At 35.1% G+C, this 144179-nt stretch overlaps 1 protein-coding gene and 1 long non-coding RNA gene across 2 annotated transcripts; one reads left to right on the top strand and one right to left on the bottom strand.

Moving 5' to 3' along the window:
- Positions 1-37706: 37706 nt before the first annotated feature.
- Positions 37707-77801, bottom strand: LOC116422241. The gene is made up of 3 exons (XR_004232804.1): positions 76932-77801; positions 47742-47836; positions 37707-38314 (listed from the first exon to the last, which is right to left on the bottom strand). It is a non-coding gene; the product is annotated as an uncharacterized LOC116422241 (long non-coding RNA).
- CD28 (CD28 molecule) lies at positions 70846-107267 on the top strand. Its single transcript, XM_023500687.2, has 4 exons — positions 70846-71029; positions 93574-93930; positions 96505-96629; positions 105387-107267. The coding sequence occupies exons 1-4, from the start codon at positions 70975-70977 to the stop codon at positions 105513-105515; spliced, it is 666 nt and encodes a 221-aa protein (XP_023356455.1). The 5' UTR covers positions 70846-70974; the 3' UTR covers positions 105516-107267.
- Positions 107268-144179: the final 36912 nt, after the last annotated feature.

The following is a 144179-nucleotide window of genomic DNA, read 5'->3' as shown; positions in this document are numbered from 1 at the left end:
TCTGGAAAAAAACAGAAATCTAAATTTCCAATCTGAAAAAAAAATCATGAAAGGGGATGGATAAGGCATATCCAAAAGGCATGTTGTCTGTAATATGTCAGGCAAAGGAGTATATATATTAAGCCTATTGACAAAAGGCTGCAATTAAAGACTGATGTGATGTGGTCAGACTTATGTATTAGAAAGATTCTTTTGGGAGCTGTATTAGGGAGAATCTGGAGGCATGAAAATTAAGAGGCAAATATAATAGTTATGATTAACCCTGAGATAGGTTAGTAGCAGTGTGAGTGCAGAAGAGGGGGCAGATGTGAGAATCTAGCTCTATAGTTAGGAATTCTGACATTTAGGATAAATTTAATTGACTGGCGAGATTTTGAGACAAAGATCCCTACCTCAAAGTAGGGCAGAGAGAGAGAGAGAGAGAGAGAGAGAGAGAGAGAGAGAGAGAGAAAGAGAGAGAGTGACTCCAAGGCTATGTCTCTATCAAAAAGAAGAATGTCTTGGATCTTTCCCATGAAAGACATCATATAGATCCTCAAGAGAGTTTATCTTAATCAAGCATAGAAGGTGTGGTCTGTATCCCAGAAAGCATAATCTGTATGATCAGTGATTAATGATTGATCACTCCCACCTTCTAATCCCTTCAGAAAAGGTGAAAAAGGAAAAATGATATTATAGTTGTAGGACCTAAAGAATGAAGAAGAGAACGGATGGGAAGGGTAATTGAATCACATGGCTCAGGATCAGTAGAGATCCATAAGGTTTGAGAATGGTAGAGCAGAGGGCCATGGGTGAAGAAGTATGCTTGTGCCTGCAATGTTGGTACACAGGGACAAATAAATATCTGATGACCCCTCCCTAGTTAAAGCTCTATGTGAGATATTATAGAAGAAGAATCAGTAAGACTAATTCAGCAAACATTTATATATAGTGAATGCTATTGTGTAAGGAATTTTATTAGGCAAATGTTTGGATATGGAGGGTGAGGAATAGGGAAGTCTCAAGATGACTCAGCTTTTGAACCTGGATTATTGAGAGGATTAGAATATCTTTTTTTTTTTTTTTAATAATAGCCTTTTATGTTTCCAAATATAGGCAAAGATAGTTTTTCAACATTCACCTTTGCAAAACTTTGTGTTTCAAATTATTCTCCCTTATTTACACCCTGTCCCATCCCTTAAATAATAAGCAAGGATTAGAATGTTTTGTATTAAAAAGTTTACCTCTTCTCCAGACTTAGAGGAAGGGTAGACTTTTTTTTGGGGGGGAATTATATTGAAATTCAGTTTGTGGCATGTTGAATTTGAGATATCAGCAGACATGAGGATGGTGATAACCAGAAAATATCTGAAAACACATAATTTTACTCAGTTAAATAACAGCTGGATTTAAATATTTTTGGAGTCTTCTGCAATATAACATACATACACATTAAGGGTGAGTGCATAGAAATAAAAGAGAAGACACAGGATGAAACAAGGGACCGCTGTGCTCAAGTATGAGGGGTAGAAAGAGGAAGATGAAATAGTGAATCAAATAAAGACAAAATGGTTAGATGAGTAAAAAGAGAACATGATGAGAACAAAAAAGCAAAAAGTGCAAAAGACAGAGAAGTTAGATTTGCCAGAAAAGATACTACTAGATACTATTAGAAATTTAGTATTAGTCTTAAAATCTCTAGTCTTAATTTTGTCATGCTTGTGTTTAAGCTTTGCTTTTCCTGAAAAAACAACAAATAAGCAAACAAAAAACAGAATAAAAAGCTATATAAATATTGATATGTTATGAAACAGAAATTTCAAATAAAGGAATTAAAAATGATTTGGCTTTCTAATCCTATACATATATACACACATGTTTTTATATGTGATGTGTATACATATCCAACACATGCATACATGTGTATAAACATACATATACATATATGTACATTCAACAAAAGGAACTAAAATGCATTTGGCTAGCAACAGTTTGTCAGGGAAAGATGTGTATTGCAGAATTAGTTTAGGATGCATATTCATACCATTTAAAATAACTGTTTCTTTAGCACTTGTTCTTAATTTAACAGTTGGAAAATACTCTCTGTACTGCTACACATTGCTATGGGAATCATTGGAACAACTTGCATTTATGTAGTAGTTTTTCATACATTACCTCATCTGATCTTCACAACAGATCTATTAAGTCATATACCTTCAGAACATCATGAGGAAGCACTAATGATATCTCACTTCTCAGTCAGGACATATTAGGTATTTGCTCTTTGGCTGAGTCTGGAAGTTAAAATTGTAGCATCAATGGGAGATTCTGACTGATAGTAACCAATTTCTTGTTGCTGCTAAATCTACTTCTGGAAGCCATGAACAGTAGAGTTTGTCAAAGACCTCACTTAATAATAAACACATACAGACAAGACTCAATTCTCTAGTCTTCTAATACCATAGAGAGATATTCCAATGAATCAGAACTTACACAAAAAGTTTACATATTATGGAAACTGATACCACTATAGATGCAAATATGGATTCTGGTAGCAGGTACCAATTTATTTTTATCATCAAGCACTAGAATAACAGTCTTTGTATTCTGTCTCAGTGGAATTCCTGCAGCTGGTCTATAAATCACTAGTTTTAATAGCCATGTGACTAGTTTATCTTATTCTCTCATCGTACATTTCATTGATGACATCCCATATACCATGTCTGCTGTATCATTCTTCATCGATAACACTTTGCAGAATGTTTATGTCCATTATTCACTTCTCCATTGACCATTGGTCAATTCTTAATTTTGGTTCTCTAGAAATAATAATTGTTGTATGACTTCTGGTTATATAACTTTTGAAGACTATTGGTTTTAAGATGGTCCTTTGTTTTGTGGATGTTTGGGGATATTAAATGAACTTTGATAACTTTTCAAATGCAATCTAATAAACTCTTGTTTTTCTACATTATTCTGGAATAAAACAATGGCATCTGAAAATAGAAGCATTTGAAGGATTTTATCAACTCTAGGGAATCCTTCTGCAATTTGTTGTTTGTCCCTTGTTTTCAAAGAAGACCAGCAATATCACTGGGTCAGTCTCACTAACTCTTACAGAGTTAGTGTAGTCTAGCAGTAGGATAAAAATCAGAAGCACTGTTGAAAGCCTAGAATGCAGTGGCAGATCTCCTCTGTGAAAGTAGAAAAATCTTTATTGTCCCCGTTTTATACTCTTATGATAATAAAAAATAATTCACCAAAACTAATGTACCAGTGACCAATATACCAACATTAGTTATATCATAATATCTCACCTAACATTGAAAAGAGAGATATTTTTCATGTAAATCCTTTGGATCCAACATTGATCATTACATTTTATCTGATTTCTGATGTCTTTTAATGTTGTTTTTATTTAAATTATTCTAATAATTATATTCTAATACAATTAAATTCCAATGTAATTACATTCTAATAATTTATCTAAATTATTCTAATAATAATCTCTCTCTCTCTCTCTCTCTATATATATATATATCATTTCCCTTTTTTGCTTTTTTCCCATTCTGCATATGGTTTATACAAATCTTCCCATATATTTTTGAATTCTTCACTTAAATTGTTTCCTACTGTCTAATACTCTTACATTTTAATGCCACAATTTGTTGACATTTCTCAATTGATCAAATTAATTTTGTTTCTATTTTTTTTTGTTATTTCAAAGAGAACTGATATCAGTATTTAGGTAAATAGCAAACCTTTCTTTTTGGAGTATATGTTTGTAATGAGACTGTTAGTTTTATACTCTTTGAATATTTTAGTAACTTTGCTTGCAATATTTCATGTTATCCTCAGAATAATTAAACTAATTTATAGTTTCACCAACAGTGTATCAGTATTCTTGTATTCTCATAACTCCAACATCTTATCTTTGAGTGTAAGGTGAAATCTGTGTCATTTAAATCAGCATTTATGTTATTATTAATTATTTGGAGCATTTTTTCATGTAGTTGTTATAACATTGATATATTTAATTATGGTAATTCTAGTTCCTAACATCTTTGATCTAGTTTGGAGAGGGAGAATTGGTCATTTATAATAGGCTTTATTATAATGTTTTTGTAGATTTTCTCATAGCTTGATATGAATTTATAGATTTTGAATATGCAAGATTTTCCACTTTTTATTTTGAGAGGAGAATTCTTTATAGCTTTTAGATGTTTATATTCTTTCAAAACTTGATATTAGGACAGTTTACTCAAACTTCTTGTGCTCAAAGATAAGTTTATCACTTTTGATTTTTAATGAAAACCTTCTGTGAAGCACATAAATAGGACTTCAAAACATATTAGAAGGTTCTAAAACTTTACTGTTATCCTCAAATTCATTAGAATTAGTTATAAGCTTTGAATTCTAAGATAAATAGCTGAAGCAAAAAGAAATGTATTAAACATTAATGTACTTCTGTTTAGAAGGTTATTGTTAATTAGTTTAATAATTAACTTTAAGATAAATAGTTCAGATCCAGGCAGAGAACTGTACTAATGTCTCAATCTAAAGTCTATTGGTGGAAGAGATTTATGTTTTTAGTCCTCAAGAACTTAAAATAGTCTACATGAATCTAGACAGAGAAGCTCGACTAGATTTCTGACCTCTAAATTAATGTCTACCGAAGGGACGAATTTGTCTATTTGTTATCAAGAATAAATTATCTTAAAGAGCTGCAAGAAGCTGCATTAGATTCATATGAATTGAGAAACTGGTCTAGAATCAGTAGACTCAAGTTTTTATTTGTAGTCAAAATTTGTTTTAAGACTCTCTAGCTAGCTTAGATGACCCTTGAAGAGAAGTCACTGTCTAAACTCTGAGACTTCAATTTGCAGTTCAAATCCTTGACATCTAGCTGAAGAATTGATTATTTAGAAAAGAATAGATAGAATGATGCCAGTATTTTTGCAAGAAAACCTCAATTATGTCATGAAGAGTTGTATACCACTGAAACCACTAAACAGTAACAACATGAAAGGAGAAACTCCCCTTTTACTAAGAATTCTTGTATGGAGTTTCTGCTTCCTCTTTTTTCCCCACCCAAATAGCTTCTTGAATATATACAGATTGATGAGCCTTCTCTCTTTCCAGTCCATATGTGAGGAAGTAAAACTTGAATTAAAACCTCTGCTTTATTGTGTAGAAAATTGGAATTCCTTATATTTCAAATCACAGTTTTTTTTTCCACTATCTTTTTGAGTCTTAATAACATTATTTATTTTGATCCAATTAAAAAGTTATTTATTAAGCACCTACAATGTATAAAGTGTTGAACTGGAGAATGCAATGTTGTTTCATTAGGAAAAAAATAAAGAAAAAAATTTGAGAAGTTATAATAATCATTTTTTTAGTCTTGCTCTGTAATAGGTACCATGCTAGGTACTAAGAGTATTAAAAAAATGTAATTCTTCCTGTCTTCAAGATATTTACATTCTATCAGAATGGATCAAGATCATTAAAAAAGTAAAAACTCTTTAATATCTATTATGATCCATTCAGCTATTCATTTGGAGCAGACCCTACTCCTTCTTTGACCTGTCTATCCAAATAGCTTTTTTTTTAAAAAAATCTTCATCATCTCCTCCTTCTCCTCCTTTTTCTTCTTCTTCTCTTCTTCTTCTTCCTCCTCCTCCTCCTCCTTTTTCTTCTTCTCTTCCTCCTCCTCCTTTTCTCTGTCTCTGTTTCTTTCTTTTGATACTCATAAAATTTGTTGTAAGCCTCAGTGTATTTAAGTTTTAACATTCCTCAAACTAATCTTTTTATTTGTTTGACACTATTACATAAGAAAATGCTGGGGTTTTTTAATAGTTATTCTTACCCCTGCTTTTATCTTATTAACATTTTGTTTTCAGGCATATTATTGTGTGTATGCGTGTGTGTGTGTGTGTGTGTGTGTGTGTGTGTATTAACAAATCTCCCAGGTTTCCATATCAACCTCTTTTGTTATTATACAATCCTCCATTTCTTTGTGAAAACTTAGGAAGATTTAATGATTTTCTTAATGTAAAGGAGCTACAACTGATTTTTTTTTTTATTTCTAGTTCAAGACTCAATTGACCTACTTTCTTCCTCTGATAAAAAAAAGTCTATAGCACCTGGAAATCCCAAATCGTCTCTCATTGAAGAATTTGCTAGAATCAACCTAACCTAGCTTCCAGTGTAAGGTACCATTACATACATTTGATGTGTCCGTAGAGTAGGTACATTAGTCAAATCCTGGTTGTATTTTTATTTCCTATTCTTAAATCACATTCTATAATATAATGATCATTAAATGAAATGCTGAAGAATGGTTGCTCATATTTCTTTTTGGATTCCAGGAATATTATGATTGACTACTTTTGTTGTTGTATTGTTATTTTTGACTGCTTCTTCAGTATTCTAAATTATTTTTCACCTCAGAGTTCAGGACTACTTGTAGCTTTGAAGACTGATAGCCTATTAACATAGAAATTTTATTTATGCAGTTTTATGGGAAATTTATTTTATGATATCCAGTTGAACATTGCAGGATATTTCCAAGAAGGAAGTTAGACTAGAGAAAACAAGGATAACAGGTTCTTTATATCTGTAAGGGCTTGTCAGGGGAAAGCCTCAATCAATTTTATGAAATTGGAAATGGATGTATGAATTTGTGTCTGTATTGGCATCTATGCTCATGAGCTTTTGTTTGGAGAACGGACATAAGTGACTGGGCCTCCTACCACTATAAATTGGTAGTCTTATTATTAGAATAGATTCTTGTGAGAGAAGCCCCTCTTCTCTCATAGACAACTTTTGTCTCTTTTAAGTTTTTTTCCCTTCTTCCTTTTTCCTACATATTCCTGCCCCAGAAGCCATGTACAGTGGGTTTGTGGAGATATAAAGGTAAGAGAGAATATGGGTACTCACATTGCCTAGATAATGTTCCTGTACCAAATTATTACAGAACCTTACCCTCCTTACTTATGGGTAGGAAAATTCTTCTAGACTTCCTCATTCTTGAAATTCATCTTCTCAGAAAAGGGAATGTTTCTTAGCTCCAGTCTCTGGCATTGCCTTCCAAGAAACTTAAGTTTGAATATCTGGAAATCTACCCTTCTAAGCAAAGAAGGGGATTTCCTAGGCAATACAATTCTGCAATCTAGACTTCTGACAAGAAAGGGAGATTTTTTTTTAGTAATTCTACCTTTGAGGTCTCCTCTTAAATGACAAAAAGTTCAAGAGTTTGAGATCTAAACTTTTTTCCAGAGAAGGGGAAAAAAAAAGGAATCACCTAGTTTTATAGCATGGATTTTGCTCTCTGATGAGTTATTCAGACAGTACAGTTTTGAAAGGAGATATATTGTCTATTTAGCATCCTCAATGTTTGTTTCCCTTGTGGGAGAATCTAAAATTTTTGGAGATTTCTGTGTGGTAGAAGAGAGACTCACTGGAGTATCAGGACGTTGTCCATCAGTCACCCAAATGTATTTCTCTTACATAGATAATCTAGAGAATAGAATGGGTATGGGGAAGATATATAATAGTTTGTGGAATGGTGAGACCCACCAAAGAGGTAAGACAGTTGAATCAATTGTTTGTAGGCTTTTATTAATCTTCTTAAATATTTTCTACATTTATTTATGGACTTATGTGTGTCTTTTGTGTTCTCTTTTAAGTAAAATTAAGACTGTAACATAAGATATTACTTACCTCAAGAGCTTATAAAGGAATTGAGAATTCTCCTACCCACATTTGTGAAAACTTAGATACAAACTGCACATAAGGTATATTTGGGGATTTCCTGGAATAAACCTTAGGTTGGTGGGGGAAGGGAGGGGGACTAACAACCCAAAGAGAGAGTAGTATTTTTGGTTAGTTTTTAGGATTGGATTCAGTCTTTGTGAATTTAAGAATTAGTGCAATAGAGTTATATATCTTAAGGGATATAACAAACAAGATGGGAACAAATCTTTTCGGTGTAAAACAAAGGCAAATTTACCCTGCCTTTTCTTTTGTTACCTGTATTGCATTAGTCTTCTAGGAGACCTAGAAGTTAATGTTAATTATTACTATTGTGTGTTCTTATGAAGCCCAATCCTATATTTTGTGGGAAGGAGGGCAAGTGTCCAAGCTAACTATCATCACTATCCATGCTAAAATGGAATAGATATTTCTATAAAAGGAAACATGCCAATGTAATCAAAATTGGTGCCATTAGGCCATGTGACATTTCAGTTTTTATGGTGGTGGAGGTGGTGGTATAGAAGGGGATCCCACTCTCTCTTCTGTTATGGTTTTCTGGGAAGAGGTGCAAACAAAGGCAGCCCTGGTCTTCTCCCAATTTCTCTTTGAAGAAGTAAATTGAAGGTCATGTTCTCTGGAGAGTAGCCATTTGGGGGAAGGGGAATGGTATAGCATTATAACCCCTAGGAAATTCCAAGAGGTTTTAATTATTTATTTCAGTTATATAAACTGAAAACTCCTGGGTTGATGCAATTGAGAAAATAAAAATCTAAATTTAGAATTCTCTCAAAGCCCAGAGTGATGGTTGTAAATGGTAATCAAGAAAGTTTGTGCTCTGGCTTCAAAATGTTTCTGAGCCTATGGAGAGAAGCACATTTGCTCTCAACAATGGATTTCTTTCCTCCATTAAAGTTGTGTTCCAGGACCTCATTATTGTGTGGAGAAGTAGAACTCTTTAAGGAGATGCCAGTGGAGCACAAGCATTGGCAACTCTTGCTGTGCTAATAAGCCTTTAATATCACATTAGAATGGAAATCCTTGAGAACTGCAACTGTCTTGCTTTTCCATTTGTATGCTCAATTCTTAACACAGTGCTTTTTATATAGTGAGCACTTAAAAGTTTTTTCATTTGAGTCTGGATATAATATGTACTATATGATTCTGTGTGCATGTGTATCTAATGTTTCTATTCACTACTTGGTGAGGCTCACTGAGTTAGTTTTTAGCATTTTCCCCATTTTTATTTATTTTTTATTCAGAACTTAACTAACACCAACGAACATTTCAGTCTTTAAAGTGGAACAGAATAAGAATAGTGTAACCATGAGTCTATTAGTTACAGCTTGCTTTTCCTTTGAAGTACATAATAAATTAGACATGTAACTTTCAAAACTGTCCTAATTGTTTGTGTTTCCTTCTGGTCTTCCTTTTGTTCTCTTTGGTGGATTAAAAAATGCTTCAATAACCCTCTTTTCTTTTTTCTATATGCATGTTGCTAAGGATAAACTTGACTAAATATGGAGACTTTTATCACAAGCTTAGACACAGCATGACCATAGTAACTCTGAAAAATGACTTAGTAAGTTATAGGTGTAAAATTGGTGTTGGTAGTGGTGTCACTGGTGATAAAATTTTGGGTCCCTAAGATATTAAATGATTACTTTATTTAATATGTTTAAGGAAACAAAATAACACAATTGATAATTTTATATATATATATAAACACACAATACACACATATATCTATATTTCAATGAATTTCAAGAATAGCTTGTGGCATTAAAAGGTTTTAGCACAAGAAGTTGTAAACAGATTTCCCAAAATCATACTAACTTTGGGGGTAGGCAGTGAAGAGTGACATCTCACTTGGATCCTGCCATTATACTAATTTACTTGAAGACTAGAGAAGCAACTTTTTCTTTGAGGAAAGATTAATGAAGAAGAGCTTGAGTATGTAAGTGAAACAGGAATGGGTCAAGCCTAGTCTTTATAGGCATGTTACTAATGCATTGTCCCATGTGGGCTTGAAAGTGAACTTAGCCATCACTATTTCTATTTCTAAAGGGACTTTTGATCAGCTACTGAGCCAGAACTGAACATGCAATCACAAGTCATTAACTGGACTAGGAGCACGCTTTCCTGCCTAGCTGGCTTAAATGAGGAAGGTATACTGGAAGCTTCTGTAGAAGGGGAGAGGCCTTGGACTCTCTCTACCTGGGCTCACATGTAGTTCTTGACTATGGTTCTCTGTTCTTTGCTTCTTTGTATTTTGGTGTTTTTTTTTTTTCAATTCTTAGGTAAAGGAATTTGAGAAATGGCCTAATAAACTTTGAAAAATTGGAAGAACAAATAAAGTTCTAGGAATTGGAAGCTAGATCCGAATTTGTGGCTGACCAGTTTTTGTTCACCAATTTAATCCTGGACACTGGGGTCCAGCTCAGCAGTGGTGTGACTCTGTAGCCAATAAATATGTTAAATCCTATAAGAAGAAACTCCTTTACTGGCTATGTCACATTTGGAAGTAAATTAGATGAGGGAAAATGAATTACAGATCTGAGCGCACTCCAAGGACTCAGATTGTAGATGGAACAGTGTGTCCCAGTTCAGGGGACTATTTAAATTTCTGTTATTTCTATATCTTTCAGTAACTATCTCTGTAAAAGCTCATTGATGCCAACTGGCTAAATGATACTGGGGACACTGTCACTGGTTATTGATGTTGGAGACAATATACCAAAATGGGAGTTTGGATAGATGGCTTTAGAGAATCCCCTTGTCCTTTAGGGCTATTCCTAGACCCCTGAGGAAGAAATGGACTTTCTGAGGGAACCCAATTCATCAATATGAATGGGATTTAGAATAAGGACCCTCATGATGCTTTTGATAATCCTGAAAGCATTATTATCTTCATTTATAGGTGAGGAAACAGAGGGTTAAAGATGTTACATTACTTGCTTATGGTTCCATAGTAGTAAATGGTAGTAAGAGCCCAGGTCTCTTGAATCCAAGTCTAGAATTTGGTCCATTGGACCAAACTGCCTCAAATCAAATCCAGTTTTCTCAGCAGTTTTGTTGAATAATGAATTCCTTCTCTAATGATTTATAGTCTTGAGTTATTCAGACCCTAGACTGCTGTATGCATTTGGTCATAAATCTTGCTTATCTAAGCCATTTCATTGCTTCTACTTTTCTATTTTTATTCAGTACCAGATAGTTTGATAATTACTATTATGCAGTATAGTTTGAAGCTGATAGTACACATTTCTTTTTTTTTTATTATTACTTTTTCCCATTTTAAAAAATATTCTTGACCTTTTGTTCTTCTGGAACCCTTGAGTTTTCCAAAACTTTGTTCAGACCTTGCTTTTTAGGATTCCATGTACCATATTTTAATAATAGGGTCAACAAAAGGTAAACTCATGGAAAAAAATCAGGAAAAACAACTATTTCTTTACATCAGTATTTGAATTAAATAAAATAAAAATAGAGAAGACATGAAATCAGTCATTTTTAAAGCTAATATATCAATATAACTGCTAATAACACCCCAAAATATATGTGCAATATATAATGTTCTTGCTTCGAAAAATGAAGAAAATTCTATGATTACATATGTTTTCTTGAAATGGAAATTTAATGTTATATATTTTGAATTCTCTTGTGTTCTGCTGTGCACATGACATGATGGATTCAAAACTAAGCAGATCAGCTGGTGGCAAAGAAAAAACAGCACTCTCCACCAAAGTCACTAAAAAGTGACTTTTCTTTTTCTGTTTTTTCTTTTCTATTCATTTTTTCCTATTTCCTATTTAAGATTTAAATTAAAAAAAAACCTAACTCTGTCTGAGTTACAAATAGAGATTAAAAAGAAAATAAACACCAAAAAGTGAAGAAAACTTCAAGCCTTTCTGGGTTTTTCCAGAGTCTACCAGGAGGGAGGCAATGTGTTATAATAATATTAGTTTTCAATAAAGAGGACCTGGTTGAATCCCGATTCTGCTGCTTACTATAGTACCTACCTAATTATGGACAAGTCCCTTCCCCTCCAATCATCTTGATCTACTTATTGTTACTGGATTCAGATGGCTCTGGAAGCAAAAGTGAGGCAGGTGACCTTGCACAAAGTCACCTCTGATTTATGTCTTGCCATTGTTCTCTTATATTCCTGGAGGAGAGAGTCAGACTGATGTCTTTGTGTAACCCTGGCTCACTTAAATCCAATTCACTTGCAAATTAAGAAATCATTCTCCTGGGGCAGCTAAGTGGTACAGTGGACAGGTTGGATAGACCACCAGCTTGTGATCTTAAATACTTCACATTTACTAGCTATGTTATCCAAGGCAAGACACTTAACCCTGAATGCCTTGCAAAATAAAAGCATCCTCCTCCTAATGTCATCAATCCTCTTCTAGAAGAAGAATGAACAACATTCCCAAACCATGGAGCTCATTTTCCTCTTTTGCATAATACTAGCTTGAACGAACTGATCTCTAAGGTTTCTTCCAGTTCAGAATATTTATATTACCCAAAAGTGAACCATTGCTAAATTTCTTTGCTGTTCACTGGAAAAAGATGTTTTGTGATGTAGTTTTTTTCATGAAGAGGCTTTGTACAAATCCAGCAGCTCCTTGGCTTCTGAATCATGATGAATATAAATCACTATTTGATGTGTCTTCACTTTATGGTATTTGAACTGAGCTGAGCAGAGAACAAAATGGAAGATGAACCCCAAGTTACTGTACTCTTACTAAATAAAAACACTGTTGTCTCCAGAGCAGAACCATGCACAAGCATTGTGGGAATCAAGAAGTTTAGCTACTAGAGTAGCAGTTAGGGGGTGCAGTGGAAAGTGCTGTTTTTTCATTCGCCATCAGTTTTTCTGCTTCGTTTTGATTCATCATCATCTTCATCATGCTCTGCCCACAATAAATTTATCGACCCAATCTCATTCATTATCACAGAGATTGCTTTAGCTTTGCTACTCACACCTGGACAATATCTTTAGTTTCTTTTGTCTTTCTGATTGGATGGATGGACTGTAGAGCAAAAAACTCCTATACCCTTCCTCTATAGAAGGCTCAAAATTGTAGTCATCTTTTCATCTACCAATACCTAATTCTGCTTAGCTTCAACTTTACCACTGTCTTCATCACATCCTGGCACTAGGTACTCTAGCACTCCTTCTTTCTCTCCACCTCTTACAGCTTCTCATTTATATATTGTCTTCTCTCAGATTGTAAGCTCCTTGAGGGTAGGGACTGTCTTACTTTTTGTTGGTTTGGTTTTTTTTTTTTTTAATCTCTTAGCATGGTGTGTGTGCTAAATCAATATTTATCCTCTCTTAGACCTATCTGTCAAGAAGACCTAAATCCAAATCCAGCCTCAGATACTGTCTAACTGAATGAGCCCCTGGATTAGTCATTTAACCTCTGTCTACCTCAGTTTTCCTCTTATGTAAAATGGAGATAATAATAGCACTTACCTGTCAGTATTATTGTTAGTTCAAAATGAGATAAAATTTGCGAAATATTTCCCAAACCTTAAAGCACTATATAAATGCTAGTTAGCAATGTTTATAGTTATTACCCAGAGCAGGTAAAATGAAAATATGTGAAAGTGCTCTGCAAACAAAACACACTAAATAATGTAAGTTATTGTTTTTATTATTATGCTTTGATTTATTGCACTGGTCACAGTCACTTTTTTTTTTTAAGTATATGCTTATTTCCTTAATTATGCTACACATTACAAAGAAATATTCAGGACAAGTGATACAAAGCCAAAACTCCAGAGCTGAATCAGATTAATAACAATAACAACCACGTTTATATAGCACCTGCTATGTACTAGACACTTTGCTAAGCACTTAACCATTATTATCTCATTTAATTAAAATGTAATTTGGGAAATATTTAACTAACTAAATAAAAATACAATATGACATAGATAATATTAGTTTGTAGTTTTCTAAGTTAAAGCAGAGATCCTTTTCTATTTGAGTTTGATACCACTGAATTAAAAAGGACCTTAGGGTCCCAGATTTAGAGTTAGATGAGACCTTAGAGGTCTCATGCTAACCTTTTACAGATAATGCAAGTAAGGCTCAGTGTGGTGGTTATTTCCCAAAGTTATACAGGCAATATAAGTGGCACAAAGATATCCAAGCTCAAGTTTTCTATTTTGAACTCCAGCATTCTTTCTATTGGAGTAGAATATTACCAAAGAAATGTCTGAATGAAAAAGTATCTAGATTGGTCAAGTGACAAGATCAATGGATGACTGATGGACAGGGCATGAACTCCACTGGTGCCCTCTTAAGTGAAAAGAATTCAAGGAAAATTCCCTAGTGTGTGTGGTAAATTGTTGGACATATTCTAAGAGTCATAAAGAATGGGTGGGCATGGTTAGGCTGTAATCTTTCTCCTTGGAAGGAATCTGCAGTTTGATGAAATTACGTTGGAATATTTGAATATGCAGCTTGCTTAGTCTTGCTTAGTACTTAAGTCTTTTTCAGGGACTCTGAAGACATGTTTCTCCATAAACCTAGAAAAGGAACATTGAATGCCCATGCTTTAAACTATGTGCTGTTATATCCCTAAGGAATTTTTGTATTAGAATACCTACCTGACCTATTCTTTCCAGTTGTTCAAATTATAGCAGTAATTGTCCAGAATGCCATTTTAGTCTTAGTTTCTTGAATTGGACATCCATGCAGAAAACTATCCAAAGTGCTCAAACTATTCACAAACCATCACCATGAGTTACTTGTCTGTGAAGGGTGACTTTTATGACAAAATCATGTTATTATTTCCAGAAGTGATGATCACATTATCTAGACCATAAAACACATAGCACATTGTGACATTATTTGTTTGAAAGCTTGGCTAAGGACCAGCATCTAGTGGCTTAAAATTTTTCTGATGTTGGGAAAAAAAATGTGAAGAAGTTTAAATCATGCCAGACAATACGACATAATCTGCTAAACTGATTTATTTTTCTTTAAAAAATATTTCCCTCAGTTACATGTAAGAAACAATATCTTTTTTGGTTACACATGTACATTTTTTAAAAACATATTTCCTTATGAATCATGTTGGAAGAGAAAAATCCAAACAAAAAGGAAAAACCACAAGAGAAAAAAACAGAAGAAAAAGAGAAAAAAATAGTAAACATAGTTCGTGTTGATTTACATTCAGTCTCCATAGTTTTCTCTCTGGACGCAGATGGCATTTTCCACCCAAAGTTTATTGAGATTGCCTTGGATCACTGAACTGTTGAGAAGAACCAAGTTTGTCATAGTTGATCATTGAACAATTTTGTTGTGGATACAATGTTTTCCCGCTTCTGCTTAAGCTATTTGATTTTTCAACAGGAAGCAATCAAAAACTGGGAGAAGGCCTGTGATTTCACAAGACATAGTGTGGACATGATTACTGGAAAGCCAGCACTTCATAATATCAGACTCTCAGATTTAGAGGAACCATATAGGTCAACTAGGTTAACCTATACCAGGACAGTAATATCTCAGACAAATTGTCATTCAGTCTTTTTTTGAAGATGATAATAAAAACTTAAAAGAAGTACACATTTCCATTGAAGGGAAATTGTAACTCTCCCCAGCCCTTTTGTTTTTGATGCTTATCAGAAGCTGAGAAATCCCACCCCAGGGGAAGTGATGTGATGATACTTTCTTACATTGTGAGCAGTGGAGACAAGTCTTTGTTTTGTCATTATCTATCAACCTGAATTCATGTATGTTTGTTCATTTATTCATTTATTTTAATATTTATTTATGGTTCCTACTCTCTTCCTTCCTCAATGCCTTCCTCAAAATAGATATATTAACCATTTTACATATGGAATCATGAATTTTTTTTCAAATTAGCTATGTTTCATAAGAAAAGCAAGAAAAATAAGGAAAATTTTTTTAAAAAAAGCTTCAATATGTACAAAGAATTTATCAGTCCTCCCCTTTTGGTTAGCATTTTTCATCATGAGTTCTTTGGAATTGCTGTGGATCATTGTATTGATCAGAACATTTAAATCTTTCACAATTGATTATAATCACAATATTTCTGTTACTGTATACAATGTTGACCTAATTTTACTCATTCTACTTTGGATCAGCTCATATAAGTCTTCCCAGCTTTTTCTGAAACCATCCTTTTCATTATTTCTTACATCACAAACTTATTGTATTTGATATGTGCCTTTAATTTTGAACTTTGATGATTATATCATCAAATGAAAGAATTCATAGAAGAGCACTTTGTAGACTGTATATAAATGTCACCTAGTATTGCTATTGTAATTTATTACTATTTCTTTTTTATTACTATTCCATTCTCCTTCTCTTTAACCCAGTTCTCTCTAACGGAATTGGGAACATACTCTGAGTGAGAGAAAAAAGGTATCATGGGTCAAGGAGGTCAAATCACCCAGGTAATCACCTTTTCTAATATCTTAGTGAAAGAAAGCCTAGGACCCTGAACCCAATAGACCTAGGGATAGCAGTATTTCCAAAATCATTGGCTTTTGAATCTGTTACTGAAGGGAGAAGACTTATAGTACAAAGGGCCTATGATCCCTGTCATCACCAACAGCACTCTAATTGTTATTGATGAGAAGATAAATTCAAGCCTACTCATATCCACCAAATACCACAGAGTCTGCTTCTATTATGGTCCTAGAAGTCAGATTCTAGGAAAGGAAAGGAAATCTAGGAAAGGAAAAAAAAAATGAGAAAGAAAACAAAAAGCAAGCAAACAACAACAACAAAGGTGAAAATACGTTGTGATCCACATTATGTCCCTACAGACCTCTTTCTGGCTCTCTCCATCATAAGTCCACTGGAACTGGCCTGAATCACCCCATTGATGAAAAAAACTACGTCGTTCAGAATTGATCATCATATCATCTTGCTGTTGTTGTGTATGATGTTCTTTTGGTTTTACTCACTTCACTTAGCATCAGTTCATGTACATCTCTCCAGTTCATGTACTCATCCTGCTGATTGTTTCTTATAGAACAATAATATCTCATAGCATTCATATACCATAACTTATTCAGACATTCCCTAACTGATGGACATCCATTCAGTTTCCAGTTCCTTGCCACTAAAAAAAGAATTGCTACAAACATTTTTGCATATGTGGGCTCTTCCCCCTTTTTTATGTTTAGTAGACACACTGTTGGATCAAAAGGTATGCACAGTTGTACAATAAATATTTATTAATTTATTCATTCTGTTCTTCCCTTGATGGATCACAGATGCCGATAATCACTTTTTATTGTTTGCCTTACCTGTCCTCTCAACTACAATGGAATAATATTTAATGTTAGAAAAAGATTGACCAAAAAGACTTGACAGGTTTTTTATTTCTCAATGTGTTAGTTGTTGTTCTTCATACTTGAAGAGTACCAAAATGACATCACTATGCTAGAGTCGAGTTACAATATGGCTGACTGTGGCTGATCAGACCAATGTGAGCTTGGAATGTTCTGCCACAGGTCAGACACAGATAGTAGTCCCTATGAACACCTGGGGCAGCTTTTCCAATTTTGTGCATCTCACATTTCTCTTAAGCCAATTCAATTCTGCTTTGCTTATAGAGCACAAGACCTTCTTTGATGAGAGCATGCCATGTTGGGTGGTCCTGTGCCTCCTATGTTATACAATTGTTTCTACACTTCTTAAGAGAGATCTTGAGATCTTGAGAGTGTTCTTGTATCACTTTTTCTAACCATCTTGTGAGCACTTGCCCTGTGTGAGTTCTCCATAAAATATTTTTTTTGGCAAGTGTACATTTGGCATTTGAACAATATGGCCAGCCCAACAGAGTTGTGCTCTCTGCAGTAGAGTTGGAACTCTTGGTAGTTTAGTTCGAGAAAGGACCTCAGCGTCTGCTTTCTTATCCTGCCAGATTATTTTCAGAATCTTCCTAAGCCAATTCAATTCTTTAGAAATGTTATTTCTGTTGAATTACTAATTCGGGTGAAACTTTAAGACTAACTTTGACAATGGGTATTGCTCTTGTTTTCCTACTTTACACTAATATTCATTACAAGACTTAGTCTATTAGAAGGAATTATAGGGTTGGATCAAGGTGGTTCCTTCCATAATTGAGGTCACGGTGTCATACAAGGTTTAGAGTAAAGAGAGATCATATGGCATCACTGTGGTTATAAACTGTGAAATGTTTCTTTCTGGGGGATTTGTTTATAACAGAATCATTAGAAGAATCTTTTATGGAGCCATATGATCATTTACTAGTTATACCTTTTGAGGATAGCACCTCCCTACTAATGAAGATAACAATGTAAGTATAAATGCAGATACCTGGTATTTCTATTTTTATTGGTATAATGCAGAGAGAATCTCTTCCTGGAAAAATACCTTCCACTTGAATAAAAGATTACTTTAATTATGAAGGAAAAGGTATCATTTATAGGAATGGGACAGGGTATGGTTTGATATAGTTTCAATGTTTTGAATTCTTGTAGTTGTGTGCTGCCATGATTTTAGGTTAGAGTTTGCCCAAAGTAGTTTCACAGCAATAAAGACAATTTCTCCTAATTTCCTGTCTGTTCTACTGAAAACCTCAATCATTTTCTGCAAAGGTAGAAATATAATAGCTCCTTTTATAATCATAAGTCACCATTTCATACTTTTAAAAATTCCCCATCTTCATTTTTATTACAGACCTTTCATGACATCTGGGTTGTGTCTAAATGACTTATCAAAATTCAGATATTTGCAAGCATCCCTATGTGACTGAATTTTGCTAAATATAGGAGAAATGCTCAGTAACATGCCAGCATTGTAGCTCAGATTACCAAAATACAAATGAATCATGTCCATTGGCCTTCTCCACCCTAAAGGTCAGGAGTAGATAAAAATAGCCAATAATTCGGATATAGTCAAGGGGAGAGAATTTGTCAACGAGGCAGAAGTTCAGAGCTGTGTCAAGGAGAGATGAAGAGAGATGAAAAAAGCAACCATAATAAAATTGAAGACCAAACCCACTGAAAGGGAAGACACTGAAAAAGAGAATAAAAGAAGAGAATAATGTGCCATTTCCTTTAGGACAAAAAGCTGAGAGAAAAAAAAATGAAGACTAAAGAAAGGCTCTATAAATAATAAAAATGTGAAGATAATGCTCTATGTATTGTGGTTTAAAAACTCATCAGATATTCTAGTCAAATCTCTAGCTCAGGCAAGAGTATTTATTTCTTCCACACCAAGGGAAGTGATATTGTAGAGTGGGGAAAAAATATTTATTTGGAAGCTTCAATACCTGGATTTAAAACCCACCTCTAATGATTTTTCCTTATGTGACTTTCAGTTAGCTTTCTAATTCATAAATTAGGGGGGTTGAACTAGGTGCCAAAGTCCTTCCACCTCTATTTTTATAATCCCATGGCTATTCCCACTGCTGGAATGAAGACTATAGACCAAGTAATGTTAAAACAAAACAAAACAAAACAAACAAAATCAATTAGAACACACATTTACCTGTTTACAAAATTATTTCCTTCACTTTCTCATTTGATTCTCATAATCATCTTGATTTTGGCCATGGTGGACATTGTTTTAGTGGTTTAGCCAAGTAGGGAAAACTATTAGCAAGATAGCAAAGGCTGGGGATAGAGATGGGGAATGTAAGCAGCTACCACAAGAGACCAAAGTTTTTGGAAGACAGATTGTCACTCAAATGGATGAGTCTTGTAATCCACCCTTTATCTTTCTTTATGATTTAATGATCATTTCTCATTTTGAATCTCTACCATTTCCCCTTCTATTCACATTTCCTTGAATGTAGTAATCTAAGGTTTGAAGTGATTAAATGATTTGTTTTAAATTGTACTGGACCTGAAAGGAGTCCTATTTCAATCTAATCCAATTCAATAAACATTAAGTACCTACTATGTGCCAGGCACTGTTAAGTGCTGAGGATACAATTAATGGAAATAAAGATAGTTTCTACTTAAGGAGCTTATAATCTAATGGGAGAGTGCAGAAACAACACACAAAAGGAGTCAGTAAAGCAGGGCAAGGGAGAATCACTAGGAATATTTGGCTTTAGAAACTGATTCCAATGTCTGCCTGCATTGGGATGAATTTGGTAATAAACTCCCTAGCCATCTAATCAGAACGGAGATGAGACTAGAATAGGCAGCTTCAAATAAGAGTCAAGTTAGAAGCATGTTGATGAGATTTTAGGTGTTGAGCTTATGTTGGGAGGGATATCTTGTTCTATGAAACTGAAACTGATCTTCTAATTTTAGGAATAGGATCTAGCAGTAGAACTTCCCAAGTGATAGTCCTTTACATATTTACAGATAGTTTACTTAGAGGTAGCATGGATGGATCAATGGAACAAGCTTGAGCTTGAGAATGAGTGCTGGACTTGGAGTTGGGAAAGTTTGGGAAAATCCTACCTCTGATTTTTATCAACTGCATTGAACATGGATAATTTGCTTAACTCTTCCAAGCTTATTTTCCTCATCTGTAAAGAAAGGATAATAACTTATTACTTCACAGATTTGTTAGAAGACTCAGAAGAGTTAATATTTACTAATGTTTATAAAGTACTTTTCAAATGTTAAATCACTACATATTATGTAGTATTATAATCACAGGGCTGCTTTGTTGTAATACAGGAGCCACCTGCCAGTGGCTGCTAGAGGTCTAACTCAGACCTGTAAAATGGATCTCTTCATGTGAGAGAATGGTGATGACATAAAGAAACTGAGAGGCCATTGTGTTGTCTGACCTCTCTCCTCTTCCCTCTACCTCCAATTTATTTTTCACAAGCAATACCTGTGTCAGTAAAAGCTGCTTTGCAGCTCCTTCAGATGTTATGATCCATATCTGTGGAGGCTCAGAGAATTGACCTGCCCCTTCATTCAGGCATGGTCCTTAACAGTGCTTATAGAATGGATCTGGTATGCTTGCTTGATGCTCTATTTGGCATGTGAGCATGGTCCATGAATAGAAGTCATCATTAAGCCCTTCCTGAAAAGAAAAGGCAAGGATAAAGACATTTTATTTTCATGACTTTAATCCGTTATTATATGTTGATGCAGAGGAGCTAAACATTTAGAGAAAATTTTTAAAGAAGTAGTCATTTGAGGGAGGGTGTGGGACTGGAACAGTGGATAACAAAGAATTTTGCTATATATCATCTGTCAATTGATATATACAAGGATCAATGAAAACAATGAGCTTATTTTGCCTGGAAAAGATAAGCCATGGGCAAGGGAGGAGATATGAAAGTTGTCTTCAAGAATTTAAAACTGTTTCATGTAGAAGGAGGATTGGACTAGTACTATTTGGTTCCAGAGGATAGACAAAATTTGGAATAAAGAGTGGAATTTTGAGAAGCAGAATAAGAAAAGGAAAATTTGCTATTAAAGTTACCCCAAAGTGGAATGAATAATGTCAAGAGACAGAGATTTTTCAAATGAAGGTGGGATGAACAAATGAAATTGGAAATATTATTAATAAGGAATCTGTCAGTTCTAGATGGTCTATAAGGTCCCTTACAATTATGACATCCTATTATTATATGAAATATTAATATATTATATGAAACAGATATCCATATAAGTATCAAAGCAATGTATTAAGATAAAAGGGGGACAAATGAAATAAGGAGAAAGAAAAAACACTCCAAAATTTTGGAAGACAGAAAGCTATTCATTTGTTCTTTTTTTTTTTTTTTTGAACAAATGTCTATCTGGCAAACAATAATTTAGATATATTTATATGAAAACCTATTATGTGTGGTTATAAGAACATCCTCTCTTCTTTCTCTACCTCCTTTCCAGGACAGAGCCAATGGGAGAGAAAGCAAATGATCTGGCTGCTTTCCTAGTTCAATTACTTTAGGTATTTAGCTCAGTTTTTTGCTTCTTACTAAAAGAGTACAAGTGCTATCAGCCCTCTTTAAGTTCTGTCCCATGGGTCAAATATTTTGTTATACTCTAATCTGAAGAAAATAAAAATTCTACTCTAAATTTCTTCTCTCCAATTAAAACAGGTTTATTGTAATAACTTTACTGAGTTCTATTAAGGTGGACACAGCATGAAGGGAACTGAAGGAAAGGGAGGCACTTTATTATATTATATTACATTATATTATATTTTCAGTATAATTTATATTATACTTTTAGTCTAAATGAAGGACAATATGAAAGCATCATTTTTTACCACTCAAGAGAGTGAAGAGTGAAATTTTTAAAGATAGATCTGCAGAAAAAATGAATGCTTGTCAAGGGTGAATTTTTAAAGAACTTAGTAAAATTGTGTGAAATAAAGACTTTGGGGATGTTAACTCTAGTTGCCGTCCTTCTTAACCAGAGTCATTGAATATATACTGATGATAATATTCCTTATTCTCACTTGGAAGTACACACTTTTGGATCAACAAAGACATTTTACATCATGGTGAATCAGCATCAGAACAAAGAACAGAACTGATTGATCTATAGATTATGGAGACTATTATGTAGCAAGTAGTGATCAAACAAATGCGATGGATCAAAGTGGCCCACCACACAACAGGTTCATAATTCATCAGCATATCTTATAGCTTTGCGAATGAGCAGTATCAGATCCTATCTGTAGGAACACATCTTTGATTCAGAAGCATTTAATAGAATGCATCTGAGAGGTACAATTCACTTCTTCTGATTTCTTAGAGACATATTCCTTCTGTTAGCAAAATTGTGTTTGCATTTTTTTGGACCAGAACCCCAAAGAATCTGTTTTCCCAATCCTAGCAGTAATTAATTGCCAAAAATGGGACAAATATATTAAAAAGGAGGTGACTTATTCATGGCTTGGGCAACCATGGTAGTTTTTTTTTTTTTTTGACTAGAGCTTCTGATAATTCTAGTATGATACCATTCTGCTACACTATAATCAATCAAATGATTTAATCAGGATTGTTCTAGTAAATATTTAACAGCCAGCTGTGAAAATAAATCACAACAATGTATACAAGATATACTTCTTAAAAATTAAAATTTTATTGTTATCTTCTGTTTCTTACATCATCATATTTATTTCAATTATCCCTCTTCTGCACTTTTTCAGAGAGCACTTCCATATAACAAATAGTATTCTTTAGAAAAGAAGAAAAATCATCACTATTGATTAAGACATTGAAAAAAATCCGAAAATATGTGCAATGTGTAACATCTGTGTACTTCCCACTTTCATTGAAGGGATGGGTTTGATTTGCCTTCTCATATCTCTTCATTTGAGTTCTGCTTGATCTTTGTAATTTTATTATATGTACTATTGATTTTATGATATGCAGTTGTTCTTTCCATTTACATGGTCACAGTTGCTATGAATATTGTTTTCTTGACTTTGCTTACTTCACTCTGCATCAATTCATATAGATCTTTCTATGTTTCTCTATATTTATCCCATACATCATTTCTGTAAGATATATTTTTAGGTTTTTTTTTTTTTTTGTTTTGGTGAGCAATTGGAATTAAGTGACTTGTCTAGGATCACACAGCCAGTAGTGTTAAGTGTCTATGGCCACATTTGAACTCAGGTCCTCCTGACTTCAGGGCCAGTGCTCTATCCACTATACCATCTAGCTACCCCTTTCTTTTAGTTCTTAGCTGTATTATTAACATTTCTTTTATCGCGTTCTTAAATCTAGATAACCAACTAAACAATTAATCAAATCTTGATTCTTGCTGATTTCCAAAGTTTAGAAGTTAACACTGACAATTTAATAATTGGCTCTCCAAGCAATAGTTACAGTATACTTCTAAATATAACCCAAATTTGTTGAGGGATTTTCCCAACAATATGATTTATAGAAAGCTGATTCTTTCTCAGGACAGGAGGATCTCTTCAACTCTGATACACTTATACTTTTGAGTTCCATTCTGATTTTATTGGCAGCATTAGTGAACACATGAAGCTATTCTTCCTGCACTCCCTTTTCCATTACATGTCATGTTCTAAATTCCAATTACGTTATTTAGCAGGCTTCTTGTCACATTAAAAGCATAAGATCGTAGATTTAGAGTTGGGATGGGACATTAGAAGTCATCAAATATAATCCCCTCAGTTTTCAATTGAAAAATTGCATTTATATTGCTTTCTACAAATGAGAAAAACAGAGTACAGAAATCTGGACCAAACCCTCACCTGGTCTAAATCAGGGCTTCTTAATTACTTTCTACTCGCATTTCTCTTCACCTGAGAAACTTTTTCATGATCTTGGCATATAGATATTTAAAACAGATATACAAATCAAACATTTAATGATCATAAATCATAATTTTGTGACTCTCCACTTTCAGTTAGAAGATAATGACAGAGGGCTGTGAAACAGTTTAAAAAGCTAGGGTCTAAACTACCCCATGGTAGGGTCCTCTATGACAATTGCTGCCTGTTTACTAATGCATCCGTTATCTAGAAATCTCCTCACTCTGGGAAGCTATATATAAAGGAGTGGTCCGTGAAAGCCCAGTACCTACTCTTAGAAAAAGGGTTCTGTATGTAAGCTGGAGTTCTTGGCTTTCCCATGGATTTTCTCTGAAAAGTTGAAAGACTGTATAGATCAAGATTTCAAAAGTGAACGGACAACAATCCACTGACATATGGAGTCTAATCATTGCCAAAGGTAGGTGCTAGTTACCAGAGATCAGTAGTAGCTCTAGCCAACTATGAATTCAGTATATACCATTGGTCAGGTAATGCTAAGATAGATGTCGATTTCCTGTCTTAAAGGCCATAGGACACAAAAATTATAATGAGAAGTAAGGATTGAATCAAAGCTAAGTGACACCTGGAGCACTGAACTGCAAACAAATGATAAAACACAGCTGAAAGTTTGTGACTTCAGGAGCAACTAGGTATTACTGTGAATAACATGCTAACGCTGAAGTCAGGAGGGCCTGAGTTCAAATGCAGCCTCTGACACATTAGTTGTGTGACTCTGGGTAAGTCACTTAACTCTGATTACCAAAAAAAAAAAAAAAAAAAAAAAAAGTTTATGAACTCCATTAGGCAAAATGCCAGCAGCTTATGCAAAACTTGTTTCATGACAGCAACTTTGTTTTGCTTCAGTTATCTATAGATGACTACAGGCAATGGTTGACTACAGAATGGATGACTACAGAAAATGGTTGATAAGGAATAACAAGAAGTGATACATAGCAAGAATCCTATAGTGATGCTAGAATTCAAGTTCCAGTTCCCTAAAGTAGATGTTTCAAAACAGCGACACTCCTGAATGCTTCTTGCATCAGATTAAAATGATATTGGGAGATATTTAACAAAATGAATAAAATACAATAGAACATAGATAATGTTGATGTGTAGTTTTCTTTTTTCTTTTCTTTTTTTTTTTTTTTTTTTTTTTTTAATTTAATAGCCTTTTATTTACAGGTTATATGCATGGGTAACTTTACAGCATTAACAATTGCCAAACCTCTTGTTCCAATTTTTCACCTCTTACCCCCCCCAACCCCCTCCCCCAGATGGCAGGATGACCAGTAGATGTTAAATACATTAAAATATAAATTAGATACACAATAAGTATACATGACCAAAACGTTATTTTGCTGTACAAAAAGAATCAGACTCTGAAATATTGTACAATTAGCTTGTGAAGGAAATCAAAAATGCAGGTGTGCATAAATATAGGGATTGGGAATTCAATGTAATGGTTTTTAGTCATCTCCCAGAGTTCTTTTTCTGGGTATAGCTAGTTCAGTTCATTACTGCTCCATTAGAAATGATTTGGTTGATCTCGTTGCTGAGGATGGCCTGATCCATCAGAACTGGTCATCATCTAGTATTGTTGTTGAAGTATATAATGATCTCCTGGTCCTGCTCATTTCACTCAGCATCAGTTCGTGTAAGTCTCTCCAGGCCTTTCTGAAATCATCCTGTTGGTCATTTCTTACAGAACAGTAATATTCATAATATTCATATACCACAATTTATTCAACTATTCTCCAACTGATGGACATCCATTCAGTTTCCAGTTTCTAGCCACTACAAAAAGGGCTGCCACAAACATTCGTGCACATACAGGTCCCTTTCCCTTCTTTATAATCTCTTTGGGATATAAGCCCAATAGTAGATGTGTAGTTTTCAAAGTTAATATTTAGCTGAAGGAATTCTTATGTAAGGTTTGGTGACCCTGTTTCTATTTGAGTTGGGTGCCATTGTCCTAAAGGTGCCTTGGTATTGAGAGAAAAGCAGAAGTTGGGAATTGAACAAAGGAATACTTAACCAGATTGTTGCTGATCCTACATATGGAACAAGAAAGCAGTTGGTGCCACTCAGAAGATGTTCTAAGTCCATGAAGCTTTATGTGGTGACTTAGTATCTACAGGTTGAGAAAGGATGACAAAGTTATTAAGAGACAAGTTTTACTGGTCTAAGATGGCTGCAGAAATCATTAAAAGCATGGGACTTGTGTTTATTGTGTACAGAGAAATATGCCACCAACTCATCCCTATCTTTGAAGAATATAAGTATTTATATTGTTATTCTTGTACTTATATAATCCAAACTCTGAAAACTTTTCTACCTTGACTTTTTTTTTAAGTAACTTGCCCAGGGTCACATAGCTAGGAAGTGTTAAGTTTCTGAGGCCAGAATTTGAACTCAGGTTCTCCTGACTTCAGGGCTGGTGCTCTATCCACTATGCCACTTAGCTGCCCCCCTACTTTGACTTTTTATGGAAGAATATACTGAGAACAGAAGCCATATTTTAGTGGGGACTGATAATTTTACAAGTCATGTACAAACATATTCAACCAAGAATCAGAAAAATAAGAAAACTCCAAAGACCTGCTGTAACTTTTTCAATCTTCAAATTCATGTGTGATAGGGATATTGAACAAACCCCAGATACCTCTTAGAGTTTTGTGGCCATTCATCAATAAAATGACTTTTGGCACAATTGTAATGTTTTAACATTTAGATAGACCTAGGAACACCTCAAGTAGAGAGGCTAAAGGTTGCAAACTATCCTGGCTCTTGCTGTTAGGAAAGCAGTTCTATTGGGCCATTTGAAGTTTGCCTTGACTCTCTTTTATACTGAGCATGGTAATACAGTTGTAAAGTAGAATCATTTCAGCTCAAAGTTTCCCAAGACCCTTTCACGTTAATCTGAAAGCCCATAACTATCTGCAAATTCATCCAAATCAGTTCCCCATTATTTTCTATACCACTCAATTAGAGTAACTGAAGGGAAGGAAACACAAATTAGAAAAAAGCTCAGGTCAAGTTCTTTTTACTACCTGGAGCCCACCAGTCTTTATATTGTCAGACAAACAAAAGAAATTAACTTAAATCCAATAATCTAACAGTTATTTAATTTTGATACTTTTAAATAAGCAAATGGTATTAATATTAACCTATCTCCTATTTGGCCAGGAAAATGTTGGGCTTTCTCTTTAGGAGCCATGTAATCCAAGACATAGCTTACAAATGAAAGAATCTCTCTCTCTTGGGAGACAAAAATGGAAGAGACCCAAATTTCTGTACCATGATGCAATGTCCATGGTCATAATATAGAGGCATATTTTTAGGTGGAGTGCCTCTATTTTGCACAGTTTGTTAGGTCCCTAATTTGTTTAAATTCAATATAGTGTAGGATAGTATTGTATGATGATAGGTCCTTGGCAGATTGTGCAACATTATTTTGATTCTATGCAAATGTGATGACTTTGTTCTTTGAATTCTTGTGAAGTAGGGCCTTCTACTCTGATATCATTAATTCACATATCAGCTGATATGGGGAAGTCAGATGACCTTTGTTCTTTTGATATCAGTTGATCATCAATAACAAAAGAAGAGTGGAGACCCAGTTAGAAAGAACCAAGAAAGTTATAAAGGTGGTCTATCTCTTGATGATACTATTTATCTGGTATCCATTTCTGAAAGCTGTAATTAATGTGTTACTGCTAATTGAATTCTTACAAACAAGTGGAGGGAATAAAAGCCTGCTTCTGATTATGTACTCTTACCAAAGTTACAACCCCACCCTCCAAAAAAGTTCAACTCAGTTCAATTCTTGGTCACGATGGGGACATATTACTTGATCATAAGAATCATTTCTATCCAGTAAGTGCATTTGTTTAAAAAACTACCCATGTTTCCTGTAGGAGTCAATGAAGGAATTCAAACCTTCCCTAACAGTTTCTTAGATTTATGTCTGCCTATATCTTCAGGATGTTTGGCTGGTTTGGAGTCATTAACTCCATTAATTTCAAACTCCAAACAAACTGTGTTAACAGAATAATAAAGACTGTTTCTGAGTACGGTGTCAGGCACCAGATCAGACTAATTGCCATATATTACATATCTTCTTTTTGTAGGTGGTATGTGCAATTAAATTATGTAACACAATATACCTTGGAAACAAAAGGGTGGCCACAAGGGTCAGGTCTACCTATGCTATGTCCCCATAGGCCTAAGATCTTTCTAATCTTTTTCTCTAGTCATGAAGGAAGAGATTGAGAGATAAGCAGTAGTAGTAACTATTAATTCTTCTCAAGGAGGGGTGCTGGCTCACAGATCTTTTCAGCTTCTATCTGTATGTTATCTTCTTCCATTATGTTGCAAACTCCTCGTGGTCAAGAAATGTCTTTCTTTTTAATATTTGAGCACAGTGTCCAGTACACAGTAGGTGCTTAATAAATGTTTATTGACTGATGGAATGGGAGTACAGAATGGGAGTACAGATAAAAAGTGGGGAATATGTACTGACATCTAATTCGTATGATACTCAGAGGCTAGATCGTTATCTTTTAACTGAGGATTCCTTGGGGATAGGGGAAGGGATTGATAAATAGATTCAAAAGATAGTTAGGCATTGTATAATTACAATTCCAGAAGTTGAGAAACCTCATCTTTTAGATGCAAGGATAGGAAATATCAGACATTTCCTATATAAGCTATGAGCTTATATGAGCTATATAAGACTTGTGAACTTATTTGCTAAGGCAATCACAGGCTATGATGAGCAGAAAGCTAGGTACAATAACCTACCAGTGCTTGAATGATATTATAAATATCCAAATGGCCCTACCTCTGTTTTAGGGAGAGGATCTCACATTAGTCTTTAATTGAATGTCAGCACAGCTAATTGGATTAAACTTTATTTTAGATAGCCCTATCTAGAAAAAACCCAACCTTTCCTCCTCTTCCTTCTCCTTCTCCTCCTCCTCCTCCTTCTTCTCCTCCTCCTCTTCCTCCTTCTTCTTTTCCTCCTCTTCCTAATTCTCCCCTCCTCCTCTTCCTTTTCTTTCTCCCTCTCCTCCTCCCCTCTCCCTCTCTCCTCCTTCCTTATAATAACATTAATATGTTAATCATATTAACATCTTAGAGGCAGCTGCTGATGCCACTGTGGATAGAGTCCTGGGCCTGACATCTGGAAGATCTTAGTTCAAATGCAGATTCAGACACCTATTACTTGTGTGACCAACTCATTTAACTTGTGTTTGTCTCAGTTTCCTCAACTATATGGTGAGAATAATAGTAGCAGTTGTCCCACAAGATTGTTGTGAAGATCAAATGAGTAATAATTGTTAAAACATATTCTCTGCACCAGCCCTGAAGTCAGGAGGACCTGAATTAAAATCTGGTCTCAGACATTTAATACTTCCTAGCTGTGTGACCCTGACCAAATCACTTAACCCCAATTGCCTCGGCAAAAAACAAAGCAAAACAAAAAACAAACAAAAACATATTACCTGCAAAGAGTAAGTACTATATAAGTGGTCATTCCCTTTTCTTCCTATTTTAGCTCTTGTGTCTCTCTTGCTATAGCCTGGAACACAAAAGTGGTTTCTATACCCTCATGATGTTTAAAGCCTAACTGGTGTCAGAGCAAACTTAATATTTTCCAATGATATCAGATCTTAATTTCCCATATTTCTTAGCTCTTGTCTCCCTTCTGCCATATCTTGGAGTACAAAGGTAATTTGTGTACCCTTATGATATTTAAAGCCCTGGCAAGGTTTATCTCCATTTTATTAAAGCCCCAGCAAGGTTTATTTCCACTAAGTACACTTTGGGAGCATATATTGAGTAGTTAGGCTCAAAGCAAACTCAGTACTTTTCAGTTATATGAGACCTTAATTTCCCATATTCCTTGCCTTAATCATGCCCTTTCTGACTCTCTTCTTCCCCCCACCCCTCCTTCATTCCTGTGGCTTACATCCTATATTATTCCCTTATGCAATCTTTTATTATTTGTGCAAGTTCATGATCCTATAATTTCCAAGGGGAGAAGCAAAAGGGTAGTTAACTTCCCAGGAGTCACTAGGAGATAATCCACATAGATTGGCTGCCCTTGTGAACTCTGTATGCATTCTAGCCTTCTTTGGCTGAGTCAACTAATATGGAAATATGATCAGAGTTCCAACACATAACCTCTTTTGTGGAGAATGCCCTGGGAAGATTCCAAATGGAAGAAGGACTCTATAGATGAATAGGCTTACAGATGCTATTATTTGTGTTTAATTATAATAACTAACATTTATAAAGTGCTTTAAAATTTGCAAATCATTTTGTACATATTTTCTTACTGATTTCCCACAACAACTCTGTGGGGCAGGTGATATATTACACATGAGGCTGAGGCTGAGAGGCTGTATCTTGCTCACTGTCACACAGTATGTATCCAAGTGGAGATTTGAACTTAAATCATTCTAAGTCCAACACTCTATCCACAATGCCACCTAGCAGTCTATGGATGATAAGCTGATTTCATCAAGCTTATGGATGGCAAATAACTTCTTTAATTATTTCCATCATACTCAAGTGATACTAGTCAATCCACTCAAGGGAAAAAACATAAATAGAAGAAAAATTATTGCTTGGTGGTGATTAGAAGATAAATGGGACAGTCAGTACAAATATTGTGGACAGGAATTACAGATTTGAAAGTGCTTAGCCCCATAAATCCTTATTCCTTTCCTCCCTCCCCAAAAGGCTTTCTACCACTTCCTGTGAAGGATTAAGCAATCCTCTCCTCTTGCCTTATTAGGGTGGCAGAAAGTCTATTTGGGAATCAATTCAATTGCCTGATTTCCTCTCTTGTTTTGTGATGAAGCCACGGATTATATTCACAGTGAGGAAGTGAGGAGCAGATTTTCAGTACACATCTGTGGTCGTTTGTACTTCCAATAGGAGTACATGGTTTTTGAGGGTGGTTTCCTTGCCATTTATTTACCATGGTATTTGTCTTTTGTTTTGAACTGACATTCTCTGTTTGGTCTGGTAAAATGAACCTTAGCAAGGGATCATCAGCTCTGGTTTTGAGTGGAAGCTGAATCAAAAGTATTTTGTGAACCTATAGAAGATTTCAGGAATCTGGTCACAATTTACTTCTATATATCAAAGATCTATGATTTCAGTGGATAGAATACCTGGCCTAAAGTCAGAAAGACTCATCTTCATGAGTTCAAATCTAGCCTTAGATACTTACCAGCTGTGTGACACTGGGCAAATCACTTAATCCTGTTTTCCCCATTTCCTTGTCTGGAAAATGCGTAGGGAATAGGAAACCTCTCCAATATGTTTTCCAAGGAAACCCCAAATGATGTCATGAAAAGTTGGACATGACTGAATTGACTGAACACATTTATTCTACCATTTCAGACCACAGCTCCTCATGAGTTGCTGTAGCTGATCAGATATATTCTCTGGTGACTAACCATTTGGTGATAAGCCTTCTCTCATCTTAACAAGATTAGTTTCCAGGGAGCAGAGCCTCATTCTGTTATCTGACACTTGTATCTGAAACTTTTATAACTTGGTATACTGTTAGAATTAATGTTCTGTTAGCAAACTTTTTGAGACCCTAGAATCATATCTATGCCATGGTCAGTCACTAAAGTAGAATTTTGTTGGTGAAAGAGTAGTAGCTACTTAAAAAAAAAAAAAAAAAATCTGTTGAATTGAATTCATTTGGAAAGGGATAAATAATATAGCTGAGTCACACAGAAAGTGAGGAAAAGGAAATATGGTATAGATAAAAGGGAAAAAGGGCCTCATCATCAGAATTCATATAGTCTCTGAGACCAAAACTTGCAGAGAAGATGCTGAATATCATTGCTTGTGGGTGTACATATACCTATGTAAAATATTTTAAAATTATAGTATATTATGAAATTTCCAGGTAAGGAATCTTCCTTAAGTGTTTATGTGATTATATATACACATATAAAGATGCCTCCAACACACACACACCCTGAGTCAGGAAAGAAGTAACAAAGAAAAAAGAATAAAAGAATCTAGGGAAGGTAAAATTCAAGAAAGAAAGGAGAATTTTAAAATGTTGTTTAGAGTTCATCCTTTCTTCATTATTATAGAATAGTTCACTCCTCCCAAGTGACATTGACTTTATGTGCTTAATTTGCCAGTCCATAGTCAGCATGTTTATATACACACATGTAATGAATAAATAGAATTTAAATCTATTTCTGTATCTATATCCCTTCATCTAATAAGCGCTAATACATAATAGGTAATCGAATAGCTTAAAAAGTTTTCTTTATGAAATTCTTGTGAACTCAGCAACATGGATTTTGCTGATTGACTGACTGAAAATGACTGTATAGTACATGAATGAATGACAAAGAGACAAACAAACTAACTTCCTAAAAAAAAAATCTATTTTCAAAAACCTATTAAGGGCCAATGGGTTCCTTTGGAATTTGTGGATGGAAAAAAGTCTTCTTCCTGAATTCCTTGTGGAACTGTGTTCAACACAGGTAATGAAATAGATGCTATTGATGGTAAATAACTATGAGGGTGAGATGGGCCATATGCAAAGTTGTGATAACACAGGATATAAGTACGAATAGATATTTTACTTCTCATGTCAAAAAAATGCTATTTATCAGAAAGAGGAGTTACTTCCTAGAAATTTTTTTTTCTTTGCTTAAAAAAGAAATAACTTATTTGTAGCATGTTAGATAAAGACTTTATTTAGATTATAAGAAAATATACTGCTGACTCAGTAAGAAGTAAGAAGAAATAAAGAAAAAAGAATAAAAGAATTTAGAGCAGGTAACATTCAAGAAAGAAAGAAAAGAGAAATTACAGATGTTGCCTAGAGCTCATCCTTTCTCTGTTATTGTAGAATAGCTCATTTTCCCCAAGTGACATCAGCCTTATGGACTCAATTTGTCAGTGAATCCATGGGTAGCAGCCAGTTAAGGATATAGGTGTCATTTCTTGTGCAATAAATGGCAGAGTGGTAAGAGGCGGGTAGCAGAGAGGGAACAAATTTATTTCAAGGTGCAAAGTTACTAAACTTTAATACTAACCACATAATGACACCAGGGCCTATGCAGTGAGTTGGGTAAACTCATCTAATTTCATAAACATCATCTAATTTCTCTTCTCACATTTTTAAGTGCTAAAAGGGGTATGAAACCAGTCTGAGTGTATGCACTAAAAATTCCTATTGTTGTTATGGTCCTCATTTCTGCCTGAAAATTTTTATATTCACCTTTTATGAACTCCTTGTTTGATCATCTTCAGTGATTGTATCTCTTTTCTCTCTTCATGGTTCTGACTGAATCTCTGCTTCTCCCTAGTCTTAATGAGAAGATCCAGCTCTTCAACAAGGGCAGCCTCAACTTTATTCTTCTCCACTTTGAATTTTTTCTAATATTTACTACTTATGTTATTTTAAAATATTGTTTATGTTATATATATTTATCCTTCATTCTTTTCTTCCTAGTTCTGAGGAAGAAATTCCTCCATTCTCCTAAGACTAATTCTCTTTTCTCTTGACAATCATTTCTGATAGCAGAGACCCTGAGTGACCAGCACATATTTTCCCCTCAGACTTATCTGTTTTTAAGGGATTGCCCAGGGGTCCTGAAACATTAAAAGACTTGTCCAGTATTACACAACAACCATCTATCAGAATTAAGATTTGGACCCTCCTCTGATCTGAGACGAGATTCCTAAACTCTACATCATGGTGCCTCTTATCTTACACATAATAGGCAACTAAATGCCTCTTGAGTTGTTGACTTGAATCCCTTTCCAGCTTTAAAATTTTTTTTCTCCTTTAACAAATTTCTTCTCTTGACAGCATTTTTGTTCTCTCCTGTTTCTATTGACTCTTTCTGTTCTGCCTACAATCGCATATAAGTCTCATTTATCTAAGAACCCACTCCCCTCCCTCCTGAATAAAATACAACTCACTCCTAAACCTTTGTTAACCTTATTTTGGTCTTTACTACCCCTGGAGCTCCTGCACACAGATAATCCTTTCTTTGATCTCTGGAATTTGCTTTCTTAAAATCTACAGTATCTTTCTTCGTATATTCTTTGTAATTGATTTTGGCATTTATAAAATAGTCAAAATGACTTAGTTTCTCAAAGTTGTTCTTAAAACAACATTATGGTTACTGTATCTATTTTGCTCATTTTGCTTTGTTATTTTGTACAAGTGTTTCTGTTTTTCTAAAATCAATGAGCTCACTATTTCATGTCATTTGCATCTAGAGAAAAACTGATAAATAGAACTAAGTATATATAGAATGATTTTATACACATGTATATGTGTATATACATATATACCTATATATATATCTATATCTATTTATATACACACATCTTTGTGTTTGATGGTAGCCATCTCTAGGATGTGGGGAGAGGGAAAAAAAAGAAAAAAAATGAGGGAAGTACATCATAACTTTATTTTTTATTTAAAATGTATAAAGAATTGTATAAAATAGATTTGCAGTTTCATGTGCAATCATTATCTTTTTTATTTTTGTGAATTCTAACTAATGGAAATGCTTGTTTTATCTCATAAATTTAAAATAAAATAAAAAAAATTTAAAAATCTAGGGTGCATGTCAAACTACTTCTGATTTTCTGCTGCAGAAATAATTCTAAACTGGCTTACATTCTAATCTGTCTGATTTAGTTTTCTGACACTCTGCCAAACTATAGATTTAAAACTGGAGAATAACGCAGAAGTCAGCTGGTACAAACATCTCATTTTATAGCTGTAAGATGGTAAGTGAATTGCCTGAGCTCCCCCAGGTGGGAAGCAGCAGAGGCATTATTTGAAGGTATATCTTCCAATGCCTGAATCAGCGCTTTTCTCACTGCAATACATGCTAACCTACTTCAGCATTCAGGTGTGCCTAAGGTCATTTCAACCTTTAAATCTTTAAGACACACTTCCTGCCCTTAAAAAAAGGAAACATAAAAAGTCATAGAGAATTTAAGATCATCTCCCCACTACCGCGAAGCATGGTGGAATAAAAGACATCATGAAAGAGACAAATGATCTGGAAAGGTGGGCCCCTCTTTATGCAGAGAGATCAATCAATAGATATTTACTAAGAGTTTATTATGGGGCAACTAGGTGGCACAGTAGATAGTGCACTGGCCGTGGAATCAAAAGGACCTGAATTAAAATCCAGTCTTAGACACTACCTGTGTGACCCTGGGCCAGTCACTTAACCCTGATTGTCTCTCCCCCCGCCCCCCAAAAAAAAATTCACTACGTGTCAGGCACTGTGTTAAGCACTGGGGATACAAAAAAAGGTCAAAAAAGGTCCCAGTTTTCAAGGAGTTCATAATCTTATGGGAGAGACAACATATGAACAATTCTGGTTAAACTATACATAGGATAAATCCAAGATAATCACAGAGGCAAGGGACTAGCAGTAAGGGGATTTGTGAAAAGATTCTTGCAGGAAGATTTAAATGAGGTCACTATACATATACATTAAAAATGAATTGGAGGGTGGGGGATTAATAGAAAAGGAGTGGATAGTAGAACACAAGAGTGACAAGAACTTGTTCAATAGACACTTAGTGATTGACATCTAACTTCTATTCAGGAGTTTTAATAAATGACAATGATTAAGTTTTTTTTAAAACTTAGAACTCTGATAACATCAAGGTTTCAGATGTGTATATTTTCCACAGAACAGAAAGCACTTCTTCCATTTCCTTCGGCCCTTTGTTTACAATTGATTCCTTTTTAGGACTATAACCACCTGAGAGCATTTGGTCATAGTACTCCACTAGGGGATGTCCAGATTTCATCTCCATCCCCATCACTTACATTTATTTACATAACATACATATACACATACACATACATATACATACACTCCATGAATATTTCTTATGTGCTATTAGTATATAATTCCTTCATATGGGCCTACCTTTTTTTTTTTTTTTTTAAACAAACTTCCTGCACTCCTAGATATCCCCTTGCGTCTGCCTTCTCCTGGCCCATTTCCACTCATAGACGACACAATAAAACAATAATTTCTTACTTTGCTAGATTCATGGATCTGTGGTCTCATTGATGTGGTTACTCCCTTTAGTGATACATATTGCAAGTCATGTAAGAATTTGCTTTAAAAATTGCTAAAAATTAAAAAAACCCTACCTTACCATTAAATCATCTCCTGAACAATGCCCCTGCTCACTACCAAAATTAAATATCATTATTACAAACCCTACTGTACCTCTATATGGTTTGACAAATGTTGTTTAGTTGTTCTTCAGTTATGTCTGACACTTTATGACCTTATTTGGGATTTTCTTGGCAAAGATGCTGGAATGATTTGCCATTTCTTCCTTGAGCTCATTTTACAGGTGAGGAAATGGAGGTAAACAGTATTGATTAAATGACTTTCCCAAGGTCATACAGCTAGCAAGTCTCTGAGATTACATTTGAACTCAGATCTTCCAGGACCAGTGCTTTAATCTATTTTTCTATTTAGTTGCCCTGTGGATTAACAAATAATATTGCACAAATAGTATCATTCTTCTTCCCTTCCTCCTCTCTCCTGACAGTAACAATGTGTAGATAATGTCTAATATAATTTGGTTTGAACATATGCTAGTATCAGTTAAAGATTACATTATATCTTTTTTTTTTTTAAAGTTATTGCAACACTAGGGAGATAATCCTATTTAGAGATACTGCTTAGAGTATGTATGAATTTTAAATACAAATTAATTTTTAAATACACCAGAATTTATACATTCAAATAATTGTTGTCCTTTCTAAAGTATTCAGGTCAAATTTCAATAGACTTGTGATGGAGAGAGCCATCTGCATCCAGAGATGGCTATGGGGATTAAATGTAGATCACAACTTAATATTTTCAACTTTTTAATTAGTTTTTTTGCTTGTTTTTTTTTTCTTAGTCATTCCCCCCTTTTTGATCTGATTTTTCTTGAACAGCATGATAATTGGAAATATATTTAGAAGAATTGTACTGTTTAATCTATACTGAATTGCTTGCTGTCTAGCAGGGAGGTGGGGAGAGAGGGAGAAAAACTTGGAACACAAGGTTTTGCAGGGGTTAATGCTGAAAACTCTCTTTGGATGTATTTTGAAAAATAAAAAGCTATTATAAAAAATAAAATATTCAAGCCAAAGCTATACAAGTTTTTTTTAGAATTGTTTGACTGCCCTTCTTGAATTGTCTTCATAGTCTTCAGGTGGCAATATTTTGAACAGCTAATTATATTGAATATTTTTTTCTCTAAAGGTGGTTTTGATTTTTTTTTTTGAAGAGTCATTTCATTCAGAAAAACAGCAAAAGAGGTGAGGGATCAAAATAAATTAATGATAGGATCTTTGGATTAAAAAAACAAATAAAAACAATTAAAAAATCCAAATGCCAGATGCAACAGATGCCACTATAAAATAACAAGACTTCTTTATTGAATGTTTTATAATTGCCCGAGAAAGTGATTACAAAAGAGAAAACACAGAACAGCATTGTTTTCAGCAATGGGAAGCTCAATGGCACATGTTTATAGTCTTCCAAGGTCATTAGGAAGGCAATACGTAACACACACATGTGTTAGATATATACATTTATGTGTATATGTTTGTACACACATATATACTCATGTGTATATATTTTTATATTTAAGATATAAATATGTGTATACATGCTGGATTGTAGGCTTTCTGGTATATAGATTAAAAATCAAGATTTTGCCTTGAATTGTCTTTGTTTAAGATCTAAAAATGTCTGATTTTGCATGGTTTTCAAAATCCAGCTGTCCTAGGAATGCTCAACTCTAATTTGGTCGGTACAGAACGTTTCTATCTATGCCAATGTATTTGTAGCAGTACTTTTTGTGGCAGGAAAAAAAAACCCAACTCAAAACAACTGGAAACCATACTCATCAATTTAAGAAGGAATGAGCCAATTATGGTATATGATTGTAATGTAATCCTATTGCATCATAACAAATGGTAAATATGAAGGATTCAGAGAAACTTAGGAAGACATAAATTGATGTAGTCAGACTTAGGAGAGTAATATAAATAACAACAATGCAACTGAAAAACATTACTCATAGGTAGCAAAACTGAGATTATTTACAATGAACAATCCTGATCCCGTAGAAAAAGTTGATAAAACATATCTTTCTCTTCTTTCAGGAAAAAGGTGAGATGCAATGGGAGCAGAATGTTGCATACACTGTCAGAAAAAGTCAGGTTGCTCATTAATTTTGCTTTCTTCTTTCTTCCTCCTCCTCTTTCTCCTTCTGCAATGTAAAAAATATGTAAAAACATCAAAAAGGATAATGTGGTTTATAGTATACATAATATACATATATATTTAACATAAAATTAATACTTTCTCTTTTTTCAGGTCTTAATCACAATAAACACCATTCTGTCATTTTCCATCATAATGTGGAATGAGCAGTCTTATCATTTATACAAATGTCACTTTGGTAAGTGGACTCTTATGACTTTTGCTTATTGCTAACTCCTTAAATAAATACAGCACAATTCAGATTTAGTAAAACATCATTCTTTGGGTTCATAAACAGAAAATGCTTTCAGCATTCTATTTCCTAGCCTTTGGTGGAGATTACTTCAGTTCTATTTTTGAACAGTATCTTTCAGATTATCTCTGAGATGCCAATTTTCCACTTTGGTTTCCGCAACTTTGTTCATCATGTCACAAAATTTTCTTAAAGCTGCTGAAATCAAGCACAAATGATTTTTTACCACTGGAGTTTATTGAAGATGACATCTGCAATAAAGCGTGAGCCCATCATACCTAGATGTTAGATACATATTACACTCTGGTGTAAATATTAGATGAGTGTCTAATCAATTTATTTCAAGGTCCCTAATAAGGTTACACTCTTCTTTAGTGAATTAGAATTCTTTGGGGAACCTTTGTCTAAGAAGTTCCTAGAAAGGAGTTCTTAATCTAGGGCCCACAGATTTTTTGGGAATCTGTGAATTTAGATAGCAACAAATACATGTTTATTGTCATTAATCTCTAATTGAAATCTAGCATTTCCTTCAATGATTTAAAAACTTTATTCTGAGAAGAGGTCCATAGACTTCCCAAAAGGGGTATAATGATACAAAAAAAAGGTTAAGAACTTTCTAGACCTTTGGGGAAAGTAAATCTCAAATGGATGTCTTTCCCTGGGTAGATAATTTTTAAATTGAAATAAGAAAATAAAGCTTTCTCTAGTTTCAGATTATATCCTAGAATGACTCGAGGATCCAGGGCTATGAGCAAGGTATACCCTATAGCTACCAAGGCTTTTTTTTTTTTTTTTGGCTCATCCTCATAACCCCGTCCTTAACCTTTGCTTTAAGGACCACCTGACTCCTAGAGTTTTTTGACTTTGGGAAATCAATTCACTGGATCCTTGGGTGCTAAAGATCTTGGACTGCATAGGGACCTTTCTTCCCTGATTCTTTCTACCCCTTGATTTCTTTTTTATATCATCACATTAAAGTCAACCTATACCCATACCTTCTGCCTAAGTATACCCCTTCTAATTGCCATGACAAAGTTACATTTTTCAAGAGTTATAAGAATCATCTTCCTGTATAGGAATGTAAACATTTTAACCTTTAGAAAACATATTTTTTCCCCCTATTTATCTTTTTATGCTTCTTTTTAGTCTTATATTGGAAGATCAAATTTTCTGTTTAGTTCTGGTCTTTTTTTTTTTTTATATCAGAAATGATTGAAAATTCTCTATTTCATTGAATATCCATCTTTTCCCCTAGAAGATAATGCTCAGTTTTCCTGAGTAGTTGATTCTTGGTTATTATCCAAGCTACTTTGCCTTCCAGAATATCATATTCCAGGCCCTCAAATCATTTAATGTATAAGCTGCTAGGTACTGGATAATCTTGATTGTGGCTTCTCAATATTTGAATTGTTTCTTCCTGGCTGCCTGCAATATTTTCATCTTGATCTGATTATTCTGGAATTTAGTTACAATATTCCTTGGAGTTTCATCTTTCAGGAGGTGCTTGGTGGATTTTTTTTCAATGACTAATTTATCCTCTCAGTTCTAGGATATCAGGGCAGTTTTCCTTGATTTTGTCTTGAAAGATGTTTTATAGGCTCCTTTTTTGATCATGGCTTTCAGGTAGTTCAATAATTCTTAGATTATCTCTTCTAGATCTATTTTCTAGGTTAGTTGTTTTTCCAATGAGGCATTTCACATTTTCTTCTATCTTTTCATTTTTTTGAGGGGGTATTGTTTGACTGATTCTTGGTGTCTTATTGGATCATTCACTTCCATTTGCCCATTTAAAATTTTTAATGGATTATTTTCTTTGGTTAATTTTTAAAAATCTTCTTTGGCATTTGACCAATTGCACTTTTAAAGGAGTTGTTTTGTTCAGTGATTTTTTTCCTTCCATTTCACCAGTCAGTTTCTATGCTTTCTTTCCCAAGCTATGTGTTCCCCTCACCTCCTCCTTACCCTGCCCAAACTTTCATAAATCTCCTGCATAGTTCTCATTTCTTTTCCTCATTTTTCTTTTATCACTCTTACTTGATTTTTAAAAATTCTTTTTGAACTCTTCCAAGAGAATCTTTTGATCTTTAGAGCAGTTCATATTCCCTTTTGAGGCTTCATATGTAGACTTTTTACCATTGCTATCCTCTTCCTGGTTTGTGTTCTTATCTTCCCTATTGCCATAGAAGCTTTCCATAGTCAGGGTTCTTTTTGATTTTTTTCTTACTTTTAAAAGTTGAGCTCTGGTTCTAGAGCGCAGGGGATATCGTCCCAAGTTTTTTTTGTTTTGTTTTGTTTTTTGTTTGTTTGTTTGTTTGTTTTTTGTTTTTGCAGAGGGACAGGGGACTCTTACTTATTTTCCACTCTGGGGCCAACAGTACTGCAGGCACAGTTGAACCTAATTTTTCTACTGTGTTGACCTGGCCTAGTGCTTCCTGTTATGCCGAGATTTGGGGGCTCACAGTTTGCCTTCTGTAGCTGGGTTGCAGATTTCACAGCTGGCCTGCTGAGCCACTTAAAAAAGTGGCCAATGTTGCTATACTTTGGCTAAGAGCCTTCCACTAGATTGTGCCTGTGCTGGGCCACATTCCCTTTTGTCCAAGTGAGACAGATCTTTTCTGAAGTCCTTCCAAGATATCTTAAGCTGGAAAATTGTTTCACTTGGAATGTTTGTGGGTTCTATCACTCCAAAATCCATTCGGAGACTTGATCTAGTATTGACTTTGAAGGAAACTGGGTAGAGGTCCGGTAATGTTCTGGCTTCTTTTTGTCATCTTGGCTCTGCCTCTTTTCTGATTGTTGGCTAGCAGAGATGTTAATGAGCCCAAAAAAGGTATCTAGGTGGTGAGGTAGATATTTGACTTTGGACATTTACTAGCAGTGTGATTCTGAGCAAGTCACTCTCTGTTTCTCTCAGTTTTTTCAACTGTAAAATAATAGCCTCTTACAAAGAGATAAAGAAACCGAGAATTATCTGGACAAGCAATTTCTTTTGCAAGATATGCAGTTGCAGAAGTAAATTGGTGCCAAGACTGTTGGCAACACAAGAGACCAAAAACCCTGGTTTCTATACAGTTAATATGCAATTTGGGGGAAGGATAAATTGGATGGAAGGATTGAGCTGCCTGGTTTCTTATTGGCAGAAGGGTTCAGGAGATAACTCAGGTGAGAGAGAAAGGAATATTCTTGCTGTGATACTGGGGAGGGGAATTAATCTTGTGAAATCACCAAAATCAAATGACTCACAACGAGTTGAACTAACTTCACAAAGTGGTTATAAAGACAAAAATAGAGTCACTGGTGTTATTTTTTTAATAGAATAGTACCTACTTTCCAGGATTCTTGTGAGGATCAAATGAAATAATTATTAAAAGCACATAACTTGGTGTCTGGCACATAGTAGACTATATATAAATTACTATTCCCTTCTCTCCCTCCCTTTTAATTTTATATGGATGATATCTAAATCTTCCGATATTTAATTTTCATTTATTCAATTGTACATCTATCTATTCAAGAAATATTTATTGATTACTTTCTATGTGAAATTCACTACACTAGGTTCTGGGAGGGTTGGTGAGGGCCTGCTGGGGGAGATTTGGGGATGGAATGAAACACAGTTAACAAACTTGGAATCTAGAAGTAAAGGGTCCAGTCTGGATAGAATTTTGGGTAAGTAGAGAGGAAATAAAACTAGAAGAGAATGTTTGTGCTTTCTATGCCAGTTTTAGAATTTATTTCATAGGCAATAGAAAGTTTTAGAATGTTTCTGAGAAAAAAAGAGTGATAATTTTTAAAAGTTAATTTAGCATCATCTATTTATCTCCATTTCTATTTCTATATAAAGATATGCCGGTAAATGAAATGTGTATATATGTACATTGTGTGTGTGTATGTGTGTGTGTGTGTGTGTATGTGTATGTATATATGTGTGTGTGTGTGTGTGTGTGTGTGTGTGTGTGCAGAGTGGTAAATGTTTAACAACAGGCTCTTTGGAAAAAATGCTTTTAATTTCAATGGACATTATTAACATTTTCGCCATCACTTTTTTTTTTTAGTATTTATTTTTCTAAATACATGAAAAGATAGTTTCTAACATTCATCTTGGCAAAACCCTGTGTTCCAAATTTTTCTTCCTCTCTCCTCCCCACCCCCATCTTCAAGACAGCAAATGCCATATAAGTCTAACATGTGCAGTTTTCCTAAATATTCTATCACTTTGTTAAAATTTAGAGTTGACAGAACATTAAATCAAGCCCCGACTTACAGCATTTGCTAGTTACAAAGGTGTAAATATATAACCATCACTTTTTGAATTCTTTTGTTCTGGCTGCAGAATACTTCTGGATATAGGGAAGAGTCGATTTAATTTTATTCAATTTAACTAATATTCAAGTGTTTAGTGTGCACAAGACAGATGATAGGTGATAAGGAAATTGAGGCATCTAATGGCTAAGTGTCTTGCTAAGGGTCACATCTCCAGTAGGACCCTGACTCCAGCTTAATGATACTATACCACTAACTGCCTCAGTATAAAAAGCTTTTTCAGACTTAGAAAGGCCAGATAAAAATTTTACAAGTTGCTCTCCCAGAAGCTTCCCTGATAAGCATATTTTCTGCAATTTACAGTTTTAGATAGTTGACTAGAAGATGCAAATGTTAAGTGTCTGACCCAGTATCATATAGTCAGTAGGCATTAGTGATAGGATTTTGATTCAGTTCCTTAAGTCCTTAAGACTGGCACTCTATCTTTTTTTGGAACCATCTTTCACTAGATGTAGGAAAAGAGGAGTAGTAAACATATTCTTGGCTAGAACCAAGAGAAGGAAATCCAAGTCCTTTTCCTTGGCCTTAAAAGCCCTGTCCAGAATTATCACTTAGCTCCTAGCTTTGCCAGCTTTCTCCCTGGCACTGAACATGCTTGAAGTCTGAAGTGGTGGTTGTTTTTCATCTGGGAGAGCAGTGTTTGAAGTAGTTGCTAGGGCATTTATGGAATTTTCATATTCTAGCCCAGAAAAGAAATCTCATTTCCCACCCCCCCTCTAACTCTACATTCTTATTTAGCAGAGATACAATGAACCGGCTGTGTCTGCCTTGGTGTTTTGGCAGAGCTCTGAAGTGCGGCCTGGCTCTGGGAACCCACAGTCCAAGAATAAGACACCATTTACGTCTGTCCTTGTTGAATTTGGATAGAAAAGTTAGGTTCAACTGTGCCTGAGAAGCCACTGTCTTTTAGGGTCAAAAAGGGCTGATTTTTCAAGTGTGTTTCACTGTTTACTAGTGACTACCAAAATAATTATTTCCTGGGAATGAGGTAATCTAAAGGAAAATGTTTCATTGTGTTGACCAAGATTGGGCTGGGCCATTTACCAATCCCAGACATTTTCTTAAAGTGACAGGATTTGTGCTGCACATTAAATCCTGGCCTCAAGTGTCCCCAAAGGAATATCATCTTTTCACTTTTTAATATTTTATTTTTATAGAGAGTTGGAAGGAAATAGAATTGGTAGTAAATATGATCCCTTCAATTTGTTAGCATACTTCCTGCTGAAATTATTTTATGTTTTTGTAATTTGTCAGCAAGTTGTATCTCTTCCTCTTCCCCATCTTCCAAAGGAATGTAAGTGGTTTGAGGGCAGAGACTGTTTTGTATTTGTCTCCTTATACCCACTAGGAGGTTAGGTGGCATGGTGGTTAGAGTTCTAGGCCTGAAGTCAGTAAAACTTGATTTTAAATCCAGGCTCAGACAGTTACTTTTTGCTAGTTATTTAAACTTGTTTGCCTCAGTTTCCTTATCTGTAAAATGAGTTGGAGAAGGAAAAACCAAATGAGGTCATGAAGAGTTGGATATAAATGAACAAACAATACCATTTACTAGGCAGTCTTAAATGTTTATGATAAACTTTTGTCAAGTACCTACTATGTGCTTTAAGAGTTGGAGATACATAAGTTATATTTTAATATATTTAACATCTACTGGTCATCCTGCCATTTAGGGGAGGGGGTGGGGGTGGGGGCAAGAGGTGAAAAATTGGAACAAGAGGTTTGGCAATTGTTAATGCTGTAAAGTTACCCATGTATATATCCTGTAAATTAAAGGCTATTAAATAAAAAAAAAAAAAAAAAAAGAGTTGGAGATACAAATATGAAAAAGAAAGACAGTCCCTGCCTTCAACAAACTCACAATCTACTGGGGGAAGATGATGATTTTCAAAATTAAGTTGAAAAGGGATGGGGAAGGGAAGAAATGATACTTGGCAGAAGGGTTAGAATGATGATGATGGTAGAGCAGAAATCAAGCACAGCATTTGGTGCTAATGGAGATGACTAGATTTTAAGACTTCTGGAAAAGGAAGCTAAGGGCGAAGTTTTTTGCTCTGCTCTCCAATCAGAGGGGGAGAACCAATTGAGGGTACTGATGAGGTCTTACTAGGTAAGCTGGCACAGTCTCCATGATAATGAGTTTCCTAGTAATGAGCTTATCCTGGATGGGGAATGATGAAGATATTGAAGATGGAGATGAAAGCAAGCTGAGGCATTGATAGCAAAAGAAATGCTTAATCTATGATTGATTTGATTATCAATTCAAATAAATATTTCATGAATAGATTCAAATTTGCCTTTATTCTCTGAAATTATTTACTTTTATTAGTTTGAACTTGAACATAAGTACTTTGCTGCCATTGTTGTGTTCTTTCAGTTGTGGACTGGACTCTTTATGAATCAATTTGGAATTTTCTTGGCACAGATACTGGAGTAGTTTACCGTTTCCTTCTCTATCTCCTTTTACAGATGAGAAAACTGATGCAAACAGGGTTGAATCATTTGTCTAGGATCATAGAGCTGAGGCTGAAGTCATGAGAATATGTCTTCCTGATTCTAAGCCAATGTTCTGTCCACTGAGCTACCTAGCTGCTCCTGGGGTGCCAGATAAACATCTATTGACAGATTGATTTGTGTATGGAATTGGAAACAATGTGGGATAGGGGAAATAGTCCTGAATTTGGAGTTGGAGGGCCTATATTCAAATATTCATTTGTCATTTATCTATTTGGACAAATCAACAAATCTCTTTAGGTCTTTGTTTTCTCATCAGTAAAATGAAGGGAGCTGAGCTAAATGAACTCATTTCTGTTAGTTCTACATCTATGACCTTTGGTGAATCTGAAGTGCCTGGGTTACTTCTCTTTTCTGATTAAAAAACATTTTTTTTTTGACTAGGTAAAAGAGGCCATTCTCTCTGCCTCATTTCTTCTCAAGCTTTAATCACTACTTAGATATTGTCTCAGTCACATTGAGACCTGTTAAAGACTTTCAGTTAAAAAGGCCAAGGTTTCCCATTGCATCCAGGGCCATCTTTAGTCCTCCTGATCTATATCTGGTCACTAGACTCAGCTGGCTCCAGAGGGAAAAGTTTGGCAGATGACCTTGTTCAGCTCTCTGTAATTTAAATTCAATTCACTTGTAAATCATGGCATCACCTCCTTGATGTCATGATCCTCTATAAGAAGGTAGTCCAAGATAATGGGCTTTTTTGGCCACATTCAATAATTTCTAAACTCTATTTACTAAGAGATATTGTGATTTACTACTGATCACTAAAATATTGAGGTAAGATATGACTTTGAATAAGTCACTTCAACTCTTTGAACTTCAATAAATGAATCACCTTAGTAGATGGATAGGGTTTCGATAGATAAATATGAAGCTCAAGGTAGGAAGGACATTCCAGAAATAGGATGAGTGTGAGCAAAGATATGGAATCAGCAAGGGATATTCAAGGCAGGTAAATTGGAACATTACATCTATTCTGAGGAATCATATGCAATGGGATAGATAAAGAGATTAGAGACATATTGTAGAGGGCCTTTGATACCAAACTAAGAAGTTTGAGATCTATTTTATAAGCACTGGGAATACATTAATTTTAAATGGTGGTGAACATGTATTTAAAGTAAATGCCCACAGGACTCAGAATGGATGAGTCAAATATTGTGAAGCCCAGATAGAGATTATGAACTTTGAAAATAGGAGAGTTTTAGAGAATAAAGGAAATTATAGAGATTAAAACAACCAGTCAACAGGCATTTAATGTGTACTACCTATCAGGCATCATGTAGATTTTAAAGACAAAAACAAAGAAATAATTTCTGTCTTCATGAAGCTTACAATCAATGGAAAACCACAGAAAGAACTAAAAAAAAACTTAGTAAGTTTACTAAGAATTAATAGGTAGAAGCAGTGGAAAGGCAGGAAGTCATAGGAAAGAGAAAAGAATTTTAGTTCAAGATTTTTTTTGTCAGTTTAACTGGTGAAAAGGAAATTTGAGAGGTGGCCAAGTCTAAGTTATCTAGGGGGTAGCTAAAATAGAATTGAAATGTTTAAAAGAGTTGAGGAAGTTGAAGGCCTGTGAAGTCAGGAAACAAAAGTATCATCAGTAGGTATATTAAAGAAGCCAATAATGATGGTGGGAGATGGTTGATAGAGAGGAAGATTATGAGCTATTGAGGAAAGGAGGAGATTGTTGTACACGTCAGTAGGTTTTGTCATGAGGATAGGGGCAGAGATTTGAAATCAAGGGGAAAAATCTTCTATTTTAATTTTTTTGCAATTGGCACTTGGTCATACATTGTCATCCAGTCATCGGCCTACTCTTCTCTTGAATAACAATTACCAGAACTGGAAGTCAGAAGATATCTCAAATGTGGTAAGGATCATAGAAAAAGTAAAAGTGAAAATTCTGAAGGACTTATGATTCTTGTAGGTGTGTGTCAACAGGAAATGAACAAACCAAAATTGTGAGCATTGTTGGTGATGGAGGATAGTCCACCTCTTTGGAAGTGGCAGCTGGAGAAAGCAGTGCTATTATTAAGAGGCACAATGTTATGAGCATTTCCCCTTGGCTTCTTAATCTGACAGGATATAACTCCTTTAGGAGGCATCCAGCATGTGAATTATTAACACGGTTGCTTCATTTTAGTGTGGAGAATATGGGATGTATTACATCTAACTTCTGAGGTGCTGTGGGTTGAGGGATGTGTAGGCAGGAGTGTCTGATGTAGGGAGCAGTGAGATAGAGAAGATGCTGGAGATAATCAGAAATATATCACAATATAACATCATAGACTGTTAGACTGGAAGGGATTTAAAAGAACATCTCATCCAAGGGCCTCATTTTACTCACTGATTTGTCAGATCCAGGAAGTGGGGGTGTCAGAGACGTCATGTACTCATGCCCACTTCCTTGTCCCAGACTTAGCTACAGGAAAATCATGTATCCTGATAGAGAAAAACAAAGGAAGTATAAATGGCAAAATCCCATATGTTCATTAATTAATTTCTTTCAACCAACATTTATTGAGCTCCTGCTTTGTGAAGCTGTTGGCTGATGTGTGGGATACAAAGAAGATTAAATCATGGTTGTGGAAATGAGAAATTTAATGACCTATGAGGTAATGACAGTCCTGTTAACTCATCTTGTCCAGTTTATAAATCTGAAACTAAACCCTTATCGTTTTAGTTCTCATCCTCTTGCTGGACCAAATATTTTCCCCCCTAAATTGGAAAACTAGTCCAAACACACACAACCCTGTGTGGATGATGGCTTAAACTTGGGATGCCTAGATGAGATAGATTTGTTGGTAAGACTAAAGTAGGTGGATTTAGGTATTCCTTACCTTCTAGAATCTGCTTCCCCAAATCCTCTGTGTGTGTCCCCAAATTGTGACAAGTTCTTTCTTTTCAGACTCCCCACAATTTTTCCTATAATTTTGGTGATTTCAAAGACCCATCTTGATGTTAGGTCTCACTGACTATAAATCTGTTTAAATCTTGTTGCTACCCTCTGACTTCCTTTCTGCCCTCTCTGTACTTCAAAGATCATTCCTATGGATTTTAATCTTTATATCTCAACTGGTAATTATCTCCCTTTATTGTCCTCAAAATGTCAATGGTTCCAGATCCTGAATATTTTCTCTTCTCTGTCTCATGGAACAATGAAGGAAGGCAATACAGGGAAACTTCAGAGGTAGCATGGGAGGGACAATAAGTGTTTATGCTGGAAGAGCATCTTTGTGTATCTGTTTGTGCCAGGACCCTGGGCAGAAAGAGAAGGTAGGCAGGAGAGGCAAAGTAATAGTTGATGATAATGATCCCCTCAGGAGCTCCTTCAGGATATTTTGAATGTGGTATGGCAGAGTAGGAGGGGAAAGGAAGGAGGAAGTCAATGAGGTTTTTGATGGAGGAAGACATTCCATTTGTCACAGTTTGAGGTCCTTATTGGTATTTTACTCTTTTGATGAGTTCTTGTGCTCTGCTTGTTCTCTCCTCCCCACATCAATAGTGAAACTGAAAGGGCAGATGAGTTCTTGGATTATGGGATTTGCATCTCATAGGGACCTTGGTGGTCTTCTTGACCAATTTCTTTATTTTACATATGAGGAAGCTGAGGTTCCCAGTTTAGCTAATTTGTAGGATATTGTTATAGAGTTGTTTCCTGTGATTCTGTTTTGGGTTTTTCTTGATAGAGATAGTAGAGTAGTTTGCCATTTCCTCCAGTTCATTTTACAAATAAAGAATTTAAGCAAACAGTCAGTAAATATTTGGGGTATATGGGATGTACAGAAAGAACTAGCACCTCTGGTGTGAGGGCTTGCTGAATCCTTTTCAGAGCTGCATTTGTTCCCACCTTTACCCAATTCTCATGTATACCCCAATTAACTGTCTCAGCGGATGGGCTAAAACCAGAGTGAGGGTAACTTACATGCCGCTAATTATTGGTGAGTTAAAGGAATGTTTACCCTGACCATGAGAAGACATATCCTTGGAATAGGCAGATGAGACTAATTTGTTCCAATGGCCATGAAGGTTGCTAAAGCAGGCACAATGAAGGACTTAGAGCTTGGTCAGACATTAAAGACACCAAGGTCATGCAATGCATCCTAGGCTATTGCCAGGCATCTTGACTTTTGTTTTGTCAATGGACTTCAATGGCTCAGGAAGACAGTGAAGTTGAAGACTTTGTGCAACTCTGCCTCACTTAAATCTAATTAATGAGCAAGTCAAGATACTACCCATCACAAGTGTCTGAAACCAGATTTGAACCCATGAAGATGAGTCTTCCTAATTCCAGGCCTGAAACTCTATTCATTGGACCATTTAGCTGATCCATAGATGGTATAAATCAAATTTAGTGTCTTCACTGTAGCATGTAACCTCTCCATCTCTCCTTCTAATCATACTGGCTCACATTCAGATAGCATTTCATGTTTTGCAAAGTGTTTTTCTTTCTTTCTTTCTTTTTTTTTTCTTTTTACAATAACTGTATGAGGCTAAGTAATATATATTTTATATTATTCCTTTCGCACATGAGAAAAATCAAACTTTAGGTGGTAGAGTGACCTACCTAAAGCCTCATAGATAATTGGTAATAGAGATAGGACTTTGAAGTCTGAACTCAAAGTACAAGAGGAACTATATTTATTGATTCCCTGCTTCTTCTACTTGCATGTACATAATCCCCCTGCCATTTTGTGATGAGGTCATGAATCTTACATGTACTATAAATTCATATTTTCTTTCTGGATCCTCATCTGTAAAAAGAATGAGTTAGGTTAGATAATTTCTAAATTTTGCTCTTGACCTAACTAAATCTATGGTCCAATGGGTTTAGTATGTGGTTCCTATCTTCCCTCTCAATTCAACCCCTGCCTTCTTAACAACTCCAATATGCTCACGTGTCCTATTGAACACCATACACCTTTTCAATGCATCAGTTTCTGAAATTCCCATTACAGAACCTACCCCCTCACTCCATCTTAGTGAGTGAGAATCTCACTTCACTTAGCTCCTCCTATATTTCACAATTCCACATAGCTGATCTACCCCTATGATCTTGAATTCAGAAATTTCTCTCTATGAATCGAATTTCATCTCTCCTTCTCTCTGCTTTACTCTTAAACCTTTTCTTTCTTCTCACTGTGTTCTCTAGTCCCTCTGCCCTTGTCTTGTCTCCTTATTCATTATATTCTAGCCTCCTTTTCTTTCCTTCATAGTCTTGATGCTATGTTGGTCAATTCAATGATATATTATCCCCTCTGCCCTTGAATCTCCTTCCTTCTTGTTACATTCCTGCTCTTGCCCAGCCAAACCCTAATGCTGGGTAATCCCCACTATCTTTCTTCTTTGTTCTTAATCACATACTGCTGAGGATAGTGCTGGAGAAAGTCACTCAACCAATACAGAAACCATTCTTTTTCCTTTTCTGACTGTTCTGCAGACACCAAGATTATACAATGCTGGGAAAGGCCTCAATTCTTTTCACTCTGTTAACTGTGGTAGTAGCTTTCCATTCATCAACACCAGCTTCCCCAACAATTGTGGTTGAGGAGAGAGTGGGTTTCCCAGAATACTGCTCTGTGGTTGAATTTGACCACTGAGTCACAGTGGAAGCTAATACCAATCAGACAGAAAGATGGGTGGGTAATAGAGCCAAGAATCTCATCAGTGAGCTGCTTGTAATGGAAGGAGCAGCAGTTGAACCAACAACCATTTCTTCTGAAGAGTCAACAACTACAGTCCTGCATCCAGAGGCCATAGCTGCAACACAGTGATATTTTAATGTGAAGCAATCACCACCCACAAGAAGAAGAATCTCTTTTTAGAGACCTTGGAAAGTATCCAAGAGGATCCTGAACTTTAGAACAAACTCATTTCTTTAGGATTGTCTATAGAAAACTAATGAAGTTTTCTTCTCCTGGGAGAACCTCATATGGATTTCCAGCTTGGAAGTAATTTTATTTTATGGTCTAAAAAATAAGGTATTTATCTTACAAATATGGAGAACGTTGCTTCTTGGGAGTTAAAAATATTTAAGAATCTTATCATTTTTATAATAGTTCTCTTTGCCTGGTGTTCTAGGAAATATTAGCATATGTCAAACTTTGACTCTTTGCAATCTGCCTTCTAACTTCATCATTCAATTGAAATTATTCTCTCCATAGTTACCAGTGATCTCTTGATGATCAAAACTAATGATAATTTAAAAAGTTTCTTGACTTCTCTGAAGCTTTTTACACTGTTGATGGATTTCTTTTCTTTCATACTAAGTTTTTGTGACATTACTTTCTCCTGGGTTCTCTTCCTACCACCTGAAAGCTCCTTCTGCTTCATTAGCCTCTGGACCTTAATGTCCTCTGAAAATGAGGATCACCACAAGATACTTCCTTGGTCCCTTTTTACTTCTTCCCTTATAGCATTTCATTTTATGATTTTATTAGCTTTTGTGCTTTTGATTATCATCTGTATAAGATGGTTATCAGAAAGATCAACTTATCCATCCCTAATTTCTTCCCCTACTTCCAGTCTCACATCTCGAATAATACCTATTAGATATCTTAAAATGGATACCTTGTGGGGAAAAAAATCAGTGGCAAGTCAAAGAGGGATTACAATATAATGATTAACCTAGTAAGACTTCTTGGGAGCAGCATAGACAAGAAAGATTAAGCAACAGGCCAAGTGACAGATTAGTCTTTCCTTCTCCCTATCTGATGTTGAGGACAATAATTAATTTATTATATATATTTATTATAATAATTAATATTATCATTTTTCCCTCCTCAAAAAAAGTCACACAACTTCCAAATATATTCACTACAATTATATAATATCAGATATCAACTGAGCCCTCACTGATGTATGATAATACTTTTATTCTTCCTTCAATGATTCTGGCCAATGTGTTAATTCCAAAACTTTTCTTTTCTCCTCTAGCTCTCTATACCACTCCTTTCTTTCCCTTCAGGAGAGATCCTTACCTTTATTGACAGAAAAAACAGAGATCTTCATTCAATTAATTACCAAGTATTTATTAATCACATAATTTTCTATTTTAATGCAATCTTTTTTCTTTAGTTTTTAATTTTTAAAATCATTTATTTATTCATTTTTTATTTTTAGCATTCATTTAAAAATATTTCAGTTCTAAATTCTACTCCTCCTTCCCATCCCTTCCCAATCCATGGAGAAGGTGATCAATATGATATCAATTATACATGTAAAGTCATGCAAAGCATATATTAATTAACTTCATAATTCAAACTCTCTTAATATCATTTCCTGCTCTTTTTTCCTTTGCTGTAATGTTGGAGGAAGAAATGAAACTTGCTAAGAACAAGTGCTCTACTTTTGCCTGTTAACGCATCTCTTTCTTTCTTCCCTAAGGACTTGTTCCCTTGATCATTTTCATGCTCTCTCTTGCTATCACTCTCTCCTTACTGAATTTTCCCCTGCTTTCTATAATTAAGCCCAGTTTTCTCTCATACTTAAAAACCTTCACTACTGCCATATACTTATTTCCCCCTTCATAACTACTTTTGAAAGAACTCTACATGCCCCCAGAGAGTCACTTCCTATATGGAGCCTTTTCCAAATTCTTTAATTACTAGTTTTTCTGTCTTTGAATTATTATCTGTATAAAGTTGTAAATCCATAGTAGAATTTAAGTTCTTAGAGGATAGAAATAAATTTTTTTCTTTTCTATCTTTGTATTCCAATAACTAGCATGATTCCTAGCAAGTTATAGATGATTAAAACCTTGGTTAACAAAGTTGAATATAGGTCAGGTTTTAAATCCTGCGCTCTTTTCACAACACTATGGGTTTTCTCTTTATTTCTGGTATGTCTATAGCTGCATTTGTAGATTGCAGGTGTTTCCTGGCATATGTTATACCAATAGAATAGTCAAATGATAGATTTATAGCTCAAAGGGATGTTAGAGTTCATTTGGGCCAAGTCCTTTGTTTAATAGATGAGGAAACTGGGATCTCAGAGAGGTAATAAGACTTGCCTAGAGGTTATACAGCTACAAAGTGACAGGACTGGGGATTCATACTTAGCTGTTGTGACTCCAAATCTGGGTGACGATGAGCTAAGTGTAATAGTCTCAGTCTTGTTCTATGCTTGAACTACCAGCTCTGAGACCATCTTCTCTTTAGGATGTGTCTATCAGAATGGGACTGGGGGAGTATACCAACACAATTTTGGTGGGTTTGCCTGAAGCACATTATAGTGCAATCAACTTCTCTGACATCTGGGCCTTTTTTTCTGTCATCCGAGACATGAAGGCTAAGCTACCACTTGACCTATTTCTAAGTCCATTATCATCATTCTATTTCCAAGAAGTCTCACCAGATTAACTCTTTTACACCTGCAGTTACTCTTAGAACTTCCACTGAGTTTTTTTTCCCCCAGAATATTCTAGCTCTTATATTGATGGTAGAGAATAATAGAATTCAATGTCCCTGGAGATAGGCTTTCCTGTAAAAGTATTTTAAGTATATTTTATATGGCATATGGCATATATATGGCATTTATATGGCATATAGTACGCAGCAAAAATGGCTCCACACTGAAAAGGTGGGAGTCATGGTACTTATTTCTATTTCATATTGATCCTCCGCTGGAATGGATGGCAACCTATCTGTAATTTTTATGTTATGATTCTTGTCCTTACATCTATTAGTCCTCTAGAGAAGAACTTTTTTTTTTGTTGGAGACATTGATATTCTGTTAGTATTTCACAGAGATCAGTATCACACTTAGATTATCCACTAATTGTCTTATTCTCTCTATATATTGACTTTATTTTTCTCTGATATGTTTCCTGAATGATATCATATAGTTCCCTTCTTGCATGTATATCATTAATATGTTCCCGACTACTCATATCTGCCATATATTTTCCATTGCTTTTCTGGGTCATTTAAAAGTTTGATTATATTGAATTAGTGGAATTGCAACATATTCAATTAAAGAGAGATAACTGGGATAATACTGACATTAAAAAGCTGGGTTTTTCTTCAGGAAAGCAATTTGGATCATGCATTTATATATATTTTATATAGATTTATATAGATCTGGATCTAATTTTTCAAATGGAATCTAATTTATATTCTTCCTATTCAGTTCTTGGTTCCAGCTTATTGGCTTTCTGTGGTGTAATGTTAAGATCATAAATTATTTCAATGAACCATTAGTCCAACTGCAAGTCACCCAACACGTATTATATACTTTCTATTTATTTGTTTGTTTGCTTATTAATTTATTTATTGTAGATTGCAGGACTTTCTTACTGTAGGACTTTGTTGAGACACTGTTGAGTACTTAATGCTAAGGCACAGTTTTATTCATAAAGAGCAAAGTGAACATTGATGGAGAGCCCCTTTCCCATTTGAACTTTGTGTAAGGATCAAGATCCTCCTTGACCCTGACCTTTGGAGAGCATATAGTTTCTTTTTTGATCCCTCTCTTAACGTTGATATTTAGAAGGTTTTTGAACAAACTCATTATATTTGTGATAAAATTTGACATGGAATCTTCTCCAAAGTCAAATTGCGTCCCTCCTCACCTTTTTTTGTTATTAACAAATCATAAACAAAATGGGAGTTTATATTAACTTCATTTTTTCTGTCAGTTTGCAGAATAATGTCTACAAAAATTAGTATGTTTTATTATTACATTTACTTTAGGTATTCTCTATGTATATGCATGATTTATTTTCATAAAGATTTTAAGGAGATGATAAAGTTTGCATCAAAATTGATCTTGGAATCAGGAAGAACTGGATTCAAACCTTACCTCTGCCATAATTACATGAGTCTGGGAAAGTTAATTAATCTCTCAGTGCTTCCAAGAAATTAAAAACTATAAATCAGGTGCTGATCTTTATCAGTAAGGAAAATTTATTGGCCAAAAGTCCCCTAAGAAATCTTAGATCTGGTCAAAAAAAAAAAAAAAACCTCTTCATCCCTATAAAATTTTTCCATTTTGGGGGAATCTTTTTGAGATAACTTGAAAATGGACCCCCAAATATCATTATCATTGTGCTTTTTGCAACATGAATTTCTTCAGTATAAATTTTGCCAGGTCCAGCCCCCTCTTCTTGATTTCATCTTTTTAGGTGCTGCTATTGCTTCTTTGTGGATTCATTAGAAAAGCAGTCGAGGTCAAATGAAGTTGCTGATGAGAACAAATGGCCAAAGAAATAAATGGTTGATTCTGTCATCTCAAAAGCATATTCTTTGAAGAGTCAAGGTCATTTCTGTGACATAATAAGATATTAGAGTATGATTTGAGTGTGTCCATAAAATGGAACCATTCGTTCTGTTTAGAAGCATACCAGATATGTGTCTAATTATATGCCTAACAAAAACACACACATGCACATGCAATACACACACATGTACATGTATTTATGCACCCACAAAAACATAAACAGGCTTTGCTAGCAGCTGGACCACTTCAGAGACAGAACTTCCTACTCATGTCCTCTGACAAATAAACCAGGGAAGGGCAGCCTACAGACAGACTGGTGGGGATATGGTTTTCCCCACAAAAGTACACTTCTTCAAATGTTCCATAAGTATAGGTCCAAGAAAAGAACAAACAGCAAGCTTTTGGAGGGTTTACAGTGAAGCCCTGGAGAGACTCCAGCCTTGGCCAGGCTTAGCTTGAACCACTCCCTTAGGATTCCTGCCACAGGATTCTCACAAGCAGCTTTTTCTAACACTGCGGGAATCATTAGCCCGTCTGCCACCTCCTGTTGCTCAGTCAGATCAAGGTTGCTGCTATTCTGAGAAAAGTCTAATCAACATGTGTGTTTCTCAGGAGTGACATAGCACCCCCAGCCAGTCCTGAGGAGTCAGCCTCTATTCCTAACAGTTTGAGGTGCCAGGCCTCCTACTGAAAATTCAAATGCTTCTATTTCTGTAACTTGGAGGACTGAGTTAGAGGATGGGTGTGGGAAGGGCTGGAAGAATGATCACCTACTCAGAGGTTTTTAGAAACTGAAAAGACAGAGCAGGTCATTCACACTTTACCTTTTCTCCCCTTAGCAGACAGTGGCACACACAGTATTGCTGTTCCTTGTTTTTACTTGGTAAGTATTAACTGGGACTGAAGTGCTGGAGTGACTCCTATTTTCCTATGTTATGACACCGTGATGGAGTTCTCAATTGAGATTTTTGAGTCAACTCTAAAATTTCCATTTCTCCCCCAGTTACAGCTCCTCCCTATGATTTATTCAGTTAAACATTTTTCATACCTTTCTGATCTATACAGTTGTTATGGAGAAATAGCTAGGTGACTATATAACCCTAATCTAGGACCTAGAATTCAAGGGTCATTAAACCAGATCTAGGTCTGATCCCCCTAATCTTAAATCACTAAGTATTTGAATTGTTACTTTCTCCTTGCTCTGTAAAATGTAAATTGTGATTTTTTGGAGGGTTCTAAATGTGGTTTTTCTATAGTTTGATTTTTCAGTTTAAGATAAAAACAGAAGTTTTATGTAAAATTGATATATTTATTTTGCATTATTTTCAGAACTCAGAATATCATTTTGAGATTACTATAAATATAGTTAAAATTATCTATTTTAGATTTAAGAAAATATTACAGAGATATTTTCATATTTTCCATGACCTTTCATTTTATAAACAGTGGGCATGGTACAGAGTGACTGTCATATAAGGGAATTCAAAGGTCTTTAAACCAGGTTTATGTCTGATCCCCTTAGTCTCAAATCACTAAGTATTTGATTGTTATATTTTCATTGCTCTGATGCTATTGTGGGAAAATCTCAAAGTATAAATAATTTTAAAGTTTCTATAAGGTCAGCAGTTTTCACACAAATCCTCAAGCTAACACTGCATTTATTGGGTATAAGTTGCTCTTTTGTTTTACCTTATGGAAAGCTGAGAAAATATGGAGGACTCAGAGGAACTTCTAAGGAAACACAGAAAATACTTTAAAAACAGTGGCAGTATAACCCACTTACTTCTTGAGTAAGTCCCACTTTTCTTCAGAGTCCTAATGTTCCCCATATTAATAGTTTATGTTCGTCTAAGAATTTGTAGTGATCCTAAGAATAGTAGGATAGTCCCCTGACATTAAAATGAATCCAACTTTTCACAGAAATCAGTTCATGTGATAATCCCCCAGTCTAAGAAAGTTATACATAGTTTGTACTCTCCTTGGAAGGGGAATGTACTCATGACTGCTAGACTGGCATTTTGGTGATTTTTTTTCTTTCTAATCTATAAAATAAACATTATTTCCTACAGTAGATACCTCATAGTATCATCTGGAAACTCAAACAGAAAATATGTATGACAAATTTTGCAGCCTTAAAGCATGATACAAATGTTGGTTTTCCTTACTATATTATTACTAATATTCACCCTGTAAGCAAAGTCTCCAAGACTGCCTGGTTCTTAAGAGGATATTGGTTAATCCTTCAGGTTACTTTAACTTGACACTTTCACTGTAATAGCAGAGTCTGGATTGGGTGGGTGGATGGGTGAGTCACGAGGGATTGAAACCATCCTTGTTTCTATGGGTCTCACATTGGGCACAATAGCAAAGATGGTTCAATCGTCAAGATGGCCCTGGCCGGGCAGGGCCAAAGCCAGTCATCTTATGTCTTGCCATACTCAGGGAAAATCTCAGAGAATCAATAATTTTTAAGTACAAATATGAATAAACAACCCATACTCGATGACTCTGGAGGAGAGAATGGGGCTGGAGACTTGGAGCAGCTCTATGTCACTTAAATCTAATTCACTTGCAAATCAAGAAATCCCCACTGTGCCCACTTGTGTCCTTTTTGGGGAAGAAGGATGAAAAATTACAATGTTCAGGAAATATACATAAGCCCAATTTTATGTATATTGTACTCCTGAAGCTACCATAACCAAAACATAAATCCTGACCAGGCCATGTTGATCTGCTCACCAGATCAGTGAGGTGATCACCTGTAATGGCACAACTTTTCCTACATGGATGCCCTTTAACCAGAGTCTTACAACTCATCTTCTTTCTCAGATAAAGACAACATTATTATTTTCCAAGATTCTAGACTTAATCAGTGCTTTTTGGATAGATTGTAGAAATTTCAATATCTTTGTTCAATATATACAATCACCAGTGCTGGTACTTTGATTCCAAGCAACTTTGCAATGATTTAGCCTCTATCCTTAGTGTCTCTGTGCTTGATTTTTCCTTTCACATCTCTCAGATAAAATAAAAATCCTTTAATGAAAACATCTAATCATCTATGTTTAGAAAAAAATATGATAAATATTTATGGTTGTTTTCTGACCTAAAACTCAAGGATTGAATATTTAATTTGACTTACATCATGATAGCTGATTTTTTGAACACATAAAGAAAATGTCAACACTAAAGGAATTTGGGAATTGGAGCTAGAAAGAAGTTTCTTTGAATAGTTGGAGCTGGTGTGCTCTTGGTGATACATGAACCCTGGATATTCTTCAAGCACCTCTGCAGAAGACCAAGGCTGTGTATGAGAGCCAAGGCTCCAGCCGTACAAGTTATGACAAACAGGATGATATGTTATGAGGAAGGGGTGGTGGAGCTGGATCAGCAGCTGTTAGTCTTCTGCAGCATTCCAGAGATATAGAGAGTTGTGTCCAGAGTGACCTCCCTGAGTTAGTGACTGTGGGAACTGAGGGTGTTCTCATGGGGGACCAGTGACATGACAGGACATTGGAAAAAACATGGAATTCAACAGCTCTACTTCCTGTAGGTACAGCTAAATGACATGCTAGAGGATGGAGGCTTTTTAATATTGTTCAGGAAGGAAGAAAGCCTAACAATATGTTTTCCCAAGATGATTAAAGTCCCTGGAAAAAAATTCTTTCTTGTTATTTTGCTAATTCTATAGAAGGGAATAGGAGAAAGGATGCTTTTTATGAGAGATAAATTATGTTAAAAATGAAATTTTAAAATAAATACATCCTCCCTCTTCTTTGCTCCCATCATTATCTAGAGAACATTATCTCTAAAAACCATCCAAATATTCTAGGAAGTTTCACCAAAATAGAATTCATTTTATGTGAGGGAACTCTCGCTCTCTCTTCACTTTTCCTGTCTCTTCTCTGTCTATTTCTATCTATCTGGCTCTGTTTGTCTTTCTCTGTTCTGTCTCTCTGTCTGTCTGTTTTATCTCTTTCTCTTTTTCTGTTTCTGTCTCTCTTTCCACACACACACACACACACACACACACACACCACATACACACACATATATATATATATATATATATATATATATATACCTACATGTACACATAATGCATATATGTGTATAAGCATATACGTATACTATAATATTAATATATATTATAACAATTACAATTATGCATAATATATAATTATGTATTTTATATATAAATATAACAATTAACATTTGTATATATTAATAGATAGATAGTTTCATCTTTAGAGTGATATCTCAAACTCCTCTTTATTTAAACCTCTTCTTCCCATGCTTTTCCTACTTTTTGGTGCTTACAGAATTTTGGCTCCTTCCAGGAGATACTATATCTCTGATTAACTTCTCCTTGGGTGCTAATTCCCTTATGACTCATGGGCACTTACAAAATACTTGTGATTGATATAGTTTAGTTAGGAAATTAGATTTTTAGGATTAAAAAAAAAGTAGAAAATAGCCTGACTTGAATTATGATATTTTAACTTTTTGATGACAAATATTATTAGTCTAAAATTCTCAAGCCAGCCCTGAGTAAATTTAAGCAAGCATTATCAGATTTTTCCAGTTTGACTTGTGAGACTTCAGGGCAGGGCCTCAAGACACCTGAGTTTTGGGTGGTACTAAAAAAACACAGTTACTGGTGGGCGGGAAATAGTATCTAGTACTGATCCCAGAGGGCCTTCTGTGATTAAATGAATCCCATCCATGACCTAAAGATAGTTAACTGGGGAACAATTGTCAACATCTGTGCAAAAGAAGAATTATTTTTTAAGGGAAGTTATGTCCACTTTTAACATAGGTGAGATACTAGGTTTTGGGTGATATTTTAGTTGTTTTATCTACAAATAGAATTATAGAATCTTAGAGGTGTAAGGGACCTCAGACGGAAAAAGGGAACTTCAGATGTCATGAAGTCTAATCCATAACTGACGAATCAGTCTTGATTTGAATGCCTCTAGTGATAAAGATTTCATTATTTCTTTAGGCCTCTTATTCCTCTTCTCTTTGTTTTTCATTTTTCCTTCCCTCTCCTCCTTCCCTCCTCCCTTTGCTCCTCTTCTTTTCTCTCCTCCTCCTTTCCTCATCTCTCTGTCCCCCATCTCTCTCCTCTTTCTGTTTGTCTGTCTTTCTTTCTCTTCATTTTTATTCTGTAATCATAAATTTAACTCTGCAATCTAGTCAAACTTAGAGAGGAAAAGGGAAATAAACCCTAAAGAAACCTGCAGCAAGTGAGAGAGGAAAGGAACTTGTTCTCCCCAACTACAAAAAGAGAAGTTTGGTGGTTAAAACAAACAAAAAAAAAATACCCAAAAACCAAAAACCTACATGAATTGTTTAGAGTCAGCATTGCTGATCTTCCTGTTGGTCTTATTTTGTCCAGGAGCCTAAGTATTTCAGGTTTTCAAAATATTCAAGTTTTCTTTCACCAGGTCCAAGCAACCAGTCTTAGCTGTGCAAATGAAGAACTGGGATGTTTGAATTTGGCCCAGAATACAAAATGTACTCTGCTTCAGGATGAAGTGCTTATTACCAATATTTTCCCTATCAATGAAGTTGCCATCAGTGCTGCTGTGGCATATGAAGTCACTCATATCCAGGCACAACAATCCAGGAATGATTCTGCAAAATCAGGAGCCTTTGTAGCCAAATCCTTCCCCTCTGGTGCTCAGAATATCATTTTCTGCTGTGGTTGAACACTTGTCAGCAAATAGCTTGAAGATGACATGGGTTTTGGGCTTGATGTCTGGGTGGGATGAAGCTGGGAAGTACTTGGATCTGGGTGGTCATCTTTGCAAAACCCCCACTTCATTTTTGGATAGCTCTTTCTTCCTTTTGTGTGATTCAGAAGCTGATAAAACAAAAACTGCTCCTTTGCTGCCATTCCCCACTCTTTCATCCCCATCCAACTCTACCCCCCATCCTCCTCTTCTGTCAGCTTTCATTGTGTCCCTTGGAACACCTTTTCTTTCAGGAACAAACTCCTCTTTATTTTAAATCTCTTCTTCCCATGCTTTTCCTAATTTTTGGTGCTTACAGAATTTTGACTCCTTCCAGGAGATACTACATCTCTGATTAACCTCTCCTTGGGTGCTAATTCCCTTATGACTCATGAGAGCCAGAGCTGAGCCAGAGCCAGTGGAGTAGACACACTCTTTACTCCACACTGCCACTTCTAGACCATGACTTACTGCCATCATTTAACAGTCCTTCCTTGTCTCAGTTACTCTATTCATTGATATTGTGATATATAGTGTTCAGGAGTGGTTCATGGTTTTTTGCTCCATTACAACCCTTTTTCAGAGACTTCAATCTTTTTTATATATACATATATACAAACATATATACATGCATACATAATATATAATATACAAACACACAATGTACTATATACTATATATATAGCATACATGGCATTTATATAGTATATATATGTGTGTGTTTGTGTATAAATATCTAGATATACTCATTTCTGTCTCTCTTTTTCTACACATACACACACACAAAATCCATACAGTTATCCCTTCCACATTGCAGATTTCTCTATCATAGTTTTAATATATCAACAATCAGCAAAAGAAATTAAATGGAATTTTTGGGGAGTTTTGAGGAAGTTCCAGGTGATACATGAAGGCTAGCAGATGACACAGAAGACCTTTAAAAACTCAGAAATGCATAGAATATAGGCATCATATTATGTAGTATCAACATATTTTATCTTTTAATAACATAATAATTCAGACTTTAATGCAAAAGGAAAACTGAAAAATGTTATGCAGATTTTGCAGATTATGAGGGTGTTACATCCCTTATCCCCATGATGTGGAAGGAATAACTGTATTATTTATATTATATATGTATATTTATATGTAATATGTAGAGATACAAACACACACCTTTATATACACACACACACACACACACAACACACACTTTACTAATATTTAGTATATGGAATGACACTGGTATCCTCATATAATCTGCATCTCAGAAAATTACATGTTGTGGTGTGTTGGAGCTGGCTTGTACCAGCAAGGAGAACAGATTGTTAAATTTCCAATCTCAAGATTTTTATTTCAGATATTATTAAAGCTAGAAATCAGGGTTTGTTGTGTTTGTTATCTAGATTTAAGAAAATGATAGAGAAAAATATTAATGCAGATGAAACTAAAAAGTATGTTATAAAAAAAATTAAAGTGTGTTATGCATATGTGTTTTTTTTTTTTCCTGGAGAACTGTTGTGAAACATTTACTAGCATCTCCCTTATTTACATGTTAAATGCTACTCATGGTGTCCTAAAAGATTAAGCATTCCACAATATGGCACCCTCGCTTGTCCATTGATTTATAGTATATTGCAAGGCATTTCAATCTATGTGAACCTGGTGAAGTGGATTGACAGATAATATTAGTTTTAACTATACAAACTCTCACACGATGGACATGTAGCTCTATATGACTCTTGAAAAATAACCATGGATTAAGGATAACTCCAATGATAGAAGTACAAACAAAAACCAAAATGGCAGAGTAGCTACTTTTCCAGTTTTGGTATGAATTTTTCATCAGTCATATTGTAAAGCAAAAACAATGATGAACTAATCAGATTTGACAAAAAAATCATCCACAAGAGTTCAAAATGATCAAGATTAGATGAAATATGGCTTCACAACCATTATTGTTAATGATGAACTTTGCCTGAACTACTTATTGTGACTTGAAATTAGATGAGAGTAGAAAACTATCATGATTAGCATGGCATTGAAAAACAGAGCTTCTGCTAATCAATACAATATCTGTCACTTATGCCTGTGCACTTAAAAATAAAGGAAATAAAAAATTTAAAAACTCTTCCAATTTAAGAGTTTTCCAATTCAGAACCTCTTTGGAAAAAATATAAAAATTCAATTTTCTCAATTAGTTGACTAACACGTAACAACAGACTGACATCAAGGAAAATGGAAAACTTATTAGAAATATCATCAAAAACTTTTACAAAATTTGTGGACAGGATTTTAAAAATGAGTTTTATGACTTAGCAAAAGAAATTAGTCCCTTACACTATCCACTTGAATCTACATTTCTTTAAGAGGTATGTTATCAGGTATGATACATTAAAACCAAGTATCAGAATAAGCTGACCTTACAACCAGGATTCGGATAGCTATGTGACAAAGCATTAAACCAAAGTTTAAAAAAATGAAGTATATTCAATCAAATTCACACTGAAATATCACTACAAATGACATTACCAATCATATTCTATTTATGTTCTATTTACTATATATTCTATCTATAAATTTTGCCTATTATATTCAGTAACATTCCCAATATGATTCATTAATAACATACTAGAGAGAAAAGGAGTTTTTGTGCCATCAAATATTTTAAACATTGTTTATCTTGTCTTTAGTTCATCCTTATTAATTTCTATTTTGTTCATGTTTTAGAATGCATATAATAATTAGTAATAAATATTTTATTATAGGCATACATGTATATAATATGTAAATATACATATAATGGGAGTACTTGATTATAATTTTTTTTTTTTTTACTAAGAGGGACACATAATCAAACAAGCCATGGTCTCCGGACTTGGAAAATGAGGAATGAGCCCCACACCAGTGGAGAGCAGCAAGCAGACAACACCTGTGTAGAATATGTGTCAGTGAGGAATATTTCAGCATGAGTTGGGTTTATTGTCATTGTTTATCCTTTATTCTTGAAGAAAATTGTGACATCTGGGAGGGTGATGCCATGACAATCAAGTGAATTAAAGTGAGGGAGGGCTGGGCAAGGTCACCAGCTTCACTTTCTCTTTTGGAGCTATCTGGGTCTAATGGCAAGATATAAATTAGGATAACTGGAGATGGTCCTGGATGCAGTGGGAGACCTTGACTTTTTAAAAGTTAAGACCTTTAACAGTTTGACTTTGACAGAGTCAATGCCCAATCAGTGATTAAAGTTAGGTAAGAAATGAGGCAGAGAATGATCTCTTTTACCTAGTCAAAAACAAAATCAATCTGGGAGGGGAAGACCCTCAGTAGGGTTTCTGGCCCAAACAGAAACAATTGATATTTACATTTAGTCTAAGCCAATCAGGACCCAAACAAGAAATCTAGCTGTACATCCTAAGATGTCTGGAGAGATTTCAGTGATCAAAATTTAAAATTCCTTTGTGAATTGTAGTATGATAAATACTACACTCTGGTATGAAAATCCATACTCTGGTATGAAAAGATTCTTTATTAAGGAATTGTGAGTGACATTGGGGAATGTGTTTGGTGGATATTGAGAGCGCAGGCAACAGTATGAGAACATATAAATATGTGCTTGCTGCTTGTTGCAGATTTTATAGTACTGTTTTTTTTTTATTGTAATTGTTATGCCACAGTTCTCTTTTATTATCCTGACTCAGTCTCCTTAATTATCCTGACACAGTCCTGACTCAGTTTCTCTAATTGCTCTGCTTCAGTTTATAATTATCAGCTCAAAGCTCAGTCCTGCAAAACCTCCTCTCTCTCTCTTTATCAGAATATTTGATAAGGATAAAAGATCTTACGTTTTAGAATATCAGAGTGCCTCTCCCCATCCCAAGCTATCGGAATGTCAGATACCCTCTTATCAAGATGCCTCTTCCCATATCCGGGATTCCTCCTCCCACTAGGTCATCCCAGCTCCTATGTCATCCCATCTCACCCCACCCTGTCAGAGTCCCACTCCCGCTCTCAGCACCCTGACTCTACCCCTGCCTCAGTCTACCCCCTGAGTCTGAGCCACATGTATATAGGTCATTGAGAACTCACATTGTTTGTTGGATTCTTGGAGATGATAGTCTCATTCAACCCAGAGACTAAACCATGGATCCATTTGGTCCCAGTAAATCTCTCCCTTTCAAATAAATTATTAAATACTCTCTAATCTCTATCTTGCCTCAATTTCTCTGGCATTACATAATTTTCTTTTGCCACACCATGGTCACTTTGTTTACAACTGAAGGGTTGATATTAGTGTTCCATAGTATCTAGAGGAGTGATTTTGTCTGGTTCATATGTGTGTGAATCAATTACAATCACTCTAGTGATCTGAATGAAGGGTATTTGTGTGAGTTCTAGGATTGTTAAAATGAATATGAATTCTTTACATTGGTATAAAAGATTTCTTAATATAAATTTGACAAATCAATACCTACCTTAGAGAAGGGAAAAGCAGAAAATTCATGGATAAAACTTATCTCCAAATGAGATTTATTAAAGGATATTTTATGCATTTTATGGAGGCCAGAAATGAGGAGTGTTGGAATATATCCATATCAGGGTACAAGTGTGGCAAATCTTAAATTGGATTCCCTGCTTTTCCCTTCTATTCAAGAAAAGTCTCATCTTTGATGTGTATTAAGGATATTCCCTCAATTTCTGAGAGTTCTAGGGTGATAATTAGTGGAGAAGCCAAATGTTATCTGTTATGTAGATTTCCCAGCTCTACTTTGGGATCTTAGAGCATTATAATTCTTGAGAGACATGAGAAACTTCTGATTCCTATCTATTTGAGATCTGCTAACAAGGACAATGAGGCATGTGAGAAATCCTGTTCCTTGGACCCAAGTAGACACATTTACAAAGATATAATTAGAGAGAGGGGAGACTTTGATTTTCAGAATGAAAATGGAAATAGGAAGAAACAGTTAAATCTATGTACCTATAGGATTGTAATAAAATTAGTACGAACATGAGTATTCACAGAGACCTCTAAATCTCTAGGCCATTGTTAGAATGATGGGCTTGAATTGTTTTATCAAATGAAAGATCAAATCTCTTTGATAGAAGTATTGTATGGCTTTTCTCCTGGAATTCCACATTTGAATGCCAGCTCAAATTCTACAGGGTATATAGGAGAAACAAAATTTTACTACATGAAAAATTCAATTAGGAGAAAAATTTCATTTATTTATACTCCTATGGATAAAAAGCTAACATTTATATAGTACTTTAAAGTTTACAAATTAGTTCACATATTTTAACTCATTTGATTGTGACAAATGACCCTGTGAAATAAGTACTATTATTTCCCCTCTTTTATAGTTGAGGATCCTGAGGTCAAGAGAGGTTAAGAGATTTGTGCAGGGTCATAAAGTTAATGAATATTTGAGATAGGCTTCAAACATTACTTATTGATTTTATTCACAGTGTCACCATATATGTATTCTCTGGCAAATAATACCAATTCATTTGCATTCTAAGCAGAAGGATGACATTTTTAGTTACAAAAATTCTAAAAAGCAAACATATCTTTGCACACATCATAAAAAGGGTGATAGCAACCAGAAACCAGCTACTATGAAATAATGGCATTAGCAGATTAATGAATTCTACAACTGTGGGGGCTTTAGCCAAATGAAGTGTGACATCCCTCCCCCTTGGAAAGTACTATGATCTTTCTGGGTTTAGGCATTTCTGATACAGGGATTATTTAAACTGCTGTGATTTTTTTTGGTCCCCTTACACTGTCTACTCTCATAGTCTATTCAGTGTTTCCAGTGTAGGAAATAATGGTAGTTCTAGGGAGCAGATGATAGCTGAATATTGTGGAAAAGATTGAAGAGCTGTCCTCAAACATTAGGGCTTATGTTGCTTGTATGAATTCAAATACTTTTAGATACCAGATCCTTTGGGATTCTTTGTATCTCATTTGCTCATTTTTCTTTTTGGATATCAATGCTTCCACATTGATGTGCATTTTGGCCACCTCTCACGTCTTTATATTCTGCCTGGTGATAAAATATTTCTGTGCTGCATATGGCCCTTGTCCAGACTAGGTTTCTCTGCCTGTTGAATCTTCAGCTTCTAGGCAGCAGTGGTGTCAAAGCATGTAACTAAAGACAAGAGGATCTCAGGGAAAAGCCATCCTTGGAAAACAAAATGTGTCACGGTTGATCAGAGAGGGGATGCCAGAAGTCTTTTCCTGTTCAACCAAAGTTTATTGAAATATCAGATCTGATAGAAAGAGGAATAAGAGTTTGTAGTTAATTTTAATTTACTATGGAATAAGCCCTGGATTTGTCAGGACAAGGAAAGTAGTAATTATTGATTGAATGAAAGCTTGTCCAAATTATTTTCCTGAGTCAGTCTTCTTTTATGGAGTAGTATGTTAACCAATACTCCCAGTCTTTCTTAATTCTCTTCTTTTGGTTGGGAAATGGAACTGAATGCTTCTAACTTTACAGCTTGTTCTATTGGAGGCCAGAGTCGGGACATTTTCCTTTATGTTTTTAATACATTAGGTGGCTGAATCTGTCTTCATGAAGTTACCTCTGGATTTCTGATCATGGAGAAATCTTTCTTGTTAACAAGATATAGTGTCCTTGACTGTACAAGTTTTATTTTTTCAGGTTGATATCAGGGTTTAAGGGTGGTTTGGCCATTTCCTCTTAACTGTCTGTACAGAAATGCAGCTGTATTGTTTTAAAGGAAGAAAGGATAAATCTGCAAGAGCATTATGAGCTTATCATGTTGGGAGATCAATATCAGATATACCTGTAGATTAGTGACTACTAATTCTTAGAATCATAGAGTGTTTGACAGAGCTAAAAGGGGATTGAGAACTTATCTAATACAAACTTCACATTTTACAGTTCTGGAATCTGAGAAGTTAAAAGACTTGTCTAAAGTTATACAGCTTTGGTAAGCTGAAGAGCGAGGACCCAAATGTGGGACTTTTGATTCTGAACACAGTATTCGTCCACTAGTCACATTGCCTTTGTCATGGATCTATTTCTACTTGAGAAATGGACTCTGCCTTTAAGTCCAAAATGGTCTTGCTCAGCCAGCTCTTTGAAATAGGTAGTTGTTTGTGGTTTTATTAATATGGAGGTATAGAGATTGCAGGTCATAAAATGCCACAATATCCAAATAAATCAATTTTAGATGGCCCTAATATGTGCTTAATAACTGTCTAGCTGGCCCAAAGGATAATTGACTGATATGTGGTTGGCACAAATAGTTTATTACTATTATTGCTATTAAAACAGATTTTACTATTAGTGACATATAATCAGGAAGAGCAAACATGGTTACTGAGTGAGAAGAATTTATATTAGATCTTGAAGAATGATAAGATTTGAGATGGAAGAAGAAAACAGGGAAGGGGAACAGTTGGTGGTGGTAAAAGACAAGGTGGTCATGATTATTTTTGTTGTTCATGTTTAGAGATGCAAAAAAGAAATTGGAAAATGAAAGTAATGGAAATAGAAAGCAGAAAAGTGAATATATATTGTTTTTGGACAAAACATAGCTGGGTGTATCCTGTTCCTGACAAGAACCAGTATTATCATAGGCAAGTCACTTAACTTTTCTTGACCTTAGTTTCTTCATTTATCTAAGTTAGGAAATTGGATTATGATGCAGTGGAAAGGATGCTTAATTTGGAGTGAGATAATCTGGTTTCAACTCCTGACTCCACCTTACTTACTACCCCTGTAGTGTCAGATAAATCACTTAACCTCAGTGAGGTTTCCTTCAGTGTAAAATATGATACCATAGATATGAAACAGGAAGGGCCTTTAGAGGACATTGACATTTGAGGAAATTGTGGCCCAGGAGGGTCACTGACTTGTGGTAGATTTATACAATTAGTAAGTAGCAGAGTTTAGATTTGAAGTCACCTCATCTGAGTCAAGAGCCAGTACTCTTTCCATTGGATCAGATGATCTCTGGGATGTCCCAAGAAGCCCTGCCAGTTTTTGGAATTTGGAATTTTGTCATTAGTGCTTTATGTGTTTGAAGATCCTTCAGGGGCATGTAGTTGCTGTTGAGGACTTTTTTTTTTTATTACTTCCTGAATTCCAGATAACTGTCATTAGTTCAGTTGATTCCCCTTTCCCATTTATTGGTAACTTAGCCCAGTTCCAGATATATTTTTGATCTTACTTAGATTTTATGTCGATAGTAAAGAAGAACAATTTACTTAGCATTGAAAACATTATGGTATCAAAGAACTATACCATCAACACTGTGGTGCATGCCCAGCAAACTACCTTAATAGTCTCCTAAACATTCAGAGATGGAAGGTTGTAAGTTTGATTTGCTTTCTGTCCACCCCAATTCTCTATGGATCCATGTAGGAAGGGGAGACTAGGCAGTTGCTAAATTTCTTAACTCAGTGAGAAAAAGATGTTTTCTTAGTCATTCAGTACATTCTCTGCTGTCTTTATCTATCATCTGTCTACTATCTATCTATCTATCTATCCATCCATCCATCTATCTATCCATTTATTTATTCTTTTATCTGTTTATCCAAATCTTTTTTTTAATATTTTTTATTAGAACTGCCTAAGGAAGATGACACTACTATTTGGGTATGATGAACTTGGCTCAGGAATTAGGAAAAGTCTGAATCTCTGTCATAGCTTCATCACTTTCAATGGAGTAGAAGTTAGAGATCTCAGAAATGTCCTTTTCCTTGGCTTCTCTTGGTTATATTCTCCCAGTAAGTCCTTGCATTTAGAAGGTTGAAAGCTACATCACTACTAGCTGTACTTCCCTCATTCTGAGCTGGACCACATTACTAAAATAGTCATTGTGGCAACACTCACTCTGAAACTCCAAGATCACATCCAAACTAATCCTGTCCACCAATTTGTCTTTTAGCCTTTTCTTCTCTGTGCCCTTTAACTTTTCTGTATAGGACCCATTTTTATCCCATTTTATCCTCATACCTTTTATTTAATTACCCTGGTTTTGAGTAACTTACCTACATATCCTCTGCTTGCCATTGAATGTGTTTCTTTATGGAATTAGTTTTTGTCTTTGTATTCCAGGACCATAGTACCTTGCTTAGACTATTCTCTACTATCAAACACCCTAGGTTGCCCCTTCTAGGTTGTGTTCCCTTGCTTTTAGCAACTACTTTCTTCTTTTAGTACAAGGATAAGAATCCTAGAGAGCCCATATTTGAATCCTCAAGAATACTTGTTCTAGCAGATTCTTCTGTGTCAACCCCTGACTTTCTTTTTGGAAGTCTAGCCCCTCCCTTTTTATGATTCTTGCAAAGAAATCACTTTAAAGACACATAGAAATCTTTCTCCAGTGATGGCTGTTGTTCTTTTAAAGGTAATAGAAAAAAAAAGCTAAAGTCATCAAAATAATACAGCTTCCTGTTTGAGATATTACTACATCTGCCTGTGGTTGAGTTCTTTTTTATATTATGTACTCTGAGGAAACAAGCGTAGAGAATGTGAATGATAGAGCCAGTAAGGTTTCACCAGGTTGCTTTGTTCAGCTCACTGGCCTTCCTCCCATCTCTTTGTAAGAAGAGGAGGCCACGGATTTCGGCTCAACGCTACCATGATCCTCAGGGTGCTCCTCATCCTCAGCTTCTTCCCTTTGGTTCAACTAACAGGTAAAGCATTTTGATTTGAATCCTATGGATTTTTCTTTGGATGATTTGTGACAAGGTTTGATTTCTACTGAGTTTCAGGTAATACAGTCTTAGGAAACTTGATTAGCCAACCTGATTAGACATTGTTGAAAAAAGTTTCCAGTTCCTTGGACTATGTGATAATATTTGACTAGAATATTCTTGTCATAACTTTCTCAGTTGATTTTATTTTATTTTAAAAGAAAATTTACTTAACTTGTAGTAGGATTTCCATTTTCTTTCCCTCTATGAGATTAGGAATTAAAGTTTACTCAAGCAAAGTGCTACAAGGTAGAATGTGTATCATAATTGTATTAATGCTAAAACAAATTCCGCAAATTCCCCACATGATGAAATTATCTGATACCAGTGTAAATGCTTTCAATTTAAACTTTTTCCTGCCCCAACTACGTGGCTCCTTTTATTGCTGTCCCAAAATAATTTTCTTCAACTAAACTTTCTCAATGATATTGTTTTTTTCTAATAGCTTATTGAAAATACAGTAGAATCCTACTAGATCATAGCATAATTTTATGGATTCAGATATGAGACAAATAATGTTTCACAGAGCCCTTGAATTTAGCAGTTGGTTCCGTCCCCTATTGTCAAAGTAGACACATAGAAGGCACTTAATAAATGCTTATTCCCCTTCCCTTCCCTTCCCTTTTTTACTCTACGCAATAATTGGACTCATTTAATACAGGCTTAAAGTATAATTATTTTGGGGGAGTTAAACATGAATGTAAATGTCAATCCCTTGAGCAGTCTTTTTAAAAAAAATACACATATCAAATGAGATAATATTTGTAAAAAGCTCTTAGCATAATGCCTGACACAGAATAAGCAATATATAAATCTTTCTTCCATCTCCTCTCCTGTTACCTTCAGCCACTTATTTGCTATGCGGAGACCTGACTTTGTTTTTTTCTTCAAATAGCAATTCTTTGGGTTAATAATGGGTTTTGAATTTCTGTCCCATGCATAGGTCAAATTCTAATATTTGAACTTTTAGATATGACCACTTTTTAATGTATAATGAGTTATGTACAAAAATTGCATTTGCATGCACTATCAAAAATGTTTGGGGATGGGCCTAATCCTGCAGTCTGGGACCATGTGGAAAGTCCCTGCTGAAACCAGCAAAAGCCCAAACTAAAAAAAGCCTCTCAAAAACCCATTTTGCCAGAGTAGATAGCATCAGAAAGCACCCAACTCATTTTTTTGGGAATCTTAAATTGCTAATGAAGACTCCACAATGATCAATGCTTTTTTCAATTGTTCTAGTAACAGCTGTAAAATTCTAATGTCTTGAATCAAATTTCTTCTTAGAGGAATTTTCTTTCTTAGAAAATAAAGGATGGTGAAGGATTGGAAAAGAAATTTTACCCTATTTTCAAAATGTTTCAAATTGATTCTTAGACATAATTTAAATATCAGAAATATTGCTTAAAAAGACAGCTGTCAGAAAATATTAGAAAAAAATTTAAACTTAAGAGTTCATTTTCTCATGGCTGCTAGTGTAGGATAGTGTCTAGAAGCCATGATTTAAAGTTGGGAGGAACTGAATTAGAATCTGATCTCCGATACTTAGTTACATAACTTGATAAATTAAAATTAATTAATATGTCTGAACCTCAATGAGGACATATATGGAGAATGGGCACAATTGTATCTACTTTATTAGGTTGTTGTGAACATCAAATGAGACAATACATGTGGAGTGAATAACATTTCTTAAAGCACTATATAAATATGTGCTAGTTGCTATTATTCCTTTTAAAAGTTTACGTTAGTGACAATTAAATTAGTATTTGTGCCATAAGTCTTTGTTTCCTTCCTTAGGGCAATGGAAGTCTCCTGAACATTTGTATTTTTCCCATATATTGACTGGACCCTCTTAAAAATTAAAAAGTAAATGTTAATGATTGAATGACTGTTTAATATTGAGTGACAACCCATGTTTATATAGTGTTGTAATTTGGCCGTCAAACAATGCAAGAACAAGTGATCTCAGAAATGTAAAGAATAAGAGAACAAACTATATTAATCAGTAAATAAATATTATATGCCAAATTCATCCTAATCCAGAGGTTCAAAGCCTCTTGTCAATCACCAGCTGCTCTCTTTTCTCAACCTTCTTTGAATAGATTTATGAAGACATTCTCTGTGTCTATGTCAAACAAGATTTAACTGACTTTATTTACTCCCTAGGACTATCAGAAATAGCTACACCACCAATACATATCAACAAATACAATTTACAGAAAGAGAAACGACCATTTTTGTAGGAGTAATATTTTCTTATATATTGTTTTATATATATATAAGATATTTTACAAACCTTATAGTGCTATGTAAATATGTTATTAATTTTACTCAAAAGTTTAAATGTATCTGTGAAATCATTAATGTTGACATGTCCTTCAATGAATCAGATGGCAAACACATTCATGTCTGCCCATCCTATGTGATTTGTCTAAATTCTATCAGTTTGCTATAGAGGGGCCATACAATACTCTGGGGGACTTCTTTACCTTCTCTTAAAATTGCAAGAACATTAGTAAAGCACATAGGCTGTACATTGTTTGTCCCTCACTCTTGCCATGTGACCGATCCTTTTTTTTTTTTTTTTTTTTGACCAGATTTTTTTTCTTTTTTTTGATGAATGGCTTTCTTTATTCTGGTTCTTCTTAATAGTTTCTTTTTTGTACTATGATGAAATTTACTTTCTCCTATCACATGCCTCACCAGTACCCATTGAGTTGTGCTTGTCATGGTCATTGTAATTAACAGAATTATCACCTTTATCACCAACATTTTAGATCATAGCTTGAATTAAAGTCTTTAAAGCATCATGGGAAGGTTTATTCATAATCCTTATAATTCTTCATTTTTCTTGAGATTCTGTGAAAGAACTTGTATTCCCTAGCAAAGAAAGATTGGCTTAATTCCAGTTCTGTACTTCCTCCTCACAAATTGTTCCACTGCTAAAATTATGAACCAACTAGAGGCAGGTGATTATTTCACTTGTCTACTAGGAAGCTACCAGGAGAGATTTTTGTCATATGGTTCATGAGAACTAACACTTAGCAAAGTATCAAGTCAGCAGAAACATAAAGATATATGTGATTGGTTATAGGAGTCTTTACATAATGTGTGGTTAAGCTACAAGACTGTACTTTGAGGCCATTATTGGCTATCTTACAGTATTTCAATTGTCTAGCTTATAAAGCAATAAAAATAGTGCTTGTTTTTCCTCCAATTGTTTACTTTCTCTCCAAACTTTAACAAATAAACAATCAGGATGGCATTGTTTTCTCTATGTCCATATTACTCTAAATGTTACTCTAAATAAATAAATTCCTCTAAATTACTCTTTTTAAAAAGGCACATTGGAAAATTATCTTCATTTAACCTAAAAAAAGGGAAACAAGCTGATTTAAAGGCTTTTCTTTTTCCTTTGCTACTGAGTAATGGCCCCTTTGTAGTCAATAGTGGTCTCTACATAGAACTAATTCATTTGATACAGACCAATCTGTGGCTATGAAGCTATGACACCAGAAGGTTAAGGTAAACAATGAGAAATGCATCAATAGGATGTTTTGTCTGAATGAGATATTATTTTAGTTGGTTTTTTTCACCATTGAATTTTTTATTGAACTAAGAGAATTAGCCAGATATTTTTGCCATTTTATAAATACTGTCAAAGAAATTAAATTTTTTTTATACCATAGTGCTATAAAACTATTTCCTATAAAAGAATAATTTTTAAAACATAATTGTGAAATTAATATCAACACTATGGAAAGAACTATTTATTATGAAATAAGCATCAGAATAGGCAGGAATTTATAATCTGACTTCAATTTCTGTGACAGTCATTTTATGTTGAAAAAAATTCCCTAGTACCTCACTCTTGATCTATTCACTGATATACTAACAGGAAACTTTCCTTTTTTAATATTTCTGGTTGGTTTCATGGGCATAAAACTATTCTAATCATGAAGCTATAACTGAGATTCATCTTGCTGAATTTTTTTGTTGTTGTATATTTAGATCAAGTTACTTTATATATGAGCTATAAATACATGGGCAGGGGAAATGAGCCTATAATTTCAATGGGTTATGGACCTCCTAGTTTTGAAACTTCATACATTAACATAGATTGGAGATGTATCTGAACACATTGAGTAGTTTACCCATAGCAACAGAATTAACGTGAATCAGATAGTACTAGAATATGAATTTCACTGACCCTAAGGGTGGCCTTTTATCTACTATGACATGTTATCTGTTGGAGACATGGTTATCCCTTCTTAATGTGACTTATGAATGATCAAAAGTGGGAAGAAGAATTGTGATATCAGCTTACTGAAAGGGATTTTTGTAATTAACATCTCTTAGAAAAATTCCACTTTAGGGCTATCATCTCCAACATGTCTAAATAAAATAAGAGTTATTGATTTGATAGAAGAGAGACATCAAGTTATTGGAAGACTTAAATCATCCATTTTAGTCTTCCTAAGGACTAAAACAAACTGAACAATCTTAGTTGCCAATGTTTATGCCCAGGGGTTGCTATTATTCTTAAGGAAGGATATAGCTCCCATGTACCAATTCCTACACGTGTCTGGATTTAAGAAAAATATATTCAATATTCTCTTCATCTTCCAACTTCTTGATTTTTGTTTGGAGAATTTTCTTGTTCTTGGCATTCTTTTAGAGAGCTACCTCTTTGGCTTGGTATATAAGATACATACTCCTCTCCTACTATTGAAAAAGATTGATGACTAGTTAGTTTGATGTCTGCTGTAATACTTTGATGGATCTGGGATCTCAATGATATGAAGGCTCAGTCTTACCAATCTAGCCTGTGATCCAATCATAGCTACTACTTATGCTCTATCCTATATGTTGGGCAGCCTTCCTCTAGGTCTTTCAATATTGCATGGATACTTGTGCAAAACCCTGGCTTTCATTCTAGGAACACAGAATTATAGGATTTTGGAGTTTTTCTTTTCCCTCCCAATATGATTGACTCTCTATTTGCTACAATAATGATCATTTCTGTTGTACTTTATAATTTACAAAACACTGTTCACAACCTTAATCTCATTAGATCTTCACAACCACTTTGTGAGGGAGGTATGGAAGACTAGGTTTAGACTTGCCCAAATTCACATAGCTAATAATTGACAGAAATAGGACATGACCCCAGGCACCTGATTTCAAATTCAGTGTTTTCTACAATATCATGCTTCCTCTTTAATGTGTCAATTCACCATTAATCTTTTCTCTGGCCTTCATCTGGTATCTTAATAAGTCATATAACATGGTATTCTATGAATCTTCTCCATTTTCCATCCCAGATATTCTGTAGGACAGCTGTATCTGGATCTAGGGAAAATGTAATTGAATCCCTCTGTAGATAGACTGTCTGGGAAGGGCAAGTTCTCTTTTGCTCCTTTCTGAAGTTATGAGTACTCAGGGTAGTAGATTAGAAGTTGGGTGTAATAAAACTATGTAGGGATGACTAGATTGATTCTGCTTTTATAACTTTAGATTTGATTTCTTTGGCCTTGATATTCAATAGCTTCATTCACTTATACTTCTTATTTAGGTTCACATATTGTACCATGGGAATTGATATATTTTCTTTTTCTCTGCTGATTCATCCCTTCCTTCCTTCCTTCCTTCCTTCCTTCCTTCCTTCCTTCCTTCCTTCCTTCCTTCCTTCCTTTCTTTTTCTTCTTTCCTTCCTTTTTCTTCCTCTCTCTATTCTTCCCTCCCTCCCCCTCTCTTTCCATTATAATTTTTTCTACTTCATTACCCTCATCATCATGTTATCATCATCTTGATTGTCATCCCAGGTTCGTGAGCTTACCGGGAAGTAGTGTTGATGGCTTCTTGATATAGGCTTTGTCAAGAACCACCCACTTACTGTTTGTCATTGCCTGGGATCTATTCACGATAGTAGAACAAACAGGTAGTCTCTCTTGAGCACTGACTTCACTGGGAGTTATACTGCTTACTTGGACAACATCTTCTAGTGTACTGATGGTATCAGTAGCTACAGTGTAGGGGGTATATTCAGACATAGCTAGTTTAGTATGCAAGGTTAGCATAATTACAGGAATTGAATTTCCTTTATGAACCACTGCCTAACTATGATGTAGATTCACTCATATAGCTCTTTAGATGCATGAGTAATGTTTTCCTTTGGTTCAGAAGGTAGAAGAATTTTCATTGTTAGGTCATACCTGCCACATTGATTAAGTGAAGGAACACCATTGTGATTGAATTTAATAATTCTGAGTGAGATGAAAATTTTTTTTCTTACTTCAAGGTTGCTAGTAAGGAGCAAAGATATTTAATCTAACCCTAGCATTTCAAAATTTTAGGCAGGGAGGAGATAAAAATGTCTGTGAGATCTATCGAGTACCTGACTCCACACAATATAAGAGGAAAGAGAGGTAGTAGAGAAAGCCACTGTCATTCCTACAAAGATTCCATCACTCCTTACTTTGGTCAAATCCAAAGTTAGCAAAAGATTTATGAAGGGTTGCTATCAGACCAAAAGAATCTCCTGACTTTCAATGTCTCTTTACTTCATTGCTATTGTTATTGTAGGTCTTCTTCTCAAGGTTCTGGGCTCAGTTCATATGTTTAAGATTAAGACTTAGAAGGGATTGTGAAGGGTATTGAGGTATACAAGGCACCAAGTTCCTCAAAGAAATTCCCTTGTGGTTTTCTCATTTATTGGAACAAGGAAAAAATGAAGACAAAGAAGATAAAGAAGAAGACCTATAAGAAGAAGGAGAAGAAGGAAGAATAAGAAAAAAAAGGACAAAGAAGACATAAAAAAACCAAGAAGAAAATGGAGGAGGAAGAAAAAGAGGAGGAGAAAAAAATACTGTACAATTTTAGAAATATTTATTTTAGGACCAAAGAATCATAGAGTTTTAGGGCTGAAAAGGACCCTAGAGATCATCTAATATAACTCCCTAATTTTATTTTAGTGTTTTGTCATGATTTTTTATCATTCCCGTTTTCATGTCTCAGAAATTTTCTGATATATTCTGCCCTCCCTTCCTTCTCTACCTCCAACAAAGAAAAGCAATGCAGCATAATAATCCAAACCTGAAAATGCATGCTGCATTTCTCACTTATAGTCTCTAACCTCTTTACTCATGGATTCTGTGCAACAAATGTCACTCATGGAAATTACTCTGAGTTTACCTTCCTTCCTTATACAGTCAATCATTATATTGTTTTCTAGGTTCCATTTTTGTTACTCTGCACATTTTGCACAAGTCTTCCTATGTTTGTCCTTTTTTTGTCATTTGTATAGTTCAATAAGATTCCATTGTTTTTCTAAGCCAGTGATGGGTAACCATTTTGTTTCTAGCTTTTTGTTACTATAAAAATTTTTTGCTGTGCATAGTTATGGGACTTTATTTTGGTCATTGACCTCTTTGGGGCATATGTTCAGTATACACTTCCATGATTCTAGCAATAAGGAAGTAATTTCAATATTTTCCAGAAGATGTTGCCATAAAATGTTAATGCTGTAATGATTTCCTGTAATCCCTTGCTCCTAATGACTGAGCTCCCCTTACCTATCTAATGCTAGCTCTTTTCCCCCCACTACAAAATCCTTCTGCTCCAGGCAAGCCAGTCCTTAATCTCTCCCATAATTGGACTATGATTACTTTTTTTTTTTTTTTAAAGCATTGCTCTTCATTTTTCATTCCCTTTCCTCTCATTTCTGCTTATCCAAATCTTATATATCCTTTAAGGCTCAGTAGAGACCAGGGTTCTTAGCATGTTTTTGAGAAACAGACCTTTGATGAAGAATATGGAACCTTTTCAGATTTAAATGCATAAAATTACATACATAGGATTAGAAAAGGAGCCAATTATATTGAAGTACAGCTGTCAAATAAAACAAATTCATGGACCCTGGATTAAGAACCCCTGGCATAGGATTATAGAATCTAAGATCTGATCTAGGATCTAGCATTTGGGATTTAGAGGTCCTCTAGTACAAGGATTCTTATTATAAAATGTTATAAAGTTCCTGAAAATGATTCAGTTTCTGCCTGAAGACCTCTCACCCAAGACAGGTATGTGTGAACAGCTCTAATTGTCAGGAATTTATTATTATTGTTATTATCATATTGAGCCAAAATCTATCTGTCTGCCTCTTTTACTCACTGATCCAAGTTCTGCATCAGGGGCCAAATACAGCTGGTCATCACATGATAACCCTTCAGATATTTAAAGATAATTATGTGACTTTTAAGCCTGGAAAAGTTGTCCAGGGAAGACATTTTTTATTCTTTTACTTTATCCTTCTTTGGTTTTATGTCTCTTAACCATCTTATTTACTCTTTTCTGGACCTCCTACATTTTTTAAGTCCTTCTTAATACATGGCGCTCAGAAATGAAAACAACTTTCTAAGATGTGGAAAAATGCAGCAGGTCTTCCTTATTCTGGACATGATGTTCTTGTTATTCACCTTATGATCACACCTATTTGGATGCCATGTCACATTATTGACTCATACTGAATTTACAGTCTACTAAAAACTCCTCCTGGCAACATTTAAAAAACCCCACAAACAATATTTTGTCACATCTCTTCCATCCTGTGCTCATGAAGTTGATTTTTTGTTAACACGAATGAAGTAATTAACACTTATTGAAAAGTTAATAGATTCAGCTCATCCTTTTAGCCTGTTCAAAGTTCTTTGGATCTGGTTTCTGTCATCTAATATCTTAGCTTTATGTCATTAGCAAACTTTTAAAGCATTTCATCAATTTCTTCAAATTCTGTAAAAAAATTGATAAAACATTGAATAGAATGTGGATGAGAACAGAACTTCTAGTACTATTTCATTAGAGAATTCTCTCTTTCTTGACATTGATCTATTAATCACCAGTCTTTAAGTTTGTTCATTAAACTAGTTCTGAATCCAAATTATTATCCAGTAAACATTTCCCCATTTTGTTCAACTTGACAAGAACAATACAACTATTTATCAAGTCCCTATGCTTTAGGCATTGTCCTAACTACTGGAGTTATAAAGAGTAAAAGGAACTGTTCCTACCTTCAGGGAGCTTACATTTTATTGATACAACATATATACAAATAAATAGATAAAAGGTAATTTTAAAAAGAAGCTAGCAAGGAGATGGGCCAAGAAAGAAAACTGGGTGGTTCAGTGAGTAGAGTGCTAGATTTGGAAGCCCTGAGTTCAAGGCCTATCTCACAGATTTAATAACTGTGTGACCCTGGGCAAGAATCTTCATCTTTCTTTACCTCAGATTGCCTATCCGTAAAATGAAAATGTTGGGCTCAATGACTTTCAAAGTGATTTTCAGCTCTAAATCTATAATCCTATGGAAGTCTTAATATGCTACCCTTCCACAAGTATATGGCACATATTGTCAAAGGCTTTGCTAAAATCTAGGCTTACAATGTCTAGGACATTTTCCCTATCTATCAGCCTAGTAATGTTGGAAAAAAGGAAATGAAATAAGTCCAGCACACTTGTTCCCTCTTAGTGACCACTTCTATTAAGGCCTGCTCATTTTCCCTAGCAATTAGCACTTCTCTGTTCTTTGAACTCCAAATGGATTTATTTGCATAGCTTATTACTTATTTGTTTCACTTCCTCAAAAAAAATTTCATTTAACAAAGTATTTCATACAGCTAAGCTATTTGCTAGATAGTACAGGGGATAAAGTGCTGGGTCTGGAGTAAAAAAGACCTAAGTTAAAATTTGGCTATAACTGTGTGACCTTAGGTAAATAACTTAAAACAAGCAAAGAAGCCTTTCTTTGCCTCAGTTTCCTCATCTGTAAAATGGGGATTATAATAGTACCTATTTCTCAGAACCACTGTGAAGATCAAATGAGATAGTAATTATAAAATTATTTGCACAGTATAAATCTGGCACTGTATAAATATTAGTTATTATTATATGCAATAGTCATATTATTATTTGCCCAGCACATTGCTAAATGCTATGAAAAGTATACAGAAAATAGAACATGTAAAATAGTAATATTATTTATAAATAATCTCATTTAAGATTCACAACATTTGTGAAGTACTTATATGTTTTACTATTCCATTTTGCAGAGTAGAAAACTGAGGTTTAGGGATGCTGAATGCTCACTCATAGACAGAAACCTGGTGAGAATTAAAGGCTAGGACTAAACCAGATCCTAACTTTGAGTCTGGAGTTCTATTTGCAATGCTAAGTTGTCTCAAAATAATAGTTGCTTCTCTCAAAGGTTTTACAATTTTGTTGATACAGGGCATATGTGCAGTTAGGTAATAACTGAAATGTTTTCTTGGCAAAGATGCTGGAAGGGTTTACCATTTCCTTCTCCAGAGCATTTTACAAATGAGGAAACTGGGGTAGATAGGGTTGAGTGATTTGCCCAGGATCACTTAGTAAGTATCTGAGGCTAGATTTAAATCCAGAAAGAAGAGTCTTTTGGATTCCAGGTCTGGACCTCATCCATTGCACCATTTAGATGGTAGAATAACATTACAAGGAATGATATGATTGAGTGCCAAAGTCAGTGGTTTATACTATAAATGCCAAGCCAGTTTAAAGAAAGGATAGATAAGCATGAATCAAAATGTTCTGGTTTGGATGTACTTAGACAACATGAATCTTGACATAGAATTTAGGAGTCCTCAAGGAAGGATGTCTAGAAATAGCATAAACACAAGATTGAGGGGGACAATGAGACCAATGTACAATTGATGCAGGGAGAAGTCAAACTAGCCGGATTACAGAACAAGGTGTTTTGGAATGGTAAGTTTATGTTTGTGAGTATTTGGAAATGAGGTTGATTGTAGAGTGTAAAGTCTAATTATGGAGGGCCTTGGATACTGATCTGACAAGGTCAGACTTTATTCTGTAAGCAATGGGAATCCATTGAAAGTTTTTGAACATGAATGTGATATATTGAAATTTGTTCTTTTGGAAAATTAATTGTGGCAATATATAGAATGAACTCATGGGAAGGATATTAGATGCAGGGATACCAATCGGCTAATGTAGAAATCCAGATGTGAAATAGTAATAAGAATATGGTGCTTTAAGGTTCATAAAGGGCTTTCTTTATAATAATTCTTTGAAGCATTTAGCTCAAATATTATCTTTAATTTATAGATGAGGAAAGTTAGATTGAAAAACATTAAGTAACTGTCATAGTCACAGGAAGAGTGGATGCTAGAACTCAAATCTAGCTCTTCTAATCCTTAGCTCTTCCCTGTTTCTGCTACTGCTGTCTCTAGTTGATTAGAACTAAGATGGTAGGTATATGAATAAAAAGGAATAAATTTCTAGTTGGTTAGGGCTAAGATTGTAGATAGGAATGAAAAGGGCTGGATCTCTAGTTGGTTAAGGCTAAAATAGTAGACATGGGAATGAAAAGGACTGGATCTCTAGTTGGTTAGGGCTAAGATTATAAACATAGGAATAAAAAGGACTGGATCTCTAGTTAGTTAGGGCTAAGACTGTAGACATGGAAATGAAAAGGGGTGGATCTCTAGTTGGTTAGGGCTAAGACTGTAGACATGGAAATGAAAAGAGCTGGATCTCTAGTTAGTTAGGGCTAAGACTGTAGACATGGATATGAAAAGGGGTGGATCTTTAGTTGGTTAGGGCTAAAATAGTAGGCATGGGAATGAAAAGGGCTGGATTTCTAGTTGATTAGGGATAAGACTGTAGACATGGAAATGAAAAGGAATGGTTCTGAGGGATATTGCAATGATAGATATAATAGGACTTGAGGGGTAAGGAGAAGGAAGCATCAAAGATGATCAGAGTTTTCAGCAGGTGAAATTACTGAGGGGTGGTGATTGAAGGAGCAATTGATGAATATGGTAGAAAGCTATAAAATCTGAGGAAATGAAAAAATATCCAATTGGAAATGTTGACAGGTGGATATCCACGGCTGGAGGTCCTAACTCTAATAGATTGGGAAGCCATCTATGTAGAAGTGATCAGATTAAAAACCTGGGAAATATGAAGACGTAATCCTGGTCTGAAGTCTGATCTTTAAGAAGCAGCTATAATCTGGAGAGGGGTTGAGGAGAAGAATTCAGTGGAGGAAACAGAAAAGATATGATAGAAATGGAAAAGGAGAATAATTATAGAGTATTTTCACCAAAGCCAAGAGAGGAAAGTTTCAAAAAGGAGAGAGTAATTGAGGGGGGCACTAATGGAAGGGATTAACATTAGAGAAGAGAAAGAATTCTTTCTTTGAGATTTATGGAAGAAGAAAGGAAGAGTTGTTGAGACAGATACATAGAGAAAAAGGTAGTTGAAGGAGCTTATTATGGTTGACCTGAGGGCAAAATTGTTGGATGAGAAAAAAAATTCTCTGCTTTATAGTTGAGAAAACAGGCCACACCAGGTCAATTTGCAGAACTTAATTACAGTAAATCAAAAGTCATGAGTATTATATTAAAAAATGTTTTATCAAAACATACAAAGGGTTCAGAAGTCCCTTTGTTTAATGAATTGTAATTAGAAATTTTATATATGTGTATAAGGTGGGGTTTAGGTCTTGTGAGCTCACTCTTTGGAATATAAGTAGTTTATATCAGAACAGAATTTATTCGTTAGGAGGGGTTCTTTGGGAGCTATTTCATAGGATCATTTGATCACAATCCTGGAGCTGGAAAGAAGTCCACTTAGTGTCACCTATTTACAGATATGGAAACTGAGGCCAAGGAAGTTAAATGACTTATTCATTTATGGTAGGAAGTATATTTCAACACATCATATAATTTCTGTTTTATTTTCCCTCTTTTTTGCCTGTCTGGCTGTAAGGAAACCTAAAAGATAATTGAGTATATTAATATTTCACTTGGCTTTGATTTGTTTTATGTTTTGAATGAAGCATAACTGGTTAGAATACCAATACCAGTGCATTATGCTACTGTATTTGATCAGTATAAATCTAAAGCCATGAGAACAGTGATGTTTCACATTCTGACCATTTAAACACCAACTTTTCACTCCTCAGTCTTTTTCTTGAGCTTCCAATTGCTTATTAAATACCCAAATGTCTGGCCAGCACCTCAAACTCAATATGGATGCCTTTGATATCTAAAATTCCAAGGATCTATGTTCATAACTGCACTTCCCCTCTAAACTTGTCCTTCCTTCAAGCTTCTTTCTTTTCTGTTGATATTTTTAACATCCTCCCTCAACCTCCTCACTCATATGCGTTCAGTTACAAAGCCCTCAAAGCTGCTCACAGTGACTATTTCTTTTCCATTTCTACTATGCTCAGGCTATTATTGTCTCATGACTAGTTTATTGTAATAGCTTCCTAATTGGTCTCCCTGCCTACAGTTATGGCATATCATTCCTCAATGCCTTCTCCAAGATCACTTTGATCATGTTACTTTCCCTGTTCTTTTTTTTTTTTTTTTTTTTTTTTAAGTCTTCTTTGTCTTGGAATACCCTATTAAATAAAGTCCAGAATGTTTTGTATAGCATTCCAGGTTTTTTTCTATATTCTGAAACCAACCTATAGGACCCCTACAAGCTAGCCAAATGAGAGAACTTACAATTCTTGAATAATTTTTTATACGTTCTCCCCTTCATGATTTTGTATTCCCTCCATTTGGAATGCCTCTCCTCCATGGTATTTACCTGTTAAAGCTTAGATCTCATGCTCCTTCTTCCATGAAATCTTCCCTAATATTCTAGTTAGGATAGATCCATTCTTCCTCTGAATTTCTATGTTTCTATATTTCATTCTTATGATAGCAACTACATTAATGCTTTGCATTGTACTTTTTCATGCACACAATTTTGTCTTCCCTACTAGCCTGTGAATTTCTTAAAGGGATAGTGTCATTTATATTTTTACACCTCTCAGTAAATTGTCTTGCCCATAGTAGTTGTATATTATGGACTTTTTGAATGAATAAACGAATTTAGGATAGATGTCATAAAATATGGAGAAATAACTCTTTTTGATTTAGCAAGTTTTTTGGAATTAAACAGGCATTTATTAAGTACCTACTATATGCAGGGGCCACTGTGCTAGGTACTGAGTTGCTAAAGGTTGAATATTAATTTTTTAAAATCTCCTAACTCAATGTTTGCTGGGTAGATCTAATAAATCCAATCCAATTAATGTTTATTGAACATTTACTATGTGCCAAGCATTGTGCTAAATACAAAGGATACAACTAATATAAGAAAGTCAGTTTCTGCTCTCAAGGAACTTATAGTGCAAAAAAGGGGAGACAACACACAAAAAGACTCAGAAAAGGGGAGGGGTATCCAGCACCAGGGCCATGCAATTGAAACGAAGCAGGCAGCAGATGGTAAGAGGAATGTGGAAATGAATCTTTTATTTCTTGAAATGTTTAAGCCTCTGAGTTATTCATGATAGTTGGGAGGGGGCATTTTGTTTTTGAATTAAGGATACAAATTATCCTATATGGGAATACTTCTGTTTATGTGTGTTAGGAGGAATCAAGCCCAACACTTAGGCTAATATCCATAAATAGGTGACATCACATAATAAATTTGCTCATGAAACATCTGCTTATTTTTGTTTTGTCAACAGTAATTTATTGATTGAACTGAGGCCTTTTAAAATTTATAATCATCATTATTTATTTATTATCAATAAAATATGTACTTGAATATCATAAATAGGTATGAATTCAACTAAATTCAATGTAGTTCAAGCCTGGAAGGCTTTTGAGCTTTCAACAACTCCTTATTCATATGTAAATATTCTTGGGAAGATAACATACAGGCTTTTTTTTTTTTTTTTTTTTTTTTTACCAATTCATGTTTTAGGAGAGATTATAAAACTAGCTGAGAGTAATGGGTGATGGGGTATAGCATAGGTAGCTGGGGATTGAGGATAGTGGAAAATCTGAAATGGGGAGGGGAGCCAGGGCCAAAGACAAAATGCTCATTTCTGTTTTCCTAGGATCTTGCCCTTGGATTGAGTTATACTTGTCTCTCCTCCCTTAACACTTTATTATAATGTTGGTAGAAGATTTTATTTAAAGTAACAAATATTTATCTTTTACAATAGAATTGTTAAGGGGACACTAAGTTACAATAAGTAGAATATTAGACACATTATGAGGGTAAGTTCAAATCCTGGCTTTTCTACTAATGTCTGGGAAGTATCTCATACTCCACATACCTGAAAAAGAAATCATCGTCTTATCCCCAAAACCCATTCCATTGGAGATATCACCATCCTTTCAATCTTCTAGGTTTGTAATTGCAGCTTATCTTCTATTCATTTGCCCTTATTCTGTAGTAGAGCCAAGTTTTGAACTACTGGGTTAAAGAAAAATCTGTAATTTAAAGAACTCAGATTTTTCTAATAAGACTGCTAGCTGAGCTCACCTCATTGAATATACAAAACCACATTGTAGACAGTTGTATTTAGAAATAGTTTTCTTGTTCACATGTGATTTAAAATAATTTCCTCTAGATTGTAAAAGAATAAAATGGAGAAAGTTGTTATCTCTTGTACTAATCAAATGTGTATTCTTGAACCAGACACGGTGTTGCCTTATCCCTCAATTTCCTTATTTGTAAAAGCAGGGAGTAGGCTAGATGAGCTAGCTCTAAAGTCTCTTCTTTGAGTCTAGGCAGAGCTGATGCTTGGTAAAATAATGAATTAAAACCCAACCCCCAACATTAGACTCTCTTTTCTCTTTTGTTTCTCTGGAGGATGCTTTCATTCTTTGTACTTTCAGATACTTCTTTCCTACTACCCATAAAATCTTTGGGAAGGAATTAGTTGTTAATTACAATAAGTGTGACCTTGAAGTAGCTATATCTTAGAAAGAGCTAGCACTAGGAGTCAGAACGCTTGGATTTAGAAAGATCCTGCACTTTGGATTTCATTACTACGTCTACTTGCTACTAACTAGTCCTGTGATCTTAGGCATGTCCAGTCATTACTTCAGTTTTCTTGCCTATAAAGCAAAGATAATAACATTTTTTTCTGCCTACCTCACAGATTGTAATGAGAATGAAATGCAATTATATATGTGAAAGTGGTTTGTAAGTTGTAAAACTATTTGTTGTAAGCATGGTACAAAGAGAAGTATACTGAACATCAGTGCAATGGACTTGAGTTCAAATTCTGATTCCTCTACTTGATAGCTTTGAGAAACTTACTTAAATTCTCTAAGCCTCAGATTGTTCATTTGTAAAATGAAGGGATTGGACTAGATCAAGACTTCTTAAACCTTTTCTACTCATGATCCCTTTTTGTCCAAGAAATTTTTATGTGACCCTGAGTATATAAATATATAAAATAGGTATACAAATTAAACATTTACTGATAATAAATTATTATTTCACAATCCCCACATTCAGTTATGAGACTCCATAGGGGGTTGCAACCCATAGTTTAAGAAGTTTTGAACCAAATGATCTATGAGAATTGTGACCCTATGATGAACAGAGATACAATGTCATCATTTTACCAATTTAAGTCAATGTATTACCTTTCTAAGCAGCATCTGTAGTTTAAACCTTTGTCCTCTAGAGATAAAGGCAGCCCCCCTTTAAAAGAATTTCAAGCACCAACTGAGTTTGAGAGGGGGCTAACTTTTTAGGTAGGAGTAGGAGCCCTTTCATTGATCCCCCTCAATTGTACCACATAAGAGATGTCTTATTTTCCTTATGAGTGTGGTTGGACTTGTTAGAAGGCACAGAAATGAGTCTATTAGTAATGAATTATCATGTTCTCACGTAAGCAATTTCTTCATGGGAGAATAGACAGTCCTCAGTTTTCTTGTAGATGGACTATGGATTTGCTGATTATTTGTGGCACATATCCAAGCTCCCATTAGCTAGCTGGCAAGAAGCTATAAATGGCTTTTCATCTTTCTTCCTTTTGCAGTCAAACAGAAGTTTGAAGGAAAAGAGATCTGAAGTTGCCTCTTCCTCTCTGCATGCCTCAGATGCCATTTAAAGGCCAGTCGTTTGACATCAACTAGATTTTAAAAGTTGGTTGGTTGACTGAATTTTCCACTTTGTAATAAGTTGATTTAGTATGATAGAGACAAAGACTTAATTGCTTCTGTCTTCCCTTCTGGGAAAGAATGAATCAGACAGAGAAGACATTAAAGAGGAGAAGGATGGGTCTGACACTAGCATATTAGTCTGAGACATGATGCTTTCCATTTCCAGGATTAAGGGGGAAATAGAGAGAAATTGATTGAATTAGAAAGCCAAAAATTCTGTTTTATTTGAAGCATTACAAATATCTGGAACTTCACATAATCTAAGATTCACATATAAACAGTAAAGAGGACCATGACATAAGAAAAATGAAGTCGTGACTTGCAAATGAATTGGGCAGTAAGGGAAGGCTGTGCTAAGTCACCAGTTTTGTTTTCTTCTCCAAAGCCATCTTGGCCCAGTGGTTAGACATAGATCAGGACTACTAGAGGATGGCATTCTTTGCTTCAGCCAAACTGTCTTATTTGCTGTATATACCACATGACACCTCTCATCTTCATATTTCAGCACTGGCTATTTCTTATACTTGGAATGTACTCTCCACCTCCATCTCTGAGAATCTCTAATTTTCTTCAAGTCTCGGCTTGAGTATCTCTTCCTTAACAAAGTATTTCTTATCCCCCAAATGGTTAGTGCTCTCTTTCCTATAAAAATACTTTTAATTTATTTTATATTTACTTAATTTCATACAAGGTGTTTTCCCCTGATAGAATGTAAGTACTTTGAGTGCAAGGACTCTCATTTTTGTTTTTGTATTCCTAGAATCTAGCAATGTGCCTTATGCATACTGTGCTTGATAAATACCTGTTGGATGAATGAATGGATTAAATTTGGATTGACAGAAATGAAAGAGGACTGTATTTCCTGTGGAGGAGTAGTATAAACAGAGGCTTGTAGTTGGGAACACTCTTATTATTTTTGTGTTATGTTACCCAGAGATTTTTGGAAGAAGTAGGAGGACATGTGAAGAAGTAAGGAAAAATCCAGACTATAAAAACTTGAGTTTGAAGCTTAGAAGTTCAGAATTTATACCAAAAAATATGAGTACACATTGAAATTTTAGCTGCTTCCATCCATCCCAGCTAAGTACCACCTCATCACCTCCAAAGAAACACAAGCAACATAGATCCCAAATGCTTATCTTCAGAATTTAAGATAGCTTTTAGAAAAGTCTGGATTTTGCCTGGTTTTTCAATGGTAAAAAGGTAGGAAGGAAAAAGTCATCTTTTTCAACCTCTCCCTTTTTATGCAAGTAGTTAGGAAAAGTCTGTTACGACAAAACAAAACAGGCTTCCTTTTTTCCCCCCGAAATTCAAGTCAAACCCACAAAGCTTTTTGATGTTTATAAAAACCTGTGACAAGCAAGTGTTCTTTATCAGATCCTATAGAATTATGGATTGCTTTGTAAGACTCATCTATAATAATTAAGCCTCTTCTGTATTGGCTTCCCAAGATGACTGTGGCTCTCCTTTAGGAGAGTTAGTTCCAATTAATTATAACACCTTTTGAGCCAATCCATCAGCTTAACTTGATCAAAATGTTTCTGTATATTTATAGACCATTAAAACAGTCCTTTTGATCTTACTTTCAGAGTGTTTAGAAGAGATCCTCTAAAAACCCAAGCCATATTATCTTAGTTCTTCTAATTTTTAGAATTCTTTTACATGATGATAACTAATCAATTAATATAACAAATAAACAAACAACAACAATAACTTAGTAGGTTAAGGAGTAAATTAAGACATTAGAGAACCAGATCTTTGATAGTATACCAATTTACTCAGGAGTTTTACTGATTTGCTATTTCAATTTTTAAAACTTAATTTTTATTGATACTTTTTATTTTTATATAACCTCTATTTCTTAATATGTTCCTCCCCTTTTGTCCACCAAGATATTCATGCCCTGAAACAAGAAACTTTAAAAAATAGGGGAAAAAGCATTCCAATGAAACTAATCAACACATTCAGTAAATCTTATATGCAACATTTCACTCCTTGCCCCCAAGTTTTGCAAAGAATGGAGGGAGATATACTCATAATTCTTTTTTGGGCCAGATTGACCATCAATAATAATAATAATAATAATGACATTGATATTAATTGGTACTTATATAATTCTTTAATGTTTGCAAAGCATTTTATTTATATTATGTCATTTGCTCCTCACAACAAACTTGAAGTAGATGTTATTATTATCATCATTTTAATAACAAAAAAATTGAGTCCGTTGTAGTGTTATGCAGCTAATAAATATATGAAACAGAATTTGAATTCTTGAATTCATGACTCCAAGTCCAGCACTCTAGCCATTATGTCACTTAACAGCTCTGTTATAATTATACAAGGCTCAGATTCAGTTTGTTGTTCTTTCTATTTACCTAGTTGGAGTTATTTTGTTCATAATTTTCCTGGTTTTTCTTACATTACTTTGCATCAGTTCAAAAAGTTATTCCCATTTCTCCTTGTTTTCTTTACATGTATAAATTGTTATGACAGTGATATTTCATTACAATTTATTTAGCTATTTTTAAATCAATGGACTAAATGGTTATGTTAATGCAATATAAATATAGCTTCAAAAATATGAAGATCTGGTTTTCCCAGACCTTGGCTTTGTAAGGATGATCTAAAAAGTTTCCATGATGCTGATGGTGATGAAACCCCTGAAAAGACTAAGGAATCTCCTCATCAAGATCCCTGTTAAGAATTTGAACCAGAGACTCCATTATTGGGATTATACCTCAAAAAGTATTTGGCTAGCAGAAAGTCCTCATATACTTCAAAATATTTATAGCAGCATTTTTTGGTGATAGCTAAATATTGGAAATAAAATTGATGCTCATAAATGGGGGAATGGCTCAATGAATTGTGGTATATGAATGTAATGGAATATTACTGTGCTGTAAGAAATGATGTGTGGGATGAATATAAAGAAGCATGGAAAGATTTATATGAAATCATGTAGAGTGTGGTAAGCAGAGCCAAGAATACAACATGTATATGTGTGTATACAAACACACACACACACACACACACACACACACACACACACACATATTGACTATAACAATGTAAATGGAAAGAACAATTACCAAAAAATAAAAAGCAAATGTAACAAAATTATAAAGATCAAGCAGGAATGAAGCAGTATGTGAGAAGATATTTCAAACCCATCCTTTTGTGGAAGTGGGAGGTCCACTGGTGCCACACATTGCACATGTTTTTGGACTTTTTCAATACATTGATTATTTGTGCTGATTATCTTCCTTTCTTGAAAAAATATTATTTGTCATGTGAAATGGCTCTTTTGGGATAACCATGGTAATGTAAGCAATCGATAAAAAGTGTCAATAAAAAAAACCTAACCAACCAAAGAAAATAGTATCAATAAAAACTTATTTAAAAAAAATAGGGCCAATAATTCTCTATTTTGCTCAGTTGAAAGGCAAGAACATGGATAAGATGATTTCTTAGTTCCTTTTTTTAGATCCTTTGTTTCAGTAGTGAAGTGGCATATTAGGAAGAAATTATATGTTTTTTTAAAAAAGCATTTATTAAATATTTTCTATATTGTTGTTTAGTCATTTTTTCAGTCATGTACAATTCTTCATGACCTTATTTAGGGTTTTCTTGGCAAAGATATTGTAATGGTTTGCCATTTCCTTCTCCAGCTTATTTTACTGATGACAAAATGGAGGCAGAATTAAGTAATTTGTCCAGGATCACAGAGATTAAAAATATCTAAAGCCAGATTTGAACCCAGAAAGAGTCTTCTTGACTCTTAGACTGGTGTTCTATCCACTTTGCCACCTAATCATCTCCCTCCCCCCTTTAAAAATAGTTCTACTATTTAATCTCAGAAAAACAAAGCTACAGGTGCTGGAAATGGTGGTTTTTGTTAGAAATTAGTCTAAGGCTTAGCCCACAAGGACTTAATGAAAGTTATTGACTAATTCCATCCACCTCTGCTAAGGATGTGACAACATAACAAGAGGAGAGAATATTTGATAAACAGCTTTAGACCTTCCTACTCATCAACATTAACATACTCTGAACCTTTCCCCTTCTAGCCTTAACCCTAATGCCAGCCAGTATTTTGCTAAACATGGAAATCTAGAAGGTTATATAGTATATGTGCAATGTTTTACAATGAAGTGCATTATTTATTTTTGTTTCCTAAAGCACTGTTATCAGTAAAGCTAGCACAGCTTGCATGCACACTTAGAGAATCTTTATGCATCTCAAGAAGAAAAAGACAAGGAAGCAGAAAAAAGAAAAAAAAGGAAAATCTATTGGGGTTAGTGACTGCATCTCTTTAGGGAAAGGAAACTCCACCACAGAACAGAACATTTTTGGTTTTATTGCTTTTGCTCTCAGAATTAGAAAGTTCTGAATTTAAGGTCTAACTAGGTGATCCAGGACAAGTTATTTGATCTCTCAATTTCCTGGCAACTCTAATACCATAAGTTGAAGAGCAGATAGTGTTGACTTGCCTTGGTAGAGGATGTTTTTTCACCAGCATTTTTATATATCAAGGAATGATAATAATAATAAGCACTTATGTATCACTTTAACAATTGAAGAGTACTTTACCAATTCTCATCAATCCTATTGGCTAGATGCTATTATCATCCCCATTTTATAGATTAGGAAGCTGAGGTTCAGGGAGTTAAGTGCCTTCCTCTAAGTTATATAGGTAGTAAGTGTTTCAGCAAAGATTTGAACTCAAGTTTTTCTGCCTCCATATCCAACACTCCATCTATTTGACATACTACCTAGATAATATCACAAGTCCAGATGAAAAAGAAAAAGAACAAATGAGGTGACAAATTTGGTACCTCTTTCAGAGAGTTAGTTTCAGCAGCAGTGACAATGCAAAAAAAAAAAAAAAAATTAAAGCAAACAATTTACTTTTGGCTTTTTAAAAATTCTTCTATCTTTATTTAAGGAAGGCTAATGAATAAAATACCAAATGTCTTAAAACATATTTTAATTTCCTCATGTACATCTGTCAAGTTTCCTGTTGAAGAATAATTCTATTGCTCCACACTTTAAAGTACTCTACACTCTATACTTTAAAAGTCAGATCAAAACAATCAGCCCCACCCCTTTAGCAGTTTTCAGCTTCACATCAATATAACAGGAATCTCAACCAGATTCAAAATGTTAGCACTCAGGACCTTTTTGATCAAACAGAACATAACACAAGTCAGATCCAGTTAGACTGGAAGCAATGCCCCATATTTAAGTCAAAAGTGGAAATGTATTTGCTTGTTTTCCTTAAACCATGATGACCCCATCCCGACCAATGATCAAACATTCTAGATTTACTCCAACCAAAAAAAAAAAGGCTTACCTTTATTAAAGATTTATTTATTTTGTGGGGAATAAATTTCATTTCAGAAGCCCATCCTGTTTACCTGTCCTGTTCTAAATAAATGCTATCTTTCCTTCCTAGACAAGATTTTGGTCAAACAGCCACCCTGGCTTATAGCTGATAATCATGAAGCGGTAACCCTTGCCTGTAACTACACCTATGATAAAATTCCAAGTGAATTTCGAGCTTCGCTCCAAAAGGGAACAAACAGTGCCCTTGAAGTCTGTTTTGTGTATGTAAATGGAACCCATAAGCCCTTGCTTTCCTCAACTGAGGACTTCAGCTGCAATGTGGATTTTGATAACAAAACAGTGAAGTTCCAACTCTGGAATATGAGTGTCAACCAAACGGATATTTACTTCTGTAAAATCGAATTCATGTATCCTCCTCCATATCTCTCCAATGAAAAGATCAATGGAACCATCATCTACGTGAAAGGTATAAAATAATTCTAAAAGAGTTACACAGTATTCTTATGTCTGCTTAAGTATTCTCAAAGGAGGGACATTGACCTCTTTTTGAGAGACACTGGCTGAAAAGAAGAATGAGCTCTATTTGTGCTTACTTCATTGACTCGGGTTCTTAACATCCCTGTGCCAGTCTCTTCCTTTGCAACAATACCTTCTGCTGAGAAGTGGGGGAAAAACTCCAATCTATGAGTCAGGAGATTTCTCTTTTAGCTGCTAATAGCTAGTTGTGTGACTTGTGCAAATAATGGGACAGCCATTCTGGGCTTTGGTTTCTCTGGTTATTAGATAAAGGGATTAGACTAGATGGTCTCTAAGGCCTCTCTGTTATAAATTTCAATGACATTTTAAATGTACAGAACCCAACTGGTATGTCTATTCAAAAGAGTGGTATGGTGAGATGGAAAGAGCAATGCATTAAAATTCCACTGTTGGCTTGACTGATAACTAGCCATGTGATATTGGATAAGACACTTAAGCTCTTTGCATCTCAGTTTCTTCATCTGTATGATGAAGCCAGAGAATTGGATGATTGCTAGAGTTGGTTTCTTGATAGGAATGAAACAAATCATAGTTCTGAGACTTTAGATTCTGAAAGAACACTAAATTTAGAATCAGGAGACAGATTAAAACCCTAGTTCTGAATTTGTTAACTATATGATCATTGGGCAAATTATTTAATTCTAGTGAGCCTCAATTTCCCCATTTGTAAAATGGGGATAATAATAATACTTGTATTTTCTACTTCTCAATGTTGTATGGAATTAGGATTATGAAGCTTTTAATGCTATGATCATTTGCATTTTAAAGATGTAGACTCCTTATTTTCAAAATTAGAATTAAGAAAAATCAATAACATTTTTTGTTATTTCTCAGTATTTTACCTGTGGGCATTATTTTGATTTTAGCTTGCTTTCTTTTCTCAGTTAACGATGAGATATTGCTAGAAACAGATAATAAGTTACACAAGAGGGCTTTATTAGCTTTATCTGGTAGAGTCATTTTGGTGATCAAAAACAAATAGAAAATACAATCAAATAGCAAAAGAGTATTTCGTTTGTTGAGTCCTATTGCAGTTTTAGACAATATTTTCTTATTACTGCCTACTTATACATAAAGAATGTTATGATTAAATTGAGCCCAAGGTAAAAAATAATTGTTTGGTATATTACATGTGAACTTATGCCCCAAACACCATTAATTGGTTCTGAGAAAGCATTGGGTTAAATGATACAACACTGAATGGGGCAGTTAGTGTCATAGGAAACAACATTTTGGCCAGTTGATCAAATTGCATTTCAGTGGTAGTTTTATGATGTTATTCTGGAATTTGATTGTAATGTATTAATAACTTGATGGCAAAATAATATGAGCATGGGCACCATTATAGATAGCATGCCTCCACCTCTAAAATAGAAGCTCTTAATATTTGCCTCTAAACTAGTGATACAATATAATACAAAATCAAAACTAAAAGATGAAAAGAAAGGGCAAATAGAAACTTAAAATTTTAAAAATTCATTTCACCTGGATGAGATCCATTGGATTCACCTTACCTTATTTCTAAATTCAACATTTTGAGCCTTTTAAGTATAGTTCAATCAATTTTAAGAGAGGAACTAAGATTTAATTAGAGGTAAAATGACTTGTTCAAGGTTATATAACAAATAAGTGATAGAGCAGGGGAATTGAACTCTTGCTCCTTGGAGATATTGCAGAATTGGAGTGAGAAATGACAAAATATTGCAGTGTCTTTACCAAAAATCCCCTTGGATAGCATGATCCACAGGGTCACAAAGACTAAGACATAACTGAATAACTCAGCAACAACATTTCAAAATAGCATCTTTAGGCAAAGTATCCTCTTAAGGCTTAGCTCAAAATGAGTTCCTTGTCACTGGTCTTTGAGTGAAATCTGGATAATCAGTGACTGTCGGGATAGTGTAGTAGGCAATCATGCTTTAGGGAAAGGTTGATTTACTCTAAATGATCTCTGAGACCTTTTCTAACCCTACAATTCTGTGACTCTATTTTCTTCCAAAATTACATTCCTTCCTTCAGACTGCCTGCAATTCTTTTCACAGAATCAAAAAATGTTTAGGTTGGAAGGGACATTTACCATTCCCCAAATTTTTCAGTTAAGGAAACTGAAGTTCTGGAACATCACTTAGATTACTCATGGTAGTGTTAGCACTTTCCATTACATAGTGCCTGACATGAAAATCCTGAAAATATAGGATGGAGCTTACAGAGAAGAAGGATTCCAAATTACAATGAGATATATGGAGGCTCTGAGACAATATAACTTGTGGAGAGCTTTGGTCTGAGATCACAAAACCATTTCTCTTACATTTTCATCCTGAGTTCCAGTAATGACTAATAGCTGATACAGAAAAAGACATTCACTCTGCAGCAGATGTCTGGGAGCTTTAGGGTGTGCTATTTCTCTCCATCCTTCCTGCTATGATGTTGTGAAAGCAGAGAATGAATTCAGCTGCCACTTCCTCGCCGATTCTGACCCATTCTGTTCTTTTTTCTATTTCAGAGAAGGAGGTCTGTCCAACTCCTGGAACTCCTGAGTCTCCAAAGCCCTTTTGGGCAGTTGTTGCGGCTTTATGTGTCCTTGCTTCCTATAGCATGTTAATTACAGTGGCTTTTTTTAACTGCTGGGTAAGAAATTAAGTACTTGTCTTCAGTAATGTCAGTGATATAGCCCAATGATACTGCTGTTTCCTCCCTCCCCTCCTCCCCCCATCCTTACTATAATTCCAATTGGACAGCTGCCTCTGTAGGTGACTCTCATAATCTCTGAATGCTTCTCATTCTTCAAGTAGACTTGAGATACCTTGATGAGAAGTCTTGATGAGACTTCTCTGTGCCTCTAGATACTGAGATAGATGATCAGGGATTAAGGAGAGATACAGAGCATCCTGAGAATGTCCTTCCTACAGCCATCCAAGGAGTATTCCGTTTCTGGGCTAGGAACCATGTGAATTGTGGTGCAGAGTGCTGCTTTACCTTCAAATCAGCAATGAACCGAGATTTTTATCTGAGTCATAGATTTTTTTCTACCTCTGATGAGGTTTAATTGTTAGAGGCCAAGCTTTGAGCTATCATTATGAAACTGCTGTGGTGGCTGCAGACCCCCCTCAGCAACGGATCAGATTTTACTAGCCTTAGCAAACTTTCAGGCAGTGTTTTACTTTCTACTCCCCACCTCACCCTCTCCTCTTTCTTTAGCTTTGTCTCTTTGAGCTGGATGCAGACCAATCTAGAACTTGGTATAGACAAGCTAATAGCAAGTGGGAACCACTTCAATAATGGTCTTTCAGATTAGGGCTTCTGTTATGGGTCTCCCTCCCACTACTCTCCCCAAATCACAGAATGGTAATTGTTGAAATGCTAGTGTGGACCTGTGGTACAACCCCAAAAAAGATGATATTTAGAGAAAAGTTTCCAGGATTTTTGATTGATCCAAAATTGAACCTACTTCCTCATTATCAGGTACACTCAGAGATTATGTGAATTCTTTGGGACTATTGAGCAAGTTGTTATAAATATGCATACTTACAATATGATAGTAACTTGCAGAATCAACACACCAGTTAATAGAATGGTATAGTAATTTGCTAAAGGATCCAATAAAAGATAAGCTATTCAAGGGCAGGGACTATTTCATCCTTTGTTTTTGTATATATCCAACAATCTACATATATTTAGTAGACCGGAGGGGATAGGGATTAGACTATGGATCTAGGGAACTTCCAGGGCAGGAACCCTTGGGCCAATACACACCATAATTTCCTCTTCAACTTTTAGTCTTAAAGTGTTACTTAAAACACTGAAAAGTTAAGTGATTTGTCCAGGATCATTTGTATCCAAGGTGGGATTTGAACTTAGATTTTCCTGGTTGACTCAATAGTTATAATTCCACACTGCTTCTCAGCATATAATAAGTATTTAATAAATGATTGTTGAATTCAATGAAAGGTTCAAAGAGATTAATACAATAGAAATGAGTTATATAGGTATCACCCCAAAGTTTACAAAAGCCCTTACTTAAAGAGTATTTCACTTTCAATTATAGAATACTTGGAGGATTTAGTTCTGTAATTCTCACAATAAGAGCATCGAAGGAGTCTAGCTCAGTCTGAGGAAGATCCTCAGTAAAATGAAGTGTTAACACCATTCTCAAAGATTGGGAAATTCAGACACATGGCTTAGAGAAAGGGCTGCCAAAATCCTTGGTGGCGATTCATTCATCTAGTGACAATTTTTTATTTGCACTTGATTCCTAAACCCTGGTGCCCACAAATAATTAAGGTGAAATAGAAAGCTTGCCATTTCTCAAAGTACAATGCCACATTTGAGCTGATTATCAAAAACAAAAACCAACCTTCCTAAAAATTAGAGCTACCCCAAAGTGGAAGGGTCTTTCAGGAGAGATATGGTATTCCTTACTTCATTGGATAACTTCAAGCAAAGACTGCACATGTACTTTTCAGGGGAGACTGTTAAGGGCCATCCTTGTTCAACTACAAATTGAACTAATTGATGGAGTACTCCTCCAATTCTGAATGAGATTCAAATGGTGTTCCTCAAACTCCAGACTCAGATTTCTTATTGAGATCTTTTCTTGTGGTTGCTTTGAAAAAGATACTTTGTGCTGAGCATGGAAGTGCATAGCCACAACCAAAGCTGCATCATGACCTTTTTAAAAAAAGGAATAAATAAATAATTTTTAATAAGTAAAAGTTTTTCTTTCTTTCTCTGTCTCCCATCACTTTCTTCCATTAAAAAAATAAAAAATAAAAAAAAATCCTCTCAAAAAAGAAATAGCTTAGTCAAGCACAAAAAATTCCTTTATTGACCATGTCCAAAAAGTATGTCACGTACTTCTTACTGTACCTTCTTGAGGGTTAACTTACTGTATGACTGCTAGTGACCTGGTCTGAAGGAGAAGGGTCTAGCTAAAGTTGCAGTTTAGTAGTATAGTGTACTCCTAATGTCAACCTGTCAGCAGTTATAGGCTCAGGGAGCTCTTGGGAACAGCTGCAGATTCATTCTTAGTTCTTGACCGGTAGTTGACATTTGAGTGAATATAGCACAGTACTCCTCCAGGCTCATAGCCCTACATCTGTTATCCTTGATCTCCCCTCCAATCACTCAGCTGTGCAAATTCATTCCCCTGTGAAAAGAAATGCATTATCGATCTGCTCCCAATATTAAATAACATAAAGAAAATGTAGATGACGTTTATGCTGGGCTCCCCACTTTTAGATAAAAATAACAGCATTTATATAATGTTTTAAAGTTTGCGAAGTACTTTTAATATATTATCTCATTTGATCCTCATATTAACGCTAGGAAGTAGATGTTATTATTATCCCCATTTACAGATGAATAAACTGAAGCACAGAAAGTTAAATACTTTCCCCAGGTCACACAGAGAGTATGTAAAGTAGGATTTGGTTTCAGATCTTCCAGATTTCAGGTCTAGCACTATATAAATTGCACCAACTAGTTACCTAATAATTTGGTGGAAGAAAAGCAAAGAAACAAGAACTGAATTTGGAGTTTGCTGACATGGTTGAAATTTGGTTTCGAGATTTATTTTGCTACTACTGAACCGTCTAGGACCTCAGGTCTTTCTCTGCAAATTGAGTAGCTTTTCATTATATAGCTTTTGAGATCCTTTCCTATTTTATGTCATAAAAAGGTAGAGGTAGACCATTATTTTCCTGGAAGTAGAGAGAGTCACTTTAGCAAAAATTTAAGAGAGAGTTTGATGTGGGATGAATGACAGGAAGGGCATTCTCATTAGGGGTTACACAGGGTTTGGGCTCCATGACCATTCCAGAGTTTTGGAACTATGGTGGGTAGAATTTCTCCAGGGATCTTTTAATTTGTTAGAGGAGATTCAAGATATTAGAACCCATCCAGTCAAAGTTGGGCAGAATTCTTATTGATACCTTTTTGATTGTTTTGGAAAAAGTATATTCTTTTGAAATTTATTTGTTCATTCTTCTCCCTAGTAAATAAACCCAAGAAAAAGCAAACTTTGTTGACTGGAATATGTGATCAGAGAAATGACTCAATTATATCCATAATACTTTAAAGATAGCAGGTGCTTAATATGTTTGCTGAAAGAACAATACCCAGCAGAAATGTCATGCAAAATCCTGATTGCACGTATGCTTTTGCCTTTGCACTGATGGTAACCATCCAACAAGGAGGTAAAGGCAGAGAGAATAAAGGGTTGGTTTTTATTAGCAAGACTATGAAATGTGTAGTCATAAAAAAATGTCAAAACTTCCTCTATGCCTATAGGCATATATTTTATGTGTCTTTTGTCTGTCTTTTGAGGGTGGGGAATGGTTCAGAAGACTATAAACTCTATTAATTGCATCTGGTTGCTTGTGTGCATGTTCTAAGGAAATTAATGACTCTACAGTATGATTATACTTCCTCCTTCTGTGGACAAGGACTTGAACACTGAAATGTGAGTAGATAATCTGCAAGAAGTTTTGGGGAACAGATCCAGAGGGCATCTATATTACATGCAATAGATCTATTCACATGACTTCCAAGTAGCTCAGTGGTCCCTTACGATTTCTTATTTCTACTAGGTTTCAATTCCCTGGCAATCAATTTTGTTCTATAGTGCATATCATTCTCCTTGGTATACAAAGCAGACAGGAGGGAAGAAGGTTATAGAAGAATTTTGAGATGGAATTGAAGAGGAACTCATATTTAATGGCTTGGTTTGACCCTACAGGACAGAATAATGAACAATAATGGATAGCAGTCACAAAACAGCAGGTTCTGAGACAATATAAGAAAGAATCTTCAGAATAATTAGAGTTGTCTGAGAGAGGAATGGGCTGCTTTGAATGCGCTTCCCACCCTTGGAAGTCTTCAAGTGGGATTTGATGACTGATTTGTAAGGGATGTTTTAGATGGCAATCTTGCTTCAGGGATGAATTGGATTTGACTTCTGAGGCTTTTTATTATTCTGTGATACCATGATTCTCAGATACATCTCTTTTATTTTCCAAGAAGAATCTCTATCCATGTTCTTTTTGTCATCCTCTCTCATTTGCTAGGGACTTTATGCCATCCCAATTATCTCTTCTTTCTCTTGCTCCTTATTCTTTACTGACTCCTTCCTTTCAACCTGTAAACATGGTCAAATATCCTCTACCAGAGGTTCTAAGCCTTTTTTTTTTTTTTTTTTTTTTTTTGCATGTCATAAATTCCTTTGGCAGTCTGACAAGATCTATGGATTCCTTCTCATAATAACATTTTAAAATGCATACAATAATAATTGAATTACAAAGGAAAATCATTATATATACATACATATGTGTGTGTTTGTGTATATATATATATATATATACATATATATGTATATATATTGCTGAGGCAATTGGGGTTAAGTGACTTGTCCAGGGTCACACAACCAGGAAATGTTCAGTGTCTGAGAACACATTTGAACTCACATACTCCTGATTTCAGGGCTGATGCTCTATCTACTACACCAACTAGCTGACCTTGGAAACCAATTACATTGAAATGCAATTATCAAAATATGAACCCCAGGTTTAAAAATGTCTATTCCATGCTCAAAAATCCCTTCAGATCTCTTATTCCCTTGGCTTATAACCCATGCTGATCTTCTAAATGAAGTAGACAGATATTAAGCTCTGACCAACTAATCTAGATTTTCCTCTTTAGAATATGCCTCTATCATATAAGTTATTTATTTGAGTCTTTGTGGACAAATCATGTAACACTGACTCTTACCTACTTTACCCTCTGGGTTTTTAATGTTTGAGAAGTTAAGTGAAGTTTATTCACTAATCCGCTAAGAATAAAGAAGGGTTGAGTATGGACACATTTTTAGACTGAAACAAAAAAAGAAATTGGTAATACAATTTAGAAATAAGGATCAGGCCCAATCCCTTTCACGTTCCACTGATGCCTGGGATAACTATCACTTTTAAGTCTTTCTGTAACTTGGCAACTTTCTTGTTTTTTTAAAAAAAAATTATGCTGATTTCCCTCTTGTTTCTAACAATAAAAACTCTTATGAAACCTCATGGGACAGAAAAGTAGGGGAAAATTCCCCTTTATCCTAGGTTTGTTCTAAAGTAGGTCCCAGGAGGATTATGAGTTCTGACGGCAAAGAGAACAGATGGGCCTGTCCCTGGAGCCCTAAAATAGAAGGGACAAATGGGAAGTTGTCCTAGAACTAAGAAGTGTCTCAGGAGACTATAACCTCGCTTCCTGAGTTCACTGTAAGGAAGTTGAGATGGGTTTTATGTCTATTGTCCAAGGACTAGCATAACTAAATTCAACAAGGCCTTTTGCCAAGTTGACCACAGGATAGCGAATTATTTTGTCCATAGAAACTCTTGAAGACTATCTATTAAATTGTAGATGGGTTTCATTCTGTGCTGGTAGAAGTGGCACCCACAATAATAAAATTATAGATCTCTGAAGAATTAGAGAATTATAGTCAAACTTCTCCAACGAATAGTTTATACTCCATTCATCCATCCATGTATTGATTCAACAATCATTTATTAAGAGCCTGCTTTGTGTAATACACTATTCCAGATTCATTTTATCTTTATAAAATCAAAATAGAGCCCTACAAAATGAAGCTTATTAATTTTTTATTTTTAAAGCAGCTTTTTATTTTTAAAAATACTTTTAAAGATAGTTTCAATATTCACCTTTGCAAAACTTTGTGTTCCATATATTCCTCCCTCCCTCCCTCCCCACCTACCCTCTTCTCTACATAGCAAATGATTCAATAGAGGTTAAACATGGGCAATTAGAAACTTATATTTTACTAGAAGTCACAGATAAATAAATAAAAGGTAATCAGTCTGAGAAAGGAGAGAATGCTAGTCTGTATGGAGGAGAGAAGGCTTCAGAGAAAAAGTAACACTTGAGTTGAACCTTGGAGGATAATAAGCATTTAAAAATGCTGAGATGAAGAGAGTGTATTCTGGGTTTGGAGTAAATGGATAGAGGAGGGAGATGGGATGTTGGGTAGAGGATATAGCTAATAGTTTACATAGAAGGAAGAAATGTTAAATAAAGCCAGAAAGATAGCTTGGAGGTAGTCTATGGATCTTTAAAAGTCAGGTTCAAGAGTTTGTATCTTATCCTAGAGCCAGTGAAGGTTTTTCAGTAGAATAACATGGTCAGATCTTTACATTAGAAACTATTAGTAGAAGATTGATGGGAAAGGTGGAAGGCTAAAAATAGAGCAACAAATTAGAAAATCATTAAAATAGTCTGGGCACTATTTGGGGATTTAGTAGTGTAAACAGAGGAAAGAGAACATCTAAGAGATGCTGAGGGAAGACTTTAGAATTGAGGGAGATGATCCTTAGACTCCTAATCTGAGCAGATATAGAGGAGTTAGAGGGAGAGAAAATAGATTTAAAAAAAAAAAAACTAATAATTATTTTAAATAGAGGCATTTGGAGAAGGAATGGATTTAGAGGGAAAACTAATGAGTTCTGGTTTGTACATGTTGAGTTTGAGATGTCAACAGGACATTCAATGAATTATCTATCAGGCAGTTGGTAATGAAGGTAATAGAGATTAGGGTTGGATGAATAGATATAGGTTTGATCTGAATAGAGATGATATTGATAAGATCATTTTGCAGCATAGGGAATTTGGTCTCTGTTTACAGCTCAGACTCACTAAAACTAAACTGATAGATGGGGTATCTCTTACTAGGCAAGTAGATCCATGATTTCATAAGGAATCTTCTTTCTGTGTTCTGTGGTATATACAGAAATGCTCTTTCTTTTTGTACATAAGATCATCAAAAGCTTCTCTCTGTTGAGAGAATCCAGGACTAAATTTTGGGGGCTACTTATGTTTAGCAGGTAGGAGATAGATGATGATAATGATTAATTATGATGATAATAAGAGCAAAAACAGGAGAGAGTAATGTCATGTAATCCATGACTTGAAGTCTTTCCTTATTCATTAATCACTCACTCCTTAATCTCTTATAAAGTCTTTTCCACACTATTGAAAATGATCTCTCAAAGGCTTAAAGGCTAGATGAATTGATTTTTTGAAGTATTAAAGTCTAGTGCCTTTCACACATTAATCCGTAATGGGTTTTAATCATAATAAAGACACTATTAGTAGGATTTTACCTGCTATACTAAGTATATCAGTATTCTTTTTATTTATCTCTCTACCTATTTATCTAGTATATAAAGTATAAAGGCACACTTAAGATGTATATATATATATATATATGTACATATGCTTGTTTACTGGTATATTTAGTATATCAATATACTATATTGGATTGTTTGGAAACCTATTATAAACAAATAAATGCAAAAGGCCTCCACAATGTAAACAAAGTAAAGATGCCATTATTACTTCCTATTCCTAATATATAATGATAAGCAACATAGTGTAAGGGATAGCAGTTAGCCTCAGAATTTGGGTTCAGGGAGAGTCTTTGACACAAACTAGCTGTGTAGCCTTGGGCTAAGATTAAAACTGCAAAGCATGCCCAACCACATTGGTAGAGGGAATTTTAATGATTCATCATATCAATTAATTCACAGGTCTAGATTAAAAGTAATAGCAAAAATACAATTAATTGTAGTAATTTATAAACTTTGAGATTTACAAAACACTTTGCAAAGTAGTATAGGGAAGTTGATCTCTGCTGCTGAGACTCACTAAAGTGAACTGATGGATGGGGTATCTCCTACTGGGCAAGTAGATCTATGATTTTATATGAAACCTTCCTTTTATGTTCTGTAGTATATACAGAAATGCAATTTCTTTTTGTATTTAAATTCAAAATTTTTAAAAATATTTTAAGGCTTTGTCATATCTAAATAGACCAAAATGCTATCACCATCTAGGACTTTTGAGACTAAATTTTAAGCACTCTTGGCTTGAGTATCCTGGTTCATGAACAGGAGGCATATAGAGATATTCATAACTTTTTCAGTTTTCCAGAACTTGAGTTTGAATAACATCTCTCAAAACCAGTCACCCACATATCAGAATGAGGTATCAGAACAGAATTTCAGTGGAGGAGTAGCAGGTACTGTACAAAACAAATGAATCATCAGTGGACATTGTTGTGAGGAAATACCCTCATGGCAGGCGTCAGAGAGGTGGCTTCTAAAAATTCACATAGCTAGACATAGTCTTCAATATTTGTTATTGAGACAAAATATTTCAGCCCGCTCCCCACTTTCTTTCCAAAATTTCCTTGTGTGTAATACTCTCAAGGATAATTGGTAGCCATCTTTGTTTCATAGGTAATATCCTAACCAGTTTTCACAAATTTTTGATGTTTCACATTTTTTGAAAAGTAGATTGAGAAACTTTCTGACTTTCCTTTTTTCCTTGTAGTTGAAGAGCAAAAAGAACAGGATTCTCCACAGTGACTACATGAACATGACCCCTCGGAGACCAGGACCAACCAAAAAACATTATCAACCTTATGCTCCAACTAGGGACTATGCTGCCTATCGATCCTGACACAGACGCCTATCCAGAAGCAAGCCGGCTAACATCCCTACATCTCCTCAACCCTATTTGTCTGGATAGGAAGTGATCACCTCCCATCACTAGCCGGTTATATTTGACCTTTTGCAGGCCACTCATGCCTCTTTCACGCAGAGAATAACCCAAATATTTAAGATCATTTTATAATATTATGAAAGAGGGACTCCCAAAACATTTTTTTTTTCAGGAATAGGCAAGTTCAATTTTAGCAAGCTTATCATTCATGTTCAACCTTGATCTGAATTAGCTGACCTGATTGAAAAGTATACTGTTGGAGGAACCCAAATCAAATGGATTTTTATGTGGTATATATGTCTAATCCCCCAATTTGTCAAGAAAAGACTGGTTTAATTCTATTTCTTCATCCTTGCACCTAAATGAATATAAGATCTGCCTCAACCTAACAAATGTGTAAGTGCAAGAATGGAAAGATCCCTTTTGAATGAGGGAATTTGATACTTTGAAATTTTTTTTTTGTTTTTATCATGCTCTGCTCACATAGAAATCATATACTTTATATTTAATATTGTCACTGTTAATGTTTTAGTTTAGAAGAATTGGTAGATTTTTCTTAAGGAAATCTGGCTCTACAATGCTGGAATGGTTATTTTTTCATATTTCAACATACTTATTTTAATGTATCACAACAAAAATCAAAACTATCTGTTCAGAAGTTAATTCCCCATCAAATTATATAGGGGTAAGGGTGCATAGAGAAATTTTGTTTTTTTTGGACTCAGAATAGTGATGCAATTTGATTATGAGATGAAAATGATAAGATGGGTTTTGGGGAAGGACTGAGCTTAGAGATAGGCATCAGATATCCCAAATGCCACTATATTTACTGTCAATAAGACTGAAAAAGGTCTGCATTCATTATGGATTTCAGGTTTAGACAGTTGTTTTTGTAATATTTTCATGGAAACCTGAAAAATGAAGCTTCTTGGAGAAGTAAAATAAATGAATCTACTGTGAAAAATTATGTTATCATTCCACATGGATGAAAGGAATTTGCTTAAATACATCCTCTGGAGAATAAAGAGAGATATGAAAAGCAATGCATGAAACTAAGAGCCTCATTACCCAGCCCTGAGAACTCAGTCCTGAAGAGATCAGCTACCACTGGATTAAAAGATACTCCAATGGAACGCAACCTGTTTAGGTGACTTTATTTCTGTGTCTGGTTTACAGACTCAGAACTGGTGTGCTGAACTAGCCCCATTATCTGTTCCTGGACTTCAGTGGAAACAGAGGGAGGAATTTTCCAGACATTTATCTCCTCCAATGAGATTGGACTAAGTAAACAAGTGATGTTACAGAAAGAATTCTGGAATGACAATGGACATTTTTTTTTCTGCCTCCATCTCTGATGAATCTGTGATGTACTCTCGGTTTGCTAATGGACTGACTACCATTGACTCCACGACCTCATCAGTGTTATGAGCTACTAATAAGTGTGATGCATTTTGCTAAATTATGGACTTCATAAAACACATGAACTGGGAAAAACAACTCAAGGATTACCTTAACACATCCTGAAATGAGGAAGAGAGAGAATGACACCCTTAAAAGATGATGTACTAATACATAATGTGTATTACTGAATAACACACATTAAAATGTAAGAAAAATGATGTAAGGAGCTTTTACCATGCTCTTATTTCTTGAAATCCCTTGTAGGTTAATAAAAACACAGGGAATTTTTTTTTTCTTTTTGCTTCTCAATATATGGAGAGTATTCATTTTAAACTTGTGATGAGGGGAGGGAAATTTAGATCTAAATTTAGAACAAAATTAATGGAATTTGTAATGTTTCTATTCCATTAATTCAATTAAGCTCAAGTAGATCAACACCCATTAACCTTGAATTGCAAAGGACAGTTGAATTTATGTTGGCAAGAAAGACCCATTACCAGCATTTTGGCATACTGAGTTCTTCAGCCCAAGCTCCCAGACTGCATTTGTAAGCCATTCATCTGGAGACATTTTCAAAAGGGCATGGGTAGAAAAATACTACTGTTTATGACCAAAGATCAATTCTTTCCACTTTTTCATGACTGGAAAAGGTTTACTCAAGATGACTCACACTTGAGATTTTCTTACTTACCATAAACAGGACTAAAACAGACATATTGCATGAGGAAGCCCATTTTCACTATGAGTTTTCACAAAGAAAAGAATTAAACAACAATGTGATAAATCATGATTTAAGGCCCAGATATCATGAAGGCAAAAAAAAAATACCAAGAGCTGCTAACTTTGATCATAAAAAAATTATAATTTATTATATTCTTACCATTTGGGGATAAAAGGGTCTCTTACCAAATGAGATGAAATTTATTATGGATACATATTTTACTTTAGTTAAAAAAATCAACTTCACAGTTACAAAATGAAGAGCACCTAGATCTTGTCTTGTCTGAAAACCATTTGAGAATGTGTGATATGTCAACTTAGAGGCTAATGTAATATTAGACTGCAGTTAAGGGCTCTGTAGTGTTAAAGACTAGAAAAGAAGTAAGAATCCCACGGTACTTTGTCCTGGTCACCAGGAATATTGGGTCCAGTTGTGAGTGCCACATTTTTGGAGGAAACTAATAACTTAGAAAGTGTTAAACCAGTAACAATTAGTTACCTAGCATTTATCAAGCTTTTGTTATGTGCTAGATACTGTGCTAAGTGCTGTGGAAATAAATACAAAGAAAAAAGCAATCCCTACTCTCAACATGGTGAAAGATCTTGAGTTTATATCATATGGGAATTGATTGAAGGTAATGGGTGTTTACCCTGGGAAAGAAAAAAAAATGGTTTGAAGCACCATTATTAGGCAAATGATAGATTTATTTTAAATCAACCACACAATCTTAAAGTTTTTTTAGGGGTATCATTAAAAATACATGTTTGGATATATCAATCTGGTAAAGGTTTAACAACAGGCTCTGAAAAAGACTTAACAACTGGCTCCCAGAAAATGTATTTTTGCTTTGTACAATTGTTTCCATTTTTATCCAACTCTTCATGATCCCATTGGGGATTTTCTTTGTAAAGATGCTGGAGTTATTTCCTGTTTCTATCTCCAGCTCATTTTACAGATAAAGAAACTGAGATATAGAAAATATAGAGAAATACACTTTCATGATTGATCTGCATTTATACAGATCATTTTATGCACTATTAACATTTTCTCTATCATTTTCCTAAGTCTAGACATTCAACAGTACAATAAACCAACTCCTTATTTATAGCACTTGCTAATATCCATAGTGTAAATACCCAAATGGAATTTTTAACAATTAATTCCCAGAAGCTGATCAGAGTCAACTCCAGCACATGCTTGCTTTGAGATCCCTTCTTCACTGACATGCTGTGATCCTTTGTATATAAAGATGGAACCACTAACAAATGGTGAGTGGAGTTTTTTCTCAAGAGAAGGAATATTACTATTAAGAAAAAGACAATTTCTTTATAAAAATGAAACATTCTCTTGTAAAGGAAAAGGAAAAACTCCAGTCCTTTTAAAGGTAAGGCAAATGAGTAAAGAGATAAGTGATATTTCTTAGGGTCAGTTTGCCACAGTTAATCTGAGGTAGAGTTGAAACTCATTTCTTTTGAATTTCAGATCCACAATGCCATGTTAATACTTAATAAAATCTTCATAGAAACTATATTATAAACAGAGATCAGGTTTATGGGCCAGCCTACAAAGTCTATTTTATCTATAACATAGGTAGATTATAGCACCAAGAAATATTAACTTAAGATCTGGTTCCTTAGAACAGAACTTCCAATACTTTTTCCACTTGTGACCCCTTTTTACTCTGACCCTGAGTATAGAGGTATGTAAAATAGGCATACAAAGCAAACATTTATTGATAATAAATCATAATTTCATAATCCTCATATTCAGTTATGCACACCCCATTGGAATTGTGACCTGTAGTTTAAGAACCTTTGACTTAGAGTAAGAAAATCTAGTAGCTTAGGAAGGAGGAGGAAGAGAAATTCTTCTTTCTTGGGCAAGTCACTTGCCTCAATTTTCTTAACTATAAATTTGTTCACCCATCTTACAGGGGTTGTTATAAAGACCAAATGTCAAAAATGAAATAATATCTTAGCCTAGCATATAGTAGGTACTTAATAAGTGCTTATTTCCTTCTCCTTTCCCCTTCTTTCTTGAATCTGACATTTTAGATAAAATTTTGTAACCTGTGAAGTTTTCTGTTTGTGTACTATATCCTCCCTTTTTGCATCCCTCTCCAACCTTCTAATGCTAGCTCTACAAACCTTCAATGCCATTATATATATTAATTAAAATCCTTCATGGAAACACCCAGATTAGCTCCCTATTATTCTTCAAAGTACAGCAACTAGAGCATTGGGCTTGGAATCAGGAAGACATCTTTATAAATTCAAATCTGAGCCTCAGATACTTACTAGCAGTGTGACCCTGAACAAGTCACTTAACCCTGCTTGCTTCAATCTTCTCATCTGTCAAATGAGCTAGAGAAGGTACTAGCAAACCACTTCAGTATCTTTGCCAAGAAAACTCCATATAGGTTCACACATAATCAGACAGGACTGAAAGTACTCAACAATAAAAACCTCTTCAAGTACTACATGTCCCTGAATTATGTACTTTCTTTCTTTCCTGATTTTCCATTCCCCTTTACCTCAAAATTCACTGTTACAACTTAATTATTAGGAGAAAAATAAAATGATTGAATTAATTCACATTAATTTGGGTGTAACCATTTTGGAGCATGGAGGAGATACCAGGGACCTGCTTCTGGAGACAGGAGGACTGGGACTGGATGGACATTCTACAATGGACATTCTATATACCTTCTATCTGCGAACCAGAGTTTGGGATTTGGATCCGTTTCATTTGTCTTTTTTAGGTCTAAGTAAATGGAATCAAGTTCTGAATCTGGAAACTCAAGTCATGGGTACTACAGGAGTCATGACTGGATGTTGTAGCCAACCCAACAGCAGGGAAGCCCTGAGAAACCAGGCTCCTGAATTACTGGTAGTGGTGGGATGGGTGGAAGAGAAGGAGGACTTTAGATTTGAGCTGTAACCAATATCAGGTAGGAATTGAGCTAAAACATGAACTTAATCTCTCTCCCCTCACCAGAGACTGAAATGGTGTAGGGAAGACAATATCCTCTAGGTGTTTGGGGAGTGTTTGTAAGCTTTTTATTTTTTTTTTATTTTTTTTTTTTTTATACCTTAAAGTAAAGATCCCTTTGCAAAAATTAATATAATTGTTAAATGGAACTGAGGTGATTGGAGCCTTAAAATATTGATAGAACACAATCAGTGGGGGCTTTAGTCAATGGAAGACTAGAGGAGTCTTCCATTCTCTCCAACCTCCGGACAACCTGAGGTACTAGGGAGAGAATGGAGAATATAATAAACCTGGCCTTCCAAAAGTAGAACTAAAGTAAACCCATGTTACATATTATTGTCTGATGACTCTTTAACTATTACATAGGTTTTAATTTTTTTCCCTGAGGCAATTGAGGTTAAGTGATTTGCCCAGGGTCACACAGCTAGGAAGTATTAAGTGTCTGAGGCCAGATTTGAACTCAGGTCCTTCTGACTTCAGGGCTGGTACTCTATCCACTGCACCACCTAGATGTCCCTAATTATTTTTTAAAGAGGATTTCAGCTCATCTAAATGAGTTTCTATCTGGTAGAAATCCATGAGTGTTGGAATAAAATAAATTTTTGGCAATGCTAAGGAAGACATGTTTTGTTCAGGGAAGCCAGATGCCAACTCTCTAGTCTTGCTTGCTTTTCTTACTTTTCACAAATTTGTCCTTTCCTTTGCTAGAGACCTAAGATATCATCTTAAGTCCCAGCTTCTTAAACTGTGATTCAGGACTCCATATGGTACCTCATAATTGAATGTGGGGGTAACAAAATTATGATTTATTATCAGCAAATGTGTGATTATGCCTCTTTTATATACCAGGGTCATGTAAAAATTTCTTGGGTGAAAAGGGCTCATGAGTGGAAAAAGTTTAAGAAACCCAAATCTAAACCAACTCTCTTATTTTTATAGATGAGGAAAGCAAGGCCCAGGGAAGTGGTGAATTATCCAAAGTTAGATTGAAAGTAAGAAGTAGAACCAACATTTGTCCTGAGACCATCAGATTAAACGCAAGACCCTTTCCACTATAGCTTCTAAACCCCCAAGTTCTGTAAAATCAGTTGTTTCACATTGGCCCCATGGTAGGGGGAATCCCTGTGGTGTTGGCAGTGATGATTGATACAGAGATTCATGATCTGTGTGGGTTGATTATAAGTTGTATGTTTGAAAGTCCAGGACTGCTTGTAAAAAAGGAAATGTAATGCTCACATTATTATACAATATATTGTAATATAGTGTCATTTATCATTATAAAATAAGACCTTAGCGATTTCTTAAGTCTCTTTTATATCTAAAGCTACGACCCTAAACAGAAGAAAGTCTATGCTTTTTGCTTTTTCCCTTATGTATTCTAACAAAAAGAAAACTCATTGAAAAGGTGAGTAGCAATATAGAATAAAGAAAAAAAATTTCCTTTTTATCCTTAAATCAGATAATTGAGCTTTGAATAATCAAGAAGAGAAAACTCTGGAGTCAAGTTTCTGGTCTCATCCCATTCAGTTGAATCTTCACTTTTCAAAGTGGTAGAGGATCTCTTATTTGTCAAAATTAATAGGCCTTTTCTGAATCCTTTTCTGTCTTGAAATCTCTCTGACACTTGCTAGTATCAATCACCTTCTTCTCCTCCTGAGTATTCTCTCCTTTCTAAGTTTTCATGACAATATTCTTTTTTGGTTCTCCTATAGTATCTGAAAATTCTTACTCAATCTCTTTTTTGGTTCTCAACAACCATGGGTATTCTCCAATATTCTATTCCTTGATCCTTTTTTCCCTCTATACTATCTTACTTGATGATCTTATAAGTTCCCATTGATGCAATGACCTTCTCTATCATCTTCATAGAGGTGATTCTCAGATATATGCAAATGTGTACACACATATGTATATGTACATAACTAGTCTAAGATCTCTCTCTCTTTCTCATTTTCTTTTCTCTCCCTCCTACTTTCTATCTTTCTTCCATTTCTCTCTTTCTTATCTTCACTTCCTCTGCCTCCTTCTCTGTCTCTCCCTTCATCTCTCCCTCCTTTTTTTTCTCCCTCTATCTTTTTCATCTCTCCATCTTCCTAGTTAATCCCATCTAGAATATAAAGCATTTTAAGGAACTGAACCTCTAAGTCTCATATCTGGCAAATGGACTTAGAGATTGGGTTTAACTTCAATTAGTGTTTATCTCTTCCAAGGACAAAGCTGCTGTATATTCTTCCTCCCTCTGCCAGCCAGATCTGACCAAAGGACCTAGATCTGTGAAACTTTTTTTAACTCTCAATGTTGCCTTCAATTCTGGATGTTTCCATCTAGGTTATCCTTAACTTGTTTATCCCAAATCAGTACTATTCCTCTCTGTACCCCACTCTTCTCATTACACATGAGAGAGGTAGCCCCAAACCAGGGAACAACAAACCAGGACATGGGATTTAGTTGCCATATGCTCATGGTAGCATTGCAGATGAATTCAGGGCAGGCTGTTTTCCCTCCCACTTGTCATAGTGTAATGAAAGAGAACTACCCCCAGAGTTGAAGAAAGAGAGAGATTCAATGTTGGCGTCATTCCCTTTCTGAAGATACACATAGTTATTGACTGTTTCTACAACTTAGTGGTTAATGAAAGAATTGTTTCATCATCTCCTAAAGCTGAAAGTCTTTAGTTCTGTTACACAGGATGGGAACCAATATATCCCAGCATCTCAAAACATGATGCTCCCACAGGCCTGAGTCACACACGTGCTCAGCCATAAGCAGACAAGGAATCTTCATACAGAATTTGAACAATCCTGTACATTACTTTATATTATCAATGGATATCTCTCTGATAAATCACTTTAAAAAAAGAAAAGAAAACAAGATTTTGAAAGAATGTGTGCTATTTTAAAGCTCAAACTAAAAGTGAAATCCGGTTTCTCAAATTATCTTATTTTAAAGTACCCTCTCTTCTACCCATTCCCATTTATTGTGGGAATATATTTACTATCACTCAGAAAGGAACTTTTCTTACATGTGACAAAGATAGTGCAGTTTGAAAATACAAGATGCAAAATATACTGTTTTGTTCTAATTTCTTTTCCCAGCTGATGAATCTGGAAGGGAAACAAAAATGAAGGGTGGGTCAGAGAACTTGAAGTAGCAGCAGTCTCACAGCGGGGACCAGTCCTACCACATTAAAAGTTGCTAACGATTTCAATTTGTGTGTTGTTTTATTTTGTGATTTATGAAGCCATTCTGTTTTGAAACAACAGGCAGAAACATCCAAACAATTCCCTACTTCACCCTGCCCCATCCCCACAAAGTAATTCCTTTAAAGCAATTAGTTTAAAAGGCTGTTAGTAGTAAACAGTTTTGTCTTTTAACTTGGATATTAATGTTTATTAACATTAAGCATTTTATGTAACCAGTGTTTTGCTTCCTCTTCATTTTTGATTTTTGTAGCATCATAGATTTAGAGGTAGAAAGTAAAGGAGTCTATCACCTTTCTTTTACTGATGGGGAGAATGAGGCAGAGAGAGATTTAAGTAAGTTGTCTTGGATCACGTAGCAAACGTGAGAGGATTTTGAACTCAAGCCCTCCAGACTCTGTAAACCCAGGGCTTTATTGCACCAATCTCATTTTAAAGATGAGGAAACTATTTTAAGTTATTTGTCCAGGGTCCCATAATGGGATTCAGCCCTAGATCTTTTTGACTCCAAATTCTGGGCTTTCATTTAGTCATTGTATCTGTTGTTCCCCTGGCTTTGGCTTTCTCATTCTAATAGTATCATTTTGGGATCAACCTGGTTTCCTTAGAACTTCCTTCAAGGGGTCCCAATCAAAATAAAGCTCTCCTGTTGGCTAGCTCTGCCTCCAGTGCCCAGCCTTTTCTTCAGTACTTTGTTCAGTACAGAAAAGCCTTTTTCCTTTAGGCAGGTGATGAAGTTCTGCATCTATGAATTTCACAACCATCCCCTTAGTATGAACCTTGCTCCCTGAGACAAATGAATTGCTTCACTTAGAAGGTTCCCTCGTTCTTGGCACACAGAAATCCAGGCTACTGTCCAGGGCATAATGTTGACTTTGGGAATGCTTACTCAACCACATTTGCAGTGTCCAAAATTTTTGGATACTATCAAGACATTATTTGGATGACCCCCTGAATACATCAGTTCCTTCCAGCTGATCTGGCTTTTTTATTCTAGCCTAACTGGGGCCAGAAGACTTCTTTCAAAAATTTAGTTCTTCGTGCCATTTACTTGTTATGACCTTGCAATATGCAGCAGGGACAAAAAAATCTCTCTGAAAGATTTGGCAGAAGGGATTGATCTACCTCTCCTTGTGCCCCCTAGACAGAGCTAGGCGAGATGTTCAAACACTCTATTCTCTCTGTTGCTTCAATTGTGAGAGTTGTGTGGAAATGTCAGTTGAAACAGAAGGGCTGCAAACAGCTTTGTTTTCCTATCATTGTGGTTTTTCATGGTGATGATGACACAAAAAGATGAAAATGGGTAGCATGAACTCCAACAGCTATCTCACTGAGCATCTCTGCCAGCAGTGAAGGATATGTGTGGGTGTTACCTGCAAACAAAAAGAAAGAAGAAGAAAAAAAAACACAAGAAGAGGCTTTGTTTCCAAAAGAAAAGCAAACACATCAAAGATCAGCAATGAGAAGGAGTCCTATTTGTTTGACATACCAGAATCTGTTTCCTTCCCTTCACTAATCTCTGGCTGAGTTTAGCCTCTTACAAATATCTGGAGGCTGAGAGAGAGAGAGAGGGAGAGAGAAAAAGATGGGAGAAGAAGAGAGAAGAAGAGCAATTTTTAGTTTAGTTATTATTCTTCTCATTTGGTGGATGCTTATTCAATTGCCAAAAAATGTTGTCTTGCAAGGTATGAACTTGTGTAAAATCTTAAGAACTCAGAAATATGGGGCAGCTAGGTAGTGCAGTGGATAGAGCACCAGCTTTGAAGTCAGGAGGACCTACGTTCAAATCTAGTCTCAGACACTTAACACTTCCTAGCTATGTGACCCTGGGAAAGTCACTTAACCCCAATTACCTCAGCAAAAATAAATAAATAAATAAAATAATTTAAAAATACCTAGTATTGGAGTAAGCATGTTAGGAACCTTCTGTACCTACTGCTATTGTACTTCCTTCTCTTTTTTAATCACTCAATTCTTCTTCCTCCTTCTCCTCCTCTTCTTCCTCTTCTTATTCTTGTTGTTGTCTTCTTTCTCTTCCTCCTCCTCCTCCTCCTTAGATTTGTTTCTTTCTTTTCTACTTGTGACTTGAGTCTAGCAGTATCAAACAGGGGGAAAGTTCTAGCCTTCTTGGTAAAGAGCATTCAGGCTTAATGAATTTAAGTAGCTTTCATCTGATTTATTCTCTTAAAATACATTCTTACTATTCAAGCAAGGGAAATATTGTATCTGCTAACCGCACTCCCACACAGAACATTTGGTTCAAATAGAGGAAGTTGAGATTTGATACTTCAATAGCATACAGCTCTGATGAACTAGACAGTCTTCAGTAATATATGACTGATATTCTATAGGCCTTTACCTGTTTATAGAAGTTATCTGGTTTACTAGGTGATGTAGTAGTCAGAAAAACTCATATTCCTGAACTCAGGAAATCTGACTTCAGACTTTTACTAGCTGTGCAACCCTGGGCATGTCACTTAACTCAGTTTGCCTCATTTGTCAAATAAGCTGGAGAAGGAAATGGCAAACTACTCTAATTCTTTGCCAAGAAAATCCCAAATGAATTGTACACAGCTGAAAAACACCCAAATAAAACAATAATACTCTGGAATCCCACCTTTCATAGAATATTAGTTCTGAAAGGGGCCTTAGAGATCATTTAGTCAAGGAGCATCTAGTCAAGGAGGTGGATAGTATGGGATAGTTGAAAAAATGGCATCTTTGACTCTGCATTTCAGTCCTGCCAATTATTGGATATAATATTTAATATCTCTGGATCTTATTTTTTTTTCATCAGTAAAATGGCTGATCTCTGAATCTTTTAAGTCAAGTCAACAAGCATTTATTAAGCATCTACTATGTATGCTGTGATAAGCGTGGTGGTAAAGGTAAAAGGTAAAAACAGTTCTTCAAGGAACTCACAATCTAATTAATCATGCAAACAACTGTGTACGGATAAATTGGAGATAATCTGAGGGAAAGTTTATTTGTAAAAGGCACATATATGGTTTCCCCATTTGACATATTTGACAGATGTGAGATGGAGTGAAGTGAATCATAGAAAATGGGAGAGATATTACATGAATGGAGAAGGCAAAACTTTTTTGTTGATTTTCGAGAAGAGGGGGAGAAGCTTGAACCTTTAAATTACAGCTAGTGAAGAGCTTCACAGTGGAAAAAGATATTAGAATGGATTATTAAAGGGACAATTTGTGAATGTCCTCTGAGGTAAGTCTAAGGGCTCAGAGGCTATACCAATAGAAGATGAATGCTGGTCAGTCCTAAACAGTGGGAAAGGCTTGGAGTGAACACCTGGCAATAGACAGTGTAGTGTGTTTCTTGTTCAAAGACCAGTCCAAGTAATATTAAGATGCTAATCATTGAAAAACTATCTAAAAAAAAAAAAAAAAGAAAAACTGTCTATCAGATGATAAATTGTTTTGGTCTCAGTCACTCAAAAAGCTTTATACTAAACTGTGTAGGGAAGGCAAGACATCAGTGGAAAGAGTAAACATAATGATAAAATTAGAATTGGAAGTCAAGATGGCAAATTAGGGGTAGCTACCTTACTGAACTCTGCCAACATTCTCCTCCAAATAACTTTAAAATAAAAACTCAAATCAAATTTTGAAGTGGATAAGTCAACAAAATATTGGAGTAAGACATTTTTCTGGCCTAAGAAAACTTAAGAGGTAGGCAGAATAATCTGTAAAGTCAGCATAGAGGTCTGTTCAGAAGCCACACATACAACAACAGTATAACACACAGCAATAGCAGCATCAAAAACACTCAGACAGGAGTTGGTAAGAGGGTTGAATAACTGATCAGAAAAAGGTTAGAAGGGATTTTTTTCTGGCACTGGGAGCAGCTGGTGTTGACTCACATCTCTATTGGTCATACAAGTTCTGGGTTTCAATTCCAGGACAGAATAAAGCACTGGGGGTTGGTTCCAACAGAGCAGGATCACAATTCCAAGGCAAAGAGAGTGCTTATATGTATATCTGCAAGGGATTAGGGGCTCTTTGTGGGTAAAGAATAGAGGACAGAGCAGGAGAGCAGTGATCACACCTCTTCCAGTATCATACCACCTTGGAAGCACTGAAAACTTGCAAACTCCCAGAACTAGGTCTGAAAACAGCATCACAAAAAGCCTGAAGCTTGAGAGAGTACCTACTCATTCCAGATGAGCAGAGTCCAACTTTAACATAAGATTCAAAGTCAATAAATAGACTGGAAAAATGGGTAAAGGACAAAAAAGAATTTGACCTTAAAGAGGTACTACAATAGTACAGAAGATCAAGACAGAAACTCAGAGAAAACAATATGAAAACATCTACAAACAAAACCTCAAAGAAAAATACTAATTGGAGACAAGATCAACAAGAATTCCTAGAAGCATTAAAGAAGATAAAAAGTAGTAAAAGAAAAATTGGGAAAGGAAATTAGAAGGATGCAAGAAAATGATGAAAAGAAGATTAACAACTTAGTAGAAGAGGCACCAAAAATACTGAAGAAAATATCTTTAAAAAACAGAATTGGCCTAATGGTAAAGGAGGCATAAAACTTCACTGAAGAAAAGAACACCTTAAAAAGCAGAAAAAGCCAAATGGGAAAGGAGACATGAGTTAATTATGTTGAAATAATCACCAAAATAATGAAGAGGAGAGAGAGGGATGCACTGGGGAGGGGAAGGAAAAATAGCATAAGGAAAATTTTCTCACATGGAAGAGGCATACAAGAAAAAACTTGCATAAGAGGGGAAAATGGGTGATGGCAGGGGTATTCTTGAACCTTACTTTCATCTGGAGTGATTCCGAGAAGGAAGAATAAATATACACATTCAGTTGTGTGTAAAAATATAACTTGCCCAATAGTGAAATAAGAGAGGAAGAGGATAAGAGAAAGGGTGTGGGAGTGTGGAAGTGGAGAAAAATTTATAGTGTTGTGTCATTTGTTCTTTGGACCTGTCTTTTTCATTTAAGTCAGTGCCTTGAATGAAGACATAGTATATTGATCAAATATGTGTATGACTCAAAGCTGAAAAGCTTGGGTAACTTGCTGGATAATAGGATCAGGATCTTAAAAAACCATTATGGCAAGCTGAGCCAAATCCAAAAAGATGAAAGTTAATACAAATAAAGTGGGGTCAATTAGATGGTTTCCAAATATTAATTGCATAAATACAGGAGAAAAGAGAAATGATAGGCAAAAATTCACATGAAAAAGGCAAAGGATTTTAGGGTACTGAAAATGAAATATACATTAATATTATGATATGGTAATCAAAAATCTAGTGTTTTCTTGTATTAAGTGGCATTCTATCTTAATATCATAGTTAGGGAAACAATAGTCACTTCAGGAATATCACATTAGGAAAGACATTGATAACCTAGATCGCTACTAGAGGAGGGTGACAAGTTAAAAACATGCTATATAAGGATGGATTGAAGGAATAGGGATTGTTTAGCCAACAGAAAATATTTTAGGGCAGGAATTTTTAATCTTTTAATTTCATGGACTTCTTTCGTAATTTAGTGAAACCTAGAGACTGCTTCTCAGAATAATGTTTTTAAATGCATAAAATAAATGTATAAAATTACAAAGGAAACCAATCATTAAAATACAATTCTAAAAATATTTTAAAAGTTCACAGACCATCTCCCAAAGACATTTTAAAGAAAGGAAAATGACCTTTTTTAAAGGACCTTTATAGCAGCTCTTTTTTGTGGTGACTAAGAATTGGAAATTGAAGAGATATCCTTTATTTGGAGAATGGCTAAACAAGCTCTGGTATGTAATTGGGATGGAATATTATTGTGCTGTAAGAAATGACAAGCAGAATAATTTCAGAAAAATATGGAAAAACTTACATGAACTGAAACAGAGTAAAGTGAGCAGAACCAGGAGAACACTGTCTACAATAACAGAAATATTATAAGAAAGATCAACTATGAATGACTTAGCTATTCCCAGAAATAAAAGGATTCAAGACAATGCAAAGGACTAAGGATGAAACATGCTGTCTGCCTTCAGAGAAAGAACTGATATTGTGTGTGAATTCAGATTGCAGCTTGCTATTTTTAACTTTCTTTTTTATTTTTTATGTGAGTCTTCTTGTAAAAATGACTAAAATGGAAATGTTTTATGAATATAGCATATCAGATTGCTTACTATCTCAGGGAATTGAGAGGGGGAAGAAGGACAGAGAAATAGAAGTTGGAACTCAAAACTTTAAGAATGTTAAAAATTCTTTTAATATGTAATTGAGGAAAAATAAAATATTAAAAAAGATTCAGATCAAGATGCCCTGATTTCAGGGGAACATTATTACTATCTTTAAAGTGTTGAGTGATTATCATATGGAAGAAGGATTAGATAAATCTGCTTGCCAGAAATAGCACAAATTTGGTTCAATATAGAGAAAATGTCCATACAAATAAGAGCTCTCCCAAATGAAATGGGCTATCTTGGAAGGTGTATATCTATCTATCTATCTTTTTAAAAGTTATTTATTATTTTAAACAACCTTTTCTTTTTAAATTTTGAGTTCCAAATTCTCTTTTCCTCCTGTCCCTTCCTCTCCCCATTGAGAAAGCAAGATGTCAATTATGCATGTGGAATCATGCAAAACATTTCCATATTAGTCATATTTTAAACAACCCCAAGAAAAATAGAGAAAATTCTTCAATTTGCATTCAGAGTTCATCAGTCCTCTCTTTGGAGTTCATGAGTCCTTTGAAATTGCCTTGTATCATTGTATTTATCAAAGCAATCAAGTCTTTCCTAGTTGATTGTCATTATTTGAACATCCTGAATTAATGACATATTTAAAATATAAATTGATTTCAAATATGCAAATGGAATACAAACTCAAATATACAATGTACTTTCAAAAGGACCTAAAATTTTTTTTAACTCACCTGACTCTAATGGGAAAAGAAAATCTGGATAGTAATTAAGTACGAACACCTTTTCATCTCCCATCCCCATCCCTGGTCAGAAGATTTACTACATAAAGGAGACTTCTCTCCTCTCTGTGAGCAGGATAACAGTGGAATTTGCTGTCTGAGAATGATTGGTTGCTACTGGCAACAGTGTGGACTTTCCTTGTTAGAAAGGTTCCAGGAGGATTGTGGAGAGTTATGGGAAAAAAAGATACCCAGAATTCACCCTTGTACAGCAGAGCTTTTGAATGAAAGCCCCTCTTCATGTTCTGGAATCCTTGTGATTCTAGGAGTGAGAAAGAGTGCTATGGGAGGAATAAGCTAGCAAGGAGTGATATAGACATTGCAGCACTTCCCTGTGACGGGACATTGCTGTGGGGAGGCATCCCAGAAAACTAGGACTGATGTGGTTGTAACTACTTTGGAAATGTGCCAGGTAAAGCTTCACAGCCTATCAATAGACCCTGGGGATCTCTGCTTTATAGGAAACAAAGTCTTTTGTTTGAAAAATATTTATGTGGATTTTACCCTAGAGCTGTGAAACACTAAGCCAGATTTATTAGAGAGCTCATTGTGTGCTTCAAGATTTTCCCTAGTGATTCAGACATAACTCTAAAATAAAACTTCATGTGTTAAGAGCTCACCATGTGGTTGTTTCTTAGCTCTCCTCATATACTACTGCTAACTCTAGTCATAGTATTTTGAACTGCAAAGAGTTAAGGGATCATCTAATCCAATCTCTTTATTTTACAGAAAAAGGAAACTGAGTCCCAGAGAGTTGGGTGGTTTGTCAAAGTTATACATCCAGGTAGTAGAAAGTAGCAGGGTCAGAATTTAAATAAAGTGGCTTTTTAATATATTATACTACATAAAGAAATTGATTGGTAGATATGATCACTCAGTACCTAGAAGCTGTACTCTTCAATTTCATGCCTTCTCCCCTTCTCCTCATTTAAATAAAAGTATCCTTTCCTTTGATTAGCTCAGAGAGTGATTGCTTCCAAAATAGTCAATACATCCTCTTCATCTATTCTCCATTGTGTAATATCAATAAATAAAGATTTATTAAACACCTCATTATATGTTGGTTGGTTTTTGTTGTTTAGTGATTTTTCAGTTGTGTCTGATTCTTCATGACCCCATTTGGGGTTTTCGTGGAAAAGATAATGGAATGGTTTACCTTTTCCTTTTCCAGCTCATTTTACAGATGAGGAAATTGAGGCAAGCAGGGTTAAATGACTTGCCCAGAGTCACACAGCTAGTATCACCTACGCTAGACACTTCTATATCAACCTCCTTACTATGATATGCCTGCATAATAGCGTTTATAGTAAAAATACCACTATATGGCCTCCATCTTTGACTGCCTAAAGCACACATGGAGGCCCCCATCGCGGGCTCTATAGTATTAGCTGCCATTCTACTAAAGCTAGGTGGTTATGGCATTATATGAATCACAGCCTTCACAGAACCAACCATATCGACTTTATGTTACCCATTTATAATCCTATCCCTCTGAGGCATGATTATAACAAGTTCTATCTGCTTACGACAAACAGATCTTAAATCACTCATCGCATATTCTTCTGTCAGCCACATAGGTTTAGTAATCATTGCAGCCCTTATACAATCTCCTAAGTGTCTGAGGCCAAATTTAAACTCATGAAGATAAGATGAGTCTTCTTGACTTCAAGCCTAGAACTCTATCCATTGTACTATTAGTGATCCATGTGTCAGGAACTGTACAAATTAATGCTCATTGTTAAGCTAAGAATTAAAAAAAAGAAAATGTTAGAAAAAAAGGAAGAAAAAAAGAAAGAGAAAAAAAGGAAGGAAGAAAAGAAGATGGAAGAAAAAGAAAAGAAAGAAAGGAAGGAAGGAAAGGAGAGAGGGAAGAAAAGAAAGAAGAAAAGATGGAAGAAAGGAAGGAAGAAGAAAAGAAGGAAGAAAAATTTTTTGTTTCCTATCATTGTCCATCTCTAGACAGGTCCAAAAAAGTGGAATAACTTATATAGAGGAACATCCATAAAATAATGGTCTGTCAGAACTGAAAGATACCCTAGAAAGACCAAGGTGCTCATTTTATTTATGAGTGAAATGTAGTCCAAAAAAGCAGTAATTTGTTAAAAGTCATATTTTAATCCCAGGGTTTTTGTCTTCCAGGTAGGATTGTTCACTGTTATTTAGAGGCTATTCAGATATGTGGGAATAAGGATTAAAATAAAAACAAAAACAACTTGTAGAAAACTATGATCCTTTCTCTTGAATAGCTTAAAAATTAATTAGGGTAATCAGAATATAAACTCATTAGAAGTGGCTCGAAGTCACATATAAATGAAGTGGCCAGGACTATGTACAGAAGCACAGAAGGTCCAGTATTCAAGATCTAAAAGGTCAGAAAAGGTTAAATTCAGCTCTTTAAAGAGAGGGGGAATATGAATTAATGGAGAGGAAGACATTCTAATCTCAGGGAGGGCATTTTAAGATGGAAGAAGCAGTTCTACTTAAAGTATAGACATGGAGATAAGCAAATTATTAGCGAGGAAAAGATCTAACACGAGTGATTGAATTTCATCAAGTACAATAAACTCTCTAGAAAACTAAACTTTATAGTTGTTCCCACTATTCTCTCAAATCCTTCTTACCCTTTCTGTTTTGCAAAGTCATCTCTCTTTGCAAAGTCCAGAAAACTCATTCATTGTTAAGGCACTCTTGTGAGGGTTAGGAGACCAGAACATTTCCAGGATGTAACAGATAGGACAACTTGCTATGGTTTACTATCCTGAGCAAAATCTCCAAGGAGTGACTGGAAGTAGATGGCTTGAGGTGGGTGGAGCTGGGATGGTAGACAGCTGCCAGCTGAATCTGCCTCCCACTTTCCTGCCCACACTAGACTTATGGTATTCACTGGATCTGTTTAGGGTGTTTGGAAGTGGCCACCATGTTTAGACCTTGGAGCCTGATATTATCAGAGGTCATTGATGAAATGAGGTATACTTAGATCACACAGTTGTGATCATGTTCTCTTATATCCAAGAACTTGGACACTTGGACAACTCTCTGGAAGCAGCCCACAATGAAATGTAGGGGGGTACACTGATCCAAACACCCACTTATGCCATCTGGTCCATTTAATAACAGGTCCAGATGCAATGTTTGGCCTGGTGGTCAATCCCTGCCCAGGAAATCTCTTCACAAAGGTCAAACAGCTGATTACATTGGCACTGCCCACAGCCTGGTATGACATTAATGGAGAACTCTTTGATCTTATGGCTTTCTTTCTGCTCTGGTCATGGAGACATGCAAAATATTCAGAGTTCAATTTGGGATAAATACTTTCAGGAAAATATAAAGAATTTTCACCTCTGGGTACCTGCTTTCATGTTTTTCTTTCCTATGGGATTTCTCTTAAAATCTAACTCTTTCCCCCTCTGAATATAATAGCCAGGATAAACAGCAGTTAAACTTAATGAGAAACATTCATAGTGCTCAGTAAAATGAGAACTGCTGTCAGGAATTCTTTCTACAATCCTTGCTGGGTACAGATGTGATCTCTTCTCTCCTCCTCCTTCACAGTTCCAGTCTTGCTACCCCTTACCCCATGCTCAACTAGTTTGTTGGTTTGCTCCTTGGTCCATATGAATGTGCAAGAGTAGTTTTACCCTTCTGGGAATGGCCAAGGAACAAGACTCTTTCTGATTTTTGACTGAGAGGAAGGAGAATCTTATTTATATGGCTTGAAGTAGACTGGATTTTGGTTTAGTTCCTGAAAGGAACACCTTTCAATTTATCTGAGAGTCTGTTAGAAGAATTTGCCAGACCTTTGAAAAGCTAATTGAACTAGTAGAAGATTCTAAAGAAAATGAATCATTCTGAAGAAACTGATACTCAATAGGAGGCTTCTTGGTGCCATGGAATTGGGTTCAAATCCTAACTTTGTTTTTTTTTTTTAATTATAGTAACTTTTTATTGACAGAATCCATGCCAGGGTAATTTTTTTTTACAACATTATCCCTTGCACTCACTTCTGTTCCGATTTTTCCCTCCCACCCTCCACCCCCTCCCCTAGATGGCAAGCAGTCCTATATATGTTGAATATGTCCTAGTATATCCTAGATACAATGTATGTGTGCAGATCCAAACAGTTTTCTTGTTGCACAGGGAGAATTGGATTCAGAAGGTAGAAATAACCCGGGAAGAAAAACAAAAATGCAAACAGTTTACATTCATTTCCCAGTGTTTTTTTTTCTTTGGGTGTAGCTGCTTCTGTCCATCATTGATCAATTGAAACTGAATTAGGTCTCTTTGTCAAAGAAATCCACTTCCATCAGATTACATCTTCATACAGTATCGTTGTTGACGTATATAATGATCTCTTGGTTCTGCTCATTTCACTTAGCATCAGTTCATGTAATTCTCTCCAAGCTTCTCTGTATTCATCTTGCTGGTCATTTCTTACAGAACAATAATATTCCATAACATTCATATACCACAATTTACCCAACCATTCTCCAATTGATGGGCAGCCACTCAGTTTCCAGCTTCTAGCCACTACAAACAGGGCTGCCACAAACATTTTGGCACATACAGGTCCCTTTCCCTTCTTTAGTATCTCCTTGGGGTATAAGCCCAGTAGAAACACTGCTGGATCAAAGGGTATGCACAGTTTGATAACTTTTTGGGCATAATTCCAGATGGCTCTCCAGAATGGTTGGATTCGTTCACAGCTCCACCAACAATGTATCAGTGTCCCAGTTTTCCCACACCCCCTCCAACACACATCATTATTTTTTCCTGTCATCTTAGCCAATCTGACAGGTGTGTAGTGGTATCTCAGAGTTGTCTTAATTTGCATTTCTCTGATTAATAATGATTTGGAACACTCTTTCATATGAGTGGTAATGATTTCAATTTCATCATCTGAAAATTGTCTGTTCATATCCTTTGACCATTTATCAATTGGAGAATGGCTTGGTTTCATATAAATTAGAGTCAGCTCTCTATATATTTTGGAAATGAGGCCTTTATCAGAACCTTTAACTGTGAAGATGTTTTCCCAGTTTGTTGCTTCCCTTCTAATCTTGTTTACATTAGTTTTGTTTGTACAGAAGCTTTTTAATTTGATGTAATCAAAATTTTCCATTTTGTGATCAATAATTGTCTCTAGTTCATCTTTAGTCACAAATTTCTTCCTCTTCCACAAGTCCGAGAGATAAACTATCCTATGTTCCTCCAATTTGTTTATAATAAAATCCTAACTTTGAAAATGACTTTGTCAAGTTACTTAAAATATCTGGGCATCTACTTTCTATTACATAAGGAACTGAATTAAATGGTGCTTGATAGCTTTGAAACTATTTTCATTTTATCAAGTATTTAAATTGAATTCTATTCCTGAAAGAACAGCATCCTGAAATTTTCCTAAGATTCTATTTTTTTTTGTTAATTGACTGTAGCAATGTATTGTTAATGGTCTTGCCTTGGACATATTTGTGGAATGACTCTGAGTTTTAACCTCTGCATTTACCTGGCAACTTGTTAAGACTATATACAGCACATGACTTGCTAATTTAAATTAGTGAAGGGAGTTTTCATATAAAGAATTTTTTATGGGCCTACCTGTACAAAAACATTATAGAAACTCTTTTTTTTTGTGGTGGTCAAGAATTGGAAATTGAAGGAATATCCATCCATTGGGGAATGGCTAAACAAGCTGTGGTATATGATTGCGTTGGAATATTATTGAACTATAAAAAATGAAAAACGGGTGGATTTCAGAAAAAAAGCCTGGAAATATTTACATGAACTGATCCCTAGTGAAATGAAAATAACCAGGAGAATGGTGTACACAGCAACAGCAATATTGTTCTTTGAAGAACAGTGAATGACTTAGCTATTCTCAGCAATACAATGATCCAAGACAATCCCAAGGGACTAATGATGAAGCATACCATCTCATCTCCAGAAAAGAACTGATAGTGTTTGAATACAGACTGAATCATACCATTTTTCACTTTCTTTCATTTTTACCTTTTATTAGCCTTCTTGAATAAAATGACTAATATGGAAATGTTTTACATAATTGCACATGTATAACTTTATAGCTTATTGCTCACTGTCTCAGGAAGGGGAGAGGAAAAAAGGGAGGGAAAGGAAGGATAGAATTTGGAGCTCAAAACTTACATAATAGTTAATAATTAAATATATAAATAAATACACAATACTTAATAAAAAGTCAAATAATAGTTAAAAATAATTCTTGCCTAGTTTAAATTTTGGGGGGTTAATTATATATTCACAGATATACTATATCTATAAATGCTAATAATGTAATTTGTACATTAAATTCTTTTTTGTGTGTAGACTTTTTTGTCCCAATGAACTCTAAAGAAGGTTCTCTATTATTTTTGACATGATCTGAATCAAGTCATTTCTCTTTTTCTTAGGCTTCACTTTTTCAATTGCAAACTGGTGGGATTGGACTTGATGATGTCCAAGGTCTTTTTCTGGATCAAATTCTATGTCTAATGAACTAAGTGTTACACAAACACACAAGACAACTGACTTATATGTTTAGGCCATTTTTGGTTTCATAGGGTAGAAAACTTGCTTGTACTTTGCTTTTGAAGTCCTAGGATTTATGCCCTGATTTATCACAGTGCTAGGGTTCTCATGAGACTGCTGTAAGAAAGAACACATTAAGTGATCAATCATATATACTTAACTAGATGACTTCTAATGGTGTCTTCTATCTCTAGGGTATTATCCTTCTATCATCATTCCACTGAGTGTTAGTTATCGACTCAGGACATGGAGTGAAGGGCCATTAGTACATGTAGTAAGACATGGTCCCTGTCTCTTGTGGAGTCTAGTTGGATAGATAAGCTATAATTACAAAAGAAGATGACTAGTCATTGTATACTAAATCCCAAAGACAGTGCCAGAGAAATTGAGAGAAGTAGGAGATCAGGGGTGGATGCCTGGAATGTCAGATGTGGGGCTGGAGCAAGACTGGTGAACTTCTCCTCTATCACAGAACTTATACCTAAACCAACCTTCTCTAGACTTAATATGAAGTGTCTTCGATGTGTGTTCAAACTAGAAATGGTAGATAATTGGAAAGATTTGGGATTAAATCCTTTTATTAGCTGTGAGATTTGGGGCAAGTCACTTAACCATTTTATGACAGTTTCACCATCTAAAATGAAGGAGTTGGAGTTACCTTCTATGGTCCATTAAAGCTATAATCCCATGATCCTTTGGGTTGCTCAGAAGTGAAAAGGAATGTTTTTATCATGTACTTTTTTTTCCTGCAGGATTGACACTTCTTTTCCTATGAGTGCCAACTTTGCCAAAGGGACCAGGTTGTCAGAAGTACAAAAACAGAATCCAGAAATGAGTCAAACTACAGTAACAAAGGGGAAAAGAAAGAATGTTACATGAGTTTTGTTTTCTGCTTTTCTCTTTTGGGGCCAGATAGAACAGTGAGGAAATTATCTTTCACAAATCCTCAAATAAAAAAGTTATAGAATATCACAGTTGTTTTCACACACTCAGGTTTCTCTCTCTCTCTCTCTGTCTCTCTCTTTGTCTCTGTCTCTGTTTTTCTCCCTCCCTCCCTCTCTCTCTCTCTCTCTCTCTCTCTCTCTCTCTCTGTCTCTCTCTCTCTCTCTCTGCTCACTCTGTCTCTGTCTCTCTCTGTCTTTGTCTCTGTCTCTGTTTCTCTCTCTCTCTTACTCTCTATTTTTCTCTCTTTCACACACACACATACACACGCACACAACTACTACTACTACTATTACTACTATTATTTTCTGGTGCCAAGAAAGGTAATTATTTTTAAAAAGAAGCAGTTATTTATGCCATTATATATAAGTGAAGAGAGTGGAAAGAGTGAGTAATCAATGCTTTGGATGGGTAGAGTAGGAATCTTCATCTGGTGGCTGTGGGGAGTCATGTAGGTGATGTTTAAGAACCCAACCCTTCTCAGTTAGAATGGTCCTATACTCAGTTACCTGTTCAACCTTTGGCTATTTGGAAAGAGCTATAAGAATTGCATGGAAAATTTAAGAAGAGAATAGGGGAGGGATGGGGAAGTTGGGCTTTGCCTGGGAACTTGAATGTGACTCATAGAGTTGTGAAAAACATGGGAGAGAAAATTTGTGGCTTAGAGATTGAATATTTTCATACCTCACATAAGAAAGTAGTGCCACTTAGATTTTACCAAGGTCTCAAATGGGCTAAATGAAAATTTAATTATGTGTTTGGTAACATGTAACACAATTACAGTTCAACTTTGAGTTAGTCACAGGAAACACTGGGAAAACACCATGTGTTACATGCATAGGACTGCAAATTAAGAGCTGGAAGGAATCTCAAGGGTCATTGAATACTATCCATTTTTTTTTAAGAAAGAAAAACTGAGGCCCAAAGGGTTTAAGTGATTTACTTGTAGTCTCAGAGATGGTAAGTGTCCAAGGTATCAAAGTCTGGATATATTCTTTATCTGTTGTTAAGATTCTGTCTTGTTTAGGCAGGATTGAGAGACAGGGACTGATGTCCAAGATTAGATCATTTCTCTTCAAGAAAAAGGAATATTTAAACATAAAACATTGTATTGGAATTGTTTTGCTTTAAAATGATTTAGTAAAACTCTTTCCTACAATTTACTTAGGGGGTGGAAGAGGATATGAGAATGTTTAAGATAAGCCAGGTCTTTTTCAGAAATTTGTCTGGGCACTCCCTAATCCTTTAGTAAATGCAGTCTCTCTCCATTTTCCACTATTAACCAGTGTAAGGAAACTTAGATGTAGGAATTTATACTCAGAATGTGTCTCTTTTACAACATAATGGCTAGGCTTTGATAAGCATGTAGCCACATAGTCAAAATGAACAAAATTCCCATATTAACTATATACAGAAATGTCCAGAATGCTTTCCACTAAATAGCATTTCCTCTCTGGAAAGCCCTGAGCTAGGTCAGTAAGATTGTTATGCCAGTGGAGAAACACAGGCTGGCAGCCAGTGATCCTTGGGCAAATATTTGGTCAGATCAATGAAAGATCAATGTCCAAGAATTAGAGTTGGAAGTTGTGTCAAGTTCAGGCCAGGATGGGCTCTATGGGTAAAATTTCCTCACCAAAGCAGGTAAGTAGGGAAGTGGGTAGAGATGAAAGGAGCCCAAAGAGTGAGGAGTTAAAGGCAAGGATGAAGTAGCCCTCAACAGCTAGCCAGGATCTCTCTCAAGGTCACGTATGTTTAGTGAGTTTCTCTAAGCAGGCCTCAAAGGGCTTTTCACTCTGTTCAACTATTGTCCAGGAGTAATCTTATTTATATTCAGGAGATGGTTTGGGAGAGAATGGGATCCCGTGATCTGATCTTACTAGTCTATGTGTCCCTTACTAGAGAGTGGGTAGATGAGAACAAGAATATTATAGGTAGAATTCAATAGGTAGAAAGATTAAGATTTATCCATTTTTAGAGATTCACTTGAATTATTTAGCTAAATTTTTTATAAGGCAAAGACTCCAGAGAGTGTTAATCCCATCATTTATTCATACTCTAATATAAAATGGCTCCATTATAAGTAACAATTTTCAGAATAAGAGTCTTGATTAGGTAAGTTAGATATATTAGACAGAAATGATCATTGTGCAGGTTGTGGTTGTTTGTCCATTTTCCAAAAGGTTCAATGACATCATCTGACTCATGTATGAATTGGATTTAACTGAGGCAGAATTGCACAAAGTCATCATCAGCCTCATTCTCTCTTTTTGAATCATTAAAATTCAGTGGTAGGACCAAAGTTGGGATGATTGGTGATGGCTCACAATGCAGTAGATGATCCCAGCATCTTTGATGTCTGACCAAGCTCAATCATTTCACAACACATGCTTCAGCTGCCTTCCTAGCTGCTGGAACAAACTGTTCTCATCCACCCATTCCACCAGAAGAAGTCCTTCCATGCTTGGGGAAGACATCCCCTTTAACTTACTGTTATTATGCTCAACCTGGGTTAGCCCATCTGCCAAGACAGTTTTACTGGGATGTGACCACTGTGCAAGCTACAGTTTTTTGAAGCTACAGGTGAGTGTTGAGTTCACGTGGACACCAAAAGTGGAAAAGTAGCCCTGAAAAGCACTCAGCAAGCCCTCATACCAGAAGTGCTAGTCCTTGAACACTAACATTGAGCATTGCTAAGACAATGATTGTTTGAAAGTCTCTTTTTGATCAAGACATAGAAGGTTTACCTCTTTTAGAAAAGGTAGCAATTTGGCAAAGTCCAAACTTATAGAGGGACGATGAATTTAAGGTATTTTAACAACCAGAAAATAGTATGAGAGCACTGAGTGTTTGGGGGTGAGAATAGAGGGAGAGTTAGGTTGTAAGAATTTGCATAAGATAAACTTTGAACACTTTGTTTATTGAATACACTGCTAGGTTCCACTTTGGATATGCTGTTGCCAAAAACAGTTTTCCTATATGTGAAAGGGAGCATGATGTAAATGCCCATACCATATGTTCATCCCAGATAAAGGAGGAATATATGAAGAAGCAATATTTTATGGTAGAAAGAACATTGGAGCAGGCTAAATCAGAAGAATGAATTCTTGTTCTGAATCTGCCATTGATTGTAAGCAAGTAACTTGTCCTCTGGGTTTTCCTTTCCTCATCTTTGTTCCTTTTCCAATTCAAGGTTCTATGGTGACCTGCCCTTCCTCCTGCCCCTCCCTTCAGTTTTAATTCTGGGGCATTGACCTTCAACAGCCTGTAGAAAACCCCTTCTGAATTCTCATTCACGCTGCTCAGCTTGCTTCCTTGACTCTGAAGCAAATATAGGGCATTGATGAGAACTGTTCTGGGAGTGGGGCGTTTAGCTCCCCTGCTGTCTCAATCCAAGTTTATTATGCTACTTTCCCTGTGGTGACTGTAAGTCTGCACTAATGAAAGATTAAAGGAATTAATTTCCAGAAGGAAAGTCTGAAGGCTTTCCTAGAAGATAAGACAAGGAGTTGAAAATTTAAACAATTTCCATCCCCTCTATTTTCCCCCCAAGAAGGACAGTATTTGATTTGATCAACACAGATTCCACTGGCCAGAGTAGCTTTACTTTCACTGTGATTTATTTAAACTCAGCTCATTTTGTTCTTATTTCCAACTGTACAATATAATGAAAGGGAAGAGAAGACACAGAAGGCACTGTAATTAAAATGAGTAGTTTTTCTTTTCTTTTTTTTAAAGCATATCTTTGCACTAACTAATTGGACTATGTACAAAACTCTGGCACTAGGATCTGTAAGATGTGGTGACATTCCTAAGAGATCATGGTTCATCAAAAACTTCTTGAAAGCTTTCATTTGAAACATAACACAAAACAAAACGATTCCGCTTAGCAGTATGATTCCTAAGAATTAAAGGTTCTGAATAGCGTTTGTGTGTGTATATGTGTACCCACATGCCATCCATAGAGTATTCAATCTGCATCCTAGAAAAGAGACTTTTCCCCCCTTGAACTTTATCCTGGACAGATTAATGGATGGTTGGTGCAGCACATATTGGAGGAAAATCCAATTTTTCATTACTTGAAGTTGCTACAAGAAAAAAAAAGAAACAGGAGAAGGGAAGGCAGCTGCTCGGCATCCTCTCATACCCACACCCTGTGAACTGGCCTCAAGTCAAGAGCTTTTTCTGCAAACAAGCCTAAACATCCCAATAAAGTCCTGCCACTATAGGCGCATCCCTATAGCATTAGCAAAAATCCCAACAGTGTTACTAACGAGAACCACCAAGAACAAATTAACATGCAAGGAATCTCTTCCAGCAAAAACCCCTCCTAAAGAAAAGCAATTAGGATGCTTAGAGTCCCATGGAGACTATCACAACTAAACACATTCCTTTTTCTGTCTCAAACCATTTCCACATGAAGCTCCAACGTGTGCCAGACAACTCCCCAAATTCCAGGTTTATAAGTCTCTCTCATTTGTTGTTTATATTAAGTGGCTTGGTCTTTTTTTTTTTTTTTTTTTTTGGCCTAAAGTAAATCAATGAGACTTCCCAGTACCCAGTCAATATAGATGCAGCATCGGAAAGAAGTCCCTCCTCTCTCTCATTCTTGCATTCTCCCTTATCAGCAGGCAGAACAAACAAGACTAAGGTCTTGTCCCTGTTTTGTCAAACATTTAGATGTTTTGAAATTCTCAGATGATTGATTGCATTTTTCTGCTTTCGTTCTGATGTTTGTTGACAATGTGACATAGTAGAAAATCAGACTGGGAGAAAGGAGACCTGGCATGTTGATAAAAGCATTATGTGGAGTTACAGAACCTGTCTTTTGAGTTCAGGCCCTCTAACTTATTTTATCTGTCTTTGGGCAATTTAACTAACCCTTTTTTAATTTCAATTTCATCAGTTGTCAAATGAAGGGGTGATTTGATGGAGTTTAGTGTCCACTGCTCATATAAAAGCTGAGTGAAATCTTCTGGGTTAGATGGCAAAAGAAGGTTATCCCTGCAGGCACTGTACTAGGCTCTGGAGATATAAATATAAAGAATAAATCTGTGTTTATTTTTTGTCTTTGGATCTTGGATTCTTAACCTAACCTAGTAACATTAGGGGGTTGATAGGATTAGAGCTGGCAGGGACTTTAAAGGTCATCTAGTACAAATTTCCCTTTTAATAAATGAAAAAATGAAAGCCTGAGGGAGAAAGTGATCTGTCCAGGGTCACACAAGTAATAAATAGCAGAGTTGGTTTGTGAAATTAGGTATTCTTTTTCTATATTTAGTACCTCTTCTGTTGTACTGAGATCATCGAGACTGGCTCAACAATAACGGTCAATTATGGCAAATCTCTGTCAAACTGTTACCATTTTGGACTAAGTGATCTTTATCAGTCAGTCAGTCAGTCAATAAGCATTTATTAAATACCTTCAGTGTACCAGGCACTATGCCAACAGCTGAGCATACAATGAATAGCAAAAGGCAGTTCCTATTCTCAAGGATCTCATAGTCTAAAGGGAAGACTACAGAGAAACAACTATGTACAAAAAATATATACAGGATAAATTTAAGATGATTTCTCCCATCTCTAATTCCATGATTTTATGGTCCTAGATTTTGCCACTTGGTCTTTCTCTCTCTGACTATCTCCATCTCTATGTGTCTATCTCCTTGTCCTATAATTCTTTATTCTATTAAGATTTCCTTACATCAGGATACAATTGTTTCCTTTGTTGTATCTATCTTGCTTATTTTGTTTTTCATTTATATCATACCTTCCCTGATTATTTCATAATTTCAGTTTTGAAATTGAAACTGAATTTTCTTTTTTGAATTCTCTTTTGAATGTCCAATTCAGATTTGAAAAGAGATATATTCTTCACAAAATAGTCTTCCTGACTTATTTCACATTTCTCCCCTTCATAGATAAATATGTTTTGGACAAACTGACCTACCTACTGTTTCCTGCATTCCATTTCCCACTTTTCCACTAACTTTTCCCTTTGCCTAGAATGAACTGTCTTCTCATACTTGTTTTTTTTTAATTTAAAAATAGTTTTAGTTCATACATTTGCTTTTATATTTATAGAATTACCAAGACCTATTATTTCTACTATTAACATCTTTCCCCCCATGTTTATTTATTTTATTTTTAAAATATGGAATAAAACAAGCATTTTCATGACATAGTATATAGAAAAGATGATTGGACATGAAACTGAAAATCTATTATGTACAATGTGCTATTTCTTTTATATATATAATAATATTGTCATGTAAATATCTTTTTTTTTCTTTTTTCTTTTCTTCCGTCCTCTATCCCCAACCCTTGTAGGCCTACAACTGCCCAGTTTTTTTCAAGTTCAAATCATAGGCTACCTTTTATTGGAAGCTTTTCACAATCCCCTTAGTTTTATGTTTACACTCTTCTGTTTCTCTCTCTCTTTCTCTCTCTCTCTCTATATATATATATATTCCATTAGTAAAAATGCAAACTTAATTGTAAGAATTGTTTTTCAATTGTTTTTGCATCTGTAGCACTTTTTACAAACTAGGTGATTAAAAATGTTTGGTAAATTGGATTGGATCTGCTGCCAAAAAAAAAAAAAAAAAACACAAAAAAACAAAAAAAACAAAACAGCCTTAAACAAGCCCTAAGTCAAGCATTTTGGTGATGATGCCCCATATGGTCTGCGATCAGGTGTCTCTGTTAAATGTTGGCCCCAATGTCTAGGTGAATGGCGGGGGGGGCAGTCTCTGAACTCAACAATTCTCTAAAACTACCAATTACAGTGTGTTGCAATTAGTGTTGGAGCATAGCAATGAAAGAAATTGACATATACATCTTTACTAAAACAATGAAATGTAAAATTTAATTGATCATTATTTTAAAAGCTGATTTTTGGGGAGAAGGTATAATCAACTCTTTTTAAAAACCCACCGTCTATAGTATAATTTAAGTAGGATTAGCTATAGAGCTGGGAGGGACCTCAGAGGCTATGTTCCCCAACCCTCTTACAGGTGAAGTGACAAGAAGCTTTTCCCAATGCCTCTTAAATCTAGTGCCTTCCCTCTCTTAATCATTTCCTGTTTATATTGCATATATCTTGTTTGTGAATATTTGTTTGCTTGTTATCACTTGGATTAAATTTGAACTCTTTGAGGGCATAGACTTTTTGTCTCTTTTTGTTTCCTCAGCACTTAGCACAGACTCGGGTACATAGTAGGTGCTTAATAAAATGTTTATTGATTGACTGATAGGAAACTGTTAAAAGAAAAATTCTTTGCTCAGGGGAGTAAAGTTGATTTGTCCAAGATCACATTAACAGTAAATAGCAAAGATAATATGATAGCTTATATCTTTGGATTTCAGCATGTATCCTTTCTAAAATAACATATTTCAATTTGTATTTGTCTTATTTAAGGGAACTATATCCTAAACACAGATACAATATTGGAACAAACTTTGAAAAGGTTTTGCAACATAGATTATTATCATCTAATAGTAAAATTTAATACTGTAGATAGTAAATACAAATTTATAAAAATTTTCAAAAATGTAAATAGTAGAATTTAATATTGTATGATGATATTTCATTTGATTAAACTGGCTAATGTAGTTTAGAAAAATATAATGGCAGTTGATTTAACATTGGAAGAATAGTTTATTTTCTTTCGGTTATTTAGTCATTTTTCAGTTGTGTCTTTCACTTCCTGATCCATTTGGGATTTTCTTTTTTTTCTTTTTCTTCTTCTTCTTCTTCTTTTTTTTTTTATTTGGGATTTTCTTGCCAAAGATATTGAAGTGGTTTATCATTTCCTTCTTGAGCTCATTTTACAGATGAGGAAACTGAGGTATAAAGGATTAAATGGCATGCTAGGGACACATGAGTAGTATGTACCTGAGGCCAGATTTGAATTCAGATTTTCCTGACTCCAAGCCTGGTGATTTATCTACTGCACCATAGAAGGTTAGTTACTTAAGAACTGAGATGAGTGAAGGAAGGAGTGCCAGAGGTTCCCCAATAGAGCAGGAAAACACAAAAATGGCAATGGAAAGGCAGAAGAGCAAAGGAAGATGGGAATGATCAATTGTTAATATCATTATTTATTTTATTAGGGGTAATGATGGAGATGAGACTGAGTTCTGGGGAGAAGTAGAATGAAGGTTGAATTGGGTGAATTTTAGGGCACCATCCCAAGTTCTTAGTAGTAGGTTTGGGAGCATTTTGGAAGACTTTATTCAATTTGATTTAAAGTCAATTTGACATTTATTAAACACCTGTTTTATTAGAGGTATTATGAGAGGGAGGAGAAATCCACAACCAAAATTAGTAATACCTGCCCTCAAGAAGCTTGAAGAGGTCTCCAGAGAAAATAAATATTAATTTAGGTGAGATTTGTTTGAGGAGTGTCTGATCAAATTGGACAACCAATGACTACACATATTCAAATTAAAGCTAGATAAGCACATGTCCATGGGGGCACTTATCAACAACCCATGAACTATTTAAACTGTATTCCATATACACAATAACTACAACATTAGATATGGAAATATCACTAAAAGGAAGACACACTCTAAATATTGGAAAAAATTTGATCACCAGAGAAAAGATAATAAAACAAATCTCTCTCCTTTTAGCAAAAAAGTTGGGAAACCATTGGGGAAGAAAAGAAACAAATTAGCATTTATTAAGCACCAGGTGCCAGGCACTATACTAAATGTTTTACAAATATTATCTCATCTGATTCTCACTACAACTCAGGGAGGTAGATACTCTTATTGCCCCCATTTTACAGCTGAGAAAACTGAGGCAAATAGAAATTAAATGATTTCCCCAGGATCATACAGTTAGTAAGATCAAATTTAAACTTAGGGTTTTTAAACTTTAGGACCAGCATTCTATCTCCTGTGCCATCTAACTGTCTCTTTTATTAGGGCAGAACATTGTGTAGCAGCTGGGACATACTCTCTCATAAATACATATACTATCATTGGAAAGAATAAATATACATAGAGATGGTTCATGAGGATCATATATGACCACAGCCCATGGTTTGAAGGATCTCTGTGGTTCTGCATTTTCTGGGATGTCATTGAGCTGCTCTCACTAAACATTTCTCCCTCTGGGTATAGGAATCTAAAGGAAGGGATTCTACTTGTCTCTACACATCTCACAATGCCAACTTGGAACCTACTCTCACCTGGGCACACTATTGGGTATTATAGTCGCTGGTCACTACAGTCTCTGGGTACATAATCTTGCTACCAGAGCAGTGTTGCTTCCTGTTACTAATTTCAGGGTTTTATTTTTTCAGGACCACTTGCTAGCCAGCTCTGTTTTAATCTATTAGGACTAAGTGGCTAAAATATTTCCCTGATCTGGGCAGACTGGTAGTTCTTTATCAAAACAAAAAAGCTAACTAAAGCCAGTACTACCAGGGTAAAATCATATTTTCTTTTAATCCCTTATACCTGGTTAGAAATCTTAGCTCTCTGTTTCAGATAACTGTCTCACTTTGAATTAAACATTCCCCTATCCTCTCTTACAGTATGCAAATGAATTTAAGAGAGAACAAATGCTAAATGAAAGAGTCAAGATCATTATTCACCTCTGCCTAGCCAGTATTCTGGCCTTTATTAAGCACAGCTGTCAGCTGAAGGATCTGATTACTTTGGGTGCTGTATTTTGTGCAGTGAGAAAACTTCACCGCCTGTCTACCATTATATACATTTCAGATGTTGTCATTACATTGAGAATTTTTTTAATTGTATGTCATTGCTAAAAGGAGGATTGGATTTTAAGGAAGTTGGGAGGATTACAAAAATGGATGGTGAGGAAAAAAATAATCAATAAGGCATTTTAAAGGATATGTTCCATCTCAATGTGAGCGATGTAGAAGACCTTTACCCAAAATGACTTCTCAAAGATCACTCAGTAGAAAGCAGAAAAGTTGTTTATTAAAACCTCCAGAGCATGAGCCATCCTATCATGAGATAAGAAAGAGAAAGCTTGTGGTAGGAGGGCTAAAGAAGTAGTAAAGATACAGAGCTTTTATACAAGAGATTACATCACAAGTAAGAGACCATTGAGAAGGGAAGGGGAAGGCATCTAATTGGTTGTTGCTAGAGAGATTGGAATGGAAGGTTTCTGTTTCCCCCAAATCACCTGATTTCTAGGAAACAGAAAATCAGGCCTTCAGGCTTAATCAAGCAGATAGTGATCCAGCTAATAGACTAAATATCGATAAATGTCAAATACCGATAAATGTCATCAGCTCAGGTTAAGTAAATATGCTTATAGCTGGCCAAGGCTCAGGTAAATATGAGCCTGCACATATTATACAGGTCATAGGGGGAACACAGAAATAATGAAAATAAAATACAGAAAAAGAATTCATATATTCCTGTAAGTTCTTCACCTTATCTCTCCATTCCACACATCAATCACTTTGAATTTGATCCATTGAAAGTTCTATCAATAGAGAAAGGTTAAGGGAAAAAATATAGAATTTTATGAAAGGAAACAATTTTTGTTATTTCTATTTCCTGGCTGGTTGTTTTATGCAGTGTCTTCTGCTACTATCTCCTTCTTCGCCCTTGTCTCACATAAAAAGGTGGCCCTTTTTGCCAAAGCAAATCTCTTTACTTTCAAAGTGATCTTATTCCATTCTGTCTTCTCCAGCATATTGCCCTGCTATCATCCAACTCTCTAATTTATTGCCAAGTTTCCCCTACCTACTGACTACCTACTGACCCAACCCTCCCAAAACCAAACCTCTCTTGATCTTTCCATCCACATTAGCTTTTGTCTTATAGCTCTCTTCCTTTTTGTGGCTAAATTCGTTGAGAAGGCCATCTACAACTGGTGTCTCCATTTCCTTCCTCTCATTCTCTTTTTAACTTTTTTTAGTTTGACTTCAGATCTTATCATTCAACTGAAATTGCTCTCTCCAAAATTAGCAAGATGTCTTAATTGCAAAATCTAGTGACTTTTTCTCAATTCTCATTCTTCTTTAACCCTCTGTATCCTTTGACACTATCAATCACTTTCTTCTTTCTCTTCTTTCTGATTTTTTCTACTTTCCAGGTTTCCAGGACACCACTCTTTCCTGGTTCTCCTCCTACCTTTCTGATCTTTCCTTTTTAGTATCCTTTGTTGGAACTTGCTCCAAGACCAATCTGTATTTCCTCCAAGGACATATCTTAGATCCTTTTCTCTTCTTCCTCTTCACACTTCACTTGGTGATCTCATTGGTTTCCATAGATTCAATTTTCATCTCTATGTATCTGACTGTTAGATTTATTTATCCAGCCTGAACCTCTCTTCTGACCTCCAGGCTTGTATCTACAACTGCCTATTGACTATCTTAAATGAAATGGGGAGCCATCACCAGTCATTTTGACCTGTGTTTTGCCATTTGCCTCTGCCAATTTGCCATTAGACTCTGATGACCTTAGAGGAGAGAGTAAGGCTGATGACTTTGCCCAATTCTACCTCACTTAAATCCAATTCATTTGCAAATCAAGCTCTTTGAGAATGAAGGGAGAACAACAACATCTTAAACTGGATGCCTCATGGACAAAAATTGGCCGGAACCAGCTCTAGCACATCTTTGTCTGTAATGGCTCATCCAGGTCTGGAGTCAGGATCTAACCCCAGATCTTTACTAGCTGTGGGGCTTCCTACCTTCTGTGAAATCTTGAGGTTCATAGGCTAGATTATGTTTTAAGGACTATACCTTAAACCCAAAACACTCTGGGTCTCTTTGATAGGTCAAGAAAAGATCCCAAGCCAAGCCCAGTTGCTCCTTGTCTTGACACTGTTTGCCTCAGAGTAAATATGAATAGCAATTATTGTTTTAGCTAGAAACCCTGAAAGTCTTCCCCTCCCAGATCGATTCCTTTTATTAATTAATTAATTTGTGACTAGATTAAAAAAAACGGTATTTTTTGCCTCGTTTCTTTCTTACCTAGCCTTAAGCACCAAATTGGCATTGCCTCAGTCAAATTGAGACTGGCATCCAAGACTATCTCCAGTCTTCCTGATCTATATCTGGTCATTGTACCCAGATGGCTCTGGAGGAGACAGAGAGGCTGATGACTTTGCACAGTTCTCCCTCACTCAAATCCAATTAACTTGCAAGTCATGGCATCACTTCCCTGATGTCATGGTAGTCTTCGACAGTGAAAACAACTAACCACCTAACCTTGTTTGCCTCAATTTTCTGATTTGTAAAATGACCTGGAGAAGGAAATGGTAAACTGTTCCAGCATCTTTGCCAGGAAAACCCCAAATAGGATCATGAGAAATCATATGTGACTGAACAAAACAAAACAAAACAAAACAAAATGCAGCCTCAAAAGGGGATATATTCAATGAACAGAGAACCAACTCTACAATAGCTTTTCAGTGATACAATTGGAAACAAGGCAATCAGCAGAATCTCCTACTGTAGCTGTCATCCTTGACAGAGGTGGCCATTTGGGAACAGCAGAATCTCCTACTGTAGCTGTCATCCTTGACAGAGGTGGCCATTTGGGAACTGTGCCAAGCCCATGTTATTTCCTGGACAACCTGGAATCTTTCATTTAAGACTGAGGCTGCCTTGGAGGACTTGACAGAGTTCCTCCTTTACTGAATAAATCCAAGACATAAGAAGTCATTTGGACATAAAATGAAATAGAAATTATCCAAGAAGGTCATAAAAAAGATGTGATTTTAGGCACTGAGTCAAACAAATGACTACACTTAAGCAAGACATTTGGCTTCTATTTTTCTAGCAAGAAAGACTCAGAGTAATGTGTCCTTATAGACATTTTTATTCCTGACAAGAGGAAACAACACCTCGGTACTTAGAACAGTGAGTGACTGGAACACAGTAAGCACTTAATAAATGCTTGTTGATTAATTAGTAGTAATAATTACAGTTTATTATAGTATTTTACACATAATAATAAATTTGATCTTTGTGATAGACCTAAAAGATTGGTAGTTTAAATACTTTTTTTTTTATTACAGATAAGAAAACCTAGCCATAGAGAAAAGAAATTCCTTTGCCTGCTGCCACTAAATGTTCAAATGCATTGTGAGAAGCACAAGAACCTTAACATACCAGGGAGCATTCCATATTTTTGTATGTTCAATGAGCTTTATGTCTTTAAATTATGTGCCAAGAAAAGGGAAGGGGAAAAATGGGAAGGGAATGAAATATACATTTAGTAAGCACCAACTATATGCCAGGACTGTGCTTTTTTTGTGCTAGTATTTATATAATTGAGTTTTGAGACACATTATATAGCATTATGTATATTTATACAATTCTATATAATTAACATAGTAGTATAATTATATAGTATTTATTTACTTACTTTTTTTTTTTTTTTTTTAGAAATAGTATGCTACAAAATCAATTTTGATTGTTAGGAAAATTGTGAGAATACCGTAGTTCCAAATATTGGAAAGTTTACATGGATCCTTATAAGGCCTGTTTTAAAAAATAAAAATCAGGAAGATAATGCCTTCTAAGGTAGAAGTTAAATTTAGAATCCTATGGAGAAAGGCCACTTTCTCCACTTTTATTATGTCTTTTTTTGTACTAAGATTGTAACCAGACATTGTAAACGACTGGCCAGTCAAGAAAGTTCAACCACTTTGCAATTCAACCACATGTTTTGGCATTATGCAGACATGGTCTGTTCTTATTTTATATATTCATCCTGTAAACACATTCCATTGGTCACAAAAGAGATTCAGGGAGAGAGTGTAAATTTTATCAGTGAAAATTTATCATTGCTATTAGAAAAATGACTCCAACTCTGTTTCTTTCCTTTTATTCAAGATGGAATATTGAAATAATACTCATTTCATTTTCTGAACCGAGATCCCAACAATTGGATATTTGTTATAATTTACCCTGAGTCAGCTAGATGTAACGGTGGATAGAGTGGTGGTCTTACAATATGGATGACTAAGATTTGAATCTTGCTTTATTTAACTTTGTACACTCTAGGCAAATCACTTAATCTCTCTCAGCTTCAGTTTCCTCATTTGTAAAATGGGTTTAATTATAAAGCATCTTTTGTACAGATTGTTATGAGGAGCAAATGATAACTTTTGTAAAGTGCTTTATAAATATTAAAACAATATGTATATGAATATATTCATGTCTATGTAACTATACATGCATATTATATAAATGTTGTAGTATATATAAGATATATGTATACATGTCATATATGTATACAACTCAAAAATAAAACATATGTGTGTATGTGTGTGTGTGTGTATATATATATATATATATATATATATATATATATATATATGTATCTAGGTTCTCAAAACCCATATGAAAACTTCCTAAATGATGGAGAGTGATTACTCAATGTTCTGTACTTATATGAAGGGTAGAGTTATCCAGAGCTTTAGGGAGATTTTGATCTTTTTTTCTTCTAGCTTCAGAGTGAAGTTATATGGTTCCTGATTCTCTTTAAGGAAAAGTCATTTATGGTAGAACAACAACAACAAAAAAACCTTTATGGAGAAGCTGACTTTTAAAAGAGCCTGCATTTTATAATTTTTCTGTGCTCAGTATATTACATGAGAGATTTGGGGAATTTCCCCTGGGGATGAAATCTGGGACTCTCTTGATTGAGCTGAGATCTTTCACTCTTAATAGGAGAATTTTTTTACTCTGGAGCCAATCTCCTGTTTCCCTTCCCTATAGGAATCAAAATCTTCCTTGGATAAGGTTGGATGGAGACTAGAAACCGTTATTCGTAGTATCTGGATACATTTAAATCATGTGGACATACATATCTTACATAGTTAACATATACATATACACATACAGAAGCATATAAATAACACCTATACACATGTTGTTATATATGTATGTATACAGCATACAAATATAAATATGCTTTACATGTATACATAGCTAGTATATATGTGTATATATATTCTAACTTTATATATAAATTAGCAGAAAAAAAATTGTTATAGTCTTGTTATAAGTAATTATGAGATTATTGAAATATAAATATCAGTGCTTAAAGATAGTGGTATCAAACTTAGCTAGAAATAGTATCATTAAAATAGACATAAGATTTTGAGCTGTTTGCATATTGACTTGGAAAATCACATAACACCACCATCTATGCTCGATTATATTTTTATTTATTTTGTTAAATATTTCCTTATTACATTTCCATCTGGTTTGTTTGCCTGCGACAATGTAGACTCCCTGTTCCAGGTTTGATGCCCTCTGCTTAAAACCCTAACTTATGTGTGTCAAGGATAAGTGAGAAAATAAAATAAAATAAATATTTAATCATATTTGTGTTCACAAGATAATATATGTTTAAAACATAATATAAATGCAAAGAGCAAGAAACTTTTCCTTTCTTAAGGTATACACAGTTTTAGATAAATATATTCATATTTGCTTTTTCCCCCCACTTTTTATTACTTGCCATTTTTTTACTTGATATTTTATGATCACTGACAATCTTCTCTGAACAAAAATTAATAATTATAATTTTTTTTGCAGTTATTGTCCCATTCTCAGCAACAGAATGATCAGGACTGTGGGGATTTGAATTTATTCCCCAGAAAAGGATATCACTGATTTTCTCCTAATCTCAAAAAAGCTTTGGCACCACTTTTCCCTAAATCATGTTAAATCAAATTCTACTTGACTGGTATTTTCCATTACTAAATTCAAATAAAAAAAAAAAAAGAAAATCTCAGGGAAATCTGATAGATTATTGGAAATAGTTAAATATTGGAGATATTTGAAAACAAAGTAAATTAACAAGTTATTTAAATCACAAAAAGACACATTATAAGAAGCATTAG

This window comes from Sarcophilus harrisii, chromosome 3, assembly GCF_902635505.1.
Source record: "Sarcophilus harrisii chromosome 3, mSarHar1.11, whole genome shotgun sequence".
In the NCBI taxonomy this organism is placed as follows: domain Eukaryota; kingdom Metazoa; phylum Chordata; class Mammalia; order Dasyuromorphia; family Dasyuridae; genus Sarcophilus; species Sarcophilus harrisii.
The sequence above is the reverse complement of the archived record's forward strand: the minus strand, read 5'-3'. Positions and strand labels throughout refer to the sequence as shown.

Bases quoted from the DNA above. Each gene is read 5' to 3' on its own strand.
- CD28 (XM_023500687.2), top strand. From the start codon at position 70,975: ATGATCCTCAGGGTGCTCCTCATCCTCAGCTTCTTCCCTTTGGTTCAA. The intron at 71,030-93,573 runs GTAAAGCATTTT...TTTCCTTCCTAG, and splicing joins CCCTTTGGTTCAACTAACAG to ACAAGATTTTGGTCAAACAG. The intron at 93,931-96,504 runs GTATAAAATAAT...TTTCTATTTCAG, and splicing joins AACCATCATCTACGTGAAAG to AGAAGGAGGTCTGTCCAACT.